This window comes from Carya illinoinensis, chromosome 10 (genome assembly GCF_018687715.1).
Source record: "Carya illinoinensis cultivar Pawnee chromosome 10, C.illinoinensisPawnee_v1, whole genome shotgun sequence".
In the NCBI taxonomy this organism is placed as follows: Eukaryota; Viridiplantae; Streptophyta; class Magnoliopsida; order Fagales; family Juglandaceae; genus Carya; species Carya illinoinensis.
Genome location: NC_056761.1, coordinates 8,549,582 through 8,693,760, shown reverse-complemented (window position 1 = coordinate 8,693,760; position 144,179 = coordinate 8,549,582). Strand labels below are relative to the sequence as shown.

At 36.7% G+C, this 144,179-nt stretch overlaps 8 protein-coding genes and 1 pseudogene across 14 annotated transcripts; 4 read left to right on the top strand and 5 right to left on the bottom strand.

The window, feature by feature from the left end:
- Window positions 1-7,213: 7,213 nt before the first annotated feature.
- LOC122278090 (lactoylglutathione lyase GLX1) lies at window positions 7,214-11,553 on the top strand. Its single transcript, XM_043088173.1, has 9 exons — window positions 7,214-7,370; window positions 7,950-8,095; window positions 8,189-8,313; window positions 8,882-8,946; window positions 9,042-9,254; window positions 9,736-9,783; window positions 9,899-10,006; window positions 10,113-10,265; window positions 11,225-11,553. Exons 2-9 carry the CDS (start codon window positions 7,977-7,979, stop codon window positions 11,270-11,272), a joined length of 879 nt encoding a protein of 292 aa, XP_042944107.1. The 5' UTR covers window positions 7,214-7,370; window positions 7,950-7,976; the 3' UTR covers window positions 11,273-11,553.
- A 168-nt stretch (window positions 11,554-11,721) lies between these two features.
- Window positions 11,722-17,601, bottom strand: LOC122278088 (arogenate dehydratase/prephenate dehydratase 1, chloroplastic-like). Of its 4 annotated transcripts, none has more exons than XM_043088172.1 (11): window positions 16,935-17,601; window positions 15,825-15,892; window positions 15,653-15,745; window positions 15,371-15,571; window positions 14,955-15,035; window positions 14,766-14,861; window positions 13,138-13,215; window positions 12,928-13,017; window positions 12,769-12,836; window positions 12,342-12,446; window positions 11,722-12,225 (listed from the first exon to the last, which is right to left on the bottom strand). In XM_043088172.1, exons 1-10 carry the CDS (start codon window positions 17,221-17,223, stop codon window positions 12,353-12,355), a joined length of 1,158 nt encoding a protein of 385 aa, XP_042944106.1. In that variant the 5' UTR covers window positions 17,224-17,601; the 3' UTR covers window positions 11,722-12,225; window positions 12,342-12,352. The 4 variants fall into 4 exon arrangements, with proteins under 4 accessions (XP_042944106.1, XP_042944105.1, XP_042944103.1 ...); XM_043088171.1 differs by having other exon boundaries at window positions 11,722-12,222; XM_043088169.1 differs by having other exon boundaries at window positions 12,342-12,423.
- A 6,616-nt stretch (window positions 17,602-24,217) lies between these two features.
- Window positions 24,218-27,420, bottom strand: LOC122279644 (autophagy-related protein 8C-like). 3 transcript variants are annotated; one of them, XM_043090395.1, is made up of 6 exons: window positions 27,092-27,420; window positions 26,881-26,978; window positions 25,511-25,588; window positions 25,373-25,425; window positions 24,566-24,684; window positions 24,218-24,488 (listed from the first exon to the last, which is right to left on the bottom strand). In XM_043090395.1, exons 2-6 carry the CDS (start codon window positions 26,950-26,952, stop codon window positions 24,394-24,396), a joined length of 417 nt encoding a protein of 138 aa, XP_042946329.1. In that variant the 5' UTR covers window positions 26,953-26,978; window positions 27,092-27,420; the 3' UTR covers window positions 24,218-24,393. The 3 variants fall into 3 exon arrangements, with proteins under 3 accessions (XP_042946329.1, XP_042946331.1, XP_042946330.1); XM_043090397.1 differs by having other exon boundaries at window positions 26,916-26,978; window positions 27,092-27,407; XM_043090396.1 differs by having other exon boundaries at window positions 25,511-25,566; window positions 26,916-26,978; window positions 27,092-27,393.
- An 8,531-nt stretch (window positions 27,421-35,951) lies between these two features.
- On the bottom strand, window positions 35,952-49,792 carry LOC122279009 (starch synthase 3, chloroplastic/amyloplastic). Its single transcript, XM_043089247.1, has 16 exons — window positions 49,426-49,792; window positions 48,852-48,915; window positions 47,426-48,760; window positions 46,608-46,822; window positions 45,918-46,188; window positions 44,805-44,980; window positions 44,249-44,356; window positions 43,623-43,732; window positions 42,545-42,650; window positions 41,867-42,037; window positions 39,427-39,555; window positions 39,149-39,331; window positions 38,786-38,917; window positions 38,557-38,668; window positions 37,177-37,300; window positions 35,952-36,373 (listed from the first exon to the last, which is right to left on the bottom strand). The coding sequence occupies exons 1-16, from the start codon at window positions 49,549-49,551 to the stop codon at window positions 36,244-36,246; spliced, it is 3,492 nt and encodes a 1,163-aa protein (XP_042945181.1). The 5' UTR covers window positions 49,552-49,792; the 3' UTR covers window positions 35,952-36,243.
- Window positions 49,793-76,865: 27,073 nt separating this feature from the next.
- LOC122279894 (ATP synthase gamma chain, chloroplastic) lies at window positions 76,866-78,423 on the bottom strand. The gene has a single exon (XM_043090790.1). It carries the CDS (start codon window positions 78,272-78,274, stop codon window positions 77,150-77,152), a length of 1,125 nt encoding a protein of 374 aa, XP_042946724.1. The 5' UTR covers window positions 78,275-78,423; the 3' UTR covers window positions 76,866-77,149.
- Window positions 78,424-93,489: 15,066 nt separating this feature from the next.
- On the top strand, window positions 93,490-99,355 carry LOC122278343 (glutathione S-transferase zeta class-like). Its single transcript, XM_043088542.1, has 10 exons — window positions 93,490-93,640; window positions 93,815-93,911; window positions 94,121-94,177; window positions 94,373-94,458; window positions 94,590-94,661; window positions 96,819-96,887; window positions 97,002-97,074; window positions 97,737-97,798; window positions 98,736-98,795; window positions 98,994-99,355. Exons 1-10 carry the CDS (start codon window positions 93,638-93,640, stop codon window positions 99,099-99,101), a joined length of 687 nt encoding a protein of 228 aa, XP_042944476.1. The 5' UTR covers window positions 93,490-93,637; the 3' UTR covers window positions 99,102-99,355.
- Window positions 99,356-99,679: 324 nt separating this feature from the next.
- LOC122278344 lies at window positions 99,680-121,731 on the bottom strand (annotated as a pseudogene).
- A 1,631-nt stretch (window positions 121,732-123,362) lies between these two features.
- Window positions 123,363-124,396, top strand: LOC122279692 (MYB-like transcription factor ETC3). 2 transcript variants are annotated; one of them, XM_043090471.1, is made up of 4 exons: window positions 123,363-123,640; window positions 123,722-123,796; window positions 123,908-123,995; window positions 124,093-124,396. In XM_043090471.1, the coding sequence occupies exons 2-4, from the start codon at window positions 123,739-123,741 to the stop codon at window positions 124,199-124,201; spliced, it is 255 nt and encodes an 84-aa protein (XP_042946405.1). In that variant the 5' UTR covers window positions 123,363-123,640; window positions 123,722-123,738; the 3' UTR covers window positions 124,202-124,396. The 2 variants fall into 2 exon arrangements, with proteins under 2 accessions (XP_042946405.1, XP_042946404.1); XM_043090470.1 differs by lacking the exon at window positions 123,363-123,640 and having other exon boundaries at window positions 123,647-123,796.
- Window positions 124,397-139,721: 15,325 nt separating this feature from the next.
- Window positions 139,722-141,801, top strand: LOC122278961 (peroxidase 42-like). The gene is made up of 4 exons (XM_043089184.1): window positions 139,722-140,007; window positions 140,102-140,290; window positions 140,724-140,889; window positions 141,071-141,801. Exons 1-4 carry the CDS (start codon window positions 139,777-139,779, stop codon window positions 141,478-141,480), a joined length of 996 nt encoding a protein of 331 aa, XP_042945118.1. The 5' UTR covers window positions 139,722-139,776; the 3' UTR covers window positions 141,481-141,801.
- Window positions 141,802-144,179: the final 2,378 nt, after the last annotated feature.

The following is a 144,179-nucleotide window of genomic DNA, read 5'->3' as shown; positions in this document are numbered from 1 at the left end:
TAGTTGTCCGCATCAAAATCACACCATTTCTTGAGAGAGAGAGAGAGAGAGAGAGAGAGAGGCCATCTTTCACATAAAATAATTTTAAATTGAAAAAGAAAACCATATATGTGCAAAAAGAAATTTATGGGCATTTTTTTTGGTCATTTGTTGCTATTTTTTATTTATTTATTTTTTAAAAATTAGGAAATCCAGCAATCAAGGCGAAGATGATTTTTTTCTTGTAGATAATGATGGGTGAATATTATTTAAAATAAATAAAATAAAAAATTATAAAAAATAATTTAGGCCATTAACATTTGTGGTTGGTAGTCTTTTTGTTTATTCCAAAAGTGACTAAATATAATAAGACCAAGTTGAGAAGGTGAGGTAATCCTTTTTGTATTATATCCTCCGAATTTCTCAAAATTTATAATAAAAACTTTCTAAACAATTCTGGATAATTTTTTAATGGCACTACTTCGATGGGACCCATCAAAATGCATGTCATTTTAATTTTTGGACCTTTTGAAATCTCTATATTTTTTTTAGTTATTGGTATAGAATAAGATATCATGTGACGACTTCAGATGGATCTATATGTTTATTTTTAATCACGTCAATCTTGCGTTGTTATAAAATAAAAATGAGAATCGGATGTACATGTGGAAATTATTGTATTGGCATATTCTGATGAAAAAGTTTAGTCTAATTAAGTTGCAATTAATTTGGAAGAAGTTTGGTTCGGAACGAAAGAAGGAGTGCAATTGGCCACATTGAAAGTTGACTTGACATAGGCTGGACCGTGGCTCGAGCCAACCTCTTATATATAGAAATTTTGGTTGACTTAGAGCACTAGTAACGATTTATTCATCTTTATTTTTATTCTCAAATTTGAATAAACCTGTCTTAAAATTACCTACATTAGCTTATCTATTTTTATGATTTTAAATAACTATAAACAGTGATTATTCATCTTTAAAGATGTCATTTTCCTTCTTCAAATATTATTTTATTATTTTCTCTCTCCTCCCAACTCTCTCTTTTTCTCTCTTTTCTTTTTTCTTTTCTCTCTCTTTATTATTTTATTATTATTTGATCAAAACATACATAATCTAATGTAAAAATTTTTCTTTATATTCAAAATCAATATTCAAAATATATAATTTTACGTATGAAGATAAAAAATCTATTACCAATGCTCTTACTCTTCACCATGCATGCCTTGACTGAAACCGTGATAAATATTGCATTCAAAGGGTGATAGGAGATCATCAATATTAAAAACCCAATTGACTTTTTGCAAATATGTAAAATCCCTTTGCAAATGAGGCAAACCTTGTGTTGAAGAAGTGGAGTTGGAAATTCGGATATTGTTTTCTGAATAGCCTCCATCGACATAGCTATGAGTGGTTTCTCCTTGAAGTTTTGGTTTGTGTTGGGGGGGGGGGGGGGGGGGGGGGGATGGGGATAAAATGACATGGAGGCACAGTTGGTGGCTCCCGTTGGGAGTCACTGTTAGGCAAAAAAATTTTTTATTTTTTTAAAAATCATTTTTTAATAGTTTTAAACATTTTAAAAAAATATAAAAAAATTATAATAATATTAAAAAAAATTTCTTAATCATTAAAAAAAAATAAAACAAAAAAAAAATTAGGCCAGTGGTGGCCCTCAGCGAGGGCCACCAGCAGTGGTCTTAGTGTTTTGAAAAATGACATTGCAGCGCTAAGTAAAGAGACACAAGGATCATAACTAAAAGAGATAACTGAAGCAAGAAATTAAAGATATATTTATATTCTAGATGATAATACAATTTGTTTTTATTTTAATAAGATTGGGAACCACAGTACGATCAAATAACTGGCGAAAACACTTGAACGGTAATATGGTGCTTGAATGCTCATCATGGATTATATAATAAATAAAATGTAGGAATATAATTAAAGAGAGTCATGCATGGAGATTTATATGTTTTTGCATTAAGTCCTATGTCTATGGATATTTTAGGACCAAAATCTATTATATTTAGTAATTTTACAGTGTCTCATTATCTCCTTGTATTCTCCATATAATAGTGAAAATAAAAGTTTAAACGATGTCATCAAACAAGACAGAGAGAGAGTTCAAAAAAGCCATAAAAGATCTCTCTTATTATAAGTGCCTCCTTTCTTTTATTGGAAGTTTTTTTTATTAAAAAATGATAGTTATAATTGTGAATGTGCAAATATATTCTCCTTACAATAGTGAAAATAAAAGTTAAAAAGATGTCATCTGCTAGAAGAGAGAGAGAGTTAAAAAAGGTCATAAAAGATTGCTCTTTTTATAAGTGCATCCTTTCTTTTATTGGGAGTTTTCTATTGAGAAATGATAGTTATAATTGTGAATGTGCAAGTATCATGTAATTATTTTGAAAAAAATAAATAAATATGGAACCCACATAAAAAGAAATTAATTTTTTAATAGTAAACTTCACTCTTTTTCAAAATGATTGTACGATATTTACATATTCTACGATTGTATGTAACATTACTTTTCTATTTTTAACTTTAGGATTGTACCACTATGCCACCTAAATTTGCCCACTTTGTACACTTTTTTTTTTTAACTTTTTTTAAACATCTTTAAATATTTTTAAAAAATAAACATAAAATACAAAAATATTAATAGTCACTTCCTTAACTATTGAATAAATAGAATTTTTTTTTTAAAAAAACATGGGTAATCAAAATTGAGGAATCAAACTTGAACCACATAGTATCGTTTTCTATTACCTTATGCATTCTCTCTCACCTTTAGACGTATCAAACTTGTTTTAAGCTACTTTCACCCCGCGTATTATAACCAACACTAGACATATAATGTGGGTTTGGATCAGGATCAACAAATCGGCCCACTAAAATTGGGCTTTGAAGTTTGAAACCCCTGGACCGGTTGTCTAGTCTAGATTCAATCAAAATTTGCTCGGTCAGGTTCTGGACGGCTTCAGCCCAAATTTAATCTGAATGAAAACCAATGTGAATTTATATCTCAAGGACATCATTGATTGATGCTGACAGTTTATGTTGGGTGGAGTTTAGTGGGAATCTCGATTCTTGACTGACGGGCCATACCTCTTGGGTCCCGAAATTGATGTAACTTGTTTTTAGGCCCCCACTCTACAGAACGATTCAACCTTTGATATGGGGTCGGAAATAAAAGGGTTGCAGTGGGAGAAAGGACCACGATCATGTTAAACGCTACGTCTACATGCAATGGCGACCTAATGCCTGGTATATGTTAGTAGTAATGTAAATGAAAAATAACCTTTATTTTTGTACAATCAAAAGGAAAGGTTATAATTAGGCCTGTTTATCTGGATTTCAACCTAGAAATTCGGATATATCCAAATTGGAACCCGAATTTCAAATCCGGGACGGAACACAGATCGGGTTAACTCCGGTTATAAACGGGTTGGAATCTGGATGAATCCAGATTTTTGAAAATCGGATTCCGGGTTCCGGATTGAACCCAGTTTTTTTTTTTTTTAAAAAACTCCTGTATCAAAGAAAACTTTGATAAATTTGAATAATTTAAAATCCAGTGACAGTCAATTTGCTGCACTGAACTGCAACTTTACCAGCATCTCATCGCCAAGAACTGAGAAGCTATGAGCAAACGCCAAATGGCAATTGCAATTTGGCCAATCCGAATGGTGGCGATGGTGGTGGCGGCGGCCGACACGAACAGCATACACCAGCCCTGCGTAGACACCAAGATCCAGAGATCCGATGGCTTCACCTTCGGCATAGCATTCTCATCAAAAAACAACTTTTACAACAACCAGTCGCATCAGCTCTCACCCTGTGACCGCCGCCTCTCATCCTCCTCGCTTGGTTCCCAGCTTGCACTCTTCAGGCCCAAAGTTGACGAGATCTCCCTCCTCTCTATCAACACCTCCACCTTCTTCCCCGTACTTTTCACTTCTCTTTTCTTCTTTTTTTTTTTTCTTTTTTTGATCGGTAACTTTGCAAAGCAGAGAGGGAGAGAGAGAGAGAGAGAGAGAGGGGAGGGACGTCTTGGGGAGAAATCTCAAGAGGGGGGGTGGGGAGCGGCTACTCAAGAAGCAGAAACAGAAACCCTGCCAACGCCCTAATTTTTCTTTTTATAAACTCGGGTACCGGGTTTTAAATCCAGTACCCAGTCCGGATTCATCTGGTTTTCTAATATACGGGTTTCGGACCGGATTGGATCTGGTCCGATAACCGGAACCGAAAATCTGGTTATTTGATTTCCGAGCCAGGTTAGATTTTATCCGGCCCGTATGAACAGTCATAATTATGACATGTTTGGGTACTGAAGTGTGTTTGAGAATACTTTTTTATTATTTATTATTTTTTTATTTTTTTAAAAATTATTTTATCATTACTTTTAAATTACTTTTTACTATTTTTTTTATTACTATTTAATATTTTATCATTACATTTTTACTACTAGTCATAAACTCACAGAATATATGAGATCACTTCATTACCTAAACGCAACTTAAGACATATATGAGAGAGTATGGAAAAATTATATATACCACACTACCATCCCACTTTCATCTCATTAAATATGATGTGACACATTTATCATCATTGAATGATCATTTATTACCTGCTTCTTTATAATTTAATAGTGATAAATGTGTCACATTTTACTTCGCAAGATAAAAATAGGATGAAAGTGTAGTGTATAGCATTACACAAGAATATGACATGTTTTTGCTCAACTTTTCTCAACTACCCACCTTAAATTTACAGTAATGAGGCTAGTTCTAAGAATCTCGGCCGTTGGGAGAAAAAAATTCATCAAACTTGAGAGGCTAATTAGTGAGAGAAAGACTGACAGATAAAGTGAGTTTTACAATATTTATTATTAACTTCAAAGATTATTTGAGTAGCATTAAGTTTATACATCTATTTATAAAAGTTTTCCAATTCGAACAAGAATTTAAAAATATATCAACACATTGATTCCATTCAACAAAAACAAGAATGCTGCATTATAATTGACGTAGGCCGGCCATTCTCATAGTCATAATAATAATCCGCGCTTTTTGCATGTTCCGCATATAAAAGCTAGCGTGCATGTTGGTAATCCAAGGCATTTCTATTAAAATATGTATAGCTTGTAGGAATGGGCCTTAATTAAACACTTTATGTAAAGCAAGAATGGCTTTTTCTTCAACTTAGGGGTAGGAGGATCATAATTACGCTTTACATGATGTTGGGAACCAAATGTAGAATATATATATATATATATATATATATATATATATATATATATATATATATATATATATATATATATATATATATTTACTGGATTATGATTCATTAGTTGCATGCGCGCATAGCTGCCATCAAGTTGATCATGTTCTTAAATGGTGAGTGATGCTTAGAGCTCAAAACTTGATTGCATAATTCCTCGTGGAATTAGGCCTGCCACGCAGTACTCATAGTGGGCAGGCACTTGGCCACCCTGCACCCGCATGGGCAAAAGGTGTGTAGTAAAGTTCTGTTCGGCGGGGTAGTGTGCTCCTAGCAGTGGTGCAAACAAATAGTGAAACAAAGGTAGAGAACGACGGTGGCATTCGATGTTGCCTTTTGGCCTCACAATAGAGAGTAATATTCATCATGAGAGAGAGAGAGAGATTTAACCCTAAAATGAAACAACAATGTTTTGGAGAGTTATAAACTCCTAAAAGCGGCATCGTTTCATTTAAAAAATATATATATATATATATAATTTGGGAGAGATCGTTGCCCCACCCGACATTGCCCCTGCTTTCTCAATGGGTGATCACGTCAGCCCATTTGCCCGCCCTAGGCAATGTCTAGGTCGAGGGTCGGGTCTTGGTACCCGGCAACCACCCCTAAAGGGAATAGAGATAAACATCCTCGACAAAGTTAGACTTGCACGGTTTGAGATGAGTTTTGTTTTTTTTTTCTTTTAATTTATTTATTTACTCTTGGGTGTTTTCTATGAGTTTCATCATTATTTTAATAATCTTCTCATTATTTTATGACGTAGCATCAAATAATTGTTAGGCAAGTGAAATTTAACAAATAGTTTTCCTATAATGTGACGCCACATTATAATACGATGAAATGATGGTAATTAAGAGAATAATGGGTAACATTATTTATTGCTTTTAATTGCACGGCTCTTCTATTAGGCAATATCATGTGTATATAAAACGGGGCTTGACAACCGTCCTGAAATTTGTCTTACAATGAAAAAAAAGCTCTTCACGTGAGGTGCAAAAAAGGAATAAATATACCAAATCCAATTGAAGGTACAACTCAACATTTATACGAATTAGAAGCTACGATTTTAAGGTTGTTGGAGCATATTCTCTAATATCTAGGACACAGCACGTTTTGAAAAGCATAAATAAACATAATTTTTTTTTTTAAGAAAAAATGATATTTGTGGTCATAGAGTGTACATATGTCGCATAATCATTTTGAAAAAAATAGTAACTATCGATATAAAAAAATTAATTTTTTTAACAATAAACTTCACTTTTTTCTAAAAGAAAAATCATAGTTGTAGTTATGAGTATATAAACGTCATGCAATTATTTTAAAAAAATAAATAAATATAAAATCTAAAAAAAAATTTAATAATAAATCTCACTCTTTTTCAAAACAACTATACGATATTTATATATTTTATAACTATATATAATATTACTCAAATTCTCTCTATCCAAACAGTCCAAAAGAAAACATTCAAGAGGGTATGCCTAAAGTGGCTCCATCAGAACCACAACTTTTACTAGGAAGGCGACCCAACGATCAAAAGCACAACCATGCGTTGTACCATGATTGTTTCCTCTCAATTACTCCAACATTATTGAATTGAATAGATACTTACGGAAGGCAACAAATAGAAGCAAGATAATATTATTCCTTAATTTTTATTTCTTATTTCTTTATAATATTTGATGCTATATTAAGAAATAATGAATAAATCACAATTATAATAATGAGGAATAACAATTAATGTTTTACCAAACCATGGTAAATATAATTAATATAACGCGTACGGATATACTATCCGTTACAACTTACTGTCCTTGACTCTGAGAGAGAGAGAGAGAGAGAGAGAGAGAGAGAGGCGAAAAGCGGGTAAAGACCTACGGTTGAGCCAATGTGCGTTTGTCGGTGACTGACTTCTCTAATTCGTTCGTCTCTACGTCCACTCCTCGTTTCCCACGTGTGTGCATACCCTATTGGCCCGTTAATTTGAGCTTCGGTAACAGTACGTCATACTATGCTAATTTCACTGAAGTGGATGCTATAAAGATGATCTGCTGCTTATACTGATCATTCTAGGGCATTCCACACTCCTCTTCACTCTCTGTAAGCTCGCTTGCTCTCTCTCTCTCTCTCTCTCTCTCTCTCTCTGGAGTTTCTGAATTTAAAATCGAGGTTGGGATGTAATACTACTAGGTTTGGCATTTGCTTGGTCATATTTCTTTTAGCTGTCTTGCAACTTTGTTTGTGGTTTATATGAAAAAGGAAGTTATTTGGAGGTAGGATTATGTTGGAGTTCTGAACCGGTATTGTTGATTACGTAGTTCAAATTTCATTGGATTTAATTCATTGTATATCACCAAAGGATAACAAAATTTTGAACTAGGATAATTAAGTTAGGATTTTAAGAACTCTACTGCAGAGTTACTGAGGTTCCTAATTCATATTCAACTATTATTCGAGCCGATTTATCAGTAATTTAGTCATTTTTCCGGCCTTTGTCCATGTAAAGTGTAGTGGGGAAGAACGAGCAAAATCTTTGTTACGTGGCTCATCGTTTAGCTTTCTTGTGCTTGGGTTTATAATTATACTAGAATATATATATATATATATATATATATATCATTTGAAAGCCTGGGCGACTGAATACTTCTCTTGGGTTCATTTCTTGATTAATTAAAACAGAGAAAATCACATTGATTCGGTTTTGTAATGGCTGAGGCTGCGCCTGTTGCTGCTCCCAACGCTGAGCTGTTGGAATGGCCTAAGAAGGATAAGCGCCGGTTACTCCATGCAGTGTATCGTGTGGGTGATCTTGCCCGTACCATCAAGTATGCATCTCAAGACATTGCTATCCCAGATTTTGATGAGTTTTATGCTTGGATTTTATTAATTTCCTCTACATGTTTTTTTGGGGTGGTCAGGTTTTATACTGAATGTTTTGGAATGAAGCTGCTCAGGCAAAGAGACATTCCTGACGAGAAATACTCTAATGCTTTTCTTGGCTTTGGCCCAGAAGTGTCTAATTTTGTTGTGGAATTGACATACAGTGAGTTCATTAGACTTGTAATCTTGATCTCTATCTTCTTATGATACACTTAGTAGTAGTAGTTCCCCTCATGATTGGATCTTTGATTCGGTCTGTTGGTGCACTCTGTTTAAGCATTATCACTTGATGATGAACTACAAGAAGCGACTAGCATTGCCATGTTTTTGTGGTTTCTTGTTTAAAATGCTTTAAGGTTTGGTTGTCCATTTATTGAGATTCTCTTTGCTGGTATTCGAATCTATCTTGGCATGTTGCTCTACTTCTAGGAAATGATTAGTACCTATGGTAAAGAGCGCACCTGTTAGACACTTGGGCATGTTCCCCCTTTCTTATCTCTTTACTTGTATTCATGGATGGATATCATTATTCATTACTCAATTCAAGGGGAAAAGTAGCTCAGGAAAATAGCAGCAATTTGTGAAAATGGAAAAGGTTATAGAGAGCATTTAGTGAAAAAGAGTCGAGACTTATTGGGTGACAAAGTGGGGGAAGTTTTTACCAAGTAAGCCTTTTAGTTTCTTATAACTATATGATCTCTAAGAAATTACTTTCATATTGACTTTTACAGATTATGGCGTGTCTTCATATGATATTGGAAGTGGCTTTGGTCACTTTGCTATTGCAACTCAAGATGTAAGTGTCATTCTACATTCCAGAGTGACTGTTGATTTTATTTCCATTCTGGTGGTGAGACTGAATGATCAATGGTGCATGGCTTGGACTTTTAGATTTACAAATTGGTTGAAGACATCCGGGCCAAGGGTGGGGTTATCACGAGAGAGCCTGGTCCTGTTAAAGGTGGGCAAAGTGTCATTGCCTTTGTAAAGGATCCCGATGGTTATGTTTTTGAACTTATCCAGAGAGGTCCTACTCCTGAGCCACTCTGCCAAGTGATGCTTCGAGTTGGTGATTTGGATCGCGCTATCAAGTTTTATGAAAAGGTAAATCAATGAAAACATTTTTTAGTAACTTACCTATATGCCCCATTCCATTCTAAATGAACACATTGCTGGTATATGTTTTAAGTGCTCATGCCATATCTTTGAAAGTCTGACATATATATATATATATATAATAAAAAATTCAAAGAATTATTCTCTTAGATCTTTCTTGGTATGTTCAATATGATAGGTATTGGAATACTATGCAATTTAGTAGTAAATTTTGAATAAAGAGACAGAAGACCGTATGTCTCAGCCTACAGGATGAAGCCTCAGACCTTTATTGACCTTGTTCATTTGTATGAAAATTCAACTTGAAGTGACTGAAGACAATTGGTCTCAGCCCTAGGGGATGAGGCCTTGGAACCTTTGTCTAGCCTGTAGCCTTCACGTTAAATCCTGCTGTGATCAATATGCTAATATATACCTCAAATCTATCCAATACGATGTTCCTGATCTTAGAGGGCTCCCTTCAATGCAGGCCTTGGGAATGAGGCTGTTGAAGAAGGTTGATAGACCTGAATACAAGGTATGTTTTCTCACATGATTTCACACAAAAATCATAGCAGATGCACACTAATCATCTTTAAGCCACAAAAGGGACTCACAGTAATTCCTTAATATTTGTTGTATGTATGTGATAGTACACCATGGCCATGTTGGGGTATGCAGAAGAACATGAGACAACTGTTCTGGAGCTGACTTACAATTATGGCGTGACTGAATATACCAAGGGAAATGCATATGCTCAGGTCAATTTATTAGGGAACTGTTTTTCCATGTTGGACAAGTTTTCTTCATTATAGAAACTTTGGCCACCCATATATTTTTTTTAAATTCTTTTGGTTTCCATTCCAGATTGCTATCGGTACTGATGATGTTTACAAAAGTGCTGAGGTTGTCAGCCTGGTCATACAAGAGCTTGGAGGAAAGATTACCCGACCAGCAGGGCCAATTCCTGGAATCAACACCAAGATTACCTCTTTTCTAGATCCGGATGGCTGGAAAACTGTAAGTTTTGTATAGAACTAATAATTTGATATCTTTTTAGCTTATTTTATTTTTGAAGTAGTGATGTCTTAAGGATTGGAATAGTTTCATGGGTTCTGAGAAAGTGACATTTCATCACTTATAAGATAATGCAAGAGACCACTATGGAATAGTTCGAAGTGATTTTTATACTGTCTATTGGACATATAATTACAAATTGGCAGGAAAAAGCTGGGTTGAGTAATTGGATTTGTATAGCTATAATTTGATCAAAAGTGAAATGGATATTTAATCCAAGCGGAATTTGGAATGAAATTGCCGAATATTTTCCTATTGCATGAATTTGAGCTGAATTCTTTATGTTATACAGACAACAAAAGACTCTAGGCTTTTAATGAAGTCTTCATACATGGTTAGCGAGATTAAACGGCCATAAATGAAAATAAATGCAACTTCCTTCATATCAAGTTCAAGAAATAACATCTCATAGTTGGACTGAATGGATATTTTAATTGGCTTCTATGGGCTTGCAGATTCGAAAGGTCCCATGGGTCTTGCAGATTTCTTCGTGGTCTCTTGCAAAGAAAACCTATCACTTTTAAGATCTGCAAGAAATGCATATGCAAGAGACCACTATGGAATATTTTAACCTACTTTTAGCATTGAAAATAAGCACAAGATGAAAGGTAGTTTAGTAGCTTGAAATTTTGTAGTAGTAAAAGCTTATAAGTAATATACTAGGTACTGTCGTAGAGGGCATATCTATATAGGATGTTATAGAGTTATTTTAAGAACTCGTTTTTTTTTATCGAATTCCCATTTCCTTATATCATCTAGATTAACCTCTCTCTGTTTTATTTTTTTAGATTAACCTTCATTCATGAATTCTGTTGATCACATTTATTTAATCTATTATTCAATTTACAATATTTCATTCATTGTCAACGACATGTTACTGATCTTTTTGTTTTGTATTTTAGGTCCTTGTTGACAATGAAGATTTCCTGAAGGAGCTGCAGGAAATATAACTGCATAATGGAGAAGATTATCTCTAATTAAAAACTTACGTCGCATCACTATCCTACTATGATACTATCCTTGAACAACTCTAGCAAATGGCTGTTTTCGTAAGCATATTTGTGTTGTGATCTTGTTCTGTGTGACTTGAATGACACTTATAAGTTAAGTTGCATCGACTTTAGGATATGGAACCTAGTTTTATATATGTATTGGATGTTATGTGACTTGAGTTTTACGTATGTGAATAGAAAAAGATAGAAAAATATCGTCGGTCATCTTAAAATTGACATATTTTAAGTGATTCATCATTTAAGCGACTAGCCTGTGAAACCACAATGTCTACAGTCTTACATGATCAAATCAAGCATAGGAAAGAGTGAGTCTCAAAAGTGGTTTGTTTTAAAAGGGCAGTAAACACTTTATTTAAGCATTTTTGTGACACCATACACGTGAACACTGATGATAAGTTATTTCGTTCCTTATTATTATATTAGAGGACTTTGTCGCAAAAGAGTAAACCATTGACAAGAACCAAAATTACAGGTATCCATACTCGACAAAAAATAGAGGAGCCAACTCCTAAACAGAACCAACCAACAAACGAAAAAACTAAAACAGAAAACGCCTGTACCATGGCCAGGGTTGTCCCTTTTATGGGTTATACAAACAAATCATGATATCTTAACAATACCCCAGTCGGAGATGAAAAGAATCATGAAAGAAAAATAGAGTGAAACCATTGGAGAGAATTTCTACCTATTCAGAAGCCTGGCACTACTCCAAGTTGAAACTCTTTTAGCATTGGCTTCTGTATGATCAATTATATACACAAGAAGGTCGAACTTCTTTTCTGGATTGCAGACTTGGCCATCCAACTAAAACTGACTCCACAGAGCTTCTTCTATGGAACCGTATCGATCGGATAGCAACCAAGGACACGAAGAAATCTTGCAAATTCCTGCTAAAAAAACTTATATATCCTCATTGGCCCTAAGATGGGTTTTCTTTTTGGGGCGAGGGGGATTCTCAACAACCAAAATGCTTGATTTTCTCCTACATCATGAAATATTAACTAACCTGCAGATGTCCTAAAGCATTTTGGGCACGAGGCTCTGCCATTGAAGCTTCAAAGTCGATGAAGAACAGGTAGTCAAAATCCCTGCCACCAGAAACCATTGACCACTATGTCATCAGAACATAACTACTGTTCCAAAATTCTATGGCCATATTTTAACATACTAAGTAAAATAACTGTGTCAATAAATTTATGAAGTAGCAGAATCGAGTCCTATTGTTTCTTCTCTAATCTCTTTCTATTAATTATTTCTGTGGATATGTTGATCTAATTTTCATAATAATTACTCAAAAAAAAAAAAAAAAAAAAAAAAAACAGACTATACATAACAGTTAACACCAGTTAATACTACAAAACAATAAACTCTTGGATAGCTAAAATATAAAATTCCACTGTTGTAAATCACAACTCAAAAGATATAGCACTCACTTGGTGCTTCCTTCATTAGAATAATCAACAAGCCTTAAAGGATGCTGTTTCTGAGGGCGGCTCTCAATCTGAAATATTTTTAAAAAAGCAGGTGTAATGAACCAAAGACAATAGATACATTCATAAAAGTAACAGAACTCAATTGTTACTTGAGATTACCTTAGACAAATTAATGCTCCTCATAGCAAAGAGGGACAAAGCTTTGAAAAGTTCACCAGGACCTTCTTCTAGAGTAAAAACAATGCTTGTCTAGGGAAAAGATTAAAAAATATTCATCATCACAGTAACAGCAAGGAAAAATATGCAGAATTTTTTTTTTTTTTTTTTTTTTTTTTGTGATCGGTACACATAAACAGAAAAAAACTAAACCTTATAGGGCCTATCAGTTCCAGGAATTACGGGTTCTCTTCCAAGTATCAGGAAACGGGTAATATTATTGCCATCATCCTGGCAGTACATGACAGGAACAATTTAGTTAAGTTGCAATTTTTATCATTCATGACATATACATTATTAATAATTAACAAAAGAAAGGGAGACAGATCAGATAAAAGCCTTAAACATGAGCATTAAAGACAAAATATTTGTTTCCATTACTGAGACCAGATAGGTCTTATCTCTTTTATACCATCTTGTGTACTTGGGCTATGCCTATCATCATTAATAAAATCATTTACTTATATATATATATAAAATAAAATAAAATAAAAAAAGACAAAATATTGGTTGCTATTACATGTAAACAAACTTTCCATGTACAAACTATAAAGTATTTGCATGCGTCACATGTGAAGGCATTTCCAATTTCAAAATTAGCCTGGCAAAGATTCCATGTCTAAGAGCTGGAAGACAATGCTTGTCTAGTATCAAAATCATTTGTTATATAGTCTAAATATTTAGGCACTTTTACTTTTAATGTGTTGGGGAAATAATCTCTCTGTTTTTTTTTATCGGTAAAAATAGGCAAGATACCAAGTACACAGGGCACATACAACGGGGGATAGGAACACTCTTGAAAGAAGAATTCAAGATTTTACGTATGCTAGCAATATGTACTCAATGTAGATCCGGCAAGCAAGAAAGAAGTTTATACAGACATGATAGAAAGGTTAAAATGGTCATTGAATTTCTTCAGAGACACTAGACAAACTTTCAGGTACACCAACCACATAGGTGAAAGGGACATCACATATTTTCTCAAGAAGCAGAACCTGGGCTATGCACCGACTCTGTCAGATCCATATTCAGCCACTGCCCACTACGTCGGCAGTCGGTTTCTTATATCTATAGCTCTTTTCACACACACACATATATATATACCAATTAACCGACTAAAGGGCTCAGCTATTGAATTGACCCCGTCGGGTTATCAACTGACAAACCGATGAGAGAAATAAGGAACATCTCGATGCTATTCTAAAAGCCCTTGCAGCCATGAAGGAAGACTGGGTTTAGTTGTGAAGCACTGCTGACAATTATAACAAATAAAAAACAAATTGCTCTTCAAGAACTGCTTCCGCACCGTCTTCCTCATTGATTGAATTTCCAGTTCCACAATCATAATTTTATATTACACAAATAGAGAGAGAGAGAGAGAGAGAGAGAGAGAGAGAGAGAGAGAGAGAGAGAGAGAGAGAGAGAGATTCATATATAATTATATATTACATAAATCATAATTGGTTGGATTGGGCTAACCATGATGGTACCCCTATCTGGTTACTGCACAGCCAAAGAGGGAAGGAGAAAAAACTGACCAACCATTATCGGTTCAAGCTCGTATAATCAATTCCCTTAGTTTGGGCTGACCCAATGTCACCTTAAGCAGAACATTTATTTTCAGTCTATGGTATTTGTATCAAATAAGGGAAAAGTAAGCAAAATCAGTAGTTAACCACAAGCTTATGGTGTAGATATTAACTAAAAATATATACTGGAACAGCCCTTTGAATTCACATTATATATACCCAAATCACATAAGACCGAAAAGGAAGTCCTACCTGGATATTTTCAGCAAGAATCTCAAGCCCATAAATTTCTGCAGCTCTGGCACTAGCAATGGCTCCAGACTCTCTTAGGCCAGTTGACGACACCATCTGTCCAACATGTTTTAACCAATGAATAAGTACAGAGTCTAGGAGTTCACAGTAAAAAACATATGTTTAATTCACCAAAGTAGCATGTATAACCTGAGCAGCACCAGCAGTATCATGAGCACTAACGCTGAGAACACCTAATTCATTTAGCACCATGTCACATTGAGCAAGAGCCTGTGAACAAGAATATTGTTAAGACAACATCGAGAACTATGGGACCCTGTGCCTTGCATCTAAAACGAGGGTTTATATGTAATATACCTCTATACCAAAAATGTTTTGGGCCTGATTAGGATTGTATCCTTAAGTGTTTTCTATCAGTAAAAGATTACCTGACTGGGGCACATCCTAAAGCTATTACCATAAAGGAAAAAAGGAAATTGTCAAACATTTTGACAGCTCGTAATAAGTGCCCATGTCATTTGTACAGAACAGGTCATTCACCACACCAAAGCTTTTCCCTTTCATTATAAGACTAGAAAGAATTAAAAGGAAAAGAGATAACTGACCATAGGATGACTCAAAACATTTCTTATCTCCTCTTTTCTTACGCCAGGTAACCCTAAAAGGCAATGGTTAACTTGCAACTGCACCTCCCCAACTATGTGCAGCCTATGTCGAAGTAGCAAATCGTAATTACGATGGATGCTCCCACCAACAGAATTCTCGATGGGAATAGCTGCTTTATCCACTAACCACAATTCAACAGCCTGTAAAATTTAACATCAATAAACATATAAAAGGTAATAAACTCAATACCAGTAAGGTACGTGAATAACAATTATTTGAACCTTGAATGCTTCTTCAAACTGGTCACATGGAACAGGTTCGCACTTGGGGTATGCTTTCAGTGCTGCAGCCTCGCTATATGCTCCTGGCAGCCCCTACAATGTACAATGCAACTGATACAAGAATAACAAGAATTCCATGGACAATTAGAAGAAGAATTATCAGGTACTATACCTGATAGGCAACCCGTACTTTTGAACCATCACTTGGAGAAGAAGTGAGGTCATTCGCGGATAACGGTTCTGCATTTATTGTTCATATATTCAAGCCATAAAATTGCCCAAAAAAAAAAAAAAAGCAATCAAATAAATTCTGGAAAAAAGATCATCATCATGTGTAGCAAACTGAGAGTGCATGTAGCATAGAAAAGCAATTACATTTTGCCAAACACTTCAGTATACTATCTTTACAAAAAAAAATGTATATGTATATAGACAGGTGGGTGCGCACGTGCATAGTAAACTTGCAATCATGAAAGAAATATTTATAAAAAGTAATAGACAACTTAAAAAGGACCCATTCCCAATAACCAAAACCATTTTAATTTTGGTGTTGCTACAACTAAGGAAACTGCATACTGCTTCCATTATAACAAACATTGCCCCAACATATGCCACCTAATCCAGAAACATGCAAAACTTCATCATAATCAAGCATCTAGAAGTTGCTGGCCTGTTGCATGCATAAAAAGAGCACCTTCCAACTGGACAGATATTGATATGGCATCACGAATTCCAGCATATGCCCTATCAATGAGATGACTAAATACTTGCCGAAAATCATCAGGCTAAATACTCACAACCCCGATACATAGCAATTCAACCTTACAAGAAACACCAAATTCCTTATAAAACCTCATACAACGTAATATCACCAGGCCTATATCCACAACAGAAACTAAAGGCACATAAGAATTACAGTTCCATGCATCATATCAACCTACATTGCTCAATAACTTATTATGACCAAATAAAGAATTTTCAGGCAAAACATGTTCTTCCAACTAGAAAGAACGAAGAAAGTAACTATCGATACCAAAATATTAAAAAGCCTGATTGGCGAACAAGAAAACCACTCGATGTTTACATCCTAATGAAAATAAAACCATTCTGTTGACATCCCAATGAAAATAAAAGACAAAACATCAAAACAAAAGAATTTTCAATATAAAAAAAATATATATATATAGAGAGAGAGAGAGAGAGAGAGAGAGAGAGAGAGAGAGAGAGAGAGAGAGAGAGAGAGAGAGAGAGAGAGAGAGAGAGAATTTATGAGTAAACTCACTAGGGAGAAGGTACAAATCCTTGTGAAGACCCCTGGATTCATTGCCCCAAGTTCGCGCAATGGCCCCAGACGACTCAACCCCAGGCACACGCGGCTTCTCATCTTCCACAGGAGTGGTAGCTTGCTGAGTCAAAGCACCCAGACTACAACATTCCCTGCTAAACTTTTCCAAATCGAACTTAAAACTGATCGATGCGGCCCCAGAATTCCTAGAATCCAAATCTGAGGTCCCGAGATCAGAACAAGGATTTCTGGCGCAAACCCAGAGAGCTGCACCTTTAAGAGCCATTCACGACAAAGCCAATCTAAGAACACAGAACACGAAGTATGGGATAAATGCAAAAAGTTGTGGTTGGTGAGGAGGGGTTTGTTGGGAAGGTTTTGGTGAAACCCAGCACGGCATTGTCAAGGAGGTGTACAAGAATGGTAGTGGGGATTGTTTGGACCCCACAGAAACGTCGTTATATCGAATCGAGTCTGAACTACGCACTGTGCTTTGTTGAAAATGAAACTTTTGGGTCAAGAACTTCCAGAGAGGAAGGCAGGCAAATGAGAAAAAAGAACGTAAATATTAAAAAATGAGAGGGGTAGAGACTTTCTAGAGGAGATGGACAGAGGTAGGTGGGCAAGAGACGAGGGATGGAGGCTAAACTGACAGAAGACGAAGCCAAAGCTTTACTGGGTCTTATTTTTATTTCACCCCATCTATAATCATTATAATATTATTTAAATATAAAATTTTAAAATTAATCATTATAATTTATTTAAATTTTAAAAAAATAATGTAATATTTTCAAATTTTAAAATAAAAATTATATTAAAAGAATTGTCTTATAATAATATTTTAATTTTATAAATTTTTTCTTTTTCCTTTCTTAAAATTTAATAAATACATAATTCAAATTATCTCCCATTATACACAAACTATCTTATTATTATTTATAAAATTCTTATCTCATCTAATTCTCTAAACATCTTTAAAAAAAAATTTAGTTTTTTAAATAAAAATGGTATATTTGATAAATTTTTAAAAAGTATTTTAAGTGAAAGCCTACTTTTAAAAAAAAAAATCAAATTGAAACTTTGGTTTAAAAACTCATGCAGATAGGTTATACTCTTTTAAGAGAAATATTTTAGTTGTAAAAAGAGTCTATAAAAATAAATTTATAAATTGACATGAATTAACGTATTACGATAAATTATAAAATTATTTTTATTATAAAAAAAATCTAACGTATCATATGAAATCATATCAATTTATAATTATGTTACTTTTCTTTTTAAAAAATTACTATAACTATATTTATAAATATTTTAAATGCATGTTTAGCAAATAATAATAAAACCATTTTAAAAGTAAAACTTTTTAATGTGGTTCTACAATTAAAAGCCAATGCTATACAACATACTCTCATTCCATTTTTATCCGATAAAAATTATTTAATAATAATAAATATACAACATCTTATATAATAAAAATAAAATAAAAAGTAATGTTACATACAATCCTTAAATGGAGACTGCAATGTAAGAATAGGTAATTTTATCTTTAAAATTTTTAAAATTATTAAGATATCTCTTCTAAAATAATATTTTTTTAATAAAAGATCTATACATACAGCCTTCACTTAGGGACTATAAATAGAATTTCTCAAGAATAAAATAGTGTATATTGTATAAAATTGTTTATCTTCAGATAAACAAAAAGTGTACCATTTTATCGTAGCCTTGCCATTTTCGTGGAGAAAAAAGGAAAACTAAAAGTAAAATGCCTTTCCAATCGTGGCCAATCAGAAGAAAAGGAACTTTTCAATCTTTTGATAATGATAATAATTTGGAAATCTAACTTTAGAATATATATTTTCAGAACTTCTTATCCGAGAAATATCAAACTTTTCTAAAGTACTTGTAAAAATGGACAAAAGAATATGTCATGTGTTACAATTTTAATGTTAAAATCTTTGATTCCTATTTTATTTTTTAAAATATTTTTATATTCACATTATAATTTTTGTAGTTTGGAATTTACGCTAGAAAATCTTGATAATTCGTCATATGAAGTATAAATATCCTCTTCTTAATTATGATTATTACTTTAAAATTAAATTAAATAAAATGTATCATTTATAGGTGAATTAAAATAAAATTAGGTATCTTCTATAATGAAAAAGATGGGAATGGTAAAATATTATAAATTAAAATTAAAAAATCATTATCACAACTTTTAAGAATATTTGGATGTTTTGAGAATTTTAATGGAACAAAACGCTTTCCCATTTTCATGTTGGAAAAATCTTTTTGCAAGTACATTTTGTGTATCAATTCGTGCACTAATATTGATATGTAATGCACATGTTTAACGAAATAATGTGAATTAAAAATAAAAATAATTTTCATAAGATAGGAAATTTTTTTTTCTTTCTAAAATTTTTTTTTTATATTTTTTTAAATAAAAAATGTCATCGGTACGTGAATTAGTGCACGAAATGTGCTTGTATCTAGCAAAACGTTCATGTCAACAACTTGTTTGTTGTAATATTAGGTTGTACTTTTGGTAAATGTTGTGATATTAATACAATTAATTATCTTTTAAGAATAGCGAACTAAGGCTTGGTCATTTTTCATTTTTAACATACAGAACACTATTGAGGTGGAAGTGTTTCACATCAATTATGCTAAAAAAGTACTGATGTTGAAATTTGTTTGAGGTTGTAATAGATTTCATAGCAATTGGTGTGTTAACACATCGAATTGCTCGTAGCACAGCTCAAACGGGATGTACGAATATCATTTATCCACTTGTCCTAGACTTGCGAGGGCATTAGAGAGAGAAAAGTGAACAGGAAGATGGAGGAGATCTCGTAGTCTTCTTAGTTATTTTCAGTTTGTGAGGTTTCGTATGCTTTTAGAGAGTTTGGTGAAGATTAGTCTCATAAGGAAAAAAGAAGAAATATGTGATCACCTAACTAATTTGGTAAGAGGGTAAACTACCACAACTCGTGTTCTACATATCATAGGCAAATTAATTACACAAGCAAATAGACTTTGGCTTTGGTCAAGGAAAAATAAATAAACAAATAGACTCGGCTTTTAGGACGGTATGAAAGTCCTTGCATTGATCATTACGTACATAACTTTCCTTAAAGAGTGTTTATTGGTCCAAACCCATATGAAAATGATGTAAATCTTGTTGCAGAAACAATGTGTAATATGGAGTAGTCTGTTTTGATTATTTGATATTAAATTGGATGTTCTAATTTTGAAGAGAGATAAACATTAGGGGTGCTATTTGCACCCCCCCTACACCCGCATTAGTGAGGGGGATAGTTTGGGCCCTCAAATCTAATCACCGTCCCTCGTAGACAAGTGCCCTTGTCTAGACATTGTGGGGCTAATTGACCCCACCATCATCTACCCCACTCTACCCACCGTCCATCCATGAAGAAAAACAAATACCAAAAGATACAAAATAATTGAAAAACGACAAGAAATCCACAAAATCATAGATCCATCCACAAGAAGTTGGAAAACGAAAATAAATCCAAAACAAGTTAACAACTACATGTATGAGAAAAGTGATTCATTCTATTAAATTAACTCTCTAAAACGATGTCATTTTATTAAAAGAATTTAATTTCCTTTAATACATATGTATATGTATATTTATATTATATGTGGGCTGGGTTGGGCGGGACAGGTTGGGAACTAGCCCAGGCCCCACCCTTGGCTCTAATTAGTGTGCGAGCATCAGCCTATATGCCCCTTGTCTACGGACGTCGGATTGGGACTCTTACCCCGGTCAGGCGGATGCCGGGATGCCGGAATGGGTGGGGCGACTACCACCCACCACCTAGCCTTAGTGTACATGTCATGTGAATCCTGCAACATTTAATACTACACATGTATTATATTTTTAGCAGCATGTATCTTTTCACATGAATATGAGAAAAGATATTTGTAACTGTGAATTGTGTAACTGTCGCGTAATTCTTTTTAAAAAAATAAATAAAATATGAGACCCACATGAAAATTACTTTTTTAATAATGAATCTCATTTTTTTTCAAAACGATTATACGGTATTTACGCACTTTACGATTCTACGTAGAATTGCTTTATGAATATTTAATGTTGTTTTTATATTTTTTTATATTAGCCTATCTACTTTGATCAATAATTAGAGAGACTCTTATTTGATGTAAGGTGATAAGTCATGTATAAAAGACAACTATAAAAACCATGCAACGTCGTGCATAGTTGATGGGGAAACAAAACAATACATAACATAAGAGGTTCCAAGTGATTAATTAAAATTTCTACGTTGTTGCTTATCAAAAAACAAAATTCTACATTATGTATGGAGAGTGATGTTCTGACCTCTTTTTTCTATTTAAAGAAAATATGACAACTCATATTCCGTTCGAAACATAAAAATTAAACTATCGTCCACTACATATGCACTAACAAACAAGAGAAACAAGACGAAACCTATTGCTTTAGTCATAAAGAATTCCAAATGAGAGTAATAGATTAAGATGCGACGAATCCCTTAATTATAATTGCTATCACTGTCTCAAGATTGACGATGAGACCCTCCACTTACAATACCTTGTAGACGTAAGAGTACTTGTGCCTAATTTAGATAGTGAGATGGGATAAGATAATTTATAAATTATAATGAAATAATTTGTGAATATCAGTGAAATAGTTTGAGTTGAAATATTTTATGAAATTTTAAAAAATTAGAGAGAAAAAATTGAATAAAAATATTATAAAGTTAAAATATTGTTATAATATAATTTTATTTAATATTATTTTTATTTTGAGATTTAAAAAAGTTGAATTGTCTTTTATGTTTTGTTTGGAAGTTTGAAAAAATTGTAATGACTAAGTAATGATTAGATAAAAAGGTTAAAAATTTAAAATAAAAAATATTTATATTTGTAATATTTAAATATTAAAATAAGATTAGATGAAAGGTTCTCGACCTTAGTATAAATTCATGTTAAAAACACTATCCTTTTTTTCCCCCTCCTACATATGATTTTGTTAATTTATGTTCTACTTTCAATTATGTGACCATGGTGGATATGAATTCAACATTAAAGTCATGTTTCAGACAGCTGGAGTGTCAAGCACTACGCCATTTTTTCATTTTTTGTTTCTTTCGAAAAGACTACACAAAAATCTTGATAACTGGCTGGTGGGAAAATGGAGCTACTAGCCAATTAGGTTAATCAATGTGTTGCTTTTGTGTTCTTCTGTTCAACTTTAAATGTTACAAATCAAATTTTGCTACGACGACAATATAAATAAAATAAATCTCGAGAGATTGGTCTGTTCAACTTTCCGGGGATATATTTCTTTAAAAACGCCCTATCTTTCCTTACAAAGTAAAAAGAAAAAAAAAACTAGTTTAAGTCCATCAGGAGAGGTCGACCAAGCTGGACTACATGAATTGGTAACCAGCCTGCCCTGGTTGTGGTTGGACTCAACATGTTGCCCTACTTTATTAAAGATTATAAAAGATTCTGTCCGATTAGAATGAGAACTTGTAATGATTATATTAAGGGAAGAAAGCAAAACATCCCAACTGGCATGTGAACTTTAGGTTTGTTTGGGGTATAACGTCTTTGAACGCTTCTTCCCTCTCCATTAACTCCAAGTTTCTTAAACTCGTCTCTGGTTTGCCACTACGAGGTACTCTCTCTCTCTCTCTCTTGAATGAGCTATTTTGATTTGCTCTTTGAAAGGTTCAATTAATCGTTGTGTTTTCTGGGACTACGAGATTGTAAAAGGGTAAGAGTTGTGTATACTGTTTAGATCTTGAATGTTTTAAGATGTTCATATTTAGATTAGATCCATTTTCTTCCTATCATCTCCGAAACTACTGAGAAAATATGTTTTTTTTTCTCTTGCATGTTATTCAGATGCGGTTCCTTAATACATCTGCTTTTTCAGTTGAATATTGTTGAAAACTCATCTTGGGTGGAAGCTTAAAATCCAGACTGTTCAATTGCTCTGGAAAGATATGAGAAATGAAGCCTTAAAAACCATAAAGTAAAAAGTGGAGTAGCATTTGCAAGATTTCAGCCTTTTTCTTTCTTGAAAACTTCATTGTTTCATGGGGAGCTCAGTGAAATAATCCCAATTTGAGTTAAATAGCTCTGATTTTCTCTAAGCCCCTCTAATGGGTTTGTTTTCTCTTTGTCAAATAGCAGCCTTATTTCTTATATCTTCATGCATCTTTAAATTGGTGGATGATTTCGGTTGGGGAATCAGGTATACCTAAACCTTACAAGAAAGAATGGCTACTGAAGCACCGAGCTGGGCAGATCAATGGGGCGATGGAGGGATGGGTGCCATGGAGGAAGATAACAACAATAATACCAAGGAAGAAAGCGGCAGAAACAAGAAGGCGAATGCAAAAGCTGGATTGGATAAAGCCAAAGCAACTGCAAAAGTTGGAGCAGAAAAGATTAAGAGCGGGGCATCAGCCGGCATCAAATGGGTCAAGAATCAATGCCACAGAAAAGGCTCTTCTAAATGAAGAGACAGACTGTTAATCCAACTCCGGTTGTATTAAATGACAGAATCAAAGGAATGTTTAATAGCTCCTATATATTCTCATAACATCTGTGAACAGTAGACCATCCTCAGCAACAAGAGAGATTAATGTCAATTCTTCATGATCTTTGAACTTCAGACCAAAACAAAAACAACTATTCTGAATAATCATAGAGCAATGCTTGTACTAGTACCATTGCAAAGTTGACATCTGCGTGTTAATGCAGTTTCATACGTTTTTTTTGTCGGTCTCGTATTATATATCACACCAAGATGCAACTTTCCATTTTAGGAGTTGGTTGAGGCTTTGGGTTTAAGGATCGCAGGCGTGAGCACTCTAACAAACTGTTGATGCACGTGGTTTGTGGAGTTACTTGCCAAATATAATTGCAAATAGGGAAATATTTGGTTCACAAAAAAATTTCTCAAAATTATAGTCATGAACCGATGTTGCTTCTTGTTTACGCTAGATTGCAAAGCTGTTTTTAGAGTAAAGTAGATCTTTAACCTTAGCCACATGAGTTTGGAAGCTTTATTTTTGTGAAATATTTTTATAAACCTACCGCTTCACTTGCACATAAGAAAGTGAGAATTACTCTAGAGGTTCTCTTGATTTTGCGAGAGCAACAATGCAGTCAATATCCAATCCCCAAGCAACAATACAGCGTGGAACCGTGGGATGCAAATGCAGACTTTGAATCTTATAACAAAGAAAAAGTTAACCAATTGACCAATTCCATGGTAATTATACCAAATAAGTTCAAATCGCTTACAGCATAAATTAATCCAAATTAAGGTCAAACTAAACTACACTCGAGAAGCAGGAAAGAGATAGCTTGAAGAGAGAGCCAAGAATTTACACCTTCCAAGTTTTATTTACTGGTATCAAGGCTCTTAGAGGGATCCAAAGGTGTTCTCTCCACTGTAAGTCATGTAAAGAAAACCATCTTCATCCTTGTTTTCCTCGTAGATTGCAGACATCAAGGAAGCTGTAACAACAAATGACAGATTAAAAACATAACATCAAATATTATCCAATATCACATTAACAGAGATAGCCAGTCACCAGTGGGAGGTAGGGTGTTCTTCACAAAGACAAATATAGCCTTCTCGGCACTAAGCTTAATCCTTTTCCGCACCACATAAACAAATTGACCAATAGTTAAGTCAGCTGGAACAAGGTATCTGCAGCAACAACAAATACATATAATACAACCAAGTGAGGATCCCTCTACACTGCATAAAATAAAGTTGAAACGCCCTCCAAATTAAAGGAACATCTAATTCTTACATATTAACACAAAAGAAGAACTTTTAGTTAATCTGGCAAAATATGATATTAGCTCTTCCTTCCATCCGTGTCACACTCCCAGGATCCTGTCCTGGTTACCCTTACCAGAACCCCACTTCTGGCAATGGCATTCCCATGAACACCTAACCACCTACCATATACATGAATAGATTCATCGTCCTTGCAAACAACAATACCATTCAATCTTTGAATCAGGAAAGATAATCCTAACCATTTTCATCACTACCATAACCCTAAAAGCCCATTTCATACGGGAGCCCCTCCAGCTGTTAACTATTAAGTCAAAAGCAAATAAGCACCTTCTAATTCTTGCCCTACATCAGAACATGAACTTCATCTAGACTTCAAATGAACTGCAAAGCAAGGAGAAACTTTGGGCACCTATAATTGAATTACATGTAGTGCTGGGTTCATAATTACAAGCATAAAAGAGACTTCAAAAATTGAGCACCCAGATATATGAGAGGGGATGGGAATTGCACAAGAAACACCAAAAGTGGAGGTGAATTGCAAAACATTGTAATGCATATAAAAAACAAGAGAAAGGAAGATGTGACTAACTTCTTCTTATCAATGTCAGGAATGTCACTTCTTTCAGCCTTCTCCACAATCACCTGCACAGCATGCACAGATTAGGACAGCAAGTTTACTGAAAGAAGCATGTAAAGAAAAGGTTCATCATTGATTGTGAGTCCTCACAGGTACTCTATCTGGATATTTCTCTCTGATTCGAGCAGCTTCAGCCACCCTCCTTTCTGAGATGTCAAAAACCATAAACTTCAGGTTTTTGGGGCAAAAAAACATGAATCAGACACCAAATCCAAATCAAGGAGGAAGGACAACAGAAAGGACAATATTTTTTTTTTATATAAAAATTTATATAAAAAAGAAGAGTTTCATCACATCTAAAAAGGAACCAAAAACATTTTGGAATGAGAAATGGCAACATTTTGTAGTCACGACTAGGTTCCTTAATGTACAGATCAGTTTAAGCACCAGTTTAAACACTCAAGATACACAATTAGCATAAAATCCCATTTTGTTTTTCGAGAAAAAGAATTAAGATGTCACAGTGTCTGTTGATATTGTGCCTTTTAAATATGAGTAATACTAAATACAGTCTTAGGGTATGTTAGTTCCACATACTCTCTTAAAATATGGGGTTCACCATTAAAAAGTGGGTATTTTCATGTGGATCCCAGATTTGCCCCCCTTTTTTTTAAGGGAGCGTGTGAGGTTTGGACATCCTAAAACTTTACAAATAATTTCCCTTCATTCATTGATGTTTGGCATTAGGATGCCCAGGCCAGACCAAAGACCCTATACAGGCAGTCACCAGAAACTTTGCCAAGCCTCCATCAATAAACTAATATGTAGAACTTTGGTAGCATCAAAAATTTGCAAAACAATTCTGCCAAAAAAGGAATCAACTCTCCACACTTTGTTGTTCTCACAACTCACTTTATGGAGTTATTACTACCACAGAAGCAAAAAGGTAAAATTCATTAAGAAAAAACGTTGTGACAAACAACCAGAAAGACTCACCATTTGAACGTTAATGTTAGGTGTCTAAAAAATATAATATTCATTGGAATCCTATATCTATTATTTATCCAAAACTTCATCTGTGTAATGTCTTCTTCGAACAAAAGGCTCCCTAATGAAGTTTCATTAAAAGAAAAACTTCAATTAAAGCCACCCAAAAAATTAACAAATCCCAACACAAGAAAAGCTTCAATTGAACCCTAATTTCAAGAAATAAACACCATCCAAATAATAAACCACCTTTTCATATTAATCCACGAAAGGAAAACTAATAGAAGACGTCAAATCATAACGCCCTTTTCACCAAATTCTAACAATCATTTATAGAATCTATAGGAGTTCCCGGTATCACTGGAAATCCAAGCTTTCCATAGGAAAATGGAAAAAAAAAAAAAAAAAAAAAAATCATAACGCCCTTTCCATCAATTTTTAACGTATTTTCAAAATTATAAACAATCATTCACAAAGCTCACGACAGAAAATAGTAAAACACACGGGTATCACCGAAGATCCAATCTTAATACATAAAGGGGGGAAAACCAAGGGACAGGAAAGAAACCCAATGGATGTTCGAGCTTGAACGCTGTTTTGGCCATGGCGAAACCCGCAGCACGGTGACTCTCTGAGAAAACAAAACACCGAAACATTACAAATCATTTCTGAACAACCTACCACAAAATCCAAATAAATGAAGAAAACAATATCATTTGTGTAAAGCACCGGACTTTAACATACCGAACACGAAATCAACTAGTGTTCTGTGTTCCAGAAACGAATTGAAAAGCTGATTGATTTGAGTGATTAAACGGGAAAAGGACAAAGAGTCCCAATCAGAAGGAGAAAAAAGAGATATTTATAGGATAATAAAATTCAATTCAAGGGTTTTTGATTTGAGGAGAAAACTTCAGAGAGTTTGGTTTCTGATTCCAGCACGAAACAAATGCTTCTACTCTTCAATATAATGGGATTCGATTGCCTGCATCACAAGCAAGCAAATTGGCCGTGTCCTTCACTCCATCACAGCTTGTGCATGTTTTAAGAAACGGTGCCGTTTTGCAAGCAGTGGACTATGGCCTTGGAGAGACCTAGATCGAGCGTGCAAATTGAGCTCAAAAATCAATGGGGAGGTTGACTTGTGTTGGAACATCAGATTTTAGTTGGGATTATTGACAATCTTAATTTTTCTTGGGTGCCAATCATTGGGGAACAACTGGAAGTCTATTATCTATATAACTCCTCGTTGATATCCCAAAGTTAGTTGATGCATGTTTTGTTTTAAGAGTTTGATTCGAGATGAATCCACCATTGCCTCCTCCTCCTTCTCCTCCTCCTCCATGCATGTCATCTTCAATATTGAAACTGTGGCTGCCTTGCTTCTTTGATGTGCCTGAGCAAACCCTCCTTATACCTATCTTAGAGAGATTATACCTATCTTTGATCTCTCTAATTCCCCTTAAGGGAGCTAGGGATATTAGAGACATCTAGGGGCCGATTCGGCCGAAGGTTCGATGCAGGTTTTGTTTGGAAGTATAGAATAGGTTGTCTTGTGAGGGCTGAAATCGGTCGGGCTCAGGGGTAATGAAAATTTTCGGTCCATTATTTTTTTTGGGCCAGACTAGAACGAATGTCCAATTTATCCATTCGGTCCAATCTACTATCAGTCAAGTCTGGTCCGATCAGTTCGATTCAATTATTTTTTTCTTCTTATGTTTTTCAAATAAATTAATTAAAAAAATTTATTTAAATTATTAAATTAAAATTAAGTGAATTATTCATGTAGATTATGTAACTAACTCATTAAAAAAATATTTTCTATGGCCAGTCATAATAAATTATATGAAAATTACATCATTTACTTATATAATTACTATATAAAAATAATATATTAAATTATTAAATGGTGAGTTGGTGATAGGTTAGTTAATTGATATCATATATTAGTTAATTAAAATTTACATTAATAATAATTGCTTTATATTTACTTACAAGTTGCAACTTAGGTATAAAAAATTTATCTAATAACTTTAATTAGATCATAGATGTAGATGTTAGTAATTACTAATTAGTTAATTGTGAATTTAGACTATATATTAGTTAATTAATAGAATATTAATTTATAATTACATATTTAAAATTTTATATTGTTAGTGTACTAATAGTTTAGATGACAATTACATAATTAATTACATAATTAATTATATAATTATTATATAAAATAATATATTTAGAAATTAAAAAAATACATTTTCTTATTCAATCAGTTTGAAAAAACCTCACCCCGAGACTGGACTGAAAACCAAAAATTTACAGAATCTTGGACCGAGATTGACTGACCCATGGTCAGTCCAACCGGACCGTTCTTCACCCCTAGTCTTGTCCGAGAATTCAATGAAATTCAAACTCAAACCGATGAGAATGACACAAGAAAATAAAATCGGGATAAGGCTTGTGATGAGAATAGAGTTAGACAATAACAGTAGGATACTCTTAAAGTCTTGTAATTATAATAGGATACTAATGCATTTATGTAAATTATTCTATAAAGAGAAATACTTTAATCACATAAATTTTGTAAATGAACATGTAGTTTTATATGGTATGTTAAATCCACTCTATTATAAAATACAATCGTATCTCTCGTATAAAATTGCTTTGTACCTATAATAACACTTCTCTTTTATAAAATGCAATCGTATCTCCCCAAACCTTTGATGGATTACGAGTTAGGAATTTATAGGATTTTGTCAATTGCTCGCACTAAGTACTTGCTTCTGTTTTTTAATTGATAATATTAGAGCAACGATAGAGTTATAACTTATTTACATTTTATTTACAACTTATCAATAAAATAATATTTTTTTAAGATTCAAACGCGTCAACTCAAAATCAAAACTAGTAATGCTACGTACAGTTGTAGAGCGTGTAAATACCGCGCAATCACTTCAAAAAATAGTAGAGTTCACGATTAAAAAGTTAATTTTTTTTTTTTCATATAGGTTCCATATTAATTCACTTTTTTCAAAGAGACTGCACGGCGCTTGCACAATCACGACTGCAAATATCATTTTTCTTTCTTTAATATTGTCGCGTTTGGTTACGCAATTCAAATGAGATTATGAGATGAGATATTTTGAATATCAATAAGATTTTTTAGTTAAGATGATATGGGATTATTTGTAAAAAAATATGTGTTTGGATAATTAGATGAAATAAGATGGTTTTAACTTTTTGGAGATTTGATAAAGTGGTGGTTCTACCAATTATTGAAAAGTATTTTTAATTATTAGATAGAAAATATTATGAATATATTAAAAATAAGTAATATCTATTATTAATTTAAAAACTCACAAATATTTTAACTTTCCTAAAATATATTTTATATTATTATATTATGACCTATTTATTATACTATATTTTATAAAATTTGAAATATATTTTCTAATTATATATTACAATTAAATAAAAAAATTCTAATAGGTAATTATATATGTATATAATATATTAAAAATGTGGTAGTTAGCGTTACTGTAGCATTACTATAATATTACTATAGTGTTCCTGTAATATTACTATAGCGTTTCCATAGCGTTAGTTGAAAATATTTCAAGATAAAATTTTGTTTCCAACCATTTGTATGGGCAGATAAAAGATAAAGTATAGTTCAGATTAGATAGTTTGTATCTTTATCTAGACATCCAAATCGTAGATCTTTCTTTGGAAAGAATTCTCATGATGATATTGTAAGATCTAAATAGTCCACAAGTACGTACCTCATGCCATCAAACTGTGTTTTATGATTCTTTCACTGATTTGAGAAGTCTCATTTAATTTTATATGTCAATAATCAAAAGAAAATCCTAATAAATTAAGCAGACACATGAATATTGCATGCATGTCATATTAATAGTACTGATCGTGTTATGTGAGTACTAATAAACTTGGAGTTCATTTTGTTATAATTATAATTAGTGGCACATGAACTCTTATCATTTAAGAAACAAGTGTCGAGGTGGATCGAGTCAAATTAATTATCAACCAAAGGATATATATAGGGGTGGAACTGTGTTGTAGATTGTATAATTACAATTTTAAATGTAAATATTCTTAAAGTATTTAAGATTGTACCCCAACACTCAAACACATGGTCTATCATTCAAATATCCTTAAATCTATTAATATAATAGTATTAATTTGACATACTAAAAAGTCCAATTCACACATGACAAGATATGCTTTCGTTTTTCAGCTTTCACCGTTTGAGCCTAAAAGGGTAGCATTGACACAGCTAAACAAATATAAGAGTAGCACTGACACAACTTAAAAGAGTAGCAATGACATAACATGCCAAAAAGCCTACCTGACTATCTCTAGTTAAATACCATTCCTTTTACCAAACCGAATGGATTTGAGAGATAGCGAAAACAATTCCTTTTTCATATTTGAGGTTGAGAGGAAGCAAAGCATGAAAAAAATCCACAAAACTTGGAAGTTTACCCAAATGTCATAGACACAAAAAGGCAAAAATGGTAAAATATTTTATCTCTATTTCTCTTTATTTGTCTTTGATGTGCATTATGCAGTTTGTTTAGTATCATATAAGTTTTTATTATCTTTCGAAAATTATATAATTACATGATTTTTTATTTTATTTTTCTCATCTAGGTCATTCTCAACTTCAAAGAGTTTCTTGCCTATCACCTATATATAGTCTTCCTTTTACAACCTTTTAGATGTTTTTAACCATATATTAAATCAGTTAACTAGCTATATTTCCTTTTATGAAGAATTTATTAGTTATTCACAAGCTTTTTATGTTCACTTATTAATAGTAATACAATTATACAATTTATACAATAAAAATCTAATGACTTTTATATCATTTGGTATTTTTCGGGTTTATTATTAATCTATAAATTTTTCTTAAAATTTCAAAAAATATGAGTAAACTGATAATAATTTTATAATTTTATGATTTTGTTTTATATAATCACCTGCAGAGAATATACATTATTTATACTGACATATACCGTACACTTTGCCATTCACCCACAGACACCAAATTCAAGTTTCACCCCGAGATATATATATATTTATTTATTTATATGTAGCTTTTCTTTCTTTGATTAATGGTTGTTTACGTGACCAAGTTTTCTTTCGTCATACGTGGAGATGACTTTTAATAAGAGCACGGGGTGCCATCATTTTACCAAAAAGAATAAAGTACTGTCAAATAGAAAATATTCTTCCATCATTATCAATTCCAGCTCTCGCATTCAATTCATACACCAACACGCTTTTAATCTCATCACTTGGGTTTTACTCCACGGTTTGTTTGATCATTATTTGTGTCGTGTCTCTAGCTAGACAACTACTTGATCTATTAGCTAGACTAGGCCATGCATGCTTCCCCCGATCGATACCATTAGCACCTACTCGTGGAGTACTCTCATGACAAAAACAAGCGATCATTAATATATCATGGATCCAAGCATCATCATCATATATTTATATATATATATATATTTGAAATATTTATATATATATATCTAACTAGGTGAGTGAGACCGCTGATCATATATAATTAAGGCCCCCATGCATGATTCAGAATTGTCAGGTAATTACAAGATGGTTGCAACCTTCCTTGGTACGTACCGATCATTTTGCTTGATTTCTCTGGTACTACCCTAGCTTTATATATATATATAGTATGTGAGCAATGCAAATGCCAAATATATTTACTGTTGCAGGCACAGTCGTGTGCTGAAGACAGCTAGCTAGCTAGAGCTTGCTTCAGTACTGCAGCAGATATATATATATATATATATATATATTGCATGTGATCAGGTGAAATCTAAACCTAAAAGTTTTTAGCTTCTCCACCCATTAGTTTAGGCGCATGTCTTGTTCCAAAATTGATAGTTCTGTTGTACCTAATGAGATGAGCTAAAGCTGCAAAACGCGCTTGTAAAGTGTAAAGGTGAACTCAACAATTTAAGGACAAAAAGGAAATCCCTGCTGGGAGCTGAACTGCAAGCTCAAGCTGTATACATAGTTGTGTGTGTGTGTGTGTGAGAGAGAGAGGAATTCATTGATTGTACTGGTATTTAAGTCAGGTACGTATAAAATGCTCAGACTTGACCAGGCAGCTTCTGACTTCAAAAGAGGGTGGGTTTACTTGCTATGGAAAAATACATGCGCATTCATTTGCTGTAAACATGTTTCTTCTCTTTACCTCAAATCAAAGAATCCCAAAATATACTTACTGTCTGTCTAACGAGGAAAGTCATGAACCCTATGCATGGATTTCTGTGGGCTTTATTTACACATCCATTCGTGTGAATAGAAGTTTGCTTTTTGCAGTTGCCCACATGCACATGCAAACATGTCTTTGTAGAGGGGGGGCCGGGAATAAATTGGGATACTTTTTTATTTGAAAAACAATTTTCCTTCCAATTCAAAAGTAGGTTTGGTGGCACCTAAAGATTAAGTTCACCAACCAAGGACTTATTTCCTCAGCCTTTTGAATTTCAAATGTTGGTGAAACAATACCAATTTATACATATTCCCTCTTCAATCGTATAATTCACAGATTGAAACTTGATCATGATCAAGGTTTTTCCCTCAGCTAGCGCTCGACAATTAAATTAATGCACCCACCATCTTGTCGTTGTTGGGTTGTTGGCAAATTCAATGCGACCCCGGCCCTCTCGGATCTCCCCACTGACATTAGTATATAAGATTCCCACAAAGACATCCCATTTACTCCAATACAACATATCCTACCTCCTTTGCCTGATGATGATCTCTTCTTTCTTCTTCTCATCTGTTCTTTTGATGATCACTATGTTGCATTAATCATAAATTGTTTTTTCCTCTTAGCTAGACAACTCCAAAAAGCTGCAGCATTGAGGTTTTCTATGGAGATCATGATGATACATCACGTACGGTACTCACAGTATATAAGCAACGTGAGATATTGGTGCGGTTCAATCCGAAAGCAGCACTCTCTCAGGCTAGAGCTCTGTTATTTGATTGAGCCGTGCCAATATCACGCATGTGATTACCACTTCTGGGTATCAAACATAGTTATCTATATATATAGTACTGCTCCTGATCTTCTTCTCTTTGTTTTCAAAGCCAAGCATTTAATTGGTTTTCGCAGATTTTGCAGTGCATGTGGACTTCTTATGGCAAAAAAAAGTAATCAACAGGTGCTGTACTTCATCTGAATTAATATATTTTCAGCTTCTGTTGCGCCTTTTGGATGCTCTTACATATATTATACGAGAGAAAAGCACGTAAATCTCAAGGCATGAAGGTATATGCTATATTTATATTTATATTTTCATATTCAACAAGAAATATCAGATGGTAAACATCCTTGGAATTCTAAAAAGAAGAACTTTGTAACAAAGATAGAGTAATGATGCTAGCTGGACGCACAGACATCCCTTTGCACGGATGCACGCATAAATAATTACATGAATGAAATCACTGTATGAACAATGATTCCATAATAATGTGCTATGTCAATTATTTATCTTGACCAAATATTATTTTTACCAAAAAATAAAAAATCAATAGCTTTTGACTGTTCAATGAAAGTCGAAGAGTGGGAGGATCTCATGATTAATCGTATTGACTTGGCATGCACAGTATATGATATTATTATTATAATTATATTTTATAAAGTAAAATATTTCTTTAATAATAATAACAAGAACAATAAATTCATTACAATTGTTTCTTACAAAATTTTTATATCTTGATCAAAGTGATGTATGATTTTTTACATCCCTATCTTGAATTAAAATTCCAATAGCAGTACTACGGTTCAAACGGTCCAAGCTAGTATGTTAACCAGGGAAAGAGTATATACTAAGTCATGGAACTTTTGCTTAGAACTGGCAAGTAGCAGTAGGTCACAATTGAATTCAGAGTTGATCTCAACTGATCATCTCATCTCATTTCATCTAATCAATACAATTTTTCCAAATTCATATATAAAATATAATTAACAATTCAATTTTTTCAAATCCCAAAATAATAATAATACTATAATAATATTTTATTCAATTTTTAACTCTCATCTCATGAACTCATCTCATCTCAACTCATTATCCAAACGTCACCATTTCTATCAAGAATCAGGCAGCTTGTACAAAGTGTTCTTTGAAGGTGATTCTTTGCAAGTGCTTAATGATCACCGCCTGAATAATCTCAATCAAAGTAAGGCCAGCTAGCTAATAGAAATTAAGATGCATGCCAAGAGAATTAATGATGCAGTTCTAATTTATTTCTATTAAAGTAGCACTACTCCATACAAGAAAATAATCGATTTCGGCTAGCTGTCCATAATCTAGCTAAATCTGCTTTGAGATTGTCGTGTTCTATTGTGTATATATAGATGACTAACCTTTATATATTCATTCCATTGTGCATACGATCATATCTCATAACACTCTTATTTCTACTAATGAAAGTGATGTTGTCTATTACAATATTACAATAAAGCCCTCCACAATATAAAGAATGGAATGTACGTGACCGTCTATTCACAAATATTCTATTCATGCTATATATATAGCCATAGGGGTTGTCTCGTCTGCTAAATTGTTGGAGGAATGCAGCGAGGCCTCTCTTTTCCTTGACAGTGATGTCCTACGCTGCTGCTGCATAATTATTCCTCTATACCTAAAAAATATGAAGGAATTTAAGAGAGAAAAAGTCTTTCATATGCATGCTAGTGATCTCCTCTTCACTGTGTCTAGCGAAGAACTGCGTCTCTCAGAAGGTTGTTGCTCGTGATACTCATGACAGCATGCAGCTAGCGCTGGGGATGTTGATTCCGCTGCATGTAGCACAGATGCACGTAGTGGCACATACCCAGAGACAAATTTAAGGTCAAAACTAATTGTTGTGAGTCGTCTCAGTTTCACCTCTACACATGACTGATCTCTCCCTCCTTAATTCAACTCATATTCACCTTGCTTTGTCTTCTTCATAACTCAATCAGTTATCATGTCATATGGTAGAAACTTTGAGATTATAATAATCAGTAGCTTCATATATATCTTTTACACGTGCCTTGATCCATAGTTAATATGATAATAAGTGCTCTCAAACAAATCAATTTCTAAACTGATAACTCACCTAACTTTGCTTTATCGTCATATAATACTACAAACACCTTATGCTTGGATAAGTTTCTGCATCCGAAAAAAGATAAAGGCAACCCATTTCTTGATTATTATACACGGTATGCTTCCCTTTTTAGCAACCTTTTTAGTGTCGTTAGATGGTTTGTCATGTCCAAAGAATGTAAGAAACATATATTCTCATCATGATGACATGAATTAGGTGAGATTTGAGGAACTGAATTAATATTTTATGAAGGAAATTTGGTAGGTCTCAGGGGACAGAGAACCATTCTTTTCGTTATTATTTTACTCTTACAGAAAAAGATGAATTGCCAATTCTTTATCATCCAAAAAGGAATCCATATTGTTTGCTCTGTTCTTTTCATGTTGTTTATGAACGGAGGAGCATTAGATAAAATCCCATTCAAATCCAGACTTTCTGCAATTGCTAAATCTGAGAAAATAACTTCCATTTTGCCTCTTTATTTTCATAATCCACCGTTTTGGCATGAACTGATAATGATCAAGAAATTACTGCTCGGTACAAAAGTGGATGAAGCTGATCTATTGTTGTATGCTGCACAAGAATGGATGAACCATTTTTTAACTCTACATTGCATCACCTTGCATTATTCTGACTATGATGAGTTATGTGAAAGTAGATAAACCTTCTAATGGAAACCTGTACAAAAACGTGAAAGAACATTGAATTGCATCTCTCTCTCCATGACTAATGAATTTCTTGTTTCACTTGCGTGCTGCATGGTAAAGCTCCATGTAGTCAAGAGCAGGCCGGTTCCAAGACCAGTCTTGCTCCATCACTCTCTTGCACAATGAGTTAAACCAATCCCGATTATCGTACCAAGCAGAGATTGCCCTGAAAAACCATTTCTAAGTGAATATCCCTTGGAAGGAACACAAGAGCATAAATACGAGCAGAGCCCCCACAAAAAAGTCCTACTTGAAAATCCATGGATGTTAGTTTGGGAGTCAGAAACTTCAATGGATTAAAAACTTTCAATCAATGACTAGGGCTGTGCAAAAACTGTCACTCTGACTATGCTCCAATCAAGTCAGATTGGGAGAATAAGTGCATATGTTCGGAGTCAGAGTCCAAGAAGAAATCCAACCAAAACCAGGCTCCCAATATCCACACTTCCCTAATATGTTTTGTATTTTTTTTCTTTTACTTTTGCTTTTTGCTTTTAAATTTATTTGGTTTCTAGGATTTGTTTTGGAACCTATTTGGCACTAATCTTGTATTCTTTGTTGTTTTCATGTGTGGGCTCCGATCATCCACTCCAACTCTCAGAAGGTGGAGTGGAGTCAAAGTTGGCTTCTTCTCAGGGTGGGAATTAGAGCCCAAAAGATCTCCAACTTGATTCAGAAGTGGAGTCCGGAGTTGGAGCCCAGCCCTATCAATGAGGAAAATCACCCTATGAATGAAGAAAATCTATAGGGTGGGTTATATTTAATTGTTTATATGCCACGGACACCTGTCAAAAGCCCTATGTCCACACTCACCAATCAAAACATTTTTTAAAGCCTATAAAAAAGCCCTATGTCCACACTCTGGTCATATGCTGATCAACAAAGGAAAAAAATAAAGGAAACTAATAATAAAGGGAAAAAAAAAAAAAACACATTTTCCGAGTCATTAGACAATACAAATCGACTCACCTATTGAGAGCATAATCAACACCAGCAGCATCAGCTCCATCAAAATTGAATCCATTTGCTTCAAGACCTTGTGCTTGTGCTCTCTCATTATCATGGTCAACATCAAATACAGTGTCATGAAGTCCTAGAAAAGAAATAACATGAAGATGGGCAGTTAAATATACCTTCTTTTTTTTTTTAATAGTTAGTCAGAAATTTTATTGATAACAAAGAATACGCGAAGTCTTAGTACACGGGATAAATAGATGCCGATTGAAAGCTTAGTCCATTGAAATCTATAGCTAGTTCCCAAGAGAATTAAATGTACTTCCATTAGAAAATTTACTTTTTTTGAAAGGCACAATCCAAGCTTACAGGAAATATACAATAAAAAAGACAATCTGAAAGGAGAAAAGATACAGTGAAATCATGAAAGTTAAGCCCGTTAAAGTCTATGGAAACTTTCCAAAGGAAGACAGTGTAGAAGAAGGAAGTTTTGAGCTCACTGCAAATTCCTCAATACAATTATCTATTTTTCATATGAAAAGCAAAAAGGAATGTGGAATACAACTCCAAATATGTATAAATTTTACATGTAACGCATGAAAGAATACTAACACCATCCCATCCTTCAAACCAACCACCCTCCCCCAACCTCACGACAAGCAAAAATTAAAACAGGAGGGATGGAAGGGAAATAGTATTGTCCATAACATGAACTGAAACTCTGAAAGCATAGTCAGAATAAGATTCAGCATGTTTCGGGAATTAAAAAGGTTAAAATTGCTTTACACTCATAAGAAGCATTTCAATAGAAAAGTGAAAATCAACATTGCTATGAAGCATAGCTGACATATTTTCTAAAGCATGAGGCATATTTTGGCATGTTGAAATGTAAAGAAATTATATGCAATGTTTTGAAAAATAACATAGGAACTAGTTGTAATGGCAGCTGTCAGTGAACTAACAATATGAAAATCTAAAGCTGTTACGAAGTAGATCAACAACGTTCTTCAAGCCACACATTCATCCCCCTCATGGGCAGACCCACCCAACAACTGAAAACCAAATGAAGCAATTAGCAAGTGGACCAACAATACATATTAAGTCCAACGGAAATTGTTATATTAGGTTCTTAGGCAAAGTAAAAAAAAAATTAAATTGCCTACATGCTGAGACAACTGTTCAATCCATTGCCTCACTTCAGTGCAAAGGTAATTTGAGCAGATTGGTGATTTTAAAACTTGAGGTATGTGCTACCATGACGACGATGTTGGAAATTTAAGTGAACACAAAAAATAACAAGAGATCATACATCTCAAAGCACCTCAGCAACAAAGACAACATAAACACATGGCTGAGTGGTTCAACAGTGTGATAAGAGACAAGGTTTGTACACACCTCCAGTTTTTCGAACGACTGGTATTGAACCATATCTCATTGCTATAAGCTGGGTCAGTCCGCATGGCTCAAAAATTGAAGGGACTAGAATGAAATCAGCACCGGCATATATCTATCACAAGCCCAAAGGTGTCAGTAACTTCCGGGGTGATATTTCAGATCTAAGGGCTGACCATGAATCCAGGCAAGAAACAAAGAAGTTAAACATTTGAGTTCAGGGGAAACATACCAAGTGGGAGAGAGGCTCGTCATATGTTAAGCAAAGGCGAGCACGGTCAGCATGGGAAGAATGCAGTTGATTTGCCAAATTTACAAAATCATTCTGAATACGAGGATCTGGGGCTGAACCAAGCAATACAGCCTGCATTTATATGTTCCATCAGAGCAGACAAGGAATTTGAACCAAAGAAATTATACAGGGAAATGAAGATACAGTATTTGCTTCTTAACAAGAACCAATATAGTAAAGTTAGCCTTAATGACAGACATTAAACTGTGTCATTCTTCCATTTACATGAGACTATAATATTCATAACACAGACCAATCAACTAAGTTAAAATTAAAAATAAAGGGAAAAATAAGAAGGATGACCTGTCCGTTGCGATCTAAGGTTCGCCAGATGGCATGCTTGATGAGATGAATTCCTTTCTGATGTGTTAAGCGAGTGATAACTCCTACTAACGGGAGATCAGTCTTTTTCAAACCAAGCCTTTCTTGCAAGGCTTCTTTGGCAGCTCGTTTTCCTTCAATAACATTTTCTGATGTGTATGATATCTGGAATAAATGTGTGATGTGATATGAATTAGCCGTAAATGTAAAACCTGTGCAGGTTGAGAGAGAGAGAGAGAGAGAGAGAGTAATCCACTTACAGGAATGAATTTATCATTATATGGATCCCATATATCGGGGTCTATTCCATTTAATATACCATGGAACTTGTATCGATGAGGAGCAACTGCAGGATTTCCAGCAACCTCCTTTGAGTAAGTGTGGGATACCTGCAGATGCAAACATAGCTTACTTAGATGCTACCAAAATAGGAATGAGAAGTACAAACCCCACTCAAATCATGACAAATCACGTCGTAGCTTTCCCCTTTTTAAAATTATCCCTTAATCACTCAAGAAAGTAATATACTGCAAGAGAATGAAAATTCAAATGCAAGCCAACTAAAGAAGAAAAAGCATTCCATTTCTATCGATTTGTGTTAGGTATAAAGGGTCATATATCTGTTACTTAATTTGATTCCTTGGGAAATTTAACAAAATTCTGCATGATGATCTTGCAAGAATATTATTTCGAATAACTTTTCTGTTACAGCCTAGCAATCCTAATTTGAACTCTCAAACCTTTATTGTTGTGAACTCAAATTACTTCAGCTCTTCAATATCTATTAAAATAAACTTAAAATTGGTACATCTCTTCAAAGAAAAGTGGGAACTTCTAATTTTGCAGTTCCATCTGATTGTGTCCAATTAAAACTGTAAGCAATTCTGAATTACTGACACCATATGTTTTCCCTGCTTAGATATCATTCACTTTGATCGTCTCTGGAAGGTCTATGACCAACAGAGAAGGGTGTAAGTTTGGAGCTGCCAAGTATTCATGACACTTCTCTTAATTTTGGGGATGGCTACTGGCTTGGATGTATTAGTTGATGACGAAGACTATCCAGATCTTCTAATTAAGAAATGGAAGACTTTCAAGATCATGACCTGGATGAAAAATTCAGTGACATTGGCTGAACTGGACAATGGAGAGCTGTAACAAGAAAAGTTGCTTTGGGCTCTTAAACTGGCTGTAATGCTCTTGGTTTAACCAATTACATGGCACTTGTAATGCCTGTAGCTTGAGAAAAGTCATAATCGCATAGGGGCGGCTAGAGTAGGGCTGCTGGAGCAGCTGTAGATGCAGTTGATCCAGCAAAAGATGATCTGTCTCTGCCACTCCTCACCCAATTCTAAAAAGTATAATCTAGTTTAGTGTTCTTGATTTTCAATTTTATAATTAAATTTATTAAATTAAATATGTGCAATGCGTAGCCGTGATGTGCAAGAATAACTAAATTTATCGAATTAAATAATCCTTCTAGTGCTGGTTGAGCTCACTTCCTCTTTCCTTGGATTGGGACGCATACATTGAGAATATAGAAAAAAGAGAGTTTGAATCACACCTCAAGCAAGCGAACCATCTATGTAAGTTAGCCTGTTCCATTTAAGAAAGTTTTAACGTTTGCATTTTGATCTCCAAAAGTATGGTTAAGCAACTTGATTTCAAAACCTCAGTAACTTTGCTTGAGCAAAAAGATGAGTCAAAAGCTATTTATATAAGAGAAATGCTAGGTACAAGCCCCGCACAGGCCCTTTGTAAAAAAAGTGGGTCCTACTAAAAAATAATATCTATTTGGGGCTTGTATAAATCATTTCTCTCCATATAATGTGTCAAAGTAAAAGGCGTAAGTTGAGAAAATAAAACAAAAAATCGGAAGGGATAACTAAAGATTGTTAATTTTCAACAAATTTAGTTAACTTATTTGTATGCCATTTTCAATAAAAAAAAAAAAAAAATTTGTTTTATAAATTTAACTCAATGATGTATTGTGGGACAGTTGACGACATGACTTCATAGAAACAAAACTCCTTGCTTTGAAAACTATAATGTGTGTGTGTGTGTGAATTTTAAATTGAATTACTTTATTAATTGGACATATTATTTTTTATTTTATAAGTAAAACTTAATTATATATATTTTACAATAATGACACATATGAGGAGTAGATTATGTTGCTTTGTAGCACTACTGATTATTAAGAGTAGAGTAATGATATTCACTACACTCCTATCCCATTTTTATCCCACTAGGATCATCCAATGATGATAAATGTGCTGCATCTTACATAGTGGAACGAAAGTAAGATGGTAGTATAGTATATAAAATTTTCCATATATATATAGATCAGTACAAAACCATCCCTGCTAGTTCAGCATGAATGCAATTACAGATACAATTCATAGCAACAATTTAAACACCCTTTATTACAACAAACATAACAGAACCACCAAAATAATTTAGATAAAAAATAACAACAACAATAAGTAAAGAAAACTATAATGAATGACCCAGAACAATATAGGGATGAAAGAAGCATGTAAATATAACTTCTCAAATCTTAACGAAGTTCATGCATCCATTTGTTATAAAACTACATTAAAGTGATTAAAAGGGAGGAAATCGACTGGTGAAAATTCAGTACAAAAATGTACAAACTAGGTAGATCAAATAATCCAAAGAAATCAAAAGTTTGCTTACAGTTGTGGCCTTGTTGGTGTATGCCATGGCTTTCCCAATGAGGCCTGCCCCAAACTCAAGGTTGTGGATTGTGAAGACAACTCGAGCTTTACTAAGACCATAATGCACATAATGGTCCTTGAACAACCACGTAACTGGTGCACTTGACCAGTCATGGCAGTGGATTATATCCTGCCCATTATAAAGCACCGATCGATGGATATTCTTAAAACAATAACATTCAGTTTTTCCTTGTCTAGAAAAGTTTAACCTAATTTAGAGAAAATAAGCATGCTCTAGCAGAAACAGAACCAAGCATTTGCAAAAGGTGATCTTGAAAATTACCCATACAAGTTGATATCACTATAGATTTATCTCATGTAATTCAGTTGTTGTTTATCACCTTTGATTTTTCAACTTATCACCAAACATGCCTATATACATTCATACACACGCACATAGACACATGTACAGCGATGAATTAAATAAAAAATTTAGTTATTTGGCAATAATTGTAGGAAAAACTGGAAGGTGGAATAATTGGAATTTCATACTCTCTCTCTTCAAAATACACCAATGAATATTCTCAGTTTAGCATAAATGAAATACACAAACCAAGTTTCACCATTAACAAAAGCAAATGATTAAATTGCTTGAGTAGACCAAATAAATGAAAAAACTTGTAATCAAAGAGCTTACGGGATGAAATCCGCTTTGAAGTAGAAATTCAAGAGCAGAATGGCAGAAGAAACCAAACCTCTCTGCATCATTCCTACAGCCATATATGCAACCTGCCCCAAAAAATCTGCAAGAAAGACAATTGCATCAAGAAATCAGGTAACATGGAGTTTATTGAATGAGACCGTGCATGAGAGTTAAATGCTACAAAATGAAGAAAACGGGTTCTGAGCAGAATAGTATAAACTAAAAATAAATGATATTTGCAGTTGTGGAGTGTGCGAGTGCTGCGCAATCTCTTTGAAAAAAATGAGTAAATGCGGGGCCCACATGAAAAAAAGAACTAATTTTTTAATAGTAAACCCCACTCTTTTTCAAAACAATTGCATGGCACTTACACACTCCACAACTATATGTAGCATTACTCTAAACTAAATTCTGCAAAACAGGGCCCTAATTATAATTGCACTCCCCAAAATGAAGAAAATAAGGTTAAAATAGACAACTGAAGATGAAATTGTATCCCGTATCATTGTGGCGAGCAAACAAAAAATATTTTCAGTCTAAGTGGTAATGAGGTCAACAATAGGTGATTCCAATATTGCTGAAATGTTGGCATAAGGGACAAGTTTAAACAATGGTTCTTAGAAGATCATATGGTTAGGAGTCTGAAACACACTTCAAGTTATCACTTTCCTTATAGTTTGGGTGTGCTCCTTACCATAATTTTGACACATAAAACAACTTCTTGGTACATCAAGAGAGTGGCATACTGCCTTGAAGAAACAATTAAGCTGTGGGTCGCTATTCAGGTGTTTGATCATAACCCCTAGAGAAAATTAGTTAATACCAAGGTCACTCAATTATCAGTACCAGTATAAGTGAAAAAAATAAAAAGAAATGAAGAATTAATACTTGTATGATTTAAAGCAATATAATCCCCTGAAATGCAAGTATGCAAAGCAAGAGGTGAAAATACCTATAGCCATAAGTACCAGTAGAATATATCAAGTAAACAACATAGCACTCGAAGAAAGAGAAAAGAGTACACAACATACAACAACAAAAATTTATAAGCATAGCAGGAAAACAGAATTACCCATTTTGGGGGTCCAAAAAGTAGACAGAAAGGCCTTCCACATTCCCAAACCATACTTTAATTTCAGTCCCACCCCAGGAATAGCTTCTGCGATAATGAAAGTTCTTCACCTATATCACAGTACATAATTTTATAAATAATATATTGAATTCAACATGGTACTGAGGTTGAATAAATAAAAAGAACCTATAATGTAGGAACAAAGTGCAGAGATGGCACAATATATGTAATTATAAACATCAAAAACATTAAAAATAGTTACAACATATATATGTAGGAAGTATCTAATAAGCATTTCTTACTCATTAGGATAAAAATGCATATCATGAAATGCCAGATAGTAGAAGAGGTGAATTAGGAAACATAAGTAAAAACCCATGTTATTAGCCCATGAATCAAATTTCTACAATAAATTCCAATCACAACAATGCATGCTTCAATCATCAATCCAAAATTGGACCTCCAAGAGAGAGAAAGCTAAAGCACATCATATGGGACCTACAGAGAGCGTGCTTTTTCTAGTAAGCCAAGAGAGAGATAAAAAAACTTCAGAGACACCGACTTAACATCTTGCACAAAGAAGTCGTACATTAAATATAGACAAAGGCAATAGCAATGAAGCTTACATTGCTAAATTTCAAACAGTCATACTTTGGAAGAATTATGTCCACAGTGTGGTTCAAATCCTGAACAGCACGAGATAGACTAGTGACAACATCACCAAGACCTCCAACCTGCAACGGATTTCATAAATGACAGATGAAAACAAAATTATACCAAGGATACCAGTTTGGATCACAAAGATTTTTTTTATATTGGTGGGTGTCTGGGCCAGTTTGAATCACAAAGACACTACATGTAGACGACATATTTATAAGAAAAAAGTAGGGTTAAGAAAGACGAAATATCACAAACCTTTAGAAACAGGAATCAGTTAAATTGGTAAAACATTACACTGCCTAGGCTCACTCTGTCCCTGTCATTTTGGACATTTCACATTGAAAAAGGAAACTAGGAGGGCCTTTCCATACCTTTTTCATTTCAGTTAAAGTGCTCAGTTAACAACCCTAAACTCTCTTCCTCAAGTACAGAGAATTTGAGAGATTTCTGTAGCAATCAATGAGCATTTGCCATAAAAAGCTTGTGAGGCGATAATGAGAAGGAGCCACAAAACATCCTTACCTTTGCAATGGGGGCCATTTCAACAGAAATATGAACTATGTGCATTGGTGGCTCCTTAGCAATTCCTCCAAACACGGGTATGTGGTAATCCATACCATTCTTGTTGTCAAAAATTCCACCTTCTTCCTTTTCAGAGAATACGAAGTCCATCACGTATGCATCCAGTGGAACCTTGACTGCAAGAGCAGAAGAAATTATACAGTTGCCTAAAAAATGATCTATCAAAAATTTTCCCCCTGCATTCAGAACAGAGTGATCCGTGAATGTGACATGATGGTGCATGCCATTGCATACTGTCTTATTTTGCTAATAGGTGAATGGTTAGCATCTGTAAGTTGTACCTATGCTTTAATATTCAGATTGAAGAAAGATCTCTTGTCATCACTGGATATGAATAATACTAATCCAATTGAATCCAATTTTGCAGCATTGATCATGATTTTTGTGATGATAGAACTGTTACACCAAATCAAGCGACACACCACAAAATAGGGGTAGAGACCAGCAAATTCAAAAATATAAACACCTTTCATGGTGTCAAAATCCAAAAGTGTGCTAGAAGGCTCTAAATCATCTCATGAATGCAAATCTATGAGTCATAAAAGAATGGAACCTCCAAATTGGATGTTGATTTTATCATGGTGGCATCTTGACCTTAAAGATATCTTAGACTTGCACAGATACAGCTGAGGTAATGGGTTAGGAAAAGCGTATGTTGAACACTAAAAAAGCAAGAAATGTTACTATTTACTCTATTGTGAATATTTTGGATTTACTAGGTTTTGTCATGTTCAAAATGTTGCTATTCTCAAGGTTATTTGACCTAAGTTTAATGTGATTTGTGGATTACGTGCTGAATTCATGTGCAACAAATTCATTCAACCCAAATAAATATGTTTCAAGACTTCCTTTAATATTCAAGAGAAACTGACACACTTGGGAAATCATTTGATCGTCTTTGCCAGTGAATGTAGGTTTTTTAAAGCCCAATCAATTATATATTGGCATCATGTGTGATTTCTGAATTTAACTACACTCTTTTCTACTTCTTCGTGATCTTAAAATCTCTATTTAGCACACAAACTAAAACATTTAAAACTCACATAAGCTTACCTGTGGTTTTTATATGAGTACCATTATCTGATGGCAACATTCTTTGTGGTGACAATGGACCCTTGCGGTGGGTCCATCGGTTAAAGGAACCCCTGAACCAAACTTCTGATTTACCATTCAGAACTGTGTTTGCAGGATTATAGAAAACTGTGGCGGCACTTCCTGCTTGAACATCAAGAGGCTTAGTGTAGACTATGTACTTTTGGGACAACAAAAATCTTTTCAAAGTTCTTTTCTTTGTTTCGGCTTTCATAAGTGCAGTTCTTTCAGTCTGTGGCAGGAGAAGCACAGAGAGGAGAAGAATAAGATGCAACATCGAAAGTTTTCAGAAAAGAAAAATTACAATTAGTTTAAATTGAAGACAATGGATGATATCTCAGGCATCCACCTGTAACCTCATGGAATTAGCCCACAAATCCCACACTATAAATAAGGAGCACATACACTGGATGCAACCACCAGACCAGATATCAAGCTGATGGTCCACATCCTCTGCATGTGAGCCATGATAACCAGTAGTCACCTAATATTTGTGTACACTATTCTTAGTTGTGCTTGCACTGAGAATAGAAATGAATGACCCAAATATGCTTTATTCATTCAAGAAAGCAAGAGCTTGTATCTTTACTCTATTACATAGTGCAAAGTCCCAATCAAATAATTCTGGACAAAAGATTTTTCTAAACTGACCTTGGCACGTACAGCCTCTTCTCTTAACCTTCTCTCCTCCTGGAGTTTCCTATAGATCTGGTGTTCTTCCTCAGCCCAATACAGTTCTTCAGGAATGCCTTTTGGAACAATAGCATGGAAATCTTGGCGGTTGTTGTTATCATACACAATGGCATTCTGAGGTGGCCCATCAGCAAAAACCCAATCTAAGACAAGTGCTCGATCAGGTACAACAACTGCAAAAAATAAAGTTGCTCGCTATTATTTCTCTCAGAAGTTTATAATATACAGTACCAATACCATAAGGGAAATCAACCCGATCCCTGAAAAATGCAAGAAAATATTAACAAGCACCTCTCCCATAAGGTGCCCATACCCAAGCAACAAGCTGCAAATTGAGGTTTGGCTGAAAATTATCACTCCTTGCCTTTAAATTCATGCAAAGTTTGACTCAAATGTGAAATAAAATGCAGGGACATGGAAAAGGAAAGGGAAGTTTGAAAAGCAATTCCTAGCCTGGGTTTGTTAAATATATACTCCCTTGTGTGAAACACTTATCCTTCCTACATATCTTTTGGTGTGCGTGTATGCACGCACACGTGCATGTGTGGGCATATGATTGTGTAACTTCCCATCTGCTCTCTCTCTCTCTCTCTCTCTCTCTCATCTGACTAAGTGTAACAAAAGATGGATGCCAACCGATGCCATCTTGGATGTTCACCTTATATTAGTCACTCCAACCAGATAATTTGAAGATAACGAAAGTGAAATATTGGCAAGAATAAAGAAAATAAATTTACTAACATACTTGTAAAAAAAATATATTTACTAACACCTACCATCAGCATACCACCAGTCGCCATCCTTTTCTTCAGAGTTGATAAGCATTTCTACAATGGACAATCCACCCTTCCAATTGTTATGCCCCCCATGAATCCAAAGTTCCTTTGAGTGAGCAAGAGGGCCAGAGCTTTTATTATAATATAACCTTACCAGATCTTCACCTTTAAACGCACTAGGCTCTATGTACCAAACATTATCAATAGACCTTGTAGCCTTCTTCATAAATTCTTTCAAAACTTCCCGCATCCTTCCAGTCTCCTCCCTTGCTTGTGCTCTATCAGCTTCCCTTGCAGCTTTCTCTGCTTCTATTCGCCTCTGTTCCTCTTCTCTTTTTTCCCTTTCAGCTTGCTCCTTCGCAAGTTTCTCTAGTTCCTTACGTTTTTCCTCAAGCAAGAAATCTTCAAATTCATGCACATCCATTCCACCTTCCACCATTATGCAGAAATCCTTTTCATCATTATTGTCATAGACATCTTGCCCATTGAAAAAGACAAAGTCAATCTTGTAGGCTTCCTTGGGAACATGAACTTGGCAAGACCACCAATCCCCATTAAGATGGGTTTTGCTCAACCTCATAGTAAACGATTTCCATCTCCAGCCATTAAAGGCTCCCATTATCAGAACATCAGGCTCATTATTTAAAGTGGAGAGGCTTCTATTAAGGAAAACTTCTATATCTTGATTAGGTTTCACTAGTGGTGGAAAAACAAAGAGTTTATTCCCTTTTAAAAAGTTTTCATTGCCGAGCATCTCAATTTTCTCCTTGCGCAAATTTTCTTCCATCTGTAACCTCAATTTTAGAGAAGCTTCTTTGATCTTTTCATCAGTTTCATGTTTATCTTTTCTTGTAGCATCACTCTTGGGAACATCGAAGCCTCTTTCTTCCAAAGCCATTCCATCAGAAATGTTCTGAAAATCACTCTTTAAACCTGTTTCTGTCTTCCCTAACTCTGCCATATCCTCATCGACTCTAGATATACTTCCATTTTTCACCACTTGATTTTTCTGCGCTATAGCTGCTGATTTATTTGCTGATGATATTTCATTGGCTTCCCCAATACTTTCATCCAATCTTTCCTCCTCCACTCTATCCTCTCGAGAATCTTCAAGAGGCACCTCTTCATCAGCATCAACTCTCATTTCAAGCTTATGGGAGTTGGGAGCAACATGCTCGCTGGATGTTGGAGCAATTGAGACCACTTTCTCTTCAATATCTCTTTGATCCCTCTTCTGAGTGCTCGTTCCTACTGGCGTTGTTGGCATGAATCCCTCTGGAGCACGGTTTTTAGGCCTTGCATTTGACATTTTCTTTGGCCTCCTCCTTGAAAAATCTGCCCATAATGCAGAGCAAAAATTTAAAGAAATAAAAAAAGGTCAAGCTTTTAACTTTTAACCAAAACAGAAAAGTGCCAGCTAGCAAACCTGCACTAGCAGTAATTTGATATGAAACCCCAACTCCATGGCATTCTTTTGGCCACGAACAAGACTGAAACCAAAAGGCATAGCTCAAATACATTTAATATGAGAAATAATTAACATTGCTACGTCCCTAATTTTGTATTGATGCGTAGATTATCACCCCGAGTAAGATACAGTTAATGCTCCAACAAATACTCACTAAACGTAGTTAAATATGATCTTATATTTTTATTACACAGTATCAAATAGATGATAAACACCCAGAAACGAGAAACACGATCTTCATCAACAAAGTTTTCAAATTAATCAATAACCTGACAAAGAGTTCCAGAAAACGAAACCTACCAATATCTAAATTCTCATTAGCAGAATCTGAACAAACAATTTACGATTATACCATATCAGATTAAAATAAATCCACAACATCTCTCGTTAAATAACCAAAAACTCTCATAAGGGTGCCATCAAAATCCAACACCACCCATTGGAACAAAGAGAAGAGTAACACCAAGAAGATCCATGCATATGACACACATAATTATATGCACTGCATTGCATAAACATATAACCCAATTACCTGTGAAAAATGAGTGATTCTTCCATGAGGAAAGAACCCCAGAAATGGTTTGAGCTTGATGTGGCCCCTCTTATTGAACACTGTTCTGCAACTGGGCGGCCTCTGTGTTAACGAAGCCACCTCCATAGCTGTTTCCCAGAATGGTCTTACGTTCTCCTTCTTCTTGCAGTACAGTGACCACAATTTCAGCAAAAAAACATCCTCTAATTGATCATGGCAGTTGATCTCTCTCGAAGTTTGTGCATTTTAAGATAATTAAACATCAACAAAATCGAGATATTTATTTAGAAAAATAAAGAGGAGGAGGGGATCCAGCGTAGGAGCCAAACCGCATAGGTATTGTTCTAGAATTCCAGCCATGTGTATAATATTTTGTTTTCTTGTAATTATCACAATTATCAACGTTAATTCTTTCATTACGAACCGTCGATCTGTGTTCAATTGGTTTCCATGAGATATCCGACTGTCAATGAATTTGTCCCGGTGTTTATCGTGGGTTCGGGTGTGGGGCAGCGGGATTTGAGATAATCTCCCAATACTCAAGTAGTACCTAAAGCCTACAGGCTTCTCGAAAGGTTAATGGTCCGTGATATCGTAGCCCAGCGGTGATTGGAGGCCTCGAAAAGGAATTGACGCATCGAATGGAGACACGCCACGTAATGGCAAACTTTAATAGTTATAGGTAAGGTTTAAAGATTCTCGTTCCTCCCTCCCTCCGTATAATTTAAGATCGTCAACTGATTATCGTACCACGTGCTTTGGTGACTAATGAAGTTAAATATTTTAATAATCAAAAAATCTATTAATCATTCATTTTGCTCCTATCTAATTATCATCATATAATATTAGTAAGTTCACAAGAGATATATATCCAACATATGAACTATCCATAAGAGATGCATGAATTTTGTTTAATTACAGATTTATTATGATTAATTTTTGTATAATTTATGCTGAATCTATCAAGTAAGAAAAAATCTAGTTACAAGTATAACTATGTATTAATATATATACTAATCTAATGTGATTGGTCAAAAAATAAATTTTATTAAAAATAATACTAATTTAAATTTTGAATATGAAAAAATTAATATTGGTATACAGAGTAGTACGCAACTTTACTTATACGTAACAAAACTCGTCAAGTAACGTGTTAAATTATCTATCATCCTATATATTTTTATACGAATAAATATAAAATTAGTTGATATTTTTTTATTTTAATTTTTATCCCATGTTGTATTAATAACATTCAAATTAGTTCAAAAGTATTGTGTTGTATCATATGTTACAAATTGTTAAGTTTTTATGTATTTGAGGTTTTTTTTTTTTTTTTTTTTTTATGATTTTTTAGATGATGCGTGTTGAACGATAATTGATATTAATGTGGCGCCAATTCTAAAAATTTATTAACTAATCTTTGAAAAATGGATCAGTTTTATGTTATTAAAACCATATGGAGTAATTTGGCTTTGAGACAAATCACAAGGACTAATATTCTATTATTATATCATGTAATAACTAAATTTGTTAAACAAAAGATATTTTTAAATAACTAAATTAGCTTGCAATGAGGTACCATACAATGCATAAGAGCATCCACATCCGACTGAGGACTTAGTATGCATCCACATTTCACAGTGTACCATATTAGTGTGTAGAATCACTATGTAGAGAAACTTTTGGAATTTGAAAGCTTCCTAAATATGGCGAGCTACTCTCCATCCCTATATCATTTGTTATCAATATTTTATTTAATCAACAAAACAAACTATACGCTAGGGTTGCTGCTATCCTTTCTCTCCCTTTTCTCTCAAGTCTTGCCTCCAGCAAAAACCAAGCCAAAGGGAAGGTGGGCTCCACCCTCTTCCTCCCATATGTCTAGACCAAACAGTGTATAGTGGCTTTTTTTCTTTAAGTTTTTTTTGTGTTTTTTATCCAAAGTGCGGTGAAATGTCGATTTACTATTCTTTAGAGCCCAGCGACCACCACAAGATTTCCAAGCCGCTCCTACTGCCGCCATATGTGGCATTCCTAGGACTAAGGCCCTCAGTTTCTTCAGACCGATCGTTAGCTACACTTTTAGGATGGTGCGTGTCCATCACGCACCACCACAATCTATTTACTTTTGTATTTTTTTTTTTTTTGTAAGGCTGAAAATGCGGATCTACAATTTTCAAGCTATAATTCGTCATTTTCACATCTATATTTTTATTTTTGTTATTTGCTTTTATTTAGGTAAAAATTATTAAAAAAAAAGGCTCTTTAACATTTTATCTATAGAGTGAAAGTCCTCTTCTTATTTGAAGAGTGAGGTTTGGAAGCTCTTTTGTGACGCCTCCAACTTCCACGTACGGACACGTGGAAATCAAAGTATCGGGATGATGACAACATGAGTTGCACATCTCATCGCCAAGTGTGTGTACATACAAGAAAATATACAACAAAAATGACGCAACAGAATAGATAAAGTCGATCACTAAGTACCAGAGTTTTTAAAATACAAGTTCGCTTAAAACAAGCGTACCAAAAATATTACTAATTGCCAGTAACAACGTCATAAAATAAAATGCATAATTTAAAAGTAGGGAAATAATTTTCAACATAAGTAAGCAAGAGGCACCAATTCAATCCGCTGGCAGGGCTGCCTCATCGGGCTCAACTTATTCGTCATCTGCATCAAAATATACGGTATCAAAAAATGGTACTGCAAATAAGTAATAATTCAACAAAATCACGAAATCAATAAATACATTCATGCAATAACAAATGCATGCTCATGATGCCATATGTATGAGACTCAAAAATCACCATTTCCCAAAATGAGTAATTTTTCACGCACACCAAAAATCTCATTTGACCTATAAATCCAATCTATTTTAAACATAGCTGCAATTTTTTCAGAAAATGGCTCAACATAAAATTCATTAACTATGTCTCACAATTTTCCATTTTAACTGTATGCACTATGATCTCTCTTAGGGATCATCCGCACATACTGGCTCCCTTTACCACATCATGAGTAATGACCATGCGTGTGACTTCGTAATGAGTGATGTCTAGTTCCGCACCCAGAGCGTTCGTAGCCAAACATCCTCTAGCTCCTGTGACGCCCCCAAAATCCCCACGCCCGAACACGGGGAAATTGAGACGTCCGGATGGTGACACCCCGGGTCACCATCCCATCGACGGGTGCCGAGTGTGTGCAAGGCAGCAAAAGTGTACAGAGGAACACGCAGCGGATAAGAAAGTCATAACTAAGTACCAGAATTTTTCTTAACATAAAACAAGCTGTTTAAAACGTACATAGATAAAATATTACATATACCACAAATACAGTTTTAAACAAATAAAAAGATAACATCAGCAACCCGGCGGAGCCGCATCCTCGGGCTCAGCCTCTTCCTCCTCAACCTCATCTCCTGCACCAAAAGCTACGGAACCACGAATGGTACCGCAGGTAAGTAAAACCCAAACACTACCAGATAAAAACACATATAACTCAAACAAGATGCATGAAACATGCCCAATGCACAAACCCGTAAAACACAAGTTTTCCACGCACGCCAAAAGACACATTTGACATCTCAAACCATTATCCAATTTTTAACCGTATGCACCATGACCTCCCCTAGGGGTCATCCGCACACCCTGGCTCCAGTGTCACACCGCGGAGTACCGCCACGCATGTGACACCCAACGAGCGATGCCCAGTTCCGCGCCCCGCGCGTGCGTAGCCAAGCATCCTCTAGCCCTCGCCAGCGAAGGGCCACGGAGTCGGTGAGTAGGCCGATGCCCGGTTCCGCGCCCGGCGCGTTCGTAGCCAAGCACCCCCTAGTCCCGCTCCCATTATCGCTTTCGATAACTCAGGGGACATCACTCAGTTTATTCCGCTCCCGAGTGACCAGAGGAGCTCCACCGAGATAATAACCCATCCCGGCTTGGGCTCGTGATACCCACGCACCCGCAACACACTCACGCCAAAACACAGGCTTTTCTCATAAACCCACAACACACGTGCATGCACCATGAAATGCCAAATCAATGCATATTAAAATAATCCAACAATATAAATCAATAAAACAAGTAACTCCGTCCTCCATCCATCCGACCCCCGAAACTCCTCGGACTCAGTCCGGAATCAACAACCAACAACAGATAATAAATAAATTGAATGAGCAATATATATTTAAATCTGAAAATAGGGTTTGGAAAATACTTACAGCGCTATACGGCAATTTTAGAAAACACGAGGCGTTGCAAACGGCGGAAAAACAGCAACGTCACAGTGAAAATTCACTGTGGCCGTGGGTCCGAAAAACCCACTTTTGAACGGGGACAAACTAGGTCACGAAATTGATAGGGAATGGTCTAGAGGTGGTTGTGAAGCTATTGGAAGTGACGGACGGCCGTGGGTGGCGGCGGAATGGCCGGAAATGGCCGGATTACCCAAAACGGAAACTAAGCTCGTAGGAGCTGTTCCGGTGGTCGTTGGAGGCCGGAAATAGGTGGGTTAGGACGGCAAGGAGTCGGTGATGAAGTGGTGAAGAAATGGTGGCCGGAGGTGGAGCGACGGCGGCGGATCGGAGCAAAATCCGTGCGCCCTTTGGAAGCTTTTTCCGGCCAAATGGCCGGCCGGTTGGGGGTGGGTTTTGGAGGGAAGGTAGACCGGAAGGAGAGGAAGAGAATGGGACCGGTGGGAGGCCGAACGGTGGCCGGACGGCGGCGGTAGGGCTTAGGGAAGGTGACGCCGGCGTAGGGAGAGAGAGAGAAGAGAGAGAGAACACGGGGGGGGGGGGTGTCCGGGTCGAGCGGGAGAGAGGAGAGAGAAAAGAAGGGAAAAGAAAAAAGGAAAAAGAGAAAAAGAAAAAAGATGTGAAAAGAAATGAGGTCCAGTCCTCACTCCGGGAAAAAGAAACAAACCGCCAAAAAGATAAAAACCACAAAACAACTAAAAGAAATAAAACACAACCTCTAATAAATTAAAATAAATTAAAAACCGACTTTAAAAACGCAATTAAAATAAAATAAAATATCTGATATATTAATTAAAATAAAAACAATTATTTCAGCGAAAATACACTTAGAAGCGGGTCATCACATCCTCCCCTCCTTAAAAACAATTTCGTCCTCGAAATTGCAAGATCACCACCAACTTAAACCAAGCCACACAAACGCACATGAACCAACTGAGACCAAGATTAAAATTACATACCTTCATCATCCGAACAGATACGGGTACTGCTCCCTCATGTCCGCTGCTCGCTCCCAAGAGAAGTCTTGAGCTAACGGATCTCCCCAAGCCACTTTAACTAAAGGTATCGTCTTGGATCTCAACTGTTGCTCCTTCCAATCCAAAATCTGCGACGGAACAACCTCGTAAGTGAGATCCGGTTGCAACTGAATACCTGCTGGGTCAACGAAACGTGGCTCTTGCTGCCCAAAGCTCTTCTTCAGGGATGATACGTGGAAGACATCATGAACATCCCCAAAATAATCCGGCAAAGCAACTCTATAGGCGACGGACCCTACTCTCTCCAGAATCTGAAAAGGGCCGACGTACCTCGGATCTAGTTTCCTTTTCTTACCAAAACGCTTAACACCTCTCATGGGAGAGACTTTAAGATAAACCCAATCACCAATTTCAAATGACAATTCTCTCCTCCTGGTATCCGCGTAGCTTTTCTGGCGACTCTGAGCTGCCGCCATTTTTTCTCTGATGATCCGGACTTGGCTTTGCATTTCCTGAATTATTTCGGGTCCAATTACCCTACTCTCCCCAACTTCATCCCAACACAAGGGCGACCTACACTTTCTCCCATAAAGAGCTTCATAGGGAGCCATCTGAATGGTCGCATGGTAGCTGTTATTGTAGGCAAACTCAATGAGCGGCAAATGATTTTCCCAACTCCCTTGGAATTCCAGGGCACAAGCTCGCAACATGTCTTCCAAGGTCTGTATGGTGCGCTCTGACTGGCCGTCTGTCTGCGGGTGATAAGCAGTACTGAACTTCAACTTAGTACCCAAAGCTGCCTGCAAACTCTTCCAGAACTGCGACGTAAACCTCGGGTCTCGATCCGACACTATAGTCTTTGGTATGCCATGTAGCCGAACTATCTCTTTGACATACAAACGGGTCAACTTACCCAAAGAGTCGGTGTTGTTAACAGGCAGAAAATGAGCACTCTTCGTTAACCGGTCCACAATCACCCAAACAGAATTCTTCCCACTAGGAGTTCTCGGCAAACCCACTACGAAATCCATCGTGATGTCATCCCACTTCCACTCAGGAATAGGGAGGGGTTGGAGCATACCTGCAGGTCTCTGATGCTCGGCCTTTACCTGGCGACACGTGTGGCATTTCTCCACATATAAGGCAACGTCCTTCTTCATTCCATCCCACCAGTAATTTTTCTTCAAGTCTCGATACATCTTTGTACTGCCGGGATGAACTGAATACGGGGCCGCATGAGCTTCCGCCATGATTCGTTCCTTGAAATCTGAGTCCTTTGGAATCACTCTGCGATCTCGGAACCGAAGTATTCCATCACTATCCATGCTATAGTGCAACGGCCCTCGAGATTTTCGGACTCTTTTCCTGATGTTCAGCAGCTTCTGATCCTTTCTTTGGAGAGCTTTCAATTCTTCAAAATCTATTACCCGAATGTCCAGAACCGAAGACAAAATCTCTACTTGCTGCGAACTCTCTATAAGGAGCCTTCTCATCCCATAAAGTAACGAATCCATTTCTGACGGCCCGGCTTCATCCTCCAAATGAGACTTCCGGCTCAAAGCATCAGCAACTATGTTAGCCTTCCCCGGGTGGTACTTGATCTCACACTGATAGTCACTGATTAGCTCTAGCCAACGCCTCTGCCTCATATTCAAATTTTTCTGGGAAAACAAATGCTTCAAGCTCTTATGATCAGTAAAAACCTCACAAGCTTCCCCATACAAGAAATGCCGCCAGATCTTGAGTGCAAAAACAATCGCAGCCAACTCTAGATCATGCGTCGGATAATTCTTCTCATGGTCCTTAAGCTGACGAGATGCATAGGCTACAACCCGTCCTTCCTGCATAAGGACACAACCCAAACCGAACTTAGACGCATCACTGAAGACTACAAACGGCTTATGCGGTTCTGGGAGTGCTAATACTGGTGCCGTCGTCAGCCTGTTCTTCAATTCCTAGAAGCTTCTCTCACATTTCTCTGACCAAACAAATTCTGTATTCTTCCGAGTCAAAGCTGTGAGAGGTCCGGATAAGCGAGCAAAACCCTCTACAAACCTTCGGTAGTAACCGGCGAGCCCCAAGAAACTCCTGATCTCGCGTACTGTAGTTGGGCGTGGCCATGACAAAATGGCTTCTACCTTACTGGGATCAACTGCCACTCCACCCTGGGAAATTACATGCCCAAGAAATTTAACTTCTTCCAACCAGAACTCACACTTGCTGAGCTTGGCGTACAACTGGTGCTCTCTCAATTTCTCAAGTACCAGACTAAGATGATACACATGCTCTTCAATATCTCGGGAATAAATCAGTATATCATCAATAAATACTACCACAAAGGAATCCAGATAAGGTTGGAACACCCGATTCATTAAATCCATGAAAGCGGCAGGAGCATTAGCTAGCCCAAACGGCATCACCTTAAATTCATAGTGTCCATACCTCGACCTGAAGGCAGTTTTCGGCACATCCTGCTCTCTGATTCTCAGCTGGTAGTATCCTGACCTCAGATCAATTTTTGAGAACACCGCTGCTCCTTGAAGTTGGTCAAACAAGTCATCAATCCGCGGGAGAGGGTATTTATTTTTGATGGTCACCTTGTTCAACTCCCTATAGTCAATGCACATACGAAGGGTTCCATCTTTCTTTTTAACAAATAAAACTGGAGCACCCCACGGCGACGTACTAGGCTGAATAAACCCCTTCTCTACTAATTCTTGCAACTGAGTCTTCAACTCTTTCAATTCAGCCGGTGCCATGCGGTAAGGAGCCTTATGCACAGGAGCCGCTCCAGGTTCCAAGTCTATAACAAACTCCATCTCTCGCACGGGGGGTAGTCCGGGCAAGTCATCCACAAACACATCAGGGAACTCTTCCACAACTGGAATGTCTGCCAAGGACTTCTTCTCAGACGGCGTGGACACCATCTGAACCAAGAATGCATCCGCTCCCCATGCAATCTCTCTTCTTGCCTGTATCGCCGATATAATCATCGGCTTTTCTTTTAATCTACTCCCCGCAAATTCCAGACAATCACCATCCGGAAGCTGAAAGCTAATTGTCCGACTTCTGCAATTAATAGTCGCAGAATATCGGTATAGCCAATCCATCCCGAGGATGATATCAAAACCCAACAGCTTGAATACCACCAGATCAGCATCCAAAAATCTTCCCTCAAAATTTAACGGGCATCCCAAAGCAACCTTGGAACACCACACCATCTCGCCGTCGGGTAGCGCCACTACCATAGCCTTCGGCAACGGTTCCGTGACCAAGTTACACACCCGAGCAAATGTGGAAGACACAAACGATCGTGAAGCACCAGAATCAAACAAAGTACAAGCATAAAACTCATACAACCGGACTCTTCCTGTGATTACTCCAGCATCATGGGTCGCTGGTGCCTCATCGTCCACCTCTCCGGGCGTGACAGCATAAACCCGGGCTTGTACTGCTTGTCTCGGGTGGGTTCTTCCACCGTGTCTACCTCCACGGCTTCCTTGAGCTCTAACGGGGCAATCCCGAACTATATGTCCCACTTGACCGCACCGATAACACTGGGGTCCGCTACTCGTGCGACACTCGCCCTCATGAGCTCTATTACAAACCCCACAAACAGGCATACGTCCTCCCATGCGAACACTGGAGGATGCTTGAGATCGGGTTCCAGTCCGCTGAACAAACTTCTGAGGCGAACCCGAGCTGCTTCCTTCACCAGAAAAACTCCGCCTCTTTTGCCCTGAAGGGGATCCCATACACAGATTATTTTCCCGCTCTATAAGGGTGGCCACATCCACTAACTCCTGAAAAGTGGATATCCGATGGCTGACCACCAAACGGCGTATATCAGGGCGTAGTCCCTCCTGAAAACGCTCAGCTCGCAGCTCCTCTGTGGCAACAAGATGAGGAGCAAACCGCTCAAGTTCTATGAACCTCCGGGCGTATTGTTCCACTGTTGCGCCCCCTTGGACCAGATTAGAGAATTCTCTTGCCTTTTGCTTCCTTACCGATGCGGGAAAGAAGCGGTCATTGAACTCCTTCTTGAAACGCTGCCAGGTCACCGCAGCGAAAGATCCCAGTTCAGCTTCCAACATCACCCTCCTGGTATCCCACCAATCAGAAGCGATACCTTGTAAGAGGTAGCTGGCATAGAGTACTTGTTGTGCTTCAGTGCACCCACTCACCTCAAAAGTTTTCTCCAGATCCTTGATCCATTTCCCAGCCTGAAGTGGATCCTCATTCCCATTGAAGTGTGGAGTCCTATGCGCCAAGAAGCGCTCATAGGTGCATCCGGCTTGCACCATGCTACTGGACCCTCCTTGATACATCCAAGGCCCTCCCTGATATGGCCAGGGACCTCTTGGTTGTGGCCAATACATTCCCTGTGGCGGACAAGGCTCTCCTGACGGTGGATAGGGCCCTCCTGATGGTGGATAAGGCCCTCCTGATGGTGGCCAAGGACCTTGTGGTGGCCAAGGCCCTGCCTGTTGTGGCCTAATATTCTGTTGCATGAACTCCGTCATCTGCCGAATTGCTTCGGCTATGGAGTCATCCCTGGATGTATTGTCTTGCGGTTCCTGAGTATTTTTCCTTGGTCTACCTGGTCTCCCCATAATTCTGTCACAACACCACCCTTGACCCTCCTTTAAGAAAACAAACAAAACCATCATAAAACCAACAAAACAAAAACAGCACCACGCAGCGAGAAACAAAAGAAACCCGCGTGCCAAAACATAACTAAATAAAACAAGCAAACAAACATAAACAAATAAAACAAATAAAACAACTATACTTAACATAATTTTAAAACACAACTTTAAAAACATTCTGGTACTACCTACGGGACTTGTGGTTTTACCCAGAGCCAAACCGCTCTGATACCACCTGTGACGCCCCCAAAATCCCCACGCCCGAACACGGGGAAATTGAGACGTCCGGATGGTGACACCCCGGGTCACCATCCCATCGACGGGTGCCGAGTGTGTGCAAGGCAGCAAAAGTGTACAGAGGAACACGCAGCGGATAAGAAAGTCATAACTAAGTACCAGAATTTTTCTTAACATAAAACAAGCTGTTTAAAACGTACATAGATAAAATATTACATATACCACAAATACAGTTTTAAACAAATAAAAAGATAACATCAGCAACCCGGCGGAGCCGCATCCTTGGGCTCAGCCTCTTCCTCCTCAACCTCATCTCCTGCACCAAAAGCTACGGAACCACGAATGGTACCGCAGGTAAGTAAAACCCAAACACTACCAGATAAAAACACATATAACTCAAACAAGATGCATGAAACATGCCCAATGCACAAACCCGTAAAACACAAGTTTTCCACGCACGCCAAAAGACACATTTGACATCTCAAACCATTATCCAATTTTTAACCGTATGCACCATGACCTCCCCTAGGGGTCATCCGCACACCCTGGCTCCAGTGTCACACCGCGGAGTACCGCCACGCATGTGACACCCAACGAGCGATGCCCAGTTCCGCGCCCCGCGCGTGCGTAGCCAAGCATCCTCTAGCCCTCGCCAGCGAAGGGCCACGGAGTCGGTGAGTAGGCCGATGCCCGGTTCCGCGCCCGGCGCGTTCGTAGCCAAGCACCCCCTAGTCCCGCTCCCATTATCGCTTTCGATAACTCAGGGGACATCACTCAGTTTATTCCGCTCCCGAGTGACCAGAGGAGCTCCACCGAGATAATAACCCATCCCGGCTTGGGCTCGTGATACCCACGCACCCGCAACACACTCACGCCAAAACACAGGCTTTTCTCATAAACCCACAACACACGTGCATGCACCATGAAATGCCAAATCAATGCATATTAAAATAATCCAACAATATAAATCAATAAAACAAGTAACTCCGTCCTCCATCCATCCGACCCCCGAAACTCCTCGGACTCAGTCCGGAATCAACAACCAACAACAGATAATAAATAAATTGAATGAGCAATATATATTTAAATCTGAAAATAGGGTTTGGAAAATACTTACAGCGCTATACGGCAATTTTAGAAAACACGAGGCGTTGCAAACGGCGGAAAAACAGCAACGTCACAGTGAAAATTCACTGTGGCCGTGGGTCCGAAAAACCCACTTTTGAACGGGGACAAACTAGGTCACGAAATTGATAGGGAATGGTCTAGAGGTGGTTGTGAAGCTATTGGAAGTGACGGACGGCCGTGGGTGGCGGCGGAATGGCCGGAAATGGCCGGATTACCCAAAACGGAAACTAAGCTCGTAGGAGCTGTTCCGGTGGTCGTTGGAGGCCGGAAATAGGTGGGTTAGGACGGCAAGGAGTCGGTGATGAAGTGGTGAAGAAATGGTGGCCGGAGGTGGAGCGACGGCGGCGGATCGGAGCAAAATCCGTGCGCCCTTTGGAAGCTTTTTCCGGCCAAATGGCCGGCCGGTTGGGGGTGGGTTTTGGAGGGAAGGTAGACCGGAAGGAGAGGAAGAGAATGGGACCGGTGGGAGGCCGAACGGTGGCCGGACGGCGGCGGTAGGGCTTAGGGAAGGTGACGCCGGCGTAGGGAGAGAGAGAGAAGAGAGAGAGAACACGGGGGGGGGGTGTCCGGGTCGAGCGGGAGAGAGGAGAGAGAAAAGAAGGGAAAAGAAAAAAGGAAAAAGAGAAAAAGAAAAAAGATGTGAAAAGAAATGAGGTCCAGTCCTCACTCCGGGAAAAAGAAACAAACCGCCAAAAAGATAAAAACCACAAAACAACTAAAAGAAATAAAACACAACCTCTAATAAATTAAAATAAATTAAAAACCGACTTTAAAAACGCAATTAAAATAAAATAAAATATCTGATATATTAATTAAAATAAAAACAATTATTTCAGCGAAAATACACTTAGAAGCGGGTCATCACAGCTCCCGCCAGCAGAAGGGCTATGGAGTCAGCACAAGAGCGTTATCATCTTGTCCGATCCTATTGTTGCTCATAATCTAAGAGACGTCACTCAATATATTGCGCTCTCGAGTGACCAGAGAAACTCCATCGAGATAATTCCCTATCTCGACTTGTGATCGTGATACACACGCATCAAAAAATTCATCTTACACATAAAAATCCAGCTTTCATTCATGCTCTTAAACATGCATGCAATTATGCAATAAAATGACACAACACAAGAACAACCAACAATCAATAAATCCCAACATCAATCAAACACATAAATTCCATTCATCATTCCATCCGACCCCCGACTTTTCAGATTCAGTCCGGCATAATCAATTAATTTTACAAAATCATTATTAAAGTAAAAATATATTTAAATATTAAAAATTATTTGAAAAAATACTTACAGCGCTTTAAAGATAATAAATCTAAAAGTAGAAGTGCACAAACACCTGATTTAATGTCAAAAGTTAATTCCAAAATAAATCGTAAAAAATTACAATTTTTGGATATAAAATTGGTTTCGACAACAAGATGATTTAAGATAAATTTTCGGAATAAAATGAGCTGATTTGCTAGGATAAAATTAGAAGATTAAGGCTGGAAAAATGAGGCTTACAGTAGAGTAAAAGCCAACCCAAAAACCAAATTCGAAGCACACGGCGTGGGTCAAAACAGGGGCATGGTTTTCGGCCAAAAACAAAGCATCAAAACAGGGAAATGGAAGACCAAACAAATGAGGATGAAATGGAAATAAAACACAAGCATATACCCACGAAAATATTAGAGGAAAACCGAACACAAAATGACCAAGAAAACAGAGCATGATTCTCGGTTTCACCTGCGAAAACAGCAAAACAGATTAAATAAAATGCAATGGAGAAAAAGAGATGCATAGTTTCACAGCAACTAGAGAAAGAAAGTTTGGAGATGAAAATGCAGGTCAATACCCGAATGAAATGGAGAAGGAGTTCGGCTCAGTGGTTGAAGACGATGCAGAAAATTTCCAGGGGAGAAGAAGATCAGTCAGCGCAACAAGAGAAGAAGAAAAGGAGAGAGAATCGAAAGAAATGAAGAGAAGAAGAAAGAAGAAGCAGCGGCAGCTGAAGAAAGAAGAAGAAGAAACGGAAATGAAAAGGAAGAAGAAGCGCAGCGGAGCAGAAGGAAAAAGAATAATGGCGGCCAAACGACGCCGTTTAGCAAAGGAGAAAGGGCTGGGATAAAGTGTAACGGGCAAGGCCCGAATTTGAAGAGGATTTTGGCCCAAAAAACAAAAGAGAACCCACTAAGCAAAGCCCAGTCCGAAAATGAAGGCCCAACAAAGGAAAATAGCACAATAAAATAATAAAAGTCAAATAAAAATACTACAACTCACAATTAATAAAATAAAATATTTAAAGCCTAAAAATAAAATAAATCAAAGCAAAGGGCAATTTAAATGAAAATAATAATTAATATCAAGGAAGCATTTTAAAATATTTTGCACAACTTAAAAATCATAAAATAAATCCAACGAATATCACAATAAATTTAAAACAAGAGATCTATAATCCATAATAATTTAAATAATCATTCATTAAAAATACATGTAAAAATAAGATATCACACCTCTCCCCTTCTCTGGAGGGTATCCCAAATCTCTTCTTTAGGCAGAGTGTTGTCTATGAGACAATCGAGTTATAGAAGTTTAGACCATACCAGTCACAAAGAAATTTATGTATTGGGGGAGCCTCAATTATGAGTAGTTGGCTTATAATTGTATCAGTTCACAGATGTAATTTCACTATCACGAATGAAGTCTGTTTCTGGAAAAAAAAAAAACTATTTTTCTAATAATTTACACTTTCTCTCATGTCTACATTTGTTATGGTTGAAATTTGATAAAAATATCACCATTAAGATAATCTAATTTTCTTTTTTTAAAAAATTGACCATTTGTGAAAATATGATTATTTTATAAATATTATTGTTACGAAAGTACTTATTTTGAAAACATTACCATTGAGAAAGACAAATAAGTTTTTCAAAAAATTGTTAAAGATGAAAATTCGAAAACATAGGTACAACAAATAATTGAATAATTATGAGGATGTGAAAAAATAAGTTACAAAATTTTCCTTTGCTTTTTCCCAAAAAAACAAAACAAAACTTTGTTAAAGATGTACAAAAAAATGAGTGGAAAAAATAATAAAAAAACAATAGAGTAAGATTATTTTAATATAATATAAATGGAAATTTCTATTTATCATCCCTACAGGGCCTATATCATACACGGACATGTGATTTATCATTTTTTAATTCTATTTAAACATACATATTGATGTATAAACATATGTATTTAAATAGAATAAAAAAATGATAAATAATATATTAGTGTGTGATATGGAGATGATGACTATCATTTCTCAATAGAAATAGATCAGAAATTGAGATGTACGAAATTTTCAAAAAATAAATAGTTTAAATAAGACAGTGATTTTTAAGTAAAGTTTAAGGTAAAATTTGATCATGCCAACGTTGTTGTTCTAAGACCTTTAAATGAGCCTCAATATAATTTGACAAGACATGTTAAACTCTCCTCTCCAATTATAACTTTGTAAGAAAAGAAAATGTGTTTTAGTTTTCTAATAAGTATATTATAAATATATAAAACAATTACATGATATAAGAGATAATAGGGTGAGAGATCTCAACATTCATCCCAAATCAGCTAGTACAATACCGAAAACAGAAAAAAAAAGATGGACTTGGGGCCAAAGATCACTTTACCCATACCAATTTCCCACAAGGGGAACCTGCCTAAAGCGATTTTGTTACATTCTTATAAACGGACTATAATACTATGATCGGAAGCCGCAGTTAATGAATCTGTGTTTTATGTCGCTGGTCTAGATTGACTGAATAAGACTTTTACTTCATTTTCCCACGATTATTGGTTAGGATGAGTGATAACATATGAAGATAACAAACGGAAGAAGCATCGAATCACCAATAGGTGACAACCAGGAATTGTGGTGGCGCGTGCGCCACACTAGGATAGTGGAGGTTAGTCGGATATAAGAGATTCGAGGCTGATGGCCCCAAAAATTCCACACATGGTGGTGGTAGACTTGCCCTGGTGTGGCGGCTCATGAGATCCACGCGTGGTTTGGGCCGTGCATGAGAAGAACGCGTCACTCTTTTTTACGATTTTCTTCTGCCATCTGAAGGATCAGCGGCTAGTGAGTCTTGCAGTGTGGCCCATGGTGGTTATGAGTAGCTAGAAAGCAGTAGATCAACACTTATCTATGGATCAGAAAACTAAGAAAAAAATTGAAAAAAAAAAATACGATAAAACATTATCAAGACTATACAAACGGGAGGAGCCACCCTCTCCCTTTGGATGGAGAATGTAAGATTTTTTTTTTTTTTTTACCTCTCCGGTTAGCATTTTTGCTAGAGAGAGAAAATGGTTTTCACTGTATAGCAGATTTTATAAAGAAAAAAAATGTTGATCACGAAATTACATTGATTTTCATGATCTTGAGCATTCTCAATAGATTAGCTAAATGCTAAATCCTTCTCATATTTAGCCAATACACCCCAAAATAACATCACATTAGATTAGTTAAAATCTAAATATTTGGACTTTAGTTACAGTGACTTCTTCCAAATATTTTCCAAACTTGGAAGTCACTGTAGATAGGCCAAATGTGTATTTTATTTTATTTTTCTCTTTCTTTCTTCTCCCAATTGCCCCATTTATTATCTTGTATTGCTTATCGTCATTTGCATGAAACTCAGTTCACATTAAATAATTAAATCAAAGTAAAGGAGAGAAATGTAGAAAAGCAATGCTACCGGTAGAAGAAACCAAAATATTATATAAATAAAAGAAAACAACATGAAAAAGAGTTGCTATAGTTGGATGAGTAATAAATAGATTTTTTAATTATTAATTATTAATTTAATTTAATTAGAATATTATTATTAATTAACATATAATAGGTAAACTGGTAAAATATGATAAAATAAATAAATTAATAATTACAAAAAAATAAATATTATTTTATATATTAATTACTCATTACTATATAATGAATAAATAAATCGATAATTCAATGTGAAAATTTGACATGAATAGTTAAAACTAAATTATTATTATATTATTTTATTATTATATAATAAAAAATAACTATTTCAATATTAGGATTTATATAAATGGAATAGTTAAAAATTAAATTTTTCTTCACATTAATTAAAATTGTCTTTTTAACTTTAAACAATCCATTGAGAGTGCTGTTAGACATAAATATATGCATTTAGTAGAGGGAAATATCTGCATTTAGACATAAATATCTGCATTAAGCAGTAATTTGAACAGTGCAGACAATTATTTCTTTGGTCCAGTGCGTCTTAATTCTTACTGGGAGACACCTTTGTCGTGTGTTCACCATGCATGCTGCTGTAGGGCGCGGTAGGATTTCTTCAATAGCTTGGTTTTGGCTATTGGTTTTGGCTTTTTACTCATCTCAACAAGTTCTTGATCTTCTGCAGAACTGGTTGGTAAAGAATCTTTGCTTTTACTGTTTACAATGGGTTATTTTCTACCAATAGCAAAACCAAGCACCAAGATCTTGTCGTTTCTCCCAACTTAACCAGTGTTCTTGAACAACTTTTGTCTTTCCATCTGGGTAATCATTGTTATTGTTTTATTTATTTATTTATTTATTTTTTTCTTCTTTCTGTCATACGAATGAATCATCTCCTTATAAAAATTTGTTCTCTTTGGCAAAAAGGAGGTTCCACTTTTAGTAAAACTGGAAGTGCAACTGATATATTTTTTCAGAATTTAAAGCACTCTTATCGGATTATCTATATGAAAAAAAGTTTTACTTTTTAATTATTAGGAATGAAAAAGAACTCATAATAGATCATACAAAGTCAAATAATTTGATTTTGACTTACAATATTTGTAAATCGAAATTTAAATTTGATGGTTATTGTTGAATGAATAAATATATATCTTATTATTTTTTTATAACACTCTCTCTTTTCTATCCATCTACATCTACAAATATTTAGATAATTTAATTAGAATATAATTATTAATTAACATATAATAAGCAGAATAGTAAGATATGATAAAATAAAATAAATTAATAACAAAATTAAATATTTTATAATTATTAATTACTCATTGCTATATAATGAATAAATTGATAATTCAATATAAAAATTTGATGTGAATAGTCAAAGTCAAATTCATCTCATATTATTTTATTGTTATATAATGAAAAAATAGACATTCCAATGTAAAGACTTATGTGAATGAAATAGTCAAAATTTAAATTCATCTTATATTCATCAAAAGTGTCATTTACATATGCATAATCTATTAACAATACTCTTAGATAGTACGGATTAGATATAAGATTGCCTAGACAATTGGATCTATAGACTATATTCCTTTACTTCTTTTGGTGATATGTTCTTTAGTTTATATTCAAGAACAAAGAGAACAAATCTAATTATTTATTCTTTGAGAAATGCTACGTACAGTTGTAGAGTGTGCAAGCACCGTGCAGTCACTTTGAAAAAAAGTAGAGTCTACTATTAAAAAATTAATTTATTTTTATGTGAGTCTCATATTTATTTACCTTTTTCACAGTGATTGCACGATACGTAGAATTACAACAGCAACTATCATTTCTCTTATTTTCTATAGTCACATAGAAAGTATTGCATATAAAGCCTGATCTTAGTGAGCCACACATGTAAAGGACTCATGTATCACCACTTTCTAAATTTCTTCATAGGTGGACAATCAAAAGGTTTTAAGGCTAATCAAATTGGGATACAAACACACGTGAGAGTTTTTCTTTATGTTCACTGAGAGGAACTGGTTGAACACTGATAAGATTACTCAACAATCAAATTCAAATGTTGAAGATCAAGACTAGGCTCCCACAATCCCATGATTTTTGTAATAGAGCACTTATAGCAGTCTGCTATGAATCTGGTCCTTCCTTGTATATTTCTATTTCCTCGTACAACCCTTAACTCACGACTGTTTACTTGTAAACTGTACAAATTACTCTTTAAATAAACACGGTCACACACGTAGTCTAGTGTGGTGAGATTTTCCAATTCCATTGATTCTTATTTTTCTACTTGGTACCAGAGAAACGAAACATGTCTTCTGCATCTATCAGTGTTGGCAATTTTGTCACACTACGGCTCAAACTAGAAAACTATTCTCTGTGGCATGAACAAGTTCTCGCCTTAGCTGAAAGCCAGGATCTTGTTAGCTATCTTCTTGGTGAAATGCCTCCACCACCTACTAAACTTCCAGCAATAGAAGGTTCAACCACTGCACCTGCAGCAAACCCAGAATACCACTGCTTGAGGACTGCAGATCGTCTCCTTCATGGGTGGATTATTAGGACTCTTACAAAAGAGACTCTTGGTCTCGTGATTGGACTAGAGACCTCTGCTCAAGTCTGGTCCGCTCACAAAGAAGTCTACACATAGTCAACTCAAGAGAGACAATTTCAACTCACTCAACAACTTACCTACTTGAAAAAGGAACCAGAAATTTCTCTCAATGATGACATTCACAAATTCAAGAGCATTTGTGATAGTCTGGTTGCCATTGGCCATGGGGTAAGTGACAAAACCAAAGTGTTTTCTTTGCTCATAAGACTTGGAGCACGCTATGAACCATTTACCACCTCAATGCTAAAGCCTCCAATGCCAGCATATACTGAAGTTGTTCCTCTACTCCAGAGCTATGAGGCTTTTCACACTCCTAAGCCAGCTCCATACACAACATTCTTTGGACAGGCTAACTCTTCCAGGTCTTTTAACAAAGGAGGAAGAAACAATGGTCACTTCTCTTCCAAAGGAAAAGGTTTTGCACCAGCTAATCAACTTGCTATTAAGTCTTCAAATCTCAACAACTCTGGGACTTCAGCACCACATGAGACAAACAGAGACACCACTTGTCAAATTTGTGGCAAGCATGGACATGCTGCTATTCACTGTTGGCACTGATTCAATCACTCTGTTCAACCAGACAATCTGCCTCAAGCCTTCTTGGCTCTTAATCTTGATACTGAAACTAGTCTTGAGGAATGGATGTCTGACACAGGTGCCTCTGAACACATGACTTCCCATGCAGGTAATTTAACAAATATTCATCCATACACTGGTTCTGATCATGTTCTTATTGGCAATGGAGATTTTCTACATATAACCCATGTGGGTGATACTTTTATTGGATCTGGTGACACTCGGATTATTTTGCGTGATGTGCTTTTAGTTCTTGAGTTAGAAAGGAACTTACTATCCATTGGCCAACTTACCTCTGATTATCCCATCAATTGTGAATTCACTAACAGTCTTTGTGATAAAGACCAAGTAACAAGTCAAGTGCTGATGAGGGGCATCAAACAGGGTAATCTTTACACGGTTCGTGCATCTCCAGTCACTCTCTTCTCCACCAGATTTCGAGCTGTCCCTGAAGATGTTTGGCATAGTCGCCTCGGCCATCCTCAAGTTGTCGTGGTTGCACATCTCCGTTAGTTTGGATTAATTCACATTATTTTTAATAAAACAACTCCTTGATGTGAAAGTTGTCAATTAGGGAAATTATCTAAGCTTCCTTTTGTTGAGCCTCTAACCTGTCCGAAAATCACACAAAACAATTTTAAAGTGGTTCAGCAAAATGCTTACGTCCACTGGAGCCTCTTTTATAGAATTTGTACAAGATTTTCAGAAAATCTACAAAATTCTATTTCTCTCTCTCACGTCCCTCTTCCTTTCCTCACCCACTGCCCTTGATCTCTCACCGCAGTGAGGATGGGTTTCTCTTCAGAATTCATCTCCTTTTATAGGAGAAATTATGGGGGACAAAGCTCCCACGTTTCTTGACCAAGAGGGAGGTGTATTTCGGTGCAGCTTGATCAAGAGCTCTCTTGGTCCATATTTGCTGCAGAATTACGGTGCCTAATACAACAAAGGAAGAAACGGTGCACATGTGCAGCCCTTCATACTTGGGTTGATTCAACAATCACCCCCTCCACCCAAGTATGCCATACCAGGCTGCTTGTAAACTGATTCATTCTTCAAATGAATTCACCTCTTTCTTTGAATGCTTGTCAGCCATGAGAGATCCGCTATCACATGCATCTTCAGGTACGTCTTCAAATGGATATCCAGATGCCTCTCCAAATGCATCTTCAAATGCATCAGCATAGTCTACATCCACGGAGCTTGCAAGGGATTTTCTTCAGAGGAGATTTACCAGTGCTCAATTGCACAATCTCAACTTTCTAGGATTCTTCTTTTGCTCGAGTCCATGAGTCCGCACTCATGTACACCTTGAGCAAACTGAGCTTCGCTCTAGGTTCATCCGAGCGAACAATCTGCTTCGCTCTAGCCACATCCGAGCGAACAATCTGCTTGGTGCCTTTACAGCTTTCAAACCAGGCTCCATAATCCTACAATCACACCAATCTCCAACTTGGAGACTGGTTCTCAACATGCCGAGCTCTATCTCCAGCATGATCCCTTATACAATTTTACAGCTCATGTCTTCAACTTAGAAGACTAACTAAAGTGATGCATAACTTTAGTTCATCACGTACAATGCCCTTAATCAACACATCTACATAGGGCAACACATCTCCCACTGCACTGGGAATCAATGGTCTCGCATAGACCTTGACACATATCAGAGAACCTGTTGCTGAGGTCTCATCTCTGATCTGGGTGACTGACCCTTCATCCTGCTTCTATCTTCAGTCGCATGTGCCCATCTTGTGTGCAGTCTCCGACTTGCATAATCTCCCTTCTTGCAAGATTTTTCTTCATACCGTAGTTCACTACCTTCATTCAGCATGATACATTTTAAGGTAGTAACCACCATGGAGGTCTGATCGTCTTGGCAGTTCTTTAGGTGTAGATATCCCTGAAACATCTGACATTTTGTTCTCATCTCTCACACATGTACTTCATGTCGTGGTCTAGGGAGATTTCTTTAGAAAAGTAAAACTGAGTTCCTTTTACTTTCTCTAATTCACACGACAATTAACCCGAGCCAAGACCAATTAATCCTTCGTGACCTTCCAACACCAAATGCTATTGGCAACAATAGCAACAATCTCCATCTTGTGACTTTGACTGGTCCCACAGCCAAGCTCCACCTCAATGAAGATCTTCATAGCTCCCGCTATCATGCTTCACCATAAAAGCATATCCACTCAGAATAAACTAATTCCAAGCATTTCACTTCGGCCCATGTCGAAAATAACCTTGCTGAAAACTATGGTGTAACTTCCACGTTTGGCTCTCCTGGAAGTTCATCAGCCATCGACATGAATTTCCACCACACACCCTGCATTAATGCCAAACCAATGCCTGTGTGTAAACTTGTGGACCTGCTAACATTAACACATCCTCTATCATGGCAACTCATGCCATGAGGATATACATGTCTCTTTTTTCATGGAGAGAGATACAACATTAGCATCAATACCAGTATCTCCATTTACTGACTTGGAGCCACTTGCCGAAACTGCTCCTTGTACTAGCCGTTTCACCAGTCGCTAGTATCACTGTTGACTTCAGGAATTGATTTGCCCTTCAACGCCTTTGAGAAAACACTACTGAATGACTGCTGTCTTCAGGCTGTCTTTAATAGCATTGTGCACTGCAAGAAATGCAACGCCATGTATTTCTTCAGTCACCATATTCACAGCATCATTCTCAATTTTCTCCTGATTTTAGCAGTCTCTTGTGGCCTATCTTGCCACAATTTCTAGCGAGTCATCTGTTGTCCAGATCTTGACTTGCCTCTGTCCTTACAATCAACATTCAGGACCAACAACTCGAAATCTTGCCAGCACTTCCTCATCCAGGATAAGATCTCTTACATTGAGAAACTTCAACTTTGACTTCTTTGCAGAATTACTCATAATCATTCTCATGACCTCCCAACCTTTTGACCACAACGCCAAATGCTATTGGGCAACAATAGTACCTTCTGCCTTATCTGAAATTGAAACGTTTCTCCACCTCAAATCTGACAAGATTTGAAACCTTACTTCCTGACATTGCTTTAATGAATTTACCGTAGAAATGAATAGTACCTCACTAAGTCAGTTCCCAGGAAAGATTGGAGGGTCACAATGGACACACTTAAAATTTCCAATCTCCTAGACAGAACCTCCTTAGACTGTACGTATCCACACTACCACACCAAAGCTTCATCTGCACTTTGTTATTTGCAACTGGCTTTTCAAAGAAAGCCACAACGAGATCCGATGCGGTTCTCCTCTTAATAACAATATGCTCCATGAGTTGTATGACTGCCAAAACCTGCTGATATAACAAGTTAATCAGCATTGTCCAATGATCTGAAATTTGCTCCATCAAATTTCACGATCCCAATTGGCTTAAATTAATCCCAAAACCAATGAGTCCATCATGACTCCAACTGGCTACGATCAAGCCCACAACTGATCTGCAACACGTGGACGGTTCAGATCAAATGTACTGATGGCGAATCTCAACATTCCCACCGTACCGATGAGTCCGGAATGATCCAAATAGTTTACCACCACTATTTGATCATCGCGATAGAACTCCAACTGGCTATGATCAAGCCCAAAATGATCTGCAACACCTCGACAGTTCAGATCGACTGTACCGATGGCGAATCTCAACATTCTCACCGTACAGATGAGTCCGGAATGATCCAAATAGTTTACCACCACTATTTGATCATCGCGATAGAACTCCAACTGGCTATGATCAAGCCCAAAATGATCTGCAACACCTCGACAGTTCAGATCGACTGTACCGATGGCGAATCTCAACATTCCCACCGTACAGATGAGTCCGGAATGATCCAAATAGTTTGCCACCACTATTTGATCATCGCGATGGAACTCCAACTGGCGTAGATCTAGCCCAAAATGATCTGCAACACCTCGATAGTTCAGATCGACAGTACCAATAGTGAATCTCAATATTCTAACCGTACGGATGAGTCCGGAATAATCAAAATAGTTGGAAAGCACTATTTGATCGTTGAAATCGGACTCCGGATGGCTTAGATCTAGCCCAACAAAGATCTGAAAATCGGACGGTCCAGATCTCTCTGGCGCGTGTGGTACACGCGCCGCAGTAGGGCGTCTGAGGCGCGTCTGGCGCGTGTTGTACACGCGCCGCAGCAGCTTGTGCGCGTGTGGAGCGCGTGAGGCGCATGGCGGTCACGCGCCGGGCCTCTGTAGGCGCGTGGGGGCGCGTGAGCGCGTGTCCCTCACGCGTCTTCAACCTCCAGCCGCGCGTGGGAGCGCGTGGCGCGTGTATCCCACTTCGTCTTCTTCCTCCAGTGCGACTGAGGCGCGTGCATCGCACTCTCCGACTTCCAGGGGCGCGTACGGGCACCTCCGACATCCGTTTTCGACGCCGTTTGCGGCTACGGATTTGTCTTGATGAGAGGAACATTGTGGTGTGATCAAAAATTGATTTTGAGCAACTTGAATTTTCGGACAGATCGAACCAGAGCTCTGATACCACTTGTTGAGCCTCTAACCTGTCCGAAAATCACACAAAACAATTTTAAAGTGGTTCAGCAAAATGCTTACGTCCACTGGAGCCTCTTTTATAGAATTTGTACAAGATTTTCAGAAAATCTACAAAATTCTATTTCTCTCTCTCACGTCCCTCTTCCTTTCCTCACCCACTGCCCTTGATCTCTCACCGCAGTGAGGATGGGTTTCTCTTCAGAATTCATCTCCTTTTATAGGAGAAATTATGGGGGACAAAGCTCCCACGTTTCTTGACCAAGAGGGAGGTGTATTTCGGTGCAGCTTGATCAAGAGCTCTCTTGGTCCACATTTGCTGCAGAATTACGGTGCCTAATACAACAAAGGAAGAAACGGTGCACATGTGCAGCCCTTCATACTTGGGTTGATTCAACACCTTTCTCTGTTTCATCTTCTAAAACTACTGCACCATTCGATAAAATTCATATTGATCTATGGGGACCTGCCCCAATTATTTCAATGAATAAATATCACTATTATGTAGCAATTGTTGATGACTTCACCAAGTTTATTTGGTTGTTTCCTTTAACAATGAAGTCTGATTTTTTCTCACAATTCCTCTTGTTTGAGAAATACGTTGCACGAAAATTTGATAGTCGCATTAAGATAATCCAAACAGATGGGGGAGGTGAATTTCTTAATCACTCTTTTAACTCTCATCTTAAAAAAAAAAAATGGAATTATTCATCACATTTCTTGTCCATATACTCCTGAGCAAAACGGGATAGTTGAATGGCGTCATCTAATCATACGTGAGCTAGGAATTACTATGATGCTTCATGCCAATCTTCCAAAAAAATATTGGGTTGAGGCATCCACCGTTGTCTTGGTCTTGATTAACATAATTCTAACATCAGCGCTACAATGGGATAGTCTGTTTCTTTGACTTCATGGTCATACACTCGACTATGGCTCTCTGCGCACCTTTGTTTCACGCTGTTTTCCTTACTTATGGGACAATAAAGATAGTAAATTTGACAATAAATCTCTACCTTGTGTTTTCATGGGCTACAGTGACAAGCATAAAGGATACCGCTGTCTATACCCCCTACAGGCCGTGTATACACCTATCGCCATGTGGTGTTCAATGAATCTGTATTTCCCTTCAAAGTTTCATATATGCACAAGGTTAGCACTCCTAAGCCCACGGTTACCACTTTCAAGGAATGGATTCATGCCATATCTCCATCATCTGTAGAGAAAACTAGCTCAAGTTTACCTCCAATAACCATCACCGATGCTCCCGTAATTGATTTATCTCTACGACAACCCATCATTCTTTCTGATATGCTACAAGAGTCCACACCATTAAACTCATCTTCAAACAACAATGTCTCTACTAACAATGCTCCTGAACCTGAGGAATAAGTCAGCCCAAGCCTCTAACAACCTTCCATCACATGCATACTCGAGCTCAGGCTGGAATCAGAAAACCAAATCCAAAGTATGCTTTGCTTCATTCTTATCATTCCATTCCAAAAGAACCTCGAATAATTTATGCCGCATTGTCTCACCTTGGTTGGAAGAAGGCTATGGAAGGTGAACTTGCTACCTTATCACAAAATGAAACTTGGAAATTAGTCCCATGGCAAAATTAAATGCATATAGTTGGATCTCACTGGGTGTTTAAATCAAAGCTCAAAGAAGATGGTACATTGGATCATCTTAAGGTACGCCTTGTGGCCAAGGGATATCTTCAAATTGACGATATTGATTTTTCCCAAACATATTCTCCCGTTGTCAAGCCTGATACAATCAGGTTGGTTCTTTCTATTGTTGTGGTTAAAGGATGGAGCATTCGACAACTTGACGTGAAGAATGCATTTCTTCAAGGGTTCCTGAATGAGTCTGTTTATATGGCGCAACCTCCAGACTCTGAAGACCTAAATTTTTCAGATCATGTATGCTTGTTAAACAAAGCCATCTATGGTCTCAAACAAACCCCAAGGGCGTGGTTTGACAAATTTAGCACTTTTCTTCTTGAAAATAGTTTTCAATGCAGTTCCGCTGATCCAAACTTATTTATCAACAAATCGGAGCAAGGTATCTTGGTGTTACTTCTCTATGTCGATGACATAATTCTTACTGGCTCAAGTGATTCTTTAATACAAACATTCACCACAAATCTACATACAGAATTTGCCATGAAAGATCTCGGCAAGCGCCATTATTTTTTGGGTGTACAAGTTTCACATGTTCCTAGTGGTCTTCTTCTTCACCAAACTAAGTATGTGATTGACTTGTTCGAAAGAGATTCCATGCATGAAGCCAAGCCAATCAACACTCCCATGTGCCAAAAAATTCAACCTAATTCACCCTCTTCCCCTTACAGTATATCAAAGGAACTGTCGACCTTGGTCGCCATATCCAATCCTCTAGCACTCTTGATCTTTATGCCTTCTCCGATGCGGATTGGGCAGGTTGGCCCTTCACTCGACAATCCATGAGTGGCTATTGTACCTATCTCGGTGGAAACATAATTTCTTGGTGTGCAAAGAAATAACCAATTGTGTCAAGATCAAGCTCTGAAGCAGAGTACAGAGCTATGGCTCAAGCAACTGCAGAGTTAACATGGTTAACTTTTATTCTTTGAGATTTGGATATTCATCTTCACCATGCTCCTACATTGTTTTGTGATAACTTAAGCTCTTTATTCATGACTGTGAATCCCCTTTTTCATGCACGAAGCAAACATATTGACTCAATTATCACTATGTCCGTGAAAGGGTCTCACTTGGTCTACTGGTTACCCAACATATCTCGACTCACTCTCAAATAGCCGATGTCTTCACCAAGTCTCAATCTCAGGCTGCCTTGGTGCTATTACGAGACAAATTGTGCCTAACCACCATGCACAATTTGAGGGGGGATTATAAGTTACTCAACAATTAAATTCAAATGTTGAATATCAAGACTAGGCTCCCACAATCCCATGATTTCTGTAACAGTAGCATTTACAGCGGTCTGCTATGAATCTGGCCCTTCCTTGTATATTTTCTTTCCTTGTACAGCCCTTAACTCACGGCTGTTTACTTGTAAACTGTACAAATTACTCTTTAAATAGACATGGTCACACACGTTGTCTAGTGTGGTGAGATTTCCCAATTCCATCAATTCTTATTTTTCTACGAACAGTAGGATCACTTTTGAGCAGTTTCTGTAGCTACTTACATGCTAAACTCTTCATTGGTTATGGAGTTTAAAGAAACACAGTAAATTGGTTATTTCCCATCTTCAAATTCAAGATTGGACAGAATTGTGGCCTGAAATAGTATAGGGTCATAAGAGTTAGTTCCCTGATTGCTAACCTCGTGGGGGGTGTATTTGAACAGATTAACCCGAGTTAGCTATAAAAGTAAAAGGAATCAAGTTAAAGGCATTGTAAAATAAGATTTCAGAATGACGTCTGTTGTTAGAAAGTCCCTTTGGGGACATCCAATAAAATGCAGAGGATTTGTGCGTGTCCCTGCACCAGGATGACACGCACAAATCAAGAGATAGTCCAAACATCTGTTATATTAGATATATCAGTTCATTGAAACTCGGTCTGCAAGATACAACCCTGTTTGGGCATTACTTATCACAGCAGCCATTTCAGATTTTGAAAGCCATAGACCGGTGAATTATACAAACAAGAACAAGTATGTACTTTACTGCCAAGTGACCATGGAAATAAGTAAGAGCTCAGTAACAAAGCTGTATACTGTGAAAGCATAGATCAGCAAAGATACCATGCGGTGAGATTTTCAAATAGTACATGTTTATAAGGGAGAAAAAAATGACATAAAAATAAGTAGAATGCTCCTCTGTTTCAAAATACATTGCAGTTCTCCCTGTGCACAAAGTTTATACGCATGAGACTTACAATGAAAAGGTGTAAATTCTGCAGAACTGCTCTTAAACAAGCATATTTGAATGAATTAGGAAACACTCATAAGATAACCTATAAAGAAGCATAGCTGTGGGGGATCCGAACTGTGATTCACTAAGTCAAAGCGTTGGCACCGGCAACAATCTCCAATATCTCACCCGTGATTTTAGCCTGGCGTTCCCTATTGTAGAGCATAGACAAGTTCTTCTTCAACTCTATTGCATTATCAGTTGCACTGCTCATGGCACTCATCCTAGCAGCAAGCTCACTAGCTAGTGATTCCTGCAATGCCCTCAAAATCTGGCTGTTCAAATAGAGAGGCAGCAAAGCATCGAGAATCTGAACTGGGTCCTGCTCAAACTGCAATATGGGCGAGAAGTCCGCTGTCTCAGTCCTTACAGCCTCTCTCTCCACCGTTAGTTTCCCTTCCTTGGTTGTAAGCCTGAATAACTCGTCCTCAGCAGCATCCACACATGTTCCATTAATATCACAAATCTCTCCCTTTGGCGAGAGAGGAAGCAAGGTATGAATAACTGGATCGGACTTGACCAAAGACACGAATTTGGTGTACAAAAGTTCCACCTTATCCACCTCTTCACTAACGAAGAGTGAGAAAACATCATCAGCAATGGCCTGCGCTTCTTTAGCAGTAGGGAGTGCGTTACCTTCAATAAACTTATCAACGGGAATATAAGGCCTCCGAAGGAAGTATGTGTTGCCCTTTTTACCGACGCTAATAACAGTATAATCAAGACCAAGACCCTTCAGTTCAGCAATCCTGGATTCGGCTTTCTTAATAATTGAATTGTTGAAACCGCCACAAAGACCCCTATCACCGGTGACAACAACCAAGGCAACCTTTTTGACGGGCCTAATGTTGGTGAGAGGGACATCTATGTCATCAGTTTGTAGCTGCTCATTGATGTTGTATAGAACTTCTACCAGAGTTTCTGAGAAGGGTCTGGCATTAACCACGGCTTCTTGGGCTCTTCTGACTTTAGCAGCAGCAACAAGCTTCATAGCCTCAGTGATCTTCTGGGTGTTCTTTACAGAATCAATACGGGTTCGTAGCTCACGAAGACCACAATGGATCGGGGTCCCCGATCGAAAGGGGCTGCAAGAGGGTAAATTATGGGAAGGAAGCTGAAAAGGGTTGAGAAAGGAGCGGAAAGAGAGTGAAGAAGCGTCAGAAAGAGAAGGTTTCGAAGGCACCCACATTGTCAAATTTGAGCAGGACATGGTTTTTACTGGGTTTTTGGGCTCTGGGAAGGACAAACAATGGTAGAGAAGAGAAGGTGAAGAGCAGAAAAGAGAGTCTGATATGTGGTTTTGGTTTTTCTTTTGTCTAAGTCTTATCTACATGTTTTTGAGATGTTCTTCTGGTACCTAAGAAAGAGTGGAATGAGTGGAGGGAGAGAGAGAGCGTGGATGAGGTTTTGGGATAAGGATTTTGACCGTTGGAGATTGCTTGGGGCAGCACTTCAATTCTCATTTTTATCATTGGTTCACAGTGGGGTCCTCTCTCACGTGGCATAAACTGAGAGGGATACTGGGTCTCTGTTACATTTAAGAGTCTCCCCATCCAGGAAGGCATATACGACTACGCGACTGGGATCCTTTACAAGCCAAAATGAGTTCAGTAAATACTGAAACTCACACTATTCATAGACATCATTCGCACGTGTTTTTACTCAACAGATAACTTGATTGTAATAATATTTTGAAATCCTTTGTTTGTTGATGGATTTTTCCCACCAGTTGTGTTGCAATTCTGACTTTTATTCAAGCTAGTACAGAATTGTCTTGTCAAGATTATCAAGAAACTTGCAGAAAATATAAATCAATTAAAATACAGATAATTAAGATATTGAAAATTTACGTGGTTCAATCTTATTGATCTACATTCACGATAGGAACAGTCAAGAGCCTTATTGATGATCAAATACAGTTTTGTGATTACAAGATCATTCCCTTCAATACCTCTCTATTCTTGAAGGAATATCACTTGATAATAATCTCTCTATTCTCTCATTTATTACCTCTTGTATCTTTTTTCTTGTTTTAAGAATACAATCAAAACCCTTTTATAGATGACACATAAGAGGAAACAGAAAAATAGTAACCTTCTACTCCACCTCAACAATTTGTTGCTTGAGCCTTTCCACATGGGCTGCAATCCTTTCTTATCTTTTTGACTTGTGTTTTAATCCAAATGGTTAACACTCTTCATAACAATTCTCCATCTTGGCAAGCATCTAGACCTTCCAAGATGTCTCCTTCCTCTTGACTATTCCTGCATGTTTCCCCTTTGACGGATCAACAATTTCCTATATTAATCAAGTCCAGGCAATGTCTGAACTTGATTGTTGGCAATGATTTAGTCATCAATCTGATAGATTTTCTTCAGTTGGGATCTTTTCTACCCCAAACTTTCCAGCTAATATGATGTCCCTCACAAAGTGCAATCTGATGTCCATACATTTTGTTTTGTTCTTTCATGGTATACATGATTTTTGACAAGATGAATTTTGCTTTGATTGTCACAGTGAATTGTGATATTTCCTTCATGCATGCCTAGTTCGTGAGATATGCCCTTAAACCATATAGCCTCCTTTATTGCCTCAGTCATTGCAATATACTCTGCCTCAGTTGTTGGTAAGGCAAATATTGGCTGTAGATTTTCCTTCCAACTGATGGCACCTACCAAAGCAGTATACAAAAGCCAGTCAAAGATTTTCTTGTGTCTATATTTCCTGCATAATCTAAGCCTTCAAAGCCTTTTAGTTCACTTTCTTGTTGTACACTTCCACCAAACTTTAGTCTTAAACTCCTTGTACCAGAAAGGTATTGAAATACCCATTTGATAGCATGCCACTATAGTTATCCTAGGTTGCTCATAAACCTACTGACTATGCTAACAACATAAGTTAGATATGATCTAGAGCAAACCACAGCTACATAAATGATACTCTCCACCATGCTAGCACATGGAATTTTCTCCATGAATTCCCTCTCTTCATCAGATTTTGGTGCTTGAATGACTAATAGTTTTGAGTGTTGCCCTATAGGGTACTAACTGTTTTTAACTTGTCCATACCGAACCTAGTTAGGATTTTGGAATTATAAGAATTTTGAGATAGACAACGTAGTCTTTTCTTCCTCTCCCTTACTATCTCCATTCCCAATATTCTCTTAGCAAGGCTTAGCTCCTTCATCTCAAATTTTGATTTGAGTATGCATTTGACTTGTTCAAATTCGATTTTCATCTTTACAAGTGATGAGCATGTCATCTACATATAATAGTAGATATATTAAATTTCCTTCAATTTGCTTGTAATATACATAGCTACCATAGGAGTTTCTGTTGAACCATTTCCAATCATGTGAGAGTCAAATCTTTTATACCATTATCTTGGGGACTATTTAAGTCCATACAATGATTTCTTAAGTAAACACACTTGATTTCTATTGTCTTCAATTGTAAAACCTTCTGGTGGTTGCATGTATCTAGCTTCATCGAGTTCTCCTTGCAAGAAAGATGTCTTTGCATCTAGTTGTTCCAAATGCATATTGTTGAACTCAAGATTTCAAACTATGTGTAATTATATATTTACACATGGATTTTGATAATAACAAATGAATTCAAAGAATAAAGAAGTCTCAAGCTCAAGTTGTCTACACAATGGAGTCAAGCACATCAAGGAAACAAGCATGAGCAAGAAGGGAATAAATTCACATTAAAATTATAGAGTAATGTTGTAAATCTCTTAAAAATTCGAAATTAGGATTAAGGCTCAAAATTAATATTTTATCATAAAGCATTAAAATACATTTTCCACATGTGCATGAATATTTTGAAAATTAAATTTGAAAATTTTGAAAGATGATTGATTGTCATCTTTCATATGTGCATACCTTGATTAAAGGGTTGAATTTTGAAAATATTAAAGATGATTGATTATCATCTTTCACATGTGCATGTTTTATTTGAATATTTTCAAAAGTGATTGATGCTTTTTTAGACTTATACAAAAGGTAGATGATTTTATTTGAAAATTTTGAAAAGTAAAGTGTGTTCCTTTTGTCATATACAAAAAGTAAAAGATTAGGTTTGAATTTTTTGAAAATGAAAGTGTGCTCCTTTTGTCATATGCAAAAAGTAAAAAAATTAGATTTGAATTTTTTTTTAAAAGGAAAGTGTACTCCTTTTGTCATATGCCAAAAGTAAAAGATTAGATTTGAATTTTTTGAAAAAGTGAATAATATTGTCTTTGACATGTGAATCTTTTTAAATTTGAATATGAAGTCTCATATGCCTATAAATAGATCATTTGAGAGCTTCACATTCACAACACCAAGAGCATACAACATTCATTCAAAGATTTAATTCTCTCTTCTCTAAGTATTGAGTCTTAATCCTTGTTCATTTTGAGAGATATAGTTTACGCTGTATTGTTCTTATTTCACTCACTGAGTAGTGTTTTCTGATAACCTACCCACTATCAGCTCTTGTATCAGTAAAATGGTGTGTATAACCTTTGTGCGTGTAAAAAGTGTTCTACACAGGAAATAGTTAAATCACCACGTGTAAGGTGATTGCAAGTGTAGAGGGTGTTCTACACGGATCCTTTGTAGCGGTGTTGTTCAAAAATGTAATAGGTTTCTATCTCCACCTGAAAGAGGTTGAATAGTAAATTTGGGGATCCTCAAGGGGTAGCTTGAGGCGATGACGTAGGCAGTGGGGCCGAACCTCGTTAACATACTGAGTTTGCCTCTCTCTTACCCTTACTCTTTATATTTATTACTGTTTCATATTTTGTTTATATTTTATATTGTATATTTGATTTATAATTTTTATTTTTTTAAATACAACTCAATTCACCCCCCTCTTGTGTTAGTCATCTGGGCAGCACACATCTTGATAGGTAGCAAATGAAAGTAGCAACCTTATTGAACTGTGTTTGACCACTGGAGAGAAGATTTCATTATAATCTACCCCCTCTCTTTGTGTAAACCCTTTTGTAACCAATCTTGCTTTATACCTAGGAACCTCAACGCTTGGTATGCACTCTTTCCTTTTATAGATCCATTTGGATCTAATCAGTTTTAGTTTCTCTAGTTCAAAAACCAGTATCCATGTTTTATTCTTGTTTAGAGACTCCATTTCCTCTTGTATTGCAAGCATCCACTTATCAGCCTCTTACTAGCCATGGCCTTCTTATATGATCTTGGCTCCAAATCAATTATCTCTTCAGTAGTTGTCGAAGGAAATGCTGTCGATTCAGCTTGCCCATATCAATAAGGTGGGCTTTTTTTTTTTTTTTTTTTTTTTTTTTTTTTTTTTTTTTTTTAAGAATGGGAAGCCACATGTCCAATAGTGATCCTCTCTCAAATTTATTAATAAAGCCCTCATTTATGGTGGATGAATATTGTGGTAACAATCAAGGCCCATGGAAGAAAAAACCCAACAAGACCACAACCAAGAAAACAACTAAACAAGCCTATGAATCAAAATAAAAAAATCAAAACCACAAAACCAGACTACTAACACCTTAAAGAAGGAAGGCCAGAAAAGTCCAACCAGAGCAATCCTCTAAGAATCGGAGGCATGTTGCAATTATTATAGTAAACCAATTCAGCGCCTGATGCCTCTTCCTTGACAAACAAATCTGCCACCTTATTACTTTCACGAAACACATGCTAAAAACAATAATTGAGAGTGCAAGACAATCCAACAAGTTCTTCCCGAAAATCTTCTAGGTACCACACACCATATCGCCCTCTATTCCACCAAGAAATAACCACTATTGAATTCATCTCTACTATCACATTTGAAATATTTAATGATTTGTAAATTCTCAAACTTTTAAGGAGCACCAGGAGTTCCGCTCTATTATTATAACTGAAATCAATAGGATAGGCAAAAGCCTGGACAAGCCGATCTGAATCGTTACGAATAACACTATCAATGCCACATACTGAGACATTACCATCAGTGTTCAACTTGCACTACCCTAACAGCGGCTTACGCCACTTTACCGCTTTACAACAATTAGCTTTTGGCACAACCGGTTTATAACTCTCTTTTGTTTGTCTTTTACCAAATTATAAGAGTTTTGTCTACCTTGGTTTTTGTCCTCTGAGCTTGTTTCCTCAAATTTTCCAACTTGATTATCCTAATGGTGTGGTGAGCTTGCTAACTGCTCCACCTCAAGTTGCATATCATGTATGGTAAGTTCATGTGCTTGACATTCTTGTTTACTTTCCTATGTTCTAGCCATTTTCAATTCATTAAATGTCACATCTTTGCTAATTATGCATTTATACTTCCTAGGTTCATCAATCCACAGCTTGTATCCTTTAACACTATTTGGGTATCCCACAAAAATGCACTTAAGTGCTTGAGGTTCTAACTTATCAGTTTTTATATGTGCATATACTACACATCCAAAAACTCTTAAGTGTTCATACATAGATGTTTTTCAAATGGTTAGATTGGTTGAGCATTTCTAGAGAGATTAGATTTCTCTTCAGCTCATGTATATATATCTTACTTCCTGTAGTAATCTTTCCATACCATTAAACATTTTTAGCCTTAGTGACCGAATCTCAAGAACCTTATAGGATTTGTTGTTTCCAAGAATTACATGTCCTTCGTCCATCTCTATAAAGATCTCAAACCATGATCTAGAGGGGCATATGTGGAACGAGCATCCTAAATCTAAGATTCGTTCCTTTATTGAATCCACATCTAAGATATTCAAGACCTCAGCATTGTCATACCCATCCAGCACTATTGCTGCATTCCTCTCCTCTTGTGGTTTATTTCCTATATTTTGTTTCCCCTCAGGACAGTCCCTCTTAAAATGTCCTTCTTTATGACAGATGAAGCATTTCAATTGCTTCCCCTTTGACTTTGATCTTCCCTTATTACTCTTCCCTTTGTGATTATATTTTTCTGGTCTACCCCTTGCTACCAAACCTTTTCCATTTTCAATTTTTGTTTGTCTTATTTTGCAATTATCTAGAGTGCAAAACAAGTTGTACTTCATCTAATGCCAAACTTTCTCTACTATACATTATGGTTTCTTTAAGATTAGCATATGAAGCATCTAAAGAACTTAATAGCAGAATGGCTTGATCCTCATTCTCTATATTTATGTCTATGTTTGCAAGATCCAAGATTATCTTGTTAAACTCATCAAGAAGTTCTTCCATAGACATACCTGGAGTCATTTTGAAGGTGTAGAGTCTTGTCTTCTTGTAAAGTCAATTTGCCAAGGATTGTCATGTATAGATTTTCTAGTTTAAGCCAGACAGCAGCTATTGTTTCCTCCTTTGCAACTTCCTTTAAGACTTTGTCAACAATAGAAAGAATAATGGTGCTGTAAGCTTTTTGTAAAATCTCTGATTTCTCCTTGTTTGATAAGTAACTTAAGTTCTTTTCACCAAGAAGTGCATCCTGAAGACCTTGTTGAACCAAAATAGCTCTCATCTTTATTCTCCCCTCATATCACTCAATGCCATGTAGAAAAATAGAGTTTCCGAAAAGTTGAAGAGATGCATCCCTTCTAGAGAGAGAGTCCCCAAAGATAGTAGAAGTTTTTTCTTGTAGAGTTATCAGATACTAAGTGTTAAGTGCTATTTTGAACACCATCATTGAGGGATTTTGGAGTGCTAACGTGGCAAGATTTTTTTCTCTCAATTCTGGTTGGGCGACTAGGGTTGCATGCTTTTAGCAGCCTGTTCTTTGCTGCCTCCGGCAGGGCAAGGAGTTGGTGAGGGTCCTGGGTTTCATGGGGAATAAGGGGGAATATTACGAACAGTGTGGGAGGTCATCCTATACTGGGTTTTGCAGAGGTGGTTGCTACGAACCCACAGTTCCTTCCTAATATGAATCTTCCTTTACGTGAACCGCATTTTCAAGATGGAGAAATGTTTTTTCACTTTTCAAAGGCAGAGATTCAACAATCTGCTGAGCCATTTCGATTTTCTGTGGTGCTGAAATTCCTTAGACACAAACCTTCGTTGGATCACGTTCGAGGTTTTATCAAGATGAGATAGGGGTTGAAATCCATACCCGTTATTGGGCAATTAAGGAATCCGCGGAATGTACTGGTTCAGATGGCGAAAGAAGAGGATTTCATTTCTGTGATGGTAAGAGGAAATTCTGAGATACATGGGGTGCTGTTTCGTGTATCTCATTGGACTCCAGATTTCAGTGAAGAAGACGATTCATCATGGGTTCCTGTTTGGATTACGCTACCAAGATTGCCACCAAATTTTTTCTAAGAATCAATTTTACGGAGTATTGGAAATGGGTTTGGTCGGTAATTGAAGAGAGATAATGCCACGGCATGTGTGACTCGGCCAGAGGCTACAAGAATCTGTGTTAAAGTGGATGTTTCCCAGCTTGTTCGAAAATTTTTTTGGATGGGCACACCGGGTCTTGCTACGAGTCAATACTAGGAGGTAATATACGAATCTCTTATGAAATTCTACATGTTTTGTAAAAAACAGGGACATCTGGAAGCAAAGTGCTTGAGGCTTGAACGTCTTGTGGTGGATAAAAAGCAGAAACAGAGTTCTACATTGGATGAGACTAAGAAAAATCCTGGAAAAAACTTGTGGAAAATGGTCGGAAGTAGGGGAAGTAATAATTTTGGGGTTGATAAGGAGGTGGGGGAATCATCGAAAACTAGACGTGATGTTATTCTTGAATCGATCTGTATACGTAAAGAAGGTAGTGTTGTGGATACTCCGAAAGTGTGGTTCATGTCACAGGGGGGAAATATATGATAAATGGGAGGATTTGCAAAGTGATGAAATATTACCTGAGTTGTGTATTGAAGATGGAGAGATCCAGGCTGGAATTGGAGGTGATCTAACTAGTGATGAAAGGCTACAGAAAGTGTTACCTCAGAAATTTCAGAAAAGAAATCAGGGAGGGAAATGGTCTGATATCATAGAGCAAGTGAATGAAGAGATCAATCAGAAAATTAATGTACAGTCTGCACCAAGAAGCTTGCTTCGGTTGGTGGACGAGGCGTTGGAGTTTGAATTAGGTGAGGTGAGGGATAGAGAATTCCTTTTGGATGGGAAAGCCATGGAAAATGTAGCTGTTAAGTATAGAGCAGGTTCTGAGGGAGATGATGAGGATGGGTTGAATGAATTAGCAGAAAAAAATTTTGAATCCGAACCTGAGATGCAAGTACCTTTGAAAAATTTGAAGGGGTTGAGAAAGGAAAAATCTATTGTGAGGCTTGAGCGGCGGACTCGCTTAAAAAAATTTATATAAGTTTGATGCATATTTTTATTTGGAATATTATAGGAATTTTTTCGTCGAAAAGTAGGCTTCGACGTATTTTGAATAAAAGTCAACCTTCAGTGGTGCTCATTTTAGAATCTTTTGTATAGGCGAATAAATGTAGTAGATTGGGGAGATGGATGAAGCTGCCATCATTTATTAATAATGCAGGGGTTGGAGGAAAATTTTGGAATTTTTGGGAGGATGAGTTTGGATTTGAACTCATAGCGATGTCGGATCAAGCAATTAGTGGATGGTTTATCAAAGGAAATTATAGGATTCTTGTTACGTTTGTTTATGCGAGCTATTTTCGGGCTAAGAGATTGGAGCTTTGGGATTTTTTGCGAGGGAAAAACTCTGGTGGTAGTCCTTGGTTTGTTGGGGGAGATTTTAATATTATTCGGTGTGATAATGAAAAGGTGGGGGGGCTTTTACAGGCCTCTTGTGCGAAAAGAGAATTTAATGACAGTATCCATGTTTGTGCGTTAATGGATCTTACTTGTAATGGTAATAAGTTATCGAGGTGTAATGGAAGAATAGGAGGTAGCAAAATATGGGCAAGATTGGATCATGTGATGGTAAACTTGCTATTTTCGAATTTATTTGGAGATGTATAGATGTCGTATTTGTCGTGGTCGTCATCCGATCATGCACCGATGCTAATACAATTTAATTGCGATCGGGAGAGTAGTGTTCGTCCGTTCAGATTCCTTCGTATATGGGGTTCGCATGATGGATTTATTCCTTTTGTGCAGGAAGTGTGGAATTCTTGTATTAATGGATGTGCTATGGTTTAGATAAGCGGGAAACTAAAATTATTGAAAGATGCTCTACGGAAGTGGAATAAAGAAACATTCGGTCGAGTAGAGGATGAACTCAAAAAGCTGGAAGACTATATTGTGGAACTGGAAATTAATGTTTCAAATAATTATTCGAAGCAAGTTGAAAATAAGTTGTTAAAATGTAAGCAGGAGCATCTTCAATGGGTTCATAGGGAGGAGATGTTGGCTTGTCAAAAATCTAGAATTAAATGGATGACTGAAGGGGATTCTAATACTAAATTCTTTCAAGCTTCAATGCGGTTAAAGAAGAAAAGTAAGAAAATTGTAAATATGAGATTGATAGAAGGTACCTTACTCACATCTTTGGAAGCAGTACATGAGGAGGCAATCCGTTTCTTCCAAGATTTACTTACGACGTCAAGGGTGACCTGGGATTCGGCTGATATGGATTTAATTGAACAGATTGTTTCCGGGCCTAAAAATGAAATGTTATGTGCTGAACCTTCTTTAAAGGAGGTGAAGGATGCTTTATGGTCGATTCCAGCAGACAATAGTCTGGGGCCTGATGGTTATGCTACAAGTTTCTTCATGATGGCATGGGATATTGTGAAAAATGATCTGTTAGAAATGGCTTCTGATGTTTTTGCAAGACAACCATTTTCTATGTTCTTTGGTGCTACAAATTTAGTACTGATTCTGAAGGAAGATGAACATGTGGGTTTTAGCCAATTTCGGCCTATTAGTCTTTGCTCAGTGGTGTACAAAATTATGACTAAGATTATGATTTTTCGAATGGCTCCGATTCTAGATAAAATCATCTCTCCTGAGTAGGTTGCGTTCATTAAGGGAAGGAGTATTTTTGATAATATGTCGACTGCTCAGGAATTAGTCCAAGGTATTAATAGGAAAGTGAGAGGTGAAAATGTGATGCTGAAAATTGATATGGCAAAAACTTATGATCGGGTCAATTGGAGTTTCCTGTTGATGGTACTTCAAATGTTGGATTTTTCGGAAAGATTGTGTAGTATCGTTTTTAATGCTATTTCATCCCCTTACTATTCAGTGATGCTTAATATTATGGAGGTTTTGAGGAGAAATGAAGTGATGTCGGGCCAATTAATCAATTCAATTAAGTCGTCTATTTTTTTCTCATCTTCTATTTCGGCTGAAAGAAAGATGGATTTGAAAGATATTTCTGGTTTCATAGAAGGAAATTGGCCGTGCACCTACTTGGGGGTGCCTCTGTATGTGGGGCGCATGAAAAATAATGTTTGATCCCTTTTTGGCTAGAGTCTAGAAGAAAGTAGCTGGATGGAAGAGTAAAATTTTATCATTTGGGGGAAAAATTGTGCTTATCAAACATGTGCTCAATAGTATGCCTATTCATATGTTATCGGTGTTGAATATTCTAAAATGGATTATTTCGGGTCTTAAGAAGATTTTTTCAAATTTTTTATGGGGACACTCGGTAGAAAATAAAAAAAGAAAATGGATTTCGTGGAAACAAATTTGCTTACTTATGGAGGAGGGAGGTCTTGGTATTCGGGCTTTTCATGAGATCCAAGAATCTTTGCTTATGAAGTTTGCTTGGAAATTAATTAAAGGAGGTACGATGTGGTCAAATTTTTTTGTTTCAAAATATGTTGGAAATGATCACGTGTTTTCAGTTATGCAGAGAAATAGAGGATCAAGATTTTGGAAGGGAATTATTGCTCTTATGTTGAAAGTGCTTAATAATTCGAAGTGGTTAATTCGGGAAGGAAATGTTAATTTTTGGATGGACAATTGGTTAGGAGATGGTCCCTTAAAAGAGTCTGTGCCTATTATTGACAATGAGAAGCTACAGGTTAAAGAAGTGATTGATGAATCGGGGCCTATACTGAATCGGTTACAGGCGTTGGTGAATGACCCTACTCTAGCCAAAATTGTTTCTTCAGGTGTGCAGCTTAAACAAGGAAATAATATATGCGTATGGCAGCATTCAACAAATGGGGAATTCTCCACAAAGTCTGCATGGCAGTTAATCAGAAACAAGGGTGAACTGTGTACTTGGAAAAAATGGCTATGGAAAGACTAGATTCCAAAGAAGATGTCCTTTTTTGTTTGGAGAGCTAGAAGGAGAGCTATTCCGATTGATGATATTATTCGACGCCTTGGAATTCCTATAGTTTCGAAGTGTGAGTGTTGTTCTCAGGCCAAGGTAGAATCTTTTGATCATTTATTTTGAGGGGGAAGGATCTAAATTGGTTTGGCAGTTTTTTGCTGATACATGCCGTATTAATGTTGCGCACATTAGATGTTGGGAAGGAATGATGTATTGCTGGTAGAATAAAGCTTCTATGAACACTCAGGTGGGCTGGATTAGGGGGTCTCTTCCTATTGTCATTTCTTAGGGAATATGTAGGACGAGATGTGAGGCAATAATGGAAGGTGCAAAATTTATGCCTGATAAGATAATTTGTTCAGTTAAAGTATGGGTCAGAGATATGGCTTACAAAATGAAAAATTTCCAGCGCATGGGTGGAGAGGATAGAGAGGTAATGGAGCGGCTTGCATGTCCGATGATTCCTATTTCTTCAAAGCCTATTATATTAATTGCATGGAGTCCCCCAAATAGAGGAAGAATAAAGCTTAATGTGGATGGTGGCTCTTGTGGAAACCCCGGAGCAGCAGGGGGAGGGGGTATTCTTCGGGATTATGAAGGAGATGTCATTGGGGGGTTTGCACATACATATGGGCATGCCACTAATACTATTGGTGAATGTAGGGCTTTATATGATGGCCTTCGGTTATGTCGACTGATCGGTGCAAAACTGCAAGTGCACAGTATCGTAGTTTTATAGTAAAGTAATAAGAAGAGTATCGTCCTCAGGGATTGGTACCTTACTCTTGCCAAATACCAAAATTATGCTAATCTCAATTTTATCTAGAGGAATAGCTAAGGTTTTTGTAGTAGCAAATAAAACTAGATCAACTCAAGAGAAATAAGCAAAGAAAGTAAAACTGATGTTTGAAGATCAAATTCAATAGGGAAGAAAACTTCTAGGAAATCGATTTCACCATAATTCTTCACTATGCTTTTCTCATCCAGCTAATTTAACTTAAACCTCTTTTGTCTATTAGCAAATCTCTAATTCATCCAAAAGCCTCTTTCGATAGTCAATTGGAAGTGATTCTAGTTTATCAATTCACACAAGAGTATGCAAATTAAATAATCAAGAACGCAATAAGACCAATGATTTAATTACTACACAGGTTCATACAAGTCTTTCGATCTCTATACTTACCTATGCTGAAATATCCAAGATCTACCCTATGATTCCCTCTTTCGATAGCAAATCACAAGATTAATAATCATCTAATCAATGGCCAGTTAATTAGAAGCATTAAACTCAGAATAAATCAGATAAACAAATAGAGAATTGCATTAAATTAGCATGGACAAACAAGCATAGTTCGGAATTAGGTTACATCGTTTTCCTAGAAAGAAGAAAATTTAGCTCATGCTAGAATTGGAATTCAACATAAACGAATTCACCATAATTGTTCTGAGAAGATGGGAAGAAGAAAATAAACACTGAAAAATCCTCCTTGCAGCCTCAACTGGTCGTCAAAAGCTCAAGGGAACGATTCAACGCCTTTCTCCCGTCCGTGCTCGTGTATGAATCCAACGTACGTGCAATAAATTGGAATTCCGTCTCCAAAACAAATGATTTGAATCCCTCTAGCTATGTTTTTCTCTCCCAAAGAGTGTTCTCCAGTCAAAAACCGCGGCTCTAGAGTGAAGAATGACCTTTTATATGGTCCCACGGCGGAAAACCTAAAATCTGTCAAAATACGATGTTCGCTCGAGCGGGGTGTCGAGCGCGCGTCGAGCGTTCGACTCTGCCTGATTTCGCTCGAGCGTCCTATCGAGCGCACATCGAGCGTTCGACTCTGCCTGATTTCGCTCGAGCGGCCAATGTCTCCGCTCGAGCGATCTTCATTTTTCAGCAACCTGCTCGAGCTCCCTGTCGAGCGGCAGTCGAGCGTTTGAATCTGCCTGAATTCGCTCGAGCGGCCAAAAGCCTCCGCTCGAGCGAACTTGTAAAATCTGCAATATGAAATTTTGCAAGCCATCATCGACAATTAAATATAAGGGATGTGTTGGTAGAATCGGATTCTATAGTTATTGTTGGTTGGTTAGCTTCCAGGATATGTAAATATTGGTTTCTTTGAATTTTTGGGAAGAAGTGCAACTCATGGTTAGGGAGCTTAATGTACATTTTCGGCATACCTATAGAGAAGCTAATATGGTGGCGGATTTTTTAACAAAGCAGGGAGAGAGAGGTTTGGCGTCAGAGTTTAATGATACATCTGCCATTCATGGGTAGATTCGGGGTCTTGTACGTCTAGATAAAATAGGGTTGCCTTATTTGAGAAGGTGAACTGTAATGGCTTTCTTTTTCATGTATTTTGGTTCGAAAGGGTGGGATGTTATTTGTTTTTCTTTTGTGATTGTTTTTATGGTATTCTTCCGCCATACATGAGAGCTTTTTAATAAATTCTGGGACGGGACCTCTCATGGACAGGAGGCCTTAGTCTATTTAAAAAAAAAAAAATTAAAAAAAAAAAAGTGCTATTTGCCTTATATCACTAATTCCTTCAATCAACTTTCCTTTTAATCCTTAGTTTTCAATAGGCCAAACCCTTGTTCATTTCATATCCAACATAGTTTACTTGATTCAACCTACTAAGATGCTTGATATTGCTTGTAACTATTATTTGAAAAGAAGCTAATGCAATATATTTTTCTTCTTTCTTATGAAAAATTGGAAAATAAACAAAACAAAACAAAAGGTTATGGTCCATCGCATTTTGCTGCTTATGAAACAAGTGTCACTCTTGATTGTAGTTGGTACACCTTAAGGTTGAATTTTGACAATTACACATTGAAATTAAAAACACAAGGAAAAGACAGACAATATTTGTAGACATATTCCTATCTACCATCATGATGTTAGTGATGCAAATTCCTTCAGCCTTGAGTAGTACTGGAACCTTGGGCCATCAACAAGGTTTTTGGTTTGTTTTCCTTTATTTTGGACATTGCATTGCTAGATCGGATTTTTCAGAACAGAAATAAATCTGAGGGTAGGCAGTTACCAATCTGTGAAGTAAACAGTTGAGTTGCCTATATATAAAAGAGGATCATAGAAGATTACACAATCCCTAGAATGTATTTTACCGTTCATCCACTTGTTGCATTTGTAGATCAGCAAGTACATACTGTTTGAGAGTCCTAAAGTTGGCCTTTCTGAGAACGATTCCGATCTAGTTCATGGCCTATTAAAAGTAGACAGCACCCTTGTGGGATCCTCACAAACAGAAAAAGTTCAAAGTCAGTTTGGTAATGATCAAGTGACATTGCTTCTTCGGCATTAAACTTGGTGTTTTTTAAGCTTAATTACTTTGCCATGCAAAACTCAGTTCTCTACAATGTATTTTTCATGAATAAGTTGGTTAACAGTTGTCTTTAATGTCTGTCGATCAGGGCTTACTCCCTTTAAGCACCATCTGATCATGCAATTCAATCAGTTTTCTTACTAAAATGGGTAACAAGAGTTGTGTATGTGATGAAATGAAGTAAGAGCCATCATCTTCATAAATTACATCCTTCCTAACTATCAACCAGCCCTTCCAAGAGCCTTCAATTTAAATATAGAATTTCTTTATATTTGAAATTATCACTGAGGGTCCTTAACCTAATAGATTTCCATTAAGATAGATTTTGATGAATTCAGTTGTTAATTATGTTAGGTGTCTCTTTTATATGTCTTTTATGTATATGGGCTATAAAATACTTTAACTATAAAAATAAATTATATAAAAATAAATTCATAAAATGGCGTAACTTGATATGCTAAATTCGATTGTAAAATAAATTTAACGAATTATATGAATCCACATCAGTCTATAAATTTACTTTTATATAATTAATTTTTATTTCTCATGATAAAATCAATCATGCACCTGTGTGATACACGAAGAAATTATAAATTTTCAGCACTTTTTATTATCAAATAAGGAAGCATTTTGAATTATCTTATATCTATTTACATGACTTTTAACTTATTTTAATTCAAGCAACGAAACTCGTTGTATTTAATGCAAAAGTGAATGTTCCAACTTAAAAAATTAATGTGTTATAGATTTGTATATATATATATATATATATAAAGTAAAGTCATTGAAAGCGTACAGTATTTCTTTTGATAGCCATTAAAAAAAAGTAATTAGTCATTAAGAAAAGTAATTAATCTTTAAGAAATTGAAAGATTTTAATATCATTTAAATAAATAATAATAATAATCAATAATTAATTGATTTAATTATAAAAAAAATACACTACTGACAAGATTTCTTGTTAAGCCAAAGCTGGCTGTGCAGACTGCGGAGTTCTTTAAGCAAAGCTGCAAAACCAAATCAGAGCTGCAAGAAGCAATTGCTGATTGTTCGAAGTTGGAATGCGTGATGGTAAGGCTATCACGGCCGTCTTTTTTTACCCTTTAGCTTTTCTGTGTATATTCACATCTCGATCTATAAATATACATAATATGTGTGTGTGTGTGTGTGTATTTCTGAGTGGAGAAGAGAGCGAGAAATTGAGATTTTTAGTTTGGATGATGATTTGGTTTGGATTATGATTAGGCGACTGGTAGAAGTGGCGATAAGAATCAGCTGAAGCTGTATTCGTTCTGGCTCAGCTCTTGCTCCCACCGTGTTCGTATTGCTCTCAACTTGAAAGGTAGCGGACCTTTGCTTCCCAAATTTCTCTGTTCAATTCGGTTTCCGTTTCAAATTGTTCAGATCATTTTCATTTCTTTCTTCTTCTTTTTAACGGATATTCGACTTTTAATGCAAATTTCATCTAATATTTTATGTTATATTATTCACGGGATCGTAGTTATTCTCTCATTGATCTATTTTTTTTATTCAATTCCATTTAATACATAGGGTTAAGTTATGAGTATATAGCAGTTGACTTGTCGAAGGACGAGCAATTCAGTCCGGGTGAGTTTTGCTTCTCATTTTTACTCTCTGCATGTATTCTTTTTGTCAAACGCTTGGATATTGTATGATATTGCTATGCCTGCATTTCACAATTGCACCTTGTACCAAATTAGACCTTACTATTACAAAATAAAAATAAGAGGAAAACAACCCGCCTGAATTCATTCTAAATCTCTGATCTCTTTTGCGTTGTAGAGTTTTCAAAGCTCAATCCTCTTGGTTACGTGCCAGTGCTCGTGGATGGGGACATCGTACTTGCCGACTCTCTTGCCATCATAATGGTATATCTTTTTTTAAGATTTTCAGTCATAATGGTATATCATTACCATGTTTTCACTATCTCTTGACCTTCTATACTTAAATTTTCAATCTTTCCTACCACGGTTCTTGTTGTACTTTGTAACGTGCACAGTATTTAGAAGAGAAATATCCGCAGCATCCATTGTTGCCTCAAGATCTTCAGAAACGAGGCATCAATTACCAGGTGATCTCGCATTTGGTTTGTCGATATTGATAATTATTAGCATATTTCGTGCTATAACGTAGTTTCTTAACCAGCTTCCCTTCTGCTCAAACTAATTATTTCAATAGAGCGAAGTACAATTATTCATTAGTTGGTAAATTTAAGAACCCGCGTTCACTGATCTCTACATCTTACACTAAATGCTCTTGTTAAAAAATATAACATATACTTGGCTGCTGGAGTTTTTATCTGAAAAAAATATATGAGATTGTTACTTAGCATATATAGACACGCACATAGATGCATACACATACGAGATCATTCCATCTATCCATTGTACACAACCATTCTGGCTAAAACTTAGTGCAAATTGTCTGGAAGTAACTCCATTGCACACATTTCCGAGTGATTCACAGAGAGTTATGATCATACCATGAATAAACAAGGTGGTAGAAGTGGCTTTTCTAGCACCGCTCATATTTTTAAAGACATTTGGAGGTTATGTTAATACATGGACGATGAGAAGCTTGAATAACAATGAATTGGGCATATTGGAGATCACTAAACACCTTCATGGCCCATTGTGTTCTCTGGAATAAAAGGAACAGATAAGGGGCAAATGAAACCAATGGTTAGGATTTAAATTGTCTCTTCTAGAGAAGCGGATGAGTTTAAATTTCCTTGGAATAGGTTCTATTTGGAGTCGTCTCAGAAACACAAAACCAAAAAATATTTTCTCTCTCTTTGTATTTCTCTTTCAAAAATAAGAAATGCTTTATCTGTCATCCCCCTTTTTGTATCCATGCTCCTTGAGCTAAGGCTATACACGTGCTCTGTATGATAAAATGATTGCCCATGAGAAATGTTGGATTGAAGCTGGATCTTCAAATAGGAAATGCATTTTGGGTGGTTCTGGAATTTAGCATTGCTTGAAGTTTCAACATATTTATGGAAAAAGAATAGGTGCACAATTAAGATTCACAATCATATGCTCTGATCAGTCCTATTCGATAAATCGTCTGTTTCAGCCATTTTCAAGACCTTAGTTACAGAAAAAACAGAGCCTTCTAACTGGTGCTTCAATGTATAAACTCACTAGGTTTTTGCATGGTGAACTAATAGGTGATACAAGCACCAAAGAGGCATCTAAGAGGGTTGGGCAGTTATTGAAGATTCTGTTAGAAAAAGAATAGCAAACAGAGATTGTAAATTGCAAACAGTGAGGCAATTGTTAATCTGTCTCTTAGACAAATATTGCCTCTCATTCACAAATTGAGTTCTACAAAAGAGAATCTGGAAATTATGTTATCGGGATACAATACTGTTTATATAGTGTGCATATTGAACACTAATAGTAGAATGAATAGACGTAATAGCAGCAAATGTAATTTTTCATTTGAATTTAAACAAAATGGTTTCTATCTGAAAAGGTGTGAAAATAACTTTCATTTATTTATAACTGTCAAAAAATTGAAGAAACACATCACTTTGTTTGAATTAAAATAATTATGTCACTTGCGATGATGCATAAGTGCTAAGTGCGTCTAAAGCATCAATGTGTCACGCATGCACATGCATGTGGTCAGTGTTTCACACTAGGTGACACTGATATTGTATGTCTACCCTTATACTCTATTTTATATATTGTGAAACTCATTCAATTATAAACCACTAAAAGGTTTGTTTGTCTTTTCAATGTGGGATTAACAAAAAATCACATTGGAGGAACACTTCAAAAGAAGTCAAAGTCAAATTTGAGGAAATATTTGAAATAATCTAACAGAGTCTACCCATGTTATTGTATTGATAACGCTTATGTGTCTCCTCCTACTGGCATCATGATTTTCTTCACCTCCTTTAGCAAGTTAGGCTGGAACAATTAAAGGATTGACTACATATATTTTGTGGAAACACCTTGTGTCTCACATGATGAATAACGGGATTGTTCTTTTTAACATGGTAGATGATATGTCACTACAATCCTTCTTTAGATTCATTTTCTCATCCAGACTTGAGGGGATAGATGCAGGAAGTAGTAATAATGGTTTGAGTTTACTGATGTAATCACGCACGACTGTTTGTTCTGATGTATTTATTTTTCTTAAGATTCACACATGTTTTGCGAGAATGTTTCAGATTCAGAAACTGATGGGGTATCTTTTATTGCTGGATATTTAGGTGGCTAATATTGTTTTCTCAAGCATACAGCCTCGTCAAATACCGCTATATCGGCGAGTGAGACTTCCGGTATATATCCGAGCAAGACTTTTGTGGTTATGTATCCATTTGATAAAATTTTGAGATGTTTATTAGAGCATATATTATTATATTTTTTGGTGTTGCTGATTTCCCCTTTCTCAGAAATACATCGAGAAAGTTGGTCCCAACGAGAGCCTTGCTTGGGCTAAATTTCATAATGACAAAGGCTTTACTGGTAAGCTTTCACAAGGCTGCCTCTGATTAGACATCACAACTGGAATTTAAATTGTGAAGTTACTCTCACCCATGAACATGTACGCAGCAGACAACTTAAAAAAATATTTCTATTATGTCAATCTTGCTTTTCTAGGGGCTCGTAAATTTATAATTAGAAATATGGCGCTAGAGTTGAAGACGTTTTGGGCAATGGTTTCAGACATGGATGATAGTCCAAGCATTATCTACACTACAAACTGATGACAAGAAAAATTCTGTCCCACTGCCTACAAATTGATAAATCAAATTCAAAGAGTTTGAGCAAGATAAAGTTGCAGACATCTCATAATCGTCTTAACTCTCCATGTTCTGTGACTAGTTTTTCGCTGCACATAAAAGTTCAAGGGAGTTTACGTAACTTTGATGGTCTACTAGAGTGGGGGATCCTACAAACCATCCAAAATTGATTAGAGAGCATTTCTATTTGTTTCTACTGACAGTCAGCTCAGGGTTGATATATCCATAGAGCAGTAATGATGGCACTTGGGGAGAAATAAGTGCTGAATGTATGATTTTATTTTCTAGGATCGTCTTGATCTTTTTAAACCTGCTGGTTTCCTCACACTGGCAATGCCCGTGTGATCATTTTGGCCTTTTGATCATTACTTGTGTTTGTTTCAGCAATTGAAAAGTTGTTAAAAGACCATTCCGGAAGATATGCTACTGGAGATGAAGTTTCCCTGGTTTGGTTTCCTAATCCATCTGTCTATGGCTATAAAGTGGCATGGATTATTCGCTTTACACCTGCAGACATTGTATAGAGTCAGGGTTTCTGGAAATTTCTACCAATCTTATACTATTAAGTTGTTAAGAATCCTTTTTTAGACAAATATTTTAGACACAAATGGATTACACACAATAAATCTCACAAAATGACGTGGCTTCATGTAGTTTGTCAGATTGTACAGTTACTTTTATTGTGAAGTGGATCTAACGCATCACATAAAACCACTTTAATTTATGAGATTAATTTTATGTAATTTTTGTGACTATAGCAATCCTCCCTTTTTTAACCCCGCTACGGATTGGGAATAGAAGCAGGGCATTGGGTTGACTAGGGTACTAATTTACTTGGAATATGCTGGTCCCTTGCCTTGAGCACACAACCATAAACCATAAATCTGATTAACTAAATTTCAAATTGGCTACCAGCCTACCACCTAGAAAGAGTGAAAAACGTGCATCTCTTTGAAATTTTCACTTTACTACCAAAAATTCCAATTTCCTTGGGATTCTTTGTGAATGAACAACCATCCTAAGTTACTCAATCTTCTACAACCAAAGAAAGATTTTCTTTTATTACTTGTAATGTTAATACAACTTTGTTATTGGGACCAAACTGCTACCTTTCTGGCCGCAGACAAAATATCTCTGAACCCACTCAATCCTTATGGTAGCAATCTGAAAACCATTCTTCTCTATGTACTATGTTTTTGGCACAAGTATATGAAATTGTGTCGATTCAAGTCTCATATCCTACATGTCATAGATGCAGGTTGCACAGTAGGGTAGAACTTCACCTCATAAGATACCACAGAACAAGAGCATGCACGGATTATTAGTTCACAAATTAAGGTATTTATCAAAACATAATGTAATGCAGTCACTATTGCATTGCAGGCAGATTTGTTTCTAGCGCCTCAGATTCATGCAGCAATTAATCGATTCGATGTTGACATGGTAGTGCTCGACCTTGTAAACTAATGTGCTAGTTACATTAGGAAGCCAATATACTTTCTAATTTATACCAATGGCTACAAAGTTTTCTCTATTTTTCCCTCACTGTTATGGTAACAACTATATCATGTAGTCCATTTCTCTCAATATCTGCTGATACCTTTCTTTTTTCCTTCCTCTTTTTCAAATTTTATTCTGCAGACTCAGTTCCCTCTTTTATCCCGGCTGAATAAGGCATACAATGAAATCCCAGCTTTTCGAGATACTACTCCAGAAAAGCAGCCGGATGCTCCTGCAAAAGCTTGTTAATCAATGGGGGGCTGAGTTCTGTTGAAACATTTCAGAAATCAGCAATTATAAAAGACAAAAACCCCGTGTTATATTTATTGTATTCAAAAGCCATACTCAGATTTTTGTTTGCAGCTCTCAATTTTGTGCAATTCCAACCAAGTCGTTCCTGTTGAACTGAAACTCTATTTGTCGAACATAATTTTGCTAGGATCTGAGAAGGAGGAAGTTCTCTCAACAAAACCTATTAAATAAATTGTCATGTATTCTTTAAACATGGCACAATGAATTCTCAGACATGCTCTTGGCATACATGGGAATTTAATATTTACCAATCATCCGCCAGTTGGATTCGTAGCTCAGCATATTCTCCATTAAATTGTCTAGGAATCCCCAAGCAAAAACTAAAGTTGGATGAAAACAGGATGATCAATACAATGAAGTAATCACATTGGCTAAGAATGGCCACACAAAACTTCGCGTTTTTGGAGCTCACTTTTTCATGCAAACTCAAGTCTCTGCATTGCCTTTGTGAAAATGTGGGTAACAATGCCTTAAATGTTTGCCAATCAAACATCTCATCATGCAACTCGATCGCCTCCTCAGGACTGCAGTTCGTTCTGGAATGGGTAAAAAGAGTTGTGTATGTTATGGAATCGGGAACAATGCCACGAACGACGATCATCTTCATTACATCTTTTGCATCTTCATTACTGTCTTCTCTAAATCCCCACCTTTCTTCTTTCTGAAAGCATCAAAAGGCCTCATCAGCCTTTGCACCGAGGTAACAGCCATTTATCAAGGTATTATAGGGTATGGCATCAAGTAGGCCCGCCCTTTGTAAAACCTCCACTTAATATTTTAGCAACATCCATTGACACCGCTTTGCATAAACCATTTATAAGTGTTTGTGTATAAACAGGTTGGGGTTTCTTCCACCTGTCCTTTTGTCATAAACTTGAACTGTATGCTCTACATTCCCTTCCAAGCAGAACCCATCAATTAAACTGTATGTAAACAAGGTCATGGATTAAACCATGAACAAACATACAGCCCAGTAGTTGCTTGGCTCCTGCTAGATTTTTGTTTCTACACATGTAATTGATATGAATAATGTGAGAAAGCATTGAAGTTCTTTTCCGTAATCTGGTTAGTTTATGAGCATCAATGATCAGTCATCCATTTCTGCAAAGCCCCTTTGTGAGGATGGAGTAGGACAATTGACAAGGGATACATGAATATCAAACACGTCAGACAATAGCAAAGACGCTCCCTCCATACCTCCAACGGTATTAAGAATCAAGCCCATTTCAATCATTTCATTACACAACTTAAAAGCCTCCAAGTTTCATTCTCTCTCCTGCATACCCCCACCCAACTCCACCAAATCAAGCTCGCTGTTCTTGGGCCAGTCAAAACAAGATTCACCAGAAAAGGCTAAGCTGGCCCCTCTACTTCCACTCTGTCCCCTTTCGCTTGTGATTGGGTTCCCAACATCCGAGGAAGAACTTCTTTTTTTTTTTTTTGGGTAAATAAACAAATTATATTGATCCAATAATGGCAAAGCCAGAAATACAACTCTAATGCCCTAACTAGGTAGGCACATCAGCGGCAAGAAAATCATGAAAGGTCATGCCATTAAAATCCACAGCAATAGCCCAACTACAAAGAGTTCTAAAAAATAAAACTTTAATCTCCTCCAACGATCTTTCCCAGTTTTCGAAAGTCTGCTCATTGCGCTCTTGCCACAAGCACCACATAATGCATAGAGGCATCATCTTCCAAATAGCTTTAATTAGTTGTCTGCCTCTTATGTTTGACCAACTAGCCAAAACAGCCTCTATAGTTTTTGGCATAACCCAGGCCATATCCAGTTGAGCAAATACCTCATTCCAGAGAGATCTTGCTATATCACAATGCAAGAGAAGATGATCTACCAACTCTCCCCCACCTCTGCATATGCAACACCAGTCTGCAATAATAATCCTCCTTTTCCTCAAGTTGTCAGTGGTAAGTATCCTACCCATGGAGACAGTCCATACAAAGAAAGAAACATCTGAAGAAGAACTACCAACCGCCATTAGTATATACACATCAGTAATCAAACAAAACTATCTTTACCATGACCACTGGAGCTTCCAAAATCCAGTGCTACATCCAAACTTCTGTTCTTTCTGCATGCACGCTTCCTAGGTTTTTTCAATATGGGAACAAGAGTACCAAGGCTAAGCTGGCGTGCCATATCTATAGCATGTTTCTGCAAAGTAACATCATTTGTGCTTCGTTTCTTCTTGCAAGATCTGATAGGACGGCACGAAGACAAACTTTTGGTTGCAGGACCTTCACCAATGGTATTTTCTTTGTGACCAGTGTTTGTGTTCAAAAGACAATCTGGTGCACATGAATCTAAACTTAACCATGAAGAATTACTTGTATCATCCTTTCCTTGATTACACAAACCCAACTCTAGCAAACATACCCTTGGTTCACATATTTTATCACTGCTAGAAGCAACTATCTCCTTGGTTCACATATTTTATCACTGCTAGAAGCAACTATCTCTTGATTTTCCAAAGGGCTATTCTGGCCGTCCTATTTAGAAAAGACAACAGAAAAGTTGAAAATAAACTTTAAAAGGAATACAAAATCTTATCCAGAATAATAATTAGCTTCCCTGCCAAAAGAAAAGGTACGTCTATATTGGGTGAATAAAAAGAAATAATGGGACACTTAAACCTAAGAGAACAGACTAATGTCAAGATGATATAAACCTAAAAACAAGGAAAAGTACCAGTCACATCTGTGCTATAACTCCCAAAAGACCAGTCAATTTGAACTTCTCAAGAATTACATATAAAGCCTAGTTTCACCTAATAAGTAGCTAGCGTGAGTCTTAGCACTCATAACTACCTTTATAACTTATCACTTTTGTGTGAGTTATTCATTTTACCAATGTTGAAATGGGGCGTAATATTAATGACTCAAGGAAAGCTCAAGCCACATCTGAGTATATACTCCAAAAGTCAATGTTACAATTAGAAACCTTTGGAATCATATAAATTGCTTGAACTTCTCCCTCCCAAACAAAATGAGATACCATTCATCCCCCTCTCATGCTAAATCCAAGTGATCTCCTATGTTCTTGTCAAGATATTCTGTTGTAGGTGGCACAACTCCTACTCACACTTCTGGTATATGGAAATGCCTCTGGCTATGTATAGCAACATAATTTGATTTAGGTCAGAGTAAAAAATTTAGAAGTCCTAAAAAATGAAAGTGATTATTGCAATCTCAAAACATAAGGCATGAGTGTGATATGATTAATCAAAACAATGCACGGGCAAAAAAGTGCTGATTAGCATTTTCAAAAAAACTGCCTCCAAAGTTGGGAGAAATGGTAAAACAGTGCCTGGGAGAGGAGACTGGGAGTAATCTCAGGTTTCAATCTTTGCCTAAAAGAAAATGGAACTATGACAGTTGAATATTGAGGTAATGCAAACTATCCAGACAGGATACAATCATGCTATATATCAATAAATACAACTAAAATTAAAAAATCATGGTATGTGGGCAACTCATTATGTCAATTCTAAAAGAATAAACGAACTTAGATATGCAGAACGGCGAAAAGAATACGCAACAGATTTAACAATAGATTCTTGCATACAACCATTTCATGAGAAAAAATTTAGTAGATTTCTTCTTTTGTGGGCAGGTGGGGGGCGTGCGTGGGGGGAGGGAATAAGTACGATGCATTCAAACTATCAAAGGTCAGAGTTCATGTTGGAACACCACAACTATAAATAAAACGAAATTCAAGCTGCAACAAATATAATTAGAAGCACGAAATAAAATCAAATAAAAAAGGGCATGCTTCTCATTACTCAAGAGAAAGAGTAGAATCACCTTATCTTGCATCTCAAAAATTTGTTCACAGCCTGATCCATCCTCTCCTTCAGAATCAGCCATCTCCTCACACTCGAACTCTACATGTTCTTCAGTTTCTTCTTCAGAGTCACTCAACTCTTCCTGTTCCATCACAATCTCTGGATTTGACTGGTCACCAATATCATCTATGTTGTATCTGCTGATGCTATTACTTGGTATGGCCAATCCATGGCCACCTGAAACAAGGTTGGTACTAACTGTGGAACAATTATCACCTTGCTCATAATGTGGGCAGTCGGCATTTTGGGTTCTAGTTGTGGCTGCTGAAATTACTGACATTGTTGGATTATGTGCTGTCACATCACTGCTTTCCACACCTTTCTCCTTTCTGGATGTCATATGACCTTGCTCCTTTCTCGATGTATAACTTAGGTGGATCTCCAAGTCCAGCAGTTCACTAGCTTTCTCGGTTGGGCTTTGAGGATTAGGACCAGAGGCCAGTCCACAACTTACTAGTGAGTCAGTCTGGACAGCATCAGGAGTATTTTGAAGTGGAGCAGATTTTCCTTCCAAACCAACAGATAGGTGTGCAGTTGAGCAGGCAGACGCACCATCGGTATATATCTCATCAGTTCTTTCTAGCAGTGGATGGAAGTCCATGCCAGAAGATACTGAAGTAAAATCCTTTGACTTCAATGATTTATTGAAACACTCAACATTGCTTTCTAGGTGAGGATTATGAAAGAGATTTAGGTTCAACTGAGCTCGAGTTTCTGACAAGAAACTGAAAGAAGTAGAAGTACTGGAGCTGGAGTTCAAAGGACAATGGTGCAGATATCCATCGTCAGGGGCCTGGAACAGTAAAGGGTGCAACCGAAGATCGGAATCAGAGCATCTTTCCTCCAGAACACATTTATCCTTAACAACTTCAGATTCTTCAGGAAGTGAATGCGAAACATTTTCTTGCAGTGGGCTACTTTTGTTCTGTACTGATGTTACCGAATTGGTAGTTCCCAACTTCACAGCATGAATATTTTGAGAAACCAAGTCTTCTATTCCAGAATTACCAATACCAGCTCCAGCGGCAGAAACCTTAGTAGATGCTCCAAACTGATGGCCTTTGAAATCTGTCTGAGAGACTATACGAACAGACCGTGGAAGATTCACAGGTGGCAAGTCTGGTGCTAATTTCACTAGGTGGAAATTAGTAGCACTACTATTTCTACGAGCCTGATAAGGCCGAAAACAGAATGGGGATTTACTGATATTTGATGTCATACCAGAAGTTGGATGATTTTGTTCCATGGTATTAGATGCACAATTTGTAGCATGAGATGAACTAAAGGGATGCTGAGTATACTGTGACAATTGTGGAAGCTTTTGCATTATAGCAGTCTGGGATTGTGCTTCTCTAGATCCAGTATAAGTTGGCTGTATCCTGATCGGAGTACTTCCTTGAGCCAGAGTATCCCTAGGCAGGCTTTTTTCTTTTATATTTGAGCAAGGACGAGCAGAATTCATGAGACTAAAGGTACTGGGCCTCCAATCTGCTAAAAACGCCTGGTGCACATGAGCTTCACCAGCTTTATCTATGCTATCATCTCTGCTGTTATTCTCGCCACCAGCTTTTTCAGCTTGAATGTCCTGCACCAAACGCAACCACGGTATAAATTTACACCATCATCTATGAGAGAAAAAAACCCTCAATCGCCCATTGATGAGATGAAGCACAGCTTTATTGAAAGGCTTGTAAGCTAAGCCCCAGCCTGAGGCCAAACTCTTTTCACCTTGATGAACTGGGAGAAGGCTATATAACATAGAGATGCAAATACATAATCATATACCAATATAAACACATCTAGATGTTATCAATAGAAGGAAAAAAAAATCAATGTAATTCAATAAAAGGTTAAGAGCAAGCATTGTACTACAAAGTAATTCCATAAATCTGAATTTTGAATTCCATAATTTTAGACCCTCCACCCCATTCTATTCAAAATTACTATCAAACTTGAAAGCATAATAAGTGAAAAACCAAGATTCTACTACGTGTATCAAGGCAGAGGCCAGCTAGTTTACAGCTCAAACCACAAATTTCGGGCTATTATGATATATGGATATGCATACATTCTTTACTCGTGATCGGCAATTCAGACAAGTATTGTCCAACCCATCAGAAACTCATTAGAATATTATATAATGATAGAAAGTTAAGAAGGATCCAATGTCCATGCAGGTTTTCTGGCTTCAGAGGATAACAAACCTCCTTTTCAGATATGGTTTGCCAACTTGGCAGATCAGCAGTTTTGCGTTTTCTTCTTCTTGATTCATATAATCGTCGCTTCTCCATTTTAGCTGCATCCTGTTTATATGACCTCTGAGTTCCAAGGGCAATGCGCCACTGCCGAGGTAATAAGGATGGATCTCTATGTGGGACAACAAACTTCCCCACAGACATCCAGTCCATTTTATAAAGCTTAAGTCCCTGAGTGATTTGCATCATATAGTAAATAATACACAATCAATCAAATGAAAATCTTGTTAAGAAAAATACAAATAATCAACAAAGCTCTTGATCGAATTTACCTCCTGAATAGATGCTATTTCTTCCACAGTCAAAGGAGAGGTTTTCATTCTCCGAACTGCCTGTGCGAAGTAGAAATAACTACATAATATATATATATCAATGAAAAATAAGAACATGATCCAAAGACTTCTCCGGTAGATCAATCTGCCTCACCACTGTTCAAATAGTGCATTTGTTAAACAGAACTAAAGACCATCTCTTGTAATGAAATATGACAAAAAATTGTACCGTACAATTTTTTAACATCCTATTAGCATAAATTTCTTTCAACCAGTCAACGTGACAAAACATTCAACTGAAGAGTCAAGAGTTCATATCTAATCAATTTAATTAGAGACACAGAAATCACAACCAAGAATGCAAGATTTTGGAGTAAATTGCAATCATCACTTGAGGTTATGTTCATTCATTCTTTCAGGAAAAAATCTGCCTAGGATGACAATGAATAAGAATGAGAAGCTATAGATAAAGATAATTTATCTTCATTGTGCTCAAGATTGTCAATATACCTTTATGGGATTTTCTGGTGCTTTAGATGAGCAGCGATTTTTCTGCCTAACGAAAATCTGCAACAAAAGTAGCACAAGTAAATTCAAATAGTCCATTATTGCCCAATCATAAAACTTAGTTTGTACCATATTAATCCATTATCAATTGAAAAACCCTCAAAAACAGCACTATGAAACACTTTCTTTTCTCATACAGAGAGAGAGAGAGAGAGAGAGAGAGTAAATCAAATACACTAACACCCATAGGTAAGAAAAATCACATCTATTGACAATGGTTAACCAAACAGCTAGGGATTAAAACTGGAAAAGAAAGGTGGTACGATCACTTTGATCAAGAGCACCTTCTCTAAACTCACCTAAATATTTCCCCAATAAAAAAAATTTGCCTACATATTTCCTATATTTGTTCCCATCCCAATAGCATGGCCAATGAAATAGAAAAACTACAGAGGGACTTTTTATGAAGCAGGCTTGGTGAAGAGTTAAAATTTCACCAAGTAAAGTGGGCAAGATGTGCTCTCCAATTTTTTAAGGTGGTTTGGGAGTTCGAAACTTGCTATTGTTCACTTGTGCCCCTCTTGGGAAATAGCATGGTGGTACAAAAATGAGATTGGAGGTCTTATGGAATTATGAATTTGGGAGTACTTGGGGTGGACGGTGTTCTAATAAAATGCATAAGCCATATTGGGTGGGCTTATGGAAGAATATCAAAAGAGGATGGGGGGTCCTTTTTAGTCATACTAGACTCGAGGTGGGTAATGGCTCCAGGACAGTAGGACTACATTCTAGCATGAATTGTGGTGTAGTGACAGAACCGTTAAGGAAGTTTTCCCATAAATGTCTAATATTGCACGTGTGCAGAAAGCTTCATTGGCTGATCTATTAAACTTCTCTAGTGACTCCCCCTAGTGGATTGTATTTTTTTTTAGCGGCCCAAAACTGGGGGTTCAATGCCTCACGAATTTCTACAACCTCTTTTACACTACCAGATTACGTCTTGGAGGAGCGAATAAGATGCTTTAGGCCTCTACCAAGAAATAGAATTCACTATCTGATCTTTCTATAAGGTCCTTATACCTCAGAATTGTAACCCATTCCCTTGAAAAAAATAATTGATGAACGAAGGCACCTATGAGAGTAGCCTTCTTTCCTAGACAGCATTCTAAGAGCAAATCCTCACCACGGACAACCTAAGAAAATGCCACATCATTGTGATCGATCGGTGTTTTATATGCAAAAATAATGACCATTCTGAGGTTGTTAGTACAATTGTTATGAATGTAGACAAAATAGCGAGTCATGCATTGCATGCACCGGCTACTCCAAATTCTATGCTCACTTAATGCACCAAAAGGAAGAAGAAAATCTCAGCACCGAATGCACCGAATTCAAAAGGTGCGGCTGCACCTTCTCAACTGCTCCAGCTGACTGTCACCGACGACTCCCCATCCTTATTATAAATAGAAGTGTTGCGATGAGGTGAGTGTGCAGTGCAGACAAGTGTAGAGAGAAAATAAGTGAGTGTGTGCTGCGTGTAGAGTGGTGCAGAGAAGTGAGAATAGAGTGGGTGAGCAGAGAGTTTACACAGAGAGTTTTTTGTAAAAACTGTTTCATAGTGAAGTTACAGCAGCTGTGGACGTAGGCAATTGCCAAACCACGTTAAATTTCGTCTCTCCTTATATTTAGAATCATCTCTGTCTCTGACCAATTCCCAACAACTGGTATCAGAGCATGTTGGAGGACCGAGTGTGATTTTCGAAAAACTCATTCTTGAAACTTGATTGAAATCAAGTTTTGAAGGTACCACTAGATTCCTCAGATCGAAACGAAAATTATGGTGGAAATTTCGTCTTGAACGGAGCAAGGAGTAATACTCACGCGCCAACAAGTAACGCCTGACGCACCTCCCATGCGCACACACGCCAATCTGAGGTTGAAGACGGATCAGCCTGATCCTGCAACCCAATCCGGATCCATACTCGATTCAGACCACTCCGACCTGCACTCCAGACCACTGAGCCGAGTCGTGACTGAGCCGAGCCGACGTCATCCTGCCACTTGTCGCACTCTGGTTGGCCGAAACTATTTTGGCCTGTTTAAACTCAATTTTGATCCAATTTTGACAATTCCGGACTCATTTCCAGCTAATTCGAGTGTTTCGGACGCAACGATGATCTTTGTTTGTTCAAATTTGAACTCATTTGTGAAGTTATGGTTGAAGAAGAAGCTAAAGGTGCTGGTATCAAGAAATTTGACAGTACAAACTTTGCTACTGGAGAATGCAGATAAAGGATTATCTCTATGGGAAGAAACTACATCTTCCACTCCTAGGAAGAAAGCCAGATGACATGAGCGATGAAGATTGGAGTTTCCTTGATAGACAAGTATTGGGAGTCATTCGACTAACACTGTCAAGATCAGTTGCACACAATGTGGGAAAGGAAAAGACCACAGCAGATTTGATGAAGGCTCTATGAGACATGTACGAGCAGCCATCAGCCAATAACAAAGTGCATTTGATGTACGAGCTATTCTACTTAAGAATGGCAGAAGGAACTCCAGTTATTTAGCATCTGAATGAGTTCAACACCATCATCAATCAATTAGCTTCAGTGGGAATTGAATTTGATGATGAAGTACGTGCACTGATTGCTCTAGCTCAATTGCCAAAAAGCTGGGAGGCCATGAGATCAGCTGTTAGCAATTCTTATGGCAAAACAAAGATGAAGTATCAAGATATCCGGGACCATATTCTTAGTAAGGAAGTTCGCAGAAGAGATACAGGTGAAGCATCAACTTCCAGTTCTGCCTTAAACCTCGATACGAGAGGTAGATGAGGTAGTAAAAGTTCAAATCGGGGCAAGTCAAAGTCCCGAAAAGAAAGAAGTAAATTTAGGTCCGGAAAACAAGTACAGTGCTGGAATTGTAGCAAGATTGGCCACTTTAGAAATAATTGCAAGGAAGCAAAGAAGAAGAATGAGAATGACTCTACTAATGCCACAACAGAAGACCTCCAAGATGCTTTACTCCTTTTAGTCGACAACCAAATTGAATCTTGAGTGTTAGATTCAGGAGCCTCATTCCACACTACAGCACACCGAGAAATCATGTAGAATTATGTCACTGGTGATTTCAAGAAAGTGTACTTAGCAGATGGTGAAGCATTGGAAATCGAAGGCATGGGAGATGTACGAATTAATCTGCCCAATGGAAGTGCATGGTTGCTACAGAAGGTGCGACATGTTCCCAAGCTCATAAGGAACCTGATTTTTGAAGGACAACTTGATGCTAATGGGCATTCGGTACTATTTACCGGTGGCACGTGGAAGATAACAAAAGGAGTTATGGTAGTAGCTCGAGGCACAAAAACAGGTACTCTATACATGACTTCAAGCATTAGAGATACTGTTGCAATTGCTGACGCAAATACCAACCTATGGCATTAAAGGCTGGTCACATGAGTGAGAAAGGAATGAAAGTACTATTATCCAATGGGAAATTACCAAAGTTGGAATCAACTGATTTCGACATGTGTGAAGGTTGCATTTTTGGAAAGCAAAAAAAAGTTTGTCTTGAAAAATGGCAAAACTCCAAAGTCTACAAAGTTGGAGTTGGTGCACACAGATTTGTGGGGGGTCATCCCCAGTCGCTTCTCTTGGAGGATCGCGGTACTATGTTTCCTTTATTGATGGCTCAAGCAGGAAAGTACAGGTTTATTTTTTGAAAAATAAATCTGACACATTTAACACTTTCAAGAAGTGGAGAGCCATGGTTGAAAATGAAACAGGCTTGAAGTTAAAATGTCTGAGGTCAGGCAATGGCGGAGAGTACATCGACGGAGGGTTTAAAGAATTTTGTGCTGCAAATGGGATTAGATTTCAAAAGACTATTCCCGAGACACCGCAGCAGAATGGCGTAGCTGAACGCATGAACAGAACTCTCAACGAACGTGCCAGAAGCATGAGGCTGAATTCAGGATTGTCTGAATGTTTTTGGGCTGGTGCAGTTAACACTGCAGCCTATTTGATTAACCGGGGATCTTCAGTACCCTTAAAGTTCAATCTACCAAAAGACGTCTGGAGCGGAAAGAAGGTAAATCTTTCCTATTTGAAAGTTTTTGGCTGTGTATCATATGTTCACATAGATTCTACTAATCGTAACAAGTTAGAAGCAAAATCTAGAAAATGTTTTTTCATCGGTTATGGTGATGAAGAATTTGGCTATCGATTTTTGGATGATAAAAATCGCAAAATCATCAGAAGTAGAAATGTGATATTCAATGAGCAGATTCTGTACAAAACTAGGTCACAAGCTGAACCTGAGGAGCAGCCAAAGAAACCTAAAGTTGTTGACTTTGATGTTACTCGAGTCAACACTGATCAAAACGAGGATCAAGAAAATGATGATACACAGATCGAGTAAAGTACACCACTCACTGTTATTCGAAGATCTTCAAGGACGATCAGGCCACCACAGCGGTTCTCACCATCTCTACACTACATCCTGCTAACAGATAGTGGTGAACTGGAAAGTTATGATGAAGCTCTTCAAATTGAAGATTCGATCAAATGGGAGAAAGCCATGCAAGATGAGATGGAGTCATTGATGTCAAATCAGACATGGGAGCTAACTAAATTTCTAAAAGGCAAGAAGGCTTTGCACAACAAATAGGTGTACAGAATTAAGGAAGAGCACAATGGTAGCAAGCGCTACAAAGCCAGAATGGTCGTAAAGGGGTTTCAACAAAAGGAATGTGTCGACTACACAAACATTTTCTCCCCAGTTATAAAATTGACCACGATCAAGCTAGTGTTGGCAATTGTTGCTACAGATAATCTACATCTTGAGCAGTTAGATGTGAAGACTGCATTCTTTCATGGTGATTTGGAGGAAGACATCTATATGCACCAGCCACAAGGATTCTCAGTGAAGGGAAAATAAAATATAGTTTGCAAACTGAAAAAGAGCTTGTATGGCCTAAAACAAGCTTCACGACAATGGTATCGAAAGTTTGACAACTTCATGTGCAGTAATGGATTTACAAGACTACAGGCTGACCATTGTTGCTATATGAAGAATTTTGATAACTCTTATATTATCCTACTGTTGAATGTGGATGATATGCTCCTTGCAGGGTCAAACATCGAGGAGATCAATAAACTGAAGAAGCAGTTGTCAAAGTAGTTTGAGATAAAGGATTTGGGTGCTGCAAAACAAATCCTTGGTATGAAAATTATTAGAAACAAGGCTAATGATACTCTTAAGCTCTCGCAGGGGGAGTATGTGAAGAAGGTGCTCATAAGGTTTAACATGGACAAGGCGAAATCAGTGAGCACACCCTTAGCTAGTCACTTTCGACTAACTAAGGATCAGTCGCCAAAGACGACGGAAGAACAAGAATGCATGAACAAAATACCCTATGCATATGCTATTGGTAGTCTTATGTACGCCATGGTCTGTACAAGACCAGATATTGCACAAGCAGTGGGAGCTGTGAGCAGGTACATGAGTAATCCAGAAAAGCAGCATTGGGAAGCAGTCAAGTGGATTTTGAGATATCTACAAGGCTCTTCAGATACGTCACTATGCTTTACAAAAGCAGGTTTAAAGCTACAGGGATATGTAGATGTTGATTTAGCAGGTGACGTTGACAGCAGAAAAAGTACTATTGGATTTGTGTATACGCTAGATGGTACAGCTGTATCGTGGGCTTCTAAGTTACAGAAAATTGTTGCTCTCTCAACTACAGAAGCGGAATACATTGTTATAACTGAAGTAGGGAAGGAAATGGTTTGGTTGCAGTCATTCTTGGAAGAATTGGGAAAGAAGAATGAAAAAAGTATTCTGCACAGTGATAGTCAGAGTGATATTTTTCTTGCAAAGAATCCAGCCTTTCATTCCAGAACAAAACACATACAGTTGCGATACCATTTTATCCGATCTCTTCTCGATAGTGAACAGCTGATACTTGAGAAGATTTGAGGAACAGAGAACCCAGCAGACATGCTCACAAAAGTAGTTACTGCTGACAAACTGAAGCTGTGTAGCTTCAGTTGGCCTCCGTACTTAAAGGCATGACTTGAAGTTACTGTGATGGTTGCTATGAAGATGTGTAGACTCATTTGTCTCCAAGTGGGAGATTGTTACGAATGGAGACAAAATAGTGAGTTTTGTATTGCAATGAGTAGCCGGTGCAATGACAAGTTTGCAATGCATGACTCACTATTTTGTCTCCATTCGTAACAATCTCCCACTTGGAGACAAATGAGTCTACACATCTTAATAGCAACCATCACAGCAACTTCAAGTCATGCCTTTAAGTACGGAGGCCAACTGAAGCTACACACAGCTTCAGTTTGTCAGCAGTAACTACTTTTGTGAGCATGTCTGCTGGGTTCTCTGTTCCTCAAATCTTCTCAAGTATCAGTTGTCCACTATCGAGAAGAGATCAGATAAAATGGTATCGCAACTGTATGTGTTCTGTTCTGGAATGAAAGGCTGGATTCTTTGCAAGAAAAATAGCACTTTGACTATCACTATGCATAATACTTTTTTCATTCTTCTTTCCCAATTCTTTCAAAAATGACTGCAACCAAACCATTTCCTTCCCTACTTCAGTTATAGCAACGTATTCCCCTTCTGTAGTTGAGAGAGCAACAATCTTCTGTAACTTAGAAGCCCACGATACAGCTGTACCACCCAGCGTATACACAAATCCAGTAGTACTTTTTCTGCTCTCAACGTCACCTGCTAAATCAGCATCTACATATCCTTGTAGCTTTAAACCTGCTTTTGTAAAGCATAGTGACGTATCTAAAGAGCCTTGTAGATATCTCAAAATCCACTTGACTGCTTCCCAATGCTGCTTTCCTGGATTACTCATGTACCTGCTCACAGCTCCCACTGCTTGTGAAATATCTGGTCTTGTACAGACCATGGCGTACATAAGACTACCAATAGCATATGCATAGGGTATTTTGTTCATGCATTCTTGCTCTTCCGTCGTCTTTGGCGACTGATCCTCAGTTAGTCGAAAGTGACTAGCTAAGGGTGTGCTCACTGGTTTCGCCTTGTCCATGTTAATAATTTTCATATCAAGGATTTGTTTTGCAGCACCCAAATCCTTTATCTCAAACTGATTTGACAACTGCTTCTTCAGTTTATTGATCTCCTCGATGCTTGATCCTGCAAAGAGCATATCATTCACATACAACAGTAGGATAATATACGAGTTATCAAAATTCTTCATATAGCAACAATGGTCAGCCTGTAGTCTTGTAAATCCATTACTGCATATGAAGTTGTCAAACTTTCGGTACCATTGTCGTGGAGCTTGTTTTAGGCCATACAAGCTCTTTTTCAGTTTGCAAACTATATTCTATTTTCCCTTCACTGAGAATCCTTGTGGCTGGTGCATATAGATGTCTTCCTCCAAATCACCATGAAGGAATGCAGTCTTCACATCTAACTGCTCAAGATGTAGATTATCTGCAGCAACAATTGTCAACACTAGCCTAATCGTGGTCAATTTTACAACTGGGGAGAAAATGTCTGTATAGTCGACGCCTTCCTTTTGTTGAAACCCCTTCACGACCATTCTGGCTTTATAGCGCTTGCTACCATTGTGCTCTTCCTTAATTTTGTACACCCATTTGTTGTGCAAAGCCTTCCTGCCTTTTAGAAATTTAGTTAGCTCCCATGTCTGATTTGATATCAGTAACTCCATCTCATCTTGCATGGTTTTCTCCCACTTGATCGAATCTTCAATTTGTAGAGTTTCATCGTAACTTTCCGGTTCACCACTATTTGTTAGCAGGATGTAGTGTAGAGATGGTGAGAACCGCTGTGGTGGCCTGATCGTCCTTGAAGATCTTCGAATAACAGTGAGTGGTGTACTTTGCTCGATCTGTATATCATCATTCTCTTGATCCTCGTTTTGATCAGTGTTGACTCGAGTAACATCAAAGTCAACAATCTCAATCTCAGGTTTGTTTGGCTGCTCCTCAGGTTCAACTTGTGACCTAGCTTTGTACAGAATATGCTCATTGAATATCACATTTCTACTTCTGATGATTTTGCGATTTTTATCATCCCAAAATCGATAGCCAAATTCTTCATCACCATAACCGATGAAAAATCATTTTCTAGATTTGGCTTCTAACTTGTTACGATCAGTAGAATCTATGTGAACATTTGATACACAGCCAAAAACTTTCAAATAGGAAAGATTTACCTTCTTTCCGCTCCAGACTTCCTCTGGTAGATCGAACTTTAAGGGAACTGAAGGTCCCCGGTTAATCAAATAGGCTGCAGTGTTAACTGCATCAGCCCAAAAACATTCAGACAATCCTGAATTCAGCCTCATGCTTCTGGCACGTTCATTTAGAGTTCTGTTCATGCGTTCAGCTACGCCATTCTACTGCGGTGTCCCGGGAATAGTCTTTTGAAATCTAATCCCATTTGCAGCACAAAATTCTTTGAACCCTCCGTTGATGTACTCTCCGCCATTGTCTGACCTCAGACATTTCAACTTTAAGCCTGTTTCATTTTCAACCATGGCTCCACTTCTTGAAAGTGTCAAATGTGTCAGATTTATTTTTCAAAAAATAAACTCATACTTTCCTGCTTGAGTCATCAATAAAGGAAACATAGTACCGCGATCCTCCAAGAGAAGCGATTGGGGATGGCCCCCCATAAATCTGTGTGCACCAACTCCAACTTTATAGACTTTAGAGTTCTGCCATTTTTCAAGAAACTAACTTTTTTCTGCTTCCCAAAAATGCAACCTTCACACATGTCGAAATCAGTTGATTCCAACTTTGGTAACTTCCCCTTGGATAATAGTACTTTCATTCCTTTCTCACTCATGTGACCAAGCCTTTGATGCCATAGGTTGGTATTTGCGTCAGCAGTTGCAACAGTATCTCTAATGCTTGAAGTCATGTATAGAGTATCTGTTTTTATGCCTCGAGCTACTACCATAGCTCCTTTTGTTATCTTTCAGGTGCCACCGGTAAATAGTACCGAATGCCCATCAGCATCAAGTTATCCTACGGAAATTAGGTTCCTCATGAGCTTGGGAACATGTCGCACCTTCTATAGCAACCATGCACTTCCATTGGGCAGATTGATTCGTATATCTCCCATGCCTTCCATTTCCAACGCTTCACCATCTGCTAAGTACACCTTCCTGAAATCACCAGTGACATAATTCTGCATGATTTCTCGATGTGTTGTAGTGTGGAATGAGGCTCCTGAATCTAACACCCAAGATTCAATTTGGTTGTCGACTGAAATGAGTAAGGCATCTTGGAGGTCTTCTGTTGTGGCATTAGCAGAGTCATGCTCATTCTTTTTCTTTGCTTCCTTGCAATTATTTTTGAAGTGGCCAATCTTGCCACAATTCCAGCACTGTACTTGTTTTCCGGACCGAGATTTACTTTTGCCTCTTAGGGACTTTGGTCTGCCCCAATTTGAACTTTTACTAGCTCCTCTACCTCTCGTCTCGAGATTTAAGGCAGAACTGAAAGTTGATGCTTCACCTGTATCTCTTCTGCGAACTTCCTCGTTAAGAATATGGTCCCGGATATCTTGATACTTCATCTTTGTTTTGCCATAAGAATTGCAAACAGCTGTTCTCATGGCCTCTCAGCTTTTTGGCAATTAAGCCAGAGCAATCAGTGCACGTACTTCATCATCAAATTCAATCTCCACTAAAGCTAATTGATTGATGATGGTGTTGAACTCATTCAAATGCTGAATAACTGGAGTTCCTTCTGCCATTCTCAAGTAGAATAGCTTGTACATCAAATGTACTTTGTTATTGGCTGATGGTTGCTCGTACATGTCTGATAGAGCCTTCATCAAATCTGTTGTGGTCTTTTCCTTTCCCACATTGTGTGCAACTGATCTTAACGGTGTTAGTCGAATGACTCCCAACACTTGTCTATCAAGGAAACTCCAATCTTCATTGCTCATGTCATCTGGCTTTCTTCCTAGGAGTGAAAGATGTGGTTTCTTCCCATAGAGATAATCCTCTATCTGCATTCTCCAGTAAGCAAAGTCTGTACCGTCAAATTTCTCGATACCAGCACCTTTAACTTCTTCTCCAGCCATAACTTTACAAATGAGTTCAAATTTGAACAAACAAAGATCACTGTTGCGTCCGAAACACTCGAATTAGCTGGAAACGAGTCCGGAATTGTCAAAATTGGATCAAAATTGAGTTTAAACAGGCCAAAACAGTTTCGGCCAACCAGAGTGCGACAAGTGGCAGGATGACGTTGGCTCGGCTCAATCACGGCTCGGCTCAGTGATCTGGCGTGCGGGTCGGAGTGGTCTGGATCGAGTATGGATCCAGATCGGGTTGCAGGATCGGGCTGATCCGTCTTCAACCTCAGATTGGCGCATGCGGCGCGTGTGCGCGTGGGAGGCGTGTTAGGCGTTACTCGTTGGCGCGTGTGGCGCGTGAGTATTACTCCTTGCTCCGTTCGAGACGAAATTTCCACCATAATTTTTGTTTCGATCTGAGGAATCTAGTGGTACCTTCAAAACTTGATTTCGATCAAGTTTCAAGAATGAGTTTTTCGAAAATCACACTCGGTCCTCCAACATGCTCTGATACCAATTGTTGGGAACTGGTCGGAGACAGAGATGATTCTAAATAAAAGGAGAGACGAAATTTAACATGGTTCGGCAATTGCCTACGTCCACAGCTGCTGTAACTTCACTATGAAACAGTGTTTACAAAAAACTCTCTGTAAACTCTCTCTGCTCACCCACTCTATTCTCACTTCTCTACACCACTCTACATGCAACACACACTCACTTATTTTCTCTCTACACTTGTCTGCACTGCACACTCACCTCATCACAACACTTCTATTTATAATAAGGATGGGGAGTCGTCAGTGACAGTCAGCTGGAGCAGTTGAGAAGGTGCAGCCGCACCTTTTGAATTCGGTGCATTCGGTGCTAAGATTTTCTTCTTCCTTTCGGTGCATTAAATGAGCATAGAATTTGGAGTAGCCGGTGCATGCAATGCATGACTCACTATTTTGTCTCCATTCGTAACATTTACAGAGAGAGTTTTTTGTAAAAACTATTTCATAGTAAAGTTACAGCAGCTGTGGACGTAGGCAATTGTCGAACCAAGTTAAATTCCATCTCTCCTTTTATTTAAAATCATCTCTGTCTCCGACCAGTTCCCAACAACAATGTGGAATGAAATTTTCACTCGAGTTGGGTTGGCTCGAGTATTTTCTTCACCAATTGGAAAAATTATATGATAGCTACAAATTACAGCAGTGTGGAAAGTAATCTCTATTTGTCTAGTGTAGTCTATTGGGGAAAAATGAGTGATAGACATTTTGAGGTTCGTGAGCAGACATTGAAGGAGCTTAAAACTTTCTTCTTTAATGCTTTGCTCCTTTGGTAGTTTCTATAGATTGTAATGGGCTGAGTTTCCATGATCTTCTTATCTCTTTTCCTATTTTTAATTCAAGCATTTGTCTTGCACACTACCTATTTACTGGGGCAATGCCTTCATTAAACTTTATCAAAAAAAAATTCTGAACAATTTCACACCTACAGTAATTCTGATCCAAAAGAATAAAAGATGAAGAATTTTTTTTTAATAAATGAATAAAAGGTGAAGACTTTAATTGCACACCCTTAGACAAAAAAAATTAGAATAAAAGATTAATTTGTTTTAATAAATGAATAAACAGTGAAGACTCTATTTGCACACCCATAGACAAAACAAATGGTTCCCTCCTTGCTTAGCAGCAATGGTAGGAGGAATACATACACAAATGTCTAACCAAGCTTAGAGTTTGTCTGGATAATGATTACCAGAAAATATTTGCATTTAAGATACATTATCTAGACATAAATTACCTGATGCTTCAATTTGCATGGAAGAAAACGTTGTTGAATTGCCTTCCAATCCGTGTTATATTCCATCAACCCCAGTGCCAACAGCCTGCATTGAATCCCAACATAAAACAAGAGAAACTTCACAAACATCTCTTACAATTCTGTTAAACTTCTAGATTGTCACCAGCCTAACCAGGCCTGTTGAAGTAATTAAATGAAACAAAAAAGCAACACAAAAGGCTAATGCCTAACACCATCATCAAGAATAAATAAGATTTCTTGGGATTTGGGAACTACAACGCAAAAAACTATTGGTCATTTATTCCCATATTTTTCTACTTGAAATAACATAAAAAGATCTACAGCTTTTTGATATGATGGAAGGTATCCCTATTAATAATAGAGTGCTGATACATACACAAACAGGATGCACAGGATGTACGTGGTGGAAGGCAAAAATTACTGTTGATTACTGGACACGAACATTTTTTTTGCCTTTAGTCCGTGTATATCTCGTGCACTCCATCCATGTACAAAGCATTTCTGTTTAATAATTATTTTCAACTGCAATCACACCTGCAGTCTCACTTTGCATAAAAGATTGCTTTCGGATGCGAATCAATTAAACTACAGTCTCCCAATAATCTCACCTTGAAAAGCTTTTATCTCTCACTGCATCAATCAAGGTACCTATCTTAAATGGTGAAAATGCATTTAAGATTATGCAGAGATTTTAAATCTTAGGAGAGATTCCTGTTTGTAATCAATGCTAAGATTTTCTTTAGTACGTCATATTCTAAGAAATGACTCTTAAAATCCCATCAATTCTATGACTTTCAGAAAATACTCCTATCTGGTTAATACCTATACTGAAAGTCAAATAAGTTAGCCTTAGTTTCTACAGTCAAATTTCATTTGGCTTCTTAAACCATTACAAAAGTAGAACCATGAAAAGGTGACATGAAGGCATTCTAAAACTGATAAAAATGAATAATCAAGAAAAAAGAAAATCTGAGTAAATAATCAAGAAAATTAAAGCCACCAATTTGGGAAAAGCAATAGAAGGCAGCAACCAAGAAGAGAAGAAAGTAAGCAACTCACCCATCCTCTGAATCAGTGAAAAGCACCCTATTTACGAGTGCCGCAGGGGGTGGCTTATGTGGAAATAATGAAGGATTGAAGAAAGGGAAAAATCTTTGAGCTAACTTTGCAATTTCCTTTGGAACTAAAGCAACTGATTGCCTCTTGGTACTTTCAACAAGTGCAGCCGCCAGTGTTTTTTTAGGTGGCACTGGGTTGGGTGAAGACGGCACCGTTTTAACAGCTGAGACAGCAGGCCCGCTTAAAACTTCACAATTAGCTTCAGGATATGATGGGAAACAAGGAAGGGTAAACATTGGTTCTCTTACAAAGGGAGCTTCACTACCAGATTTCACCTGACGCTGTCGATGGTCCTGAACAGCTGTGAAACAATTTCAACCAAATGGCAAAGTATACAGAGGTTAAACTTCTGAGCAAGCATATGATTGACAAAGAATGAAAAGCACTTGAAACATTCTAAATTACATACCAGTATTAACGTCATCCATATATCTTCCAACTAAATTAAGTGAAGCTACATCCATGATGGATAGTACTGGACCACTTACAAAAGGCACCCAGAAAGAGCCATCAATGTTTTGGAAAGAACTCGCACACCCATTAGAAACATAGTCACACCTTCCATTAGGAGGTGACATGTTTATAAAAGCCTCCATCTGGTTAGAGCACGCGCTTTGTGCATTAAAAGTAGTACATGATTCTAAGGAGCAACGTGCTGGGGAAAATTTGTGAGATTCATCTAGCACTGACGAACAAACATATGGAGGGTAAAAGAAAATGCTAGCATATGGAACACTTTTCCATGCTAGTACTTCCTTACATTTTTTAAGCATCTCAAAAATCAGTCCGCGAACCTGGGAGGCAACGTGTTGCCTAGAAGAGTCAAGAACACACAGAGAAAATACTTGAACAAGAAGTTGCAGGTGCTCGTGTATCAAGCAATGTAACTGGCCTATTTGATGCGGAGTAAATCCTTTTATAAAACCATCTTCAGCCGTAAAATAATCAGGCATCAAAGTTTTCCCATCATTGGTAGAGAAGGGTACAATCGGTCCATTAGGCAAAACTGGTAAGAGAGGACGCAATGGCCTATTTGCCTGTCCTGAAAGCTTCTTTTATATTGGGCATTTGGCGCCTATTCTGCCTAGTCTCTGGCCGTCGTCCAGCTCCCATGTTCTCCTTTTGGGTTTTATTCCCATTACATTCATCTATATCACTCTCCAGCAACTCTTCAAGCTCTATCTCAAAATCAGCATCATTATCTTCATCTTCATCATCAAAATTTTCGTTCTCTTGATTTGGCTGATCATCACCATCTCCACCATGTAGAACAGAAGCAAGAAACTTCCGGTACCCTTCTTCATCGTCAACATTTTGAAGGTCCTCATCATCATCAGTTTCTTGAAGAAAAGTCTCAAGTTCATCGAGTGTAAAACTTGCAAGAGAATAACGGGCCCTAGTACGCTTGCAGATAGCATCCTCATTCTCTATGTGTAATATTGGCTCCTGGAAATGCATTGTATTACTTAATTCCCCTCCCATAACCTCATTAGAATCATCTCCAGTGCCATTGTCTTTTGTTTGAACAGTACCAATTTTTGGTTGAGAGATTGAGGCAGGTTTTCTGTTCTTGGGATTTCTGGAAACAGAATTTAGCAATTCTTTATCGCACACTCCTTCAGGAGAAACTGTAGCTTGCATAACAGTTTCCACCTCGCCATGCTCAGAATCTCCAACAACAGAGCGTTGCACCTCACTAGTTGGCTTTGATAGATTAATTCCAACACCATTATCAAAGAACATTCCCCCACTGTCCACTACATCAACATCCAAACCATCAATTTCAGAACTCAAGCTTGAGGAAGCTTCAGGTGAAAGGGTTTCCTTTGAAAAGGGATTAAAATCTACATCTTCATCTTCCTCTTCCTCCTCCTCCTCCTCAACTTTTAAAGAACTTTGATGACTTTGGGTATCAGCGCAAACATTTTGACAATCAACATGCCCAACCTCGGTTGATTGTGCATTTGAAAGTGTCGACATTTCAATTAAAATGAAATATCGTTCTCAAGATAGTTATAGACATCTAAAAGCTGCGGCAGTCCCAACTCTCCAGAAAGTGATAATCAAAAGAGTGCATACCATCCTGAACGATTCCAAAAGCATAATTAATACAGATTTCAAGCCCAACAAAAAATCGACACCACATAGTCGCGTTCATTCATTTCCGCGTGGGCATCCAAGATCAATAGCTCATCAAATCCAAGTTGAATATTAAACTACTTAATCATCACGTTTTTTCAATAGGAGGTAAATCCTAAAAACAATGCTACTTTACATCGTTTGCAACAAAGCGAACCCCATAGCATTCAGAATCCCATTTTCAACCGTTTATCAAATATAAGTTATTTCTATGTGAAAACAAGACGCATAATGAATCGAATTCGGCAAATTCTAGCAATGGAACCAATAACATGAGCTTGTTGATCATGAAAGAAAATATCAAGTGGGAAAAAATTCCAAGAAACGTAAAAAAGTTAAATTCAAAAACCACTTTGACTGCATTGCCTTCAAACCTCAGGAACCCTAAAGCTCAAAGCATAAAGGACTACTGGCTGACACAAAAAACGTGAAATTTTTAGGAGAAAGATTTTGTGGATGACGTCGAAATCAAGAAAAAGAAAAAAACCAAAAAAGATTGTTGAGGGGCAATTACGTGCCAGCAGAATGGTAGTGTAAAGGAATTGGGCGACTGGAGACTCTGAACCTGTATGCCAGTTCACTGTGAAGGCTGCTACGTCGTTTCTTTCAAATTTTTTGTTGAATGTATTGTCAGCATATTTGCCGTCGCGCCATTCATTTTAGGACTCTTTCATTTATTTATTTTTTTAAGAAATAGAAAATAAAATACGACCAATTAAAAATATGATTATAAAATAATTGTACAAATTTTGGACACTACTACGTCTACCGCTTTCAATAACTACGTGAGTTTTTTTATAATTATATTTTTCACATTTTTAAATATTTTAAAAAAAAGTTCATAATATTATTAAAAAATATTTCTTTAATTACGAAGTAAAAGGAAAAAAAATGTGAACAATACCTTTACCTTGATTTCCTTGCTTTTTACATAATAGCAAAAGCAATGTATTTTTAGAAAATAATTTTTAGACGTTGCAAGTATGATGTAATCTATCTGGAAAAAAATAGAGCATGAGACCGACATGAAAATGTCGTTTTTAGACTATGGATCTTACTTTTCTCCAAAATAATTATGCATATGTAATTACACATTCTAATATTATATTTCACTTTTCCATTATCTCTTTTTTTTTTATTAGTAATGCTATTATACTTTCTAATTTATATCATTTACTTTACTCCATTAACGTGGCATAATGTGACTTATTAAAAAAATATATATTTAAAACAAAATGGGACTCAAAAATACGAAAAGAGAAAAACTAAAACTCTAAAATTTCTTTATGATTTTACATTTGTGTTTTTATTTTTTTTAATAAAATAATATTAAATACAGTCTTTAAATGTGCAAATATCATATAATTATTTTGAAAAGGAGTTTGGTTCATTATTAAAAGATTAAATTTTTTCATGTACGTTTAATATTTTTTTACTTTTTTTTAAATGATTGTACGACGCTTGCGTATTCATAACTGTAAATATCATTTTTCTTTTTAATAAGTTAATTTGCAGCACATTGCAATATTGCATTAAGGAACCAAAGTGAGTGAATTAAATTAAGGGACATAGTAGCATTTCTCATTTATTTTATTATGAAAAATAGTCTACGTTACAACTATATATCAAATGAATGATAGATTTGTAATTTTGTAAACTTGAATTTCATTTTTAATGGGAAATCATGGTACTGATATACCTACAACTAATCTACAAGTATTTTACTATCCACTCCAAATTAACTAATGTAATTGTGTCACTTCATTAAAAAATATTCTCGATTTTACATAATTACCTTTCATTTTTAATAAAATTGTAAATAGTTTTACATTAATAGTAGGTTTATCATTTTCCTTAAGATAATATAGCCCCTAATTCATTGGTATATAACATTTAATATTGTTGGTATAACATTTTTAATAAAATAAATTATTGAATTGGATAAAAATCGATATTTTATATATATATATATATATATATATATATATATATATATATATATATTAATTACAAATTTGGGCTCTAAGGGACTGGAACCATTTGACTAATTAAATACAGTTCATAATTCCTAGAAGAAGAATGATTGTTGCCACTTGCCGGGGTGATACCGGACTGTGCATACAGTTGTCGGGTAAGGTTGGGAATGAACTGATGCGAGAGAAAGCTAGCTAAAATATCCAATAGAAGATAAAAGAAACAGGTGCCAGGGCAGCAGCTAGCACGGCAACCCACAAGCTTGCTTTGTCATCTTGCTTGCGGCAGATACGCACTAGCTGGAATGATTTGTGGCTCTTCATTTTAACCGAAAAAGGACGGACTACTTGATCATATATCATGATAACCTCAACGACCTATCAAAGTTTGAGAACTACCAGTCTTCCCGTTTCTCAAACTTAATGGTGATCTGTTTATAAATTGCTTATGTTCCTCCATATTGAATAATCATTCTGCAGAACCTGACCCTTCTTGACCTTGTGCAGACTTCTGGTGAAGAATCATGGGAAAGCTACTAGATCATGCCACTGATGATCATGACAGTAATGAGGATACTAAAGGTAATATACCCATTTGAAACCTGGTCTTTCTTTTTTGTGTTATTTCAGTCAAGAACTAGCTTGATTTTAGAGGGTAAAAAGGCAACAACATGCTCTGTTGTTTTTCTTCAGAAATAAAGAGTAATCAGGATTCCAAGCTGGAATTCTCAGAAGATGAGGTGACACTCATTGATAGGATGTTCAGATTGGTCGGAAAAAGGTTTGTTGATTCTTAGGTTGTCATGAACTCCTACCACTCTCCATTTTCGCAGCAAAATTGTGATAATATTGTTGGAATGGTAACATGTACTGCCTAGGTGGTCTCTGATTGCTGGGAGGATTCCAGGAAGAACTGCAGAGGAGATTGAAAAGTATTGGAATTCAAGGCCAACGTCGTCTACAAGTACTTCAGGGGAAAGATCATGATCACTCAAATCCACATGTAAACGACCAGTTTGGTTTGGCTTAAATTACTTCTTTTGTAGAGTAGTGTCAAGTTGCTGTTTTAGATAAGCTAGATGAGATGGTAGTGTAATGCAACAGTGCATGAGCTTTCTATAAAAGATTTTGTCAGAACCGTATTACATTTTTCTTTAAAATGACCTGATCGATTAAAGTATACATATGGTTTTTTAAAATATTATTGTTAGAGAGTACAGCGGAAAGTACCTCAAACTCAGCTTATAAAGTTGATTCACAAGTTTCTCCAAATCGATAAATCGCAAGAGTTTCCACTTAGTGGTAAAGCATACTGCGTAGTTTAAAACTAGAGTAACACTTTAACAAATCCACAGTTTAAATACTATTTTAAGATAGAATAAAAGAGAGAAAGATTTTTACTAATTCAGATGATTATCAATAACCAAAAGAATAGCCCCCTACATGGCTGGCCTTAAAGGCTAGAGTTAAACTGCCAATAAATGGCAGTGACGCATGCGTCATAAGCAAGTAACGCATGGCTTTTAAGCCATGCGTTATACAAAGTGAATGAGGGGTCTGCCCCATGTGGGCGCCCCTCCATTTAACATCTCTCACTCGCACACAGTGGGCATGATCCCAGGTCAGCATTTCTCTAATGTTCTCAATCTTATTCATACAAGTAAATAGGTCGTGCAACCACCAAGCACATCTGTAGAAAAGTGGGAGTACATACACTAAATATCTCTCAAAGAAGACTAGCATAGTAACATCCCTAAAGTGTCTGGTTATGTCCTAGACTCATTCGATCGCATCAAATCAAGCATTTTTTAAACCCTCTTGACTTTAGAAAACTCAGAACAATTCTTGACTACCTCCAAATCATTTCAATATGTTCACAACCTTAGTCGCTACCAGTATGTAGCGTCATAGTTTGACGTCAGCAAACATTATCGAAGATGCGATATCGAAGAATCTTCCCTTTGCACTCATATCATTCAACTTTGGTCGAACCGTTTTCCCAGCAATGCCTCTTTAGACTGTATTAATCATGGCCATAGACAACATGCCAAAGTAGCAGATATCATAACCTCTATCTCGTGACATAGTCAAAAGTAAATGACACTTAAAAAAAAAAAAAGGAACTCGCACAGTGAGAAAGAAGGGAACTATTTACTCACTTACTCATTTGGTCGAATAAGCACATGTAGTATAAAACACATGCTACGGTGGATTTCTCTTTCTCAAAAAGCATATGTCTATATCAACACCATACAGATCTTAGTCTAGCCGCTCTTTAAGCGTCTAACCCGATTTCCTTCATTTGCTCATCTACAAAGCGTTAAAGAAGATCTTACATCTAGCTAACCACAGGCTACATAGGTTGTGGGGTAACCCATGCATAGTCCTCTCATTTGACCTCATCTTAGCTTCCACTAAAACAATATATCTTTATGTCAATTAACTTATCTATTTGGATAAGTATCTAAGAACACAATATCTCATCTCTACTCGCTTATCAAGCGCTAAAGGCGATCGCTCGTGTGAGTAAGCTGATCTAAGCCTGTTGACATATCTTGTGTGTGAATAAGAAAAAACAATACGATAAAGATAATAACTTAATCATATTGTATTAATATCCCAAATGAAAGGTTACATCTCAATATCATTTAAAACACAAAATACATTTATAGTCTACGTAGTCCTAGATTCTTAACATGAGTCTCAAAGACATCTCTTACTATGGGTTTCATTAAGGGATCAGCAACCATGCGACTTATAAAGAAATGTTTCAGAACCACTTCCTTTTGCATTACTATGTCTCTAATGTAGTGATATCTGATATCTATGTGTTTGGTTCTTTCATGGTACTTAGAGTCCTTTGCATATGCGAGAATAGCCGTGCTATCGTAGAATATTATCACCGGATCTGAAGTATCCGTGCCAATGTCTAAATGCTTGAGGAATCTCCGTAACCAAACAGCTTCTTGAACTGCTACAGAACAAGCTATGTATTCTGTCTCCATAGTGGATAAAGCTATACAGGATTATTTCTTGCTGCTCCATGTAATGGCGCTATAGTTGAGTAGAAAAGCATACCCAGTGGTTAATTTAAGCTCATCTAGGTCACTGCCCCAGTCGGCATTGCTGTAACCTTTTAGCTGCAAATTTAAACCTTGATAACACAGCACATAGTCTGCAGTTCCTTTGAGATATCGCATAATCCTCTTGACTGCTTTCCAGTGAGTCAGTCCGAGGTTAGATTAGAATCTACTCACTAAGCCAACTGCATAGCATATATCAAGCCGAATACACATCATTGCGTATGTGACGCCCCCAAATTCCGTTTGGGATTGGACGGACATTTGAAGCATCGAGACATGCAACACAAGGTTACCTGCCCCCGTTCATGACATATAAGATGCAATAATCCTAACATGCATCTAACATTATGCAATATTCGCAGCGGATAATTTTTTTCTTTAGCAATACTATGCACCAAACTGAAAATATCCCAAATACTTAAAACATACTTCATACATAAAGATCCATTGAATAACTAAGATCACAGCACTATTCCAAAATAGTTATGATCCAAAAGTACTGGAGATGCAACTTCATCGTACAAGTAGTAATTTAACTACTATATTAACATTAACGACGCACCGTCGTTCAGTCGACTGTGTCTAGTTGGTCAGCTCCTGATCCTCCTTCAGGTCCTGTAACAAGATCTACCATTCGGGAGGAATGGTAGTTGGGACTACCACAGTGAGATTTGATTACAAATCTCAGCAAGTTAACAAAAAAACTTCCACACAGACTAATGATGCATGGATGACAGTAAAAGCATAAATGCATAATCAAATTCATAAGTAATTGAAGAATAACTTAGCGTACAACATAGCATAATTGACATAACTTAAATTGAAACATGAACTGAACTTGACTTGACATGAACTTGATCTGAAACTTGACTTAGCATGAACTTGCTCTGAAACTTGAATTAACATGAAAAATACATACTCCACAGTTGTTGTGGCCCCATGTATTCTACGTGCAAATACATACTCCACAGTTGTTGTGGCCCCATGTATTCTACACAAACTTGACTTAACATTAAAAATACATACTCCACAGTTGTTGTGGCCCCATGTATTCTACACATCACTATGCAGTTAAATACATACTCCACAGTTGTTGTGGCCCCATGTATTCTACATAAACTTGACTTAACATGAAAAATACATACTCCACAGTTGTTGTGGCCTCATGTATTCTACGTGTAAATACATACTCCACAGTTGTTGTGGCCCCATGTATTCTACATAAACTTGACTTAACATGAAAAATACATACTCCACAGTTGTTGTGGCCCCATGTATTCTACGTGTAAATACATACTTCACAGTTGTTGTGGCCCCATGTATTCTACACAAACTCAGTGCAGTTAAATACATACTCCACAGTTGTTGTGGCCCCATGTATTCTACATAAACTTGACTTAACATGAAAAATACATACTCCACAGTTGTTGTGGCCCCATGTATTCTACGTGTAAATACATACTCTACAGTTGTTGTGGCCCCATGTATTCTACATAAACTTGACTTAACATGAAAAATACATACTCCACAGTTGTTGTGGCCCCATGTATTCTACGTATAAATACATACTCCACAGTTGTTGTGGCCCCATGTATTCTACACAAACTCAATGCAGTTAAATACATACTCCACAGTTGTTGTGGCCCCATGTATTCTACATAAAGTTGACTTGAACATAACTTGAAATACATGACCAACTTGAGAGAGAAACATTTCGTAACATGGCATAACATATAGTAAACAACATATTTAACATGACATACTTGCAACAATGAATATTACATGACTTGACATACATGTAATAGATGGCATACTTAGCATGACGTACTTGTAACGTACAATAATACATGACAGAATATATTATGTAACAGATAAAAACTGATGACAGAATAAATTCTGTATAACAGACAATTACGTGATAACTTAGCATGGCATGACATATATAATAACACATATACATATACTGTAGTTCCTTTACTTAGCACACATACACAGTAGACTGCTAGTAAGTTAAAAGCTAACTTACCTCGATCTCCGCGTTTCTTATAAAACTTCAAGTGTGATCACGAGGAACTGAAATTAGTGATTCTAAAAGTTACCACTAGATCAATAATAACTTGAAATATGGAAAATACTTTAAAGAGTAAAATTTCCATTTTACTCTCTACATGTAGGAAAATGACATTTTTACCCATAACTTAAGGATTTTGCATACTAACTCAAAAAGTCACCAAAATTTACATACCTCATGTAAATTTTATCCTCAACTCAAATATCAATTTATAAAAATTTAAAACTAATCACAACTATTAAAACTCCATAGGGCCGAAATTCTCATATGCTATTTCTATTGATTTTTGTTTCCAACTTATTTTGATCAACCTTTTGATCTATGACTTATAAATTTGTGATTTTCAAACCAAACCATCACATGGTTTAAAAAGATGTCCTAAAACATATATAAGCTTCTAATTCAAGATCACATGGTTAAAAATTAACCAAAACATAAATTTAGCCAAGAACATCCACACTTTGGCTTATCTGAATATCTCTTTACATAAAATTTCATATCTTTGAAACTAACATCAAATATCTTCAAAATAATAATATAACATGTATATAAGATGCTTAGGATCCTCCAATAAAATTATCAAAGTTATTAGAATAGGTTTAGACCACCAAAGAGTTAAACTTTCTCAAAACAGAAACTGTTTTTCCTCTTCCAGTTTCTAAGTTTCTAAATCTAAGAAAATCTTTCATCAAAACCTTTAATCATGCAAAAATCCTCAACCAATAGTCATATATACATGTTAAAAATACTCCATAAAAATTTCGGACCAATATCTATCCATTAGATTGGTCAAAAACTCCAAACTATAACATATTCTCCAGTTTATCTCCCAGAATGACCTTTCTATAGTTTACACAATATTTGACTGACCAAATGATATTCAAATGAGGCAAATAAGATATCCATGTAAACTAGACTCAAAAAGAAACACCTTATATGAAGGAGACTTTATGATAAAACACTTACAACAGCTTCGAAATGGGCGTGCAAAAGAACTCCTAAAAACTGTCCGAGAGAGAGTGTTTGGTATTCTTTAAATGGAAAGCGTAAATGAAGATAATTTTGTGGGGAGGGGTGGCTGGAGATACTTGGATGAGATATGGAAAAGATGAGACTGAAGTGAGAGTTAAGTGTAGGACTCTCTTACCTGAAGTGAGAGTTAAGTGTAGGACTCTCTTACCGGAGTGAGAGTGGAGTGTAGGACTCTCTTACCTATTAATATCTACAAAAATTAACTCAAGATATTTTTACCCAATAATATTCACGAAATTAACTTAAAATATTTTTACCCAATAATATCCACAAAATTAGCTTAAGATATTTTTATCCATTAATATCTACAGTTTTGAACAGACATTTTGCCCGAAATTATGAAAAAGTGTTATTGCGCCATAAGACCTTAAATAACCCTCCGAGTCTAATGACATAAACCATAATACATTTTGACACTTCTAACTATCTCCAATAATCAAAAACACTTCTGATATCATAATGAGTAATAACACTAACTATGTAGTTAGCCTAAAACCTATATGATTAATGGATTCGTGAAAACTTATAGACTATTCACGAGGTTCCTAAAGTCAATAGAAATTCCACAATTGAATTTCTAGCGGGCTGTTACAGCGTACATCAGACTACCCACAGCATTAGCATAAGGGACACTGGCCATCTTTCTTTTTCTATTTGAGTCTTAGGACACAACTCTTTAGATAAGTTCGCGCTTTTTGCAACAAGGTTATCAATGGGTTTACATCCATTCATTAGGAAATGCTCGAGGACTTTCTTTATGTAAGTCTGTTGGGACAAACATAAAAGTTTTTTTGAGCGATCTCTGTAGATCTTAACTCCCAGAATGTATTCTACCTAACTCATATCCTTCATCTCAAAATTCAAGGATAACCACTCTTTTGTGGCAACTATCAACCTTTTATCATTTCCAGCTAGTAGTATGTCGTCAACATATAATGACAACATAATGAAACTCTTCTTGGTCCTCTGTGATCATCGTAAACCCATTCGAAAGAACAGTTTGATGGAATCTAAGGTACCATTGCCTAGATAATTGTTTTAGGCCATATATTGATCGTTTGAACTTGCACACTTTGTGCTCTTGACCTTTGACCACAAAACCCATTGGTTGATCCATATAGATCTCCTCATCTAGTTTTTCATTGAGAAATGTTGTCTTAACATCCATCTGGTAGAGTTTCAAATCCATGTTTGCTACTATAGTTAGAATCAGGCGAATTGAAGCAAACCTCACCACTGATGAAAAAGTTTTCTCATAATCTATACCTTCATGTTGGATATATCATTTTGCCACTAAGCGAGTTTTGTACTTATCTATCGATCCATCCGACTTGGGTTTGACTTTAAGAACCCATTTGTTCCCAATAGTCTTACGCCATGTCGGTAGATCAACCAAATCCCAGACCTGGTTAGTCTTCATAGACTCAATCTCATCATTATGAACTTTCATCCACTCGTCTTTAGTAGAAGATGAGAGAGCCTCATAAATTGTCCTAAGCTCATCATCGTCATGTGGAGTTATCATAAAAGCTTCCCCTTCAATCTCAAAACGACGACGGGGAATACTTTCACGTATGCTTCTATGCGGCTGAGGTTGTTGTGATTGATTGACAAATGGTGTGCTCTCATTAGGATTTAAGTCCTTTTTATTTGTAGGAGCTTGAAGAATTTCTTTCTCATTCTCAACTAAATTCCTTGGAACACTTTCCTCTTGTTCCACAATCTCATGAAGTTCTAAACTCCTATCAACCTCACCTCTACTTGGAAATTCATTTTCAATGAAATCCACATCTCGTGATTCAATCTCAATTACACTTCCATCAGTTTATTCACCTATTAATACATACCCTTTAGAGTGTTCTGAGTACCTTATAAAGATACACTTCTTCCCTCTAGGGTCTAATTTCTCATACTTATAAGAAAGATCATGAACAAAACCCGTTGAACCCTGCAAGTTACTCAAATTTGATTTCTCGCCGATCTATAGTTCATATGAGGTGGAAATTACTAATTTGGAGGGCACTTGGTTAAGAATATAGGTAACAGTCAAAAGTGCATCCCCCAAAAAGAAATTGGTAGGTTTGCTTGCGCCATCATTGACCTAACCATCTTAAGCAGTGTTCGATTTCTCCTTTCTGCCACTCCATTTTGATGCGGCGTACTCGGCATCGTTAATTGTATTTTGATTCCTTTTTCATCACAGAGCCTTTTAAATTGGTCAAAGAGATATTCTCGTCCTCGGTCAATTCTTAGAGTTTTTAAACTCTTGTCTAACTGATTCTCAACCATTCTTAGATATCGTCTAAAACATTCCAATGCTTCAGACTTATGGGAGATTGAGTAAACATGACCGTAACGTGAAAAATCATCTATAAAAGTGATGAAGTAAACACCTCCGTATCTTGCCCTCACACTCATTGGACCACAGATGTCTGAGTGGACTAATTGCAGTGGAAAAGATGCCCTAGTGGCTTCTCCAAACGGTTTTCTCTTAGTTTTTCCCATTAGACAACATTCACACGTGGGCAAGATGGCCTTAGCGAGATTACCTATTAGGCCTTCTCTACCTAACCGAGTCATTCTATCTTGCCCTATATGGCCAAGCCTAGCATGACATGTATATGAATCTAAATTATCAGCAGATGAAGAAAGAAAAGCAATAGATTCATTTATATTAGAATAAATCAAATCCAATATCATAAAACCATCTTGCAGAAAAGCATTGTCATAAAACACATGACCCAAATAAAAGGAAACATAATTGTTTTAAAAAACAATCCTAAAACCAAGTTTTATTAGAGTAACAACTGAAAGTAAATTTCGTCGGATTTCGAGAGCGTATAACACATTGTGGAGGAAAAGAGTGCGGCCACCCCGCAAGTCCAACTTGTAGGTACCAAGTCCCAGTACCTCCACGCTAACTCCATTCCCCACCTTGATATCACGGCTCCCAGTTGGAATCCGACGATACTCCACAAATCCGACTCTATCTCGCGCTATGTGCTCGGTCGCTCCTGAATTAACAGTCCACATAGGATAGGAGTGAACAACCATCACATGGCTAGTTACAAAAACAATGCGAGAAAAGTCAGAGTGTACCTTTTTTGGCTCAATGCAGTCACGAGCGAAGTGGTCAATCTTTCCGCAATTGAAGCACTCTAATTTTGACTTGTTTTTCCCGCGCTTGCCCCTCTTGGACTTCTTGCACTTAGACCTCTTAGACCTTGATGCCTTACGCGAACCAGCATTAGCCACATAGGCCGTATGATTGGGCTTAGCAGCCTCAAGGCGCTCAGCCTCCAATTCCAAGTAATGCGAGACATCATCAAAGTCTTTGATATTCTCGTTATGCATCAGGTTCTAGCTCATATTCTCCCAAAAATTCAACAGTGATCTTATCACTGTCTGGACTTACTGTTCATCTATCAGGTTGTTTCCTGCCAAGCTAAGTTCGCAGATCATAGTTGACATAGCCCTAAAATGCTGCTTCATCGTGTGGTCAGAGCGCATCTTATAGGAGTCGAACCTCATGATTAATCCACGCAACCTAGTGGCTGAAGTTCCACCAAACTTCAATTTCAAAGCCTCACACATGCTTTGGGCAGTGTCATAGACATCGAACTCACACATTAGATCATTGTGCATGCTGCTTAACATTATTATGCACACGCATCGATTTTTCTTAGCCCATTGAATATAGGCTTGTTGATCTATCTTGTGTTGTTCCGAATTCCCTTTCCCTGGCACAATAAGGGTGTGAGATAAGGCCTCCAAGACCTTTTACTCGTCTAAGACATATTGGATCTTGCGATTCCATATGTCATAGTTTTCCCCATCTAATTTCTCCCATTTATTTAAGTCGGTAACAATACTCTTGGATGTCATTTCACTACAATATGCAAAGAAAGGATATTACACACACACCTAAGAAATCTACCGTGTCTTTTCAGGCTAGAAAAAGAATAATTTAGACATGTCGCAAGATCAAAAAATCGCTAGGCTTCAGAATCATCTCTTGTGCCACAATATCCAATTATTAAATTTCTATCCTAATTCTCGCGCAAATTTAAAAATCAAATATGAGAGAATTTATCATCATAAATCTCAACCATACTCCCACTATCTTAAGTAGTCATCTAACTCTAGTCACATGTAAAGACATAACTTACTAAAACCGCATTAACCTTTTGGGTCAGTCTACAAGAACAGCTATCTAGACTATAACAACCTGTTGGGTCAGTCTACAAAAATAGTTCATAGAAGACCATTACAGTCCATTTTTCTTGTTCCAGTGCATTTACAATTCTTCCTGGGGTCACTGTAGTCTTTTTGACTATACAGTGCATTTACAGTTCTTACTGGGGTCACCATGGTCTTTTAGCTATACAGTACATTTACAGTTCTTACTAGGGTCACTGCAAGTCTTTCAGTCTATCATTCACACTGACAATTCTAACTAAGACTACTTAGTGGGATTTTTTATTTTATCATTAAAAAAAATAAAAACTAATGTCTAAACATTCAAATCTAACATTCATAGATGATAAAATATCACATTTCCACATGTTCAATACACACATACATGTTATAGCATTTAATCTAAAAATTAAATAAAAGATCACATGTAATATAACAATATATCTAAGCATATATTAAATCATGCAAAAAAAAAAATTTAACAAAAACAAACTATTATAAAAACATTTAAAAAACTCCACCTAAACCAAAGGATATTCGCAGCCCATTGAAGCGCCCATCTCATTAGTTTAGTAGGAGGTATTGGGTTCAAAACCCATTGTGCCACTTTATTTTTTTTATTTCGGTTTTAAAAGACATAACTTAAAAAACTGAAAAACACCCATTTTTTTTTTCTTTTTAAACCTAAAACATAGTGCGCCAAAGGGCCCAAGCCCATGCAAAAAACCAGATGACTTAAGTCATCTTCTTCCTCCAGTAGTTACTGTTCACGTGAACAGTAATTGCAAAACTAGCAAAATGCAGCCGCCGTTTAAGGGGGTCATCGGCGCCGCTGTTCGCCGGAAACAGTTTCCAGAGGAAGCTGGGTGCTGCTGCAGCACCTAGGTGGTGCTGGCAACACCCCTTTGGTGCGTGTAGCACCGAGGCGGTGCTTGTCGCACCAAAATGGTGCCCCCACGGTGCACGGAGCACCATTGGCCCCTTATGGTGCGCGCAACACCATTACAGGTGGTGCGCGCTGCACCATCGAATGCAGAGGTGCTGCGCGCAGCACCACTGCACAGCGGCTCAACCCAAAAAAAAATTTTTTGTTTTAAACATTGCAGCACCACATGTGCGCGAATCACATGAAAAAAAAAAAACACAATCACAGTTTACATGCATATGCAAAAAAGAAACTAGAAGCAATTATAAAAGCTCTGATACCAATGTTAGAAAGCACAGTGGAAAATACCTCAAGCTCAGCTTATAAAATTGCTCTACAAGTTTCTCCAGATCGACAAATCTCAAGAGTATCCACTTAGTGGTAAAGTGGATTATATAGTTTAAAACTGGAGTAATATTTTAACAAATCCACAACCTAAATACTATTTTAAAAGAAAATAAAAGAGAGATTTTTACTAATTCAGATAATTACCAAGAACCAAAAGAGGATAGCCCCCTACACAGCTAGCCTTAAAGGCCAGCATTAAACTGCCAATAAATGGCAGTAACGCATGGCCTTTAAGCCATGCGTTATAAGCAAGTAATGCATGACTTAAAGTCATGCGTTATACAGAGTGAAGGAGGGGTCTACCTCACGTGGGCACCCCTCCATTTAACAATTATATATATATATATATTATTTAATACAGGTATTATATATAATTTTCATCTAATGTATCACTATTGACCAGATTTATTAAGTTTGGATGATATTATATTTTTTAATTTCATTTTTTCTATTTTTTGTTTCTAATTTTATTATGATGATTGTTAATTCTCATTGATAGGGATAATTTTTAAGTACAAAATATGTAAATAAAGATAAATAATTAATATTTAAAAGTATAAACATTGTGAAGTTTTTTGTATTGATGGACCGAAAATAGTCAAAATACATACTAAAAGTGGCTTTGGATTTTTCGTATGTTTGGTTTATTTTACATTGATCCGAACTGATAGCTAACAATCCAGTCCAATTTATATAGATGGTCAGTCCGATCTCAATCCGGAAAAATGGTTGATCGAAATTTTTAATTTGTGACCTTCAAACTGGGCGATTACACCCCCTACATGTGACAAAGTACATATTGGGCTCCAACCAATCCCGTCTTGGCCCAATCTTCTCAACCCCATTTTAAGAAACTTTGGGTATCCAACATAACCTTAATACACAGCAATAAAATACACATTCCGATTCACCAAAACTTTTCTTGAACACAACTCCTTTTGACAATAATATGCTGTGTTTTTTCTTTTCTTTTTTTTTTCCTGTCCTTTTTTGGTGGGTTGAAATCCTTAGTTATGTTGTAGCCTTGTACCCCTCACGCTAGCATTAGAAGCGAGCAATTTCATGGGTTTCGGATGATCCAATAGGCCAGATTAAAATATTTCATAAGCCTTTGTCTGTCAACATAATTGTTCTTAGACATTTTATTCATAAATATCATTTAAACATAAAATACTATTTAATTTCAAATATTTAACTTTTTCACTCACAATCAAAATATAAAAAATATTTTTTTTTCAAATTTCAAAATAAAAATTGTATTAAAAAATTATATTCAAACAATATTTGAGCTTTATAATATTTTTATTTAATTTTTTTTTCTTCTCATTTCCTTAAACTCAATAAAATATCTTAATTTAAATAATTTCATTATTATTCACATATTTCTACTCTCGATAAGACCTCTTGGATACTGTAGCATGACTCTTGAGAGTCTAAGATGTTAAACACACCAAGAATTACAATATTATTAAATACTTAAAGCTATCTATTTTGAATTAGAAAAATATTTTAGTTATAAAGAAACTACCCAAAATTTTGTAAATTCACAAACTAATATGTAATAATGTAATACATCATATTGTAAAGTTATTTTATTCTAGAAATATGAAATAAGATGATATGAGAGTTAAAAGTTGAATATAATACTGTAAAAATGAAAAATTTTATTATTATTTTTGTTTTGGGGTTTGGAAATTTTTAATTGTTTGTTATTTTTTTTTTTTGAAAGTTTAGAAAAATTATAATAATTTGATTAGATGAGATAAGATGAATTAAAATAGTTTTTTTAATTCAAAGAAATGTTTTTTCTTTATAAATTTATAAAAAAAAAACACACACACACACACAAAACATAGCAAAATCTACCCCTTGGTCACAACTCTCGGTAACAACTGTCGGTAGGGCTACGTAGCATTATTCTTTGGATGCTGTTAGCAGGCCGCCCACCTTTTCGGTTTACCACCAGTTGAAAATTTTTTATTTTTTATTATTATAATTTTCTTTTAAACATTTTTTAACATCTTTAATCTTTAAAAAAATAAAAATTACACAATTTCATTAATATTTACCTTTTTAATTATTAACTAAAAAAAAATTAAAATACATTATGAGTAATAAAATTGAGGGGGATAAACTCATAGAGCTATTTAACATTGAGTGCTGTTACAGCTATCGAAAAGCTTCTCTTAAATTCTCACCAAATGTAACTGTTTTTTTATTTTTTATTTTTTATATTCTTAAAATATTTACTTAATTACTAAGTGAAAAATAAAAAGAGAGAGGATTATGTACACTCGAATTCGGGACCCAAGAATTTCTGTTTAACATTTTCCGTATTCTTTTAACTCGAATTTAAATTTAAGGTCCTTAGATATTAGGTAGTAGATACTGGATGGGGTCCGTCGGTTATCAAACATAAGATAAGGCCGTGATATGTTGGCCGGCCTTTATTACTTAATTTACTCGTATTTTGCGTCGGTATTAATAACATAGTCATTGGGAATGCAAAGCATCTACACATGCCTACTTTGCTCTACTACGTTTACGTTTATATCTGTCTTTTTTTTTAAATTTTTTTAAGGTTTTTATGATTTTGATAACATAATGTCTTTAAAACGCTCAAAACAATGGGCTTTTATCACATGTCATAAGTAATAAACTTTGACTATTTCCAAGATCATTGAAGATCTATATATAGATATATATTTGCGACTAGCTTCAAGATCAGAATAAGAAAGATGGGTGTCTAATGATTCCTCTCTTAAATAAAATGATTTTAAATACCTAATTAATGCCGTTTCTATTTTGTTGAATCTTTTTCATAACTCGATAGATAATTTAAAAAATCAATATTATTTTTTTCTTTTGTATTTTAATATATGGTTAACCATCATGTTAACTAATTGTTTTCGATGTATTGAATCGGATTGTGTAATTTTTTTCTTTTACAATATCTCGACGTGACATGAGCGTACGTGAAAGGAAATCAACATGTTTTCTTTTCGAAAAGGTTAAAATCATTTATTTTGACTTTAATTTGTTAACCTATATTGTATATGGTGGATATGCAAATATGAAAGGGGATGAAGAATGGGACAATGCAATCTCTTTCATTTCATTAATTTAATTTAGTCTATTTCGTTATGCATTTACAATATATACCAAAAACTATCTCGCCGTACGTACTTGGGACCATTTGAATAATTTGTCATATTGCTTCTAATAATGTGCAACCTTGTATATATATATATATATATATATATATATTACTTCTCATGCCATTGCTTTGCATCAGGCCAGCGTGATCAATCTATTACGTGTTAAAAAAACTCAGCTTCTTAATTTATTTTCTTTAAGAGAACCATTACAGATATAAAAAGATTATATAAAATAAACTCATAAATTGATATGATTTTATAGAATCTGTTAGATTTATTTTATAATAAAAGTAATTTTACAATCTAATATACTACATTAAGTCACATCAGTTTATGAGTTTATTTAACTTAAAAAAAAATTTATGAGTTTATTTTTGTGTAATTTTTTTTAGTTAAATTATTATTATTTTTTTTTAATGAATGAACATGTAACAATTTTTTAAGTTCAACTTTTTTAAAAATTATATGTAATTATATATTGCGTGCGTAATGGACATTTATCATATTTATTGAATCATGAAAATTACTTTATCCAAGATGGGAATGATCATCCGGCCTTAGATGTCTCCTCCATCATCAACTTTTTTTTGGTTTGCAAAGTAATATTATCGTTAGAAGAAAAAGAAATATAAGAATAGGGGTGGATAATATGATTAGACAAGGAATTAAAAGATAAATTATTGAGAAATTAGACAAATAATTAGCCCCACCCCATAATTTCTACTTACGTCCGATTGAGGACCCCATCTTCAACTACTTGTTTCAGTCTTGAATAAGCTATGCCAATTATCTTAATATCACTAATAATAATGGATGGTGAAGGGCTCACTTCATTTGGACGTGATGGCTAGGTATTTGTCGCTTTTGCTTTTGCTATTCCTATGGTCGGCAAGAGTACTGAACATATATAAGAGTGCACTCAAGCCAGGGAAATCTTTGGAAAAGATGCTCACGGGATGAATATATATTTATAATATCTAAATATATAGCAAGTGGGCACTTATACTATCATTGTTTTACAGTACTAAAAGCAATAATTTAAGTGAATGCGTAAAAATTCCTTCGCAGTTGCTTGTTGATCTGTAGCATGCTCACCTCGAGATCCAGTTTTTGAGTAAATGTAAAGCCAGCAAAGATTTATATAATGTGAAAATGGCAGTCAGCCAGGGATTGCCTGCTGAATAGACCACGTTAACACTACCATATTGAACTGTCGGTGTTGTAATTTGCAGTACTCAAACTATTCATCTGCAATAATTATACTGGATGCATTAATATAACTACATTATATAGATCTTGATCTCCACTAGTCCTTATCACAGTCGTCTTCTTGAAAGGAAAATAGCATTACTCGATTATTATAGGGGTTCTGCATTTTTTTTAGGTAAATTCCTTTAGAATACAGATCAAGGCCAGCTAAGACCGTAGGATCAAGCTATCAAGTTGGCAGTGGTCCTGATTGAATCTCTGATCTCACTAAATTACAACGCACAAATACCATCACGAATCATAACTGGTTTCAGTATTTTCAGCAAAAGATGAAATTAAAAGTTTTTGTCTTTTGAGCAGTAAATGCTGCAAACGCTACAAGTGTTAAAAAAGATCAAATGCATGCATCATAATCGTAATTAATAACAGTTACGATAATGAGTCTTGTGGCTTAATTTTCTGTTCAATCTATCCGTCCTTGGGTTATTTAAGAAGCAGCCATTAGAACCAAAGTACAGTCAGTCACTGAGAACTGAGAAATGGCCTCCAAAGCTCTCTTCTTCTTTGCTTTGTTGTCCTTAATAGCAGTTTCCCTCAGCCCTGCTTCTGCAAATAATGAGGAGGATCCAGGTCTTGTGATGCAATTTTACAAGGATTCATGCCCTCAGGCTGAAGACATCATCCATGAACAAGTCAGGCTCCTCTACAAGCGCCACAAGAACACTGCTTTCTCTTGGCTGAGGAACATCTTTCATGACTGTGCTGTTCAGGTAAGCTCTCGATTTTTTTCTTCTGTTTGTCATTTTGTGTGGATCGAAGATTTTCTTGTTTTTGATGAAAGCATTTCTATGGTTTGAGAACTAGTCATGTGATGCTTCACTGCTGCTGGACTCAACAAGGAGAAGCTTGTCTGAGAAGGAGACAGACAGGAGCTTCGGGCTAAGGAACTTCAGGTACCTCGACACCATCAAAGAAGCTGTGGAGAGGGAGTGTCCTGGAGTGGTGTCCTGTGCAGATATCCTCGTGTTGTCTGCTAGAGATGGCATTGTTGCGGTAATTTCCTTGGCCTCACGGCACTCCCTTTCTTTGTCACTTGCACCTTTAGCCATTTGGTTTTCCAGATCCACATTTTCCCACCCATTCCCTTCTTTATTCTGGGTCCAAATTTGAATGTATATACATACATATTCATTTGCATTTGATCTCAGAACCGTTCATTTCACATGCATACCATAGATTACTGAACCTCCACGAATTGTACACAAACTGATGAGTTTCTTTTTACCAAGATTCGATAGATCAAGCGTCTGTACTACAGATGTTCAGGGTTCTAAAAAGTTCTGATCCACAAAATTGCATGCAATTCTTAGGCCGTTTAAACTGTTTCCTTGTACTTTTTCCTTTTATAGCTAAAGAAGCTAACCGGTTATTACATATTTATACTACTCTAGCGTGTGAATGTAAAACTGGTTGAACTTTGGTGCAGGTGGGAGGCCCTTACATCCCTCTCAAGACTGGCAGAAGAGATGGTAGGAAGAGCAGAGCAGAAGTGCTCGAGCAGTACCTCCCAGACCACAATGAGAGTATCTCTGTGGTCCTTGAGAGGTTTGGTGCCATTGGTATTGACACCCCTGGAGTGGTTGCTTTGCTAGGTATATATATGATGCCCTTAAAGCATCCATCAAACCATAAACATAAATAGTACGAATATACATAACATCTGTTATTTTCAGACAAAAAAGTGTACATGCATACATTAATTCATACCAGATGAACATATCCATATCCAAAAGACTTTAAATTGTTTTGTTTGGTCTTTGTTGTTTCAAACAGGAGCTCACAGTGTTGGTCGAACTCACTGTGTGAAGCTGGTGCACCGTTTATACCCAGAAGTTGACCCTGTGCTCAACCCTAATCATGTTGAGCACATGCTCTACAAGTGCCCTGATGCAATCCCAGACCCCAAGGCTGTTCAGTATGTGAGAAATGATCGTGGGACCCCAATGAAACTAGACAATAACTATTACAGGAACATATTGGATAACAAAGGTTTGTTGATAGTGGACCACCAACTTGCCACTGATAAGAGGACCAAGCCTTATGTGAAGAAAATGGCCAAGAGCCAGGACTACTTTTTCAAGGAGTTTTCAAGAGCCATCACCATTCTCTCTGAGAACAACCCTCTTACTGGCACAAAGGGTGAGATCAGAAAGCAGTGCAATGTTGCCAACAAGCTTCACTGAAAGATATACCATAAGTTTAGCTCTTCTTTCCTTATCTGTGTGTGGGGAAGATTGAGAATTGCAGAATAATATGGGCTTTCTAGATGCGTTTGTTGCTTAATGGGCAGTGATTAGTGCATGCGAGTGACCGGTATTAAAATTGTAACCGTGTAGAGCACAAACACTGCTTTAATTAGTTTAGGTTTTCTCCTTTCTTCCTCACGTGAGGTTAACGTTATGATGGGCATGGTGGATGTTGGATGTATGTATATCTATGGAGGATGGTGATGGTGTATGATGCAAGGATATTCAATGATGACAGTCATTAATGGTTCGTGCGTATGCTACTTCTCTCGCAATGTCATCAACATGGCAGCACATTTTGGATTGGAATCCAATGTAAACAAGAAAACAAAAAAGGGAAAAGAAAAGAGGGGCCTTGCTTAAAGCATCAAAGTAATTAGCACTGGACAAAACAGAAACAAGAAAAGTAAATTGGAAAAGTAAATTGGAAAGATACCCTAGAAGGATAAAGAAAAAGGGCAAACAATTATTAGGATAAGATTTGCTGGTATAGACGTATATTTTATTATGCATATAAATTTATGCACGCCAGCTTTGTGTCGTAGTTTTGTGGGATAAGGACGCGTATTCATGGTGCATGTAGGGACATGGCGGACATGTGTCTGCATCCAACTGCTACCTGTTAGCATAAGAAGAATAAACGAGCCATATCCTCCTATTCAGCATTAATTATTTTTGCGGTAGGTAGAGAGTAGTACTCAATCTAGTGTCGAGTGCCGGCAAAGCGATGAAGTTTCGAAGATAGGTGTTGGCCCCACACACACTCAAACATACACGCACACGTTCATTCACAGACTATGGTGGCAGAAACCAAGCCGTGATTTTCAGTTTCGTGGGGTTATAAAGCTTTTGCCTTTCATAAAACCATGGCAATCAGAACTGTATCGTCTGCAATTTAGAGTGTGATTTAATTTGGTGAATACTTTAATTAACTAAAATTAAAAATTTTATTTTAAATTTTTTTAAATTTTTATATAAAATATAATAAATAATTTAATTTTTTTAATTTTTAATATAAAATTAATATTAAAAAATTATATTATAATAATCTTTTATTTATTACTATTTAAAACATCTCACCTACCTATTCTAACCAAACAGGGTTGCCGACTCTCAGGGTTATGATAAGCTCGAGTCAAGTGATGGTCATGAGCTTAAGCCCTCTGGCTGCACAGAATCAAATTGAGTCATGAAAATGACAAGCAGGAGATACTAATAGGGATTGGGTCTCATAGATACTTCAGTAATTCCGTTTTGCATCTTTAAGTTTGAACACACTATTTTAGTACGACCAGGACCTCCAACAAGTCTATTGGAATTTATTCCTAAAGTAAGTTTTGAGGCTGTAGTAACCCAATAACCAAGGCGAGAAGACAATTCCGAATCAATGGTTTCAATTCGACAGTTTCATCCTAAACCATGGAGCTATTATCGAAAGCATGACAGCAGAGTGATTTTAATTCGATGATAAGATAGATAAATTTAATTATTTATATTATATTTTTAATACTCGTCTCGATCATATGTTAGAATGCATTATCAAGATTCGAATTCAGAACTGATATAATATAAATATAAATTTATTAGTCATTTGACCAGATCAAATAAAGAAATTAACACTACTAATTAAATTTTTCTTCCCCTTAAACCATGAGGCTGGTGCAGTAGTATTAATTAGGAAGATCCGACTCTAGCTACAACGTCTGTGTCTTAAACATTTTTTGCAAATCAAATTATGTTATGTCAAGTGTAAAATGTGTTTTTTCTATACTGACTTGCAAAGGTAATTTTTATAAAACTCATGAATACTGATATGATTTGATAAAAATTTTATTTCGTTTTGACTTTTTGAATGTAAGCCATAAGCCATAGTACCATACTGTTATTCTATCCGCTTGTAATCATGGTTTGACATCGACACAACCAGTCCTTTTTCCCCGATTTGCCTAAAAACAACTATACGAAATTTCTTGGTACATACCTTAAATGGCCTGTCATTTTTTGTCTGGAAAATGCGCGCGCGCATATATTAAGGTTTCCTTCTCCAAGGTGGTGGATAGTGGATACCGACTGGAATTTTTTTTTTTTTAGTGCAAAAACAGTAATGGGACCGCTAGTATATTTTGAGATTTTTATTTTTTTAATTTTTAATTTTTTATATTTTTTAATATATTTAAATATTTAAAAAAATACAGTAATATTCTAAAAATTATTTTCTTAATTATTAAGTACAAAAAAAAAAAAAAAATTTGAATGAGCAATCAACTGAGTAGTTATTAGTTTAGGTTGAGTTTAGTTCGAAATTAGAATTTGACTAAAAAAATTCAAGACAGTGAGTTTGCAGACTTCCGTGAGAGTCACAGTCGATACAGGCTTGCACAGAATCACTCGACGAAGTCCTTCACACTGCACACTCAAGACCCACTTTTCAGCGTCTGTCTTTGACATGTCGAGTCTCGTGCCCCCACTTCCCAAATTTACGAAAATACGTTCACACATAAATATAATATTCTTTTCTAACGGGCCCACCCATGTGAGCAACCTTCTTTTTTTCAATAAAAAGAAATATTTTTTACAGTCGACAGATATAGTCGGCGTGCAGTCGATTATAAAAAAGTAAATTAATACGAGACCTA

Coding starts and splice junctions, on each gene's coding strand:
- LOC122278090 (XM_043088173.1), top strand. CDS start 7,977: ATGGCTGAGGCTGCGCCTGTTGCTGCTCCCAACGCTGAGCTGTTGGAA. Junction 8,096..8,188: donor GATCTTGCCCGTACCATCAA/GTATGCATCTCA, acceptor TGGGGTGGTCAG/GTTTTATACTGAATGTTTTG. Junction 10,007..10,112: donor AGGGAAATGCATATGCTCAG/GTCAATTTATTA, acceptor TTTCCATTCCAG/ATTGCTATCGGTACTGATGA.
- LOC122278088 (XM_043088169.1), bottom strand. CDS start 17,223: ATGGCTCTTAAAGGTGCAGCTCTCTGGGTTTGCGCCAGAAATCCTTGT. Junction 15,036..15,370: donor ATGTTTTGAGTCATCCTATG/GTCAGTTATCTC, acceptor TCTTGTTCACAG/GCTCTTGCTCAATGTGACAT. Junction 13,216..14,765: donor TTCTTGCTGAAAATATCCAG/GTAGGACTTCCT, acceptor ATGTACTGCCAG/GATGATGGCAATAATATTAC.
- LOC122279644 (XM_043090395.1), bottom strand. CDS start 26,952: ATGGCCAAAACAGCGTTCAAGCTCGAACATCCATTGGGTTTCTTTCCT. Junction 24,685..25,372: donor CCTGACATTGATAAGAAGAA/GTTAGTCACATC, acceptor TTGTTGCTGCAG/ATACCTTGTTCCAGCTGACT. Junction 24,489..24,565: donor GAACACCCTACCTCCCACTG/GTGACTGGCTAT, acceptor TTGTTGTTACAG/CTTCCTTGATGTCTGCAATC.
- LOC122279009 (XM_043089247.1), bottom strand. CDS start 49,551: ATGGAGGTGGCTTCGTTAACACAGAGGCCGCCCAGTTGCAGAACAGTG. Junction 39,332..39,426: donor ATAATGATAAATTCATTCCT/GTAAGTGGATTA, acceptor CATTTATTCCAG/ATATCATACACATCAGAAAA. Junction 38,918..39,148: donor CCTTAGATCGCAACGGACAG/GTCATCCTTCTT, acceptor ATATAAATGCAG/GCTGTATTGCTTGGTTCAGC.
- LOC122279894 (XM_043090790.1), bottom strand. CDS start 78,274: ATGTCCTGCTCAAATTTGACAATGTGGGTGCCTTCGAAACCTTCTCTT.
- LOC122278343 (XM_043088542.1), top strand. Junction 97,075..97,736: donor TAATGACAAAGGCTTTACTG/GTAAGCTTTCAC, acceptor TGTTTGTTTCAG/CAATTGAAAAGTTGTTAAAA. Junction 98,796..98,993: donor ATCGATTCGATGTTGACATG/GTAGTGCTCGAC, acceptor TTTATTCTGCAG/ACTCAGTTCCCTCTTTTATC.
- LOC122279692 (XM_043090471.1), top strand. CDS start 123,739: ATGGGAAAGCTACTAGATCATGCCACTGATGATCATGACAGTAATGAG. Junction 123,797..123,907: donor CAGTAATGAGGATACTAAAG/GTAATATACCCA, acceptor GTTTTTCTTCAG/AAATAAAGAGTAATCAGGAT. Junction 123,996..124,092: donor TTCAGATTGGTCGGAAAAAG/GTTTGTTGATTC, acceptor TGTACTGCCTAG/GTGGTCTCTGATTGCTGGGA.
- LOC122278961 (XM_043089184.1), top strand. CDS start 139,777: ATGGCCTCCAAAGCTCTCTTCTTCTTTGCTTTGTTGTCCTTAATAGCA. Junction 140,291..140,723: donor CTAGAGATGGCATTGTTGCG/GTAATTTCCTTG, acceptor ACTTTGGTGCAG/GTGGGAGGCCCTTACATCCC. Junction 140,890..141,070: donor TGGAGTGGTTGCTTTGCTAG/GTATATATATGA, acceptor TGTTTCAAACAG/GAGCTCACAGTGTTGGTCGA.